The sequence below is a fragment of the Heloderma suspectum genome, chromosome 8, assembly GCF_057233095.1.
Source record: "Heloderma suspectum isolate Gila_16-S chromosome 8, 16-S_ref, whole genome shotgun sequence".
NCBI lineage: Eukaryota > Metazoa > Chordata > Lepidosauria > Squamata > Helodermatidae > Heloderma > Heloderma suspectum.
The window spans coordinates 448,775-573,430 of record NC_139465.1 but is presented as its reverse complement, the minus strand read 5'-3'; the positions used below and the strand labels follow the sequence as shown (position 1 = coordinate 573,430).

Below are 124,656 nucleotides of genomic sequence, written 5' to 3'. Positions count from 1 at the left end.
CTGTCCACAACCTCAAGATCTCTTTCCTGGTCGGTCACTGCTATCTCATCAGGTTATACTTGAAGTTGGGATTTTTTGCCCCAACATGCATCACTTTACGCTTGCTTACACTGCACCACATTTGCCATTTGGATGCCCATTCTCCCAGTTTGGAGAGATCCTTTTGGAGCTCCTCACAATCCCTTTGGTGTCATTGGCAAACTTGGCCACTTCACTGTTCACTCCTAATTCCAGATCATTTATGACTAAGCTGAAAAGCATTGGTCCCAATACAGATCCTCATAGGAACTCACTATTTACTTCCTTCCATTGGGAGAATTTACCACTCTCTGCTTTCTGTTCCTTAACCAGTTACTGATCCATAAGAGGACCTCTCCTCTTATTTCATAACTGCTAAGTTTGCTCAGGAGTCTTTGGTGAGGGACTTTGTCAAAGCCTTTTGGAAGTCCAAGTAAACAATCACCCATCTTAATGTCTATTGACACTCTCAAACTACTCTAAACAGTTAGACAGGACTTATCTTTGCAGAAGCAGTGTTGATTATTTTTCAGCAGGGCTTTCGCTTCTGTATGCTTACTAATTTTATCTTTAATAATGCTTTCAACCAATTTACCTGGAACAGACATTAAGCTAACTGGCCTGTAATTTCCTGGAACCTCCCTGGATTCCTTTTTAAAAATTGGTGTTACATTGGCCAGCTTCTAGCCCTCTGGTACAGAGGCTGATCTTAGGGACAAGTTGCCTATTTTGGTTAGAAGATCAGCAATTTCATATTTGTGTTCTTTGAGAACTATAGGATGGATAACATCTGGGCCTGGTGATTTATTTGCTTTCAATTTATCGATAAGGTTGAGAACATCTTTTGTCACCACTATTTGCCTCAGTTCCTCAGACTCTCTTTCTGAAAGCATCAGTTCAGGCACAGGTATCTGTCCTATATCTTCTGCAGTGAAGACCAATGCAAAAAATTTGTTCAGCTTTTCTGCCATCTCCTTGTCCTCCTTCAGTACCTTTAACTCCATTGTCATCCCATGGTCCAACTGCCTCCCTAGCTGGTTTTCTGCTTCTGATATATTTAAATAATTATTTATTGTTAGCCCTGATGTTGTTAGCCATAGACTCTTCAAAATGCTTTTTGGCACCTCTCATTGTCTGCTTGTGCAAGCTTATGCTCCCTTTTGTTTTCCTCACCTGGGCGACACTTCCATTTTCTGAAGGAAGCTCTTTAATAGCTTCCTTGACCCTGTTCGTTAACCATGCTGGTTGTTAATCTGTTGCTGAAAAGGGTTAACAAAGAGTAAAGATGGCTGGTTTAATTTGGGAGAGGCCTACAAGAAGAGCCCCTAGAAGACCCCAGACTCATAAGCAGCTTTGTATTCCAGACTCTTGACCCCTGGGCGAGAAGACCATGAAATTTGATTCTATACTAAATGATGTTATTTCACTAACCGAGACTCTGAGATTTTTCAGGACTGTTTTTGAAGAAGGGGGAAAAAATGCAGCAGTCTTTACAAGCGGCTTCACAGAGCTTGCTCAAGGCCACGACGTGCTGGCAGAGTGTCTAAATGAGATGAACAGCAGAACTGAGCATGCTCAGATGCCTACTGAGAGGAGGAAAAGTACTGTTTGACTTCTCATGGTGTACACCTGCTGATAAGAGAATGTCCCTACTCGATGCTAGTTGGGCGGGGAAGTGTAGCCCTGAGCATGAGCAACAACTAGGAGGAGGTGTTTGGGCGGATATGACCAAAAACGGCCAAGGATGACCGGGAGTTCAAAGAAGATATACCGAAGAGCAATGCGTCAATCAAGACAGCATGCCCAGATGGCAGACTTTGGGTCATATGTTGAGACATTTCAAAGTAGCCCATTTGTAATAGTGCCAAACACGTTCCCCAGACACATGAAATCATGAGAGATAGATGGGACACCTTGTTTCTGATTGGTGAGCAAATGCTCTAACCACATGCACCCCATTTCCTATCGGAGGCTGATTGTCTCATTGCTCCTTGGGCCCCACCTTTGACCAGGGCAGGGGTATAAAAGCCCAGGGAATGGGAGCTCCAGGGGCGCTGGTGTATTTTGTTCCTGCTGCTGCTCCACTTCCTTCTTTCTGCCTTGCCACCAGACCCATGGACTTGGGTAATTATGGACCTTCTTAGATTCTTAGACTTTGGGACTTAGAATGATTTCTGAGTTTGGGACTTGGAGTGTTTCCTAAGCTTGAGACTTGGAGGTTATATCTAAGGAGGGGATTTGGAATTATTCCCAAGTTTTGAGTTTTCTGTTCACTCCATCTCCTTCCTCTACTCTTCCTATGCCTAGAGGAACTTAGTAATGCTTCAGCATAAGTTTTGTATTCAAGTAAGAAGCAGGAGGAGGCCACGGGAGGGTTAACACATAGGCTGAATTATTTTCGTTTGGCTTTGAACTGCAAGTAGTAAACAGGAGTAAGTTGGAAAGAGGAGTCATAACAATGTTAGAAGCTCAAGCTGTTATCTTATTGGCCAAGTTCATAGTACCAGCTTTGGCAATTGCAATTCTTTTGATTTATCTTCTGTTTTTGTTGCATTCTCTTTCCCTGTAATTGGAGAGAGAATTTCTAACGCTCATATAACCACCATGCTATTTCTTTTATTTGGTATTTCCCCTGAATTTTCAGCAATAAAGCCATAAATATGGTTTCAAGTTACAATCTTGTCTGTAGTGGTGTTTTGGGTTGATGTTTACCTGTTAGGATTGCTTGGTTACTCACTGGAGTGCTTCGGACCCATTTGGTGCAGGTTCTGAGGTTAAACAGGACCGAATTAACACTGGTGACCTCTTGGACTTCGTGCTACCTTTCCTAACCTGTGGTATACATTTCAGCTGGGCTTCTATTCTTGTGGTTTTGAGTAATCTCCAAGCATTTTTAAGGGATTTAACCCTCTTGACTCCCCCTTTCAACTTCTTTTTCACCAGTTCCCTCATTTTAGAGAAGTTTCCTCTTTTGAAGTCAAATGTGACTGTACTGGATTTCCTGAGCATTTTCCCACTTACATATTAAATCTGATAGAACTGTGGTCACTGTTTCCAACTGGTTCAACAACATTTACATCTTGCACTAGGTTCTGGGCAACATTAAAGGTAAAAAAAGGTAAAGGTGTCCCCAACCAGTCATGTCCGACTCTAGGGTGCGGTGCTCATCCCCGTTTCTAAGCCGAAGAGCCAGCGCTGTCCGAAGACACTTCCGTGGTCATGTGGCCGGCATGACTGAACACCGAGGTGCACGGAATGCTGTCACCTTTCCCACCGAAACGGTGCCTATTTATCTACTTGCAATTTCTTGCTTTCGAACTGCTAGGTTGGCAGAAGCTGGGAATGAAGACGGGAGCTCACTCCGTCACGCAGCACTCGGGTCTCGAACAGCTGACCTGCCGACCTTCCAGTCTGCAGTTCAGCGTCTTAACCACTAAGCCACCGCGGCCCCCTGGGCAACATTACTTAGGATTAAATCCAAGTTCGCCTCCCCTCTGGTTGGTTCCATTACCAGCTGTTCTAGGGCACAGTCATTGAGGGCATCAAGAAATGTAATCTCTTTGTCATGACTGGAACATGCATTTGTCCAGTCAATGTGGGGATAACTGAAGTCACCCATTATAACAACACTTTCTTGTTTGGAGGCCTCCCTGATTTCGTTTTCCATCTCAAGGTCACTCTGAGCATTCTGGTCTGGGGGACGATAGCATGGTCCTAGCACTAAATTAGTTTTGAAGCCTGGTATTGTCACCCACAGCACTGCTGTGGAAGAGCCTACCCCTTTTAGGAGTTCTAGTCCACTCAACAGTATGCCCTCTTTGATGTACAGAGCAACCCCTCCCCAGTATACCCTTTCCTGTCCTTCCAGTAGAGTATCCAGAGATGACTGTAGCCCACTAGTTCTCTCCATTCCACCAGGTTTCTGTAATGCTCGCTATATCCAGGTTCTCCTTTAAAACCAAGCACTCCAACTCTCATTTTTGCTTGGAGGCTTGTAGCATTTGCATAGAAACATCTATACATGGTGTCCCTCCCCAGATGTCTCTGGCATGTACATATTTTACTATGGCATTTTGGCCCCTTTGATAGGCTATCATGTTCTCCCATATGGCCTATTTCCTCCCCTTCTACACTGGATAGCCCCCACCCCCCTGCTGGCTTTCTACCTTCATAACTGGGTTTTTGTGCGTGTGTTACCTGAAAAACTTAGTTGTTTACTACGAGAAAGTGGGGAATTTCGTTATAGTTATTCATTTACAGTTACTTACTGTATGGAGGGAAGAGTCTACGGCCCTGGCTGCCTTGCCCTGTTGCTAAACTTGCACAGTTGCTTAATTCTCTTGTTTGCTGATGCTTTGTCACTGGGGCTAAGACACTTCATTGCTGGGGCTCCTCACTCTTGGATACCTGGCTCCCTCGCAAGCGTGCCTCCGTATATAGATAGGCCCAACTGGTGCTAAAGCCAATCTGATTGGAGGGCGTCATTTGAAAAGCAAGGGCAGCTGTGTGTGAACTCTTCATCAGCATTAGCTTCCAGTGGCTGGGAATGTAGGTCAATTGGCCCCCCAGAGGATGGTGATTGCTATTTAAGAAGGACTACAGGGAGTAGTGAATGGGAGACCTATTTAGGGGAGATCCTCTATTCAGTGGGTGGACAGCAGACAAAGGGTAGATGGTTTGGGAAGGATGTGGTTTGTAAGGGCTGAGTTTTTTCTGTGTGTGTGTGTTTTAAAAAAGCAGGAGACCTTGCTGAATGGGGTGATCTGTAGTGAATGGGGGGAGGGAGGATCCCCCAAAATCAAGTGGAAGGAACTCCCATAAGCAGAGTCTTTCCTCTTACAGAAGGCAGGTCCTGGATCCAATCCATAAGCATTACCTCATCTTGTAAACCTATTGACTACTGCACACACTTACATGCTTCCTGGTTCCACCTCGAACACACCACAGAATCCACTGCCTACAGCCAAGTGCAATGATACAACAAACATTTATTCACACTGTTCAGAAAGAGACTCTCAACTTAAGGACTGAAATCCAGCATTCCTTAGATCACAATACCTAGTGAAGTGGAAAACATATAAATGAGGCCAGACTGGTACCCTGGAATAATCTACTACAGGACAAACCCAGAGGAGAAAACAACCTAGTTTCCAGCTAAAACAACACGAAGAAACCGTCAGTGGTCTGGAGCCTGTCCTGGTCAACGGCCCTCCCCTGTCCCAGCCCCTGGGTGGTCAGCCTGTACTTGCCTAGGGACAGCCCGTGCCGCCTGTCAGCACATCTAGCTGCTTTCCAGCAACAACAGAGATACAGACACTGGAACCAATCCCTCTGGCAGACTCAGATGCCAACTCTGTCTCCAGATCTACTCTGGCAACACTATTTCAGGAACTAATAACGCCATGCACAACGTTCGAGGTTCATACACCTGCTCATCTTTTAATGTATCATCGGCTGTCGATGCCTTACTGCATTCTGCATAGGGCAAACAGTCCAGTCTCTATACAAAAGAACAGATGGGCCTAAATCTGACATGAGAAACAGCAGTGCTCCAAAACCAGTGACTGAACGTCTCAATCTCCTAGGATACCATCACTGACCTTAAAGTGGCCATTTTTGAACAAAGGAACTTTAAAGACAGATCTTAACGGGGCTAGGAAACCTGGCGCCCTCCAGATGTTATGAACTACAACTCCAATCGGCCCCAGCCAGCATGCCCAATAGTCAGGAATGGTGGGAATTATTGTCCAAGACATCTGGAGGGCACCAGGTTGTGGAAGGCTGGATTCCAAGGTGAAACCGCTGAACTGCAGTTTATCAAGAGGTTCAACTCCATCTCCTATGGCTTGAACCAGAACAAGGGCTATTTCTCAAACAAATTACACTGGGTGTTCACCACTGCAGGGATGTCTGTGGTGGTTCCATATAGTGGTACCATAGACCTATGGCCTGACTGGAGTCCACCAGGAGAAGAGCCTTCAGTGTGGCAGCCCCCTTTCTTTGGAACTCCCTGCCCCTGGAGGTTAGGCAGGCACCAACACAGTGTTGTTTCCAGCGCTTCCTGAAGACAGCACTGTTCCAGGAGGCATTCCTTAATTGACCAGTCATGGTTTTCTATTGGCATTCTGTTTTTTAAAAAGCATACTTTTAATATGGTGTTTTAATCTTTTTATTCTTTTACTGTTTTATCTTTAAGATCCCTGTGCTAGAATGGCAGCCCTGCACCACAGTTGTTGACTGCTATTGCCTTTGCCACACACAAGATCAACTTCAGCCAGACTTCAAAGGGCAGAAGAAACTGGCCAGTGCAGCGAGCTGGGAAAGCGCAACACCTGGTCAGTACTGGAGTGGAGAAGTTAATCCACACAGCTGCTGGCCAGGCAGAATGTCCCTCCTCCTCCTCCTGGCTCTGGCAAGTGTGAGAATCCCTCATTCTTTTTCTGAGTGTGATGTCAGAGGAAAGATACCAGCCCACCTACAGTTGGGAGAGGCAGGCAATGACACATTTTAGCTGGTTATGAAGCCCGCCAAAATCTGTCAATCCCTGAATGTAATGAATGAGAAATGCTACATCTGGAAGTCTTGGGCACAGGGAAGTGTACACATCTTGCCACAGCTGCTGCTCATGCTCTGGATAAAGATGTGAGATCACTTTAAATGCATTTGCCTATTAATACAGAAACAGGGTGGTAGCAGAGGATTGTATGGAAAGGTTTACAGAGGTTTATTGCCACGGTTGCAATCATGATTAAGAACAACAGTTGCAATCAAGATTAAGAACCTCCCAAAGGGAAAAAAGGCTTTGTATACAAACAGAAGGGAAGCAGAAAGATGAAGTGTCTTGGCCACAACTGCTATTTTCATTTTCAGTCATGGCAGAGACTGTCAGAAGGGTGCTGGCCTCCAAAAAGACTGTCAGCTCATAGCACAAAAGGTACAGCCAGGCTGTAGCAGACAGATTGCTGGGAACAAAAGGGTGCATTAGGAAGAAGGCAGCACCCTGTTCCTCTCCTATGCCAGGGCAGCCCCACAATCCACTCCTGCCATAAGCTAACTTTTCCTGAATGCCATGCGCCTAGTCACATTTTCTGCTCCATATTTTGCTACTAGCTTGCTTCTGAAATCACCTTCACTTTTCAGCAAGTCCACATCATCCTGCCTGCTCCAAAGAGGGAAACCATCTGCTCGCTGCCCAGTCTGCAGACAAGATGCCACAGCCTCCATCTCCCCACTGTTCTTCAGAAACGCTTGCGTCACAGTGGCCAGGTCCATCTTGAACTTTCCCATGAAGTGCTCCATGTCCTCAACTGCCATGGCCACCTCTGCAACAGAGGGACCCAAAGGCGGCTCTTGGCCTGGGAGCTGGCTTTGGGGCACAACAGAACTCGCATCAGGTGCCAACTCAAGCACACTGACTCTGGGACTAGGAGGTGCTGCCTCACTGGAGGTCTTGAGTGGTGTGTGTTTTGGTGGTACATCTTCTTCAGGGCCAGGGCTCTCACAGTCTCCCTAGAAGGAAAATGATTTAGGACACGTCAGGATCAATCCATCCAACAGCTGAATGGGCTACGTGTTGATGGAGTTCAGAGCAGTGTTGCTTGCCCCTTTTCTGCTGCTGTACAATAAAGATTCAAAAGTCATGGGGAGTGGGAAAGCAAGGCACATAGCTAAATGCCACATATATGGTAAAGACAAGGAAGACAAAAAGGAAAGATAAAATATTTCTTAGAAAATGGGTCTCAAAAGAAATGGCCCCACATTACCCCTTTTAGTTTATTGGCTCTCCCACACTGTAGGCATTCAAGATGAAGCTGGACAGCCATCTGTCAAGCATGCGTTGTTGTTGTTATTATTAATCTAGTTATACCCCGCCTTTTCCCCAGTACTAGGACACAAGGCAGCTTACAAAAAGTCGGCTTTGACTTAGATTCCTGCACTGAGCAGGGGCTTGGACTCGTTGGTCTTACAGGCCCCTTCCAACCCTACTATTCTATGATTCTATGAATGCAAAAGGCAAACAACACTGTTTTGTCCTTTATTTTGCTTTTTTTTAGCGGGGAGGTTGCATATATATGCAACTGTAGATTATCAGATATTTGCGGTCTGGTCCTCTGATGGATTATGTGATGTGTAAAGAAGTACTTCGTAAGAACATAAGAAGAGCCCTGCTGGATCAGACCAAGGGTCCATCTAGTCCAGCATTCTGTTCACACTGTGGCCAACCAGCTGTCAACCAGAAAACTACAAGCAGGACAGGAGGGCACAGCACCCTCCCACCCATGTTCCCCAGCGACTGGTGTACATAGGCTCACTGCCTCTGGTACTGGAGGTAGCACATAGCAACCAAGACTAGTAGCCATACTTCCTTTTGTCGGTTGTCCTGAATCTCCTGCTATTCAGTTTCAATGGATAACCCCATTGAGTATTATGAGAGTTTTCTCCCTATTCACTTTCTCCACACCACATACAATTTTATACACCTCTATCATATCCCTTCCCTACTTGCCTTTTTTCTAAGCTAAAAAGCCCCAAACATTGTAACCTTTCCTCAGAGGGGAGTTGCTTTACCCCCTTGGCCATTTTGGTTGACCTTATCTGCACCTTCTCCAGCTCCACAACAGCCCTTTTCAGGTGCGATGAACATAAGAACATCAGAAGAGCTTTGATGCTGGATCAGACCAAGGGTTCATCTAGTCCAGTGCTCTGTTCGCACAGTGGCCAACCAGCTGCCCATGGGAAACCCATAAGTAGGACATGAGTGCAAAAGCACCCCCCGCCACCCATGTTCCCCAGCAACTGGTGTATATAGATATCCTGCCTCTGATGCTGGAGATAGCATAAAGCCATCAGGACTAGTAGCCATTGATGGCTTTCTGCTCCAGGAGTTTGACCAATCTGTTTTTAAAGCCATCCAAATTGTTGGTCATCACTACATCTTGAGGTAGCGAATTCCATAGTTTGACTATGTATCGTTCCTGAATCTCCCACCAGTCAGCTTCATGGGATGACCCCTTTGGGTTCTAGTATTATGAGAAGGAGAAAAATGGCTCCCTCTCCACCTTCTCCACACCAGGCATAATTTGTACATTTCTATCGTGTCCCCCCTTACATGAGAGCAACATGGAAAACACTGGAACGCAACAGGTTGGCAACAGTTATATAGATTCTCCATAAAAAGTGCATTAATGAGGCACGGCTGGTGTGGAAGCAACCCAAGTGTACCAATGGCCAAGATCTAAAACATCAAATAAACACCACCAGATTCTGCTTTAAGCCAATCTGCAAGCTATGCTGAAGCATACAGTGCCACCCCATACAAGGGCATCTGTACCTCATGGTCTTCAAATTCTTTGTTGGCCATCTGGAAAATGCTCTGTGCCTTTGATCCTCCTGCTACATGCCTCTGACCCATTGCTTCCTTACTTTGTGAGGCTGTTAAAGACAAATATGCAAGCATTAAAGACAGAGGGATTTCAAGCTACCTTTCCCATCCCACCCTCCTGCTGATGCTACAGTGAGAAGTGCAATGGCTTCCACCCTTGAAAGATGGGAGAAAGAAACCAAAGTTTTCTGTTCTGATGCCCTTGTGGCCTCCCCCAGCTGACACACACAAGCTCAAAAAGAACAGTGCCAGGGAGAATTTAAGAAGCAGGCCAGAGACTTGCCCACCCTTACGCCAGGAAAGAGCAAACTGGCGGAAGCAAAGGTGATAATCTGACACTGCAAAAAGTCCACTTTCTGTGAAAGAAGCAAAAGGTCAGTTTGGCTAGAGAAAACCCACACACAAGCCAGGAGGAACTGTGCTAAACAGGCAAGAGGGCCCCTGAGGGGAAAGCAGATTTCCCACGGAGCAGGCAATTCAGAGGAAGAGTGGCTAATGGATGGGCGCCAGGAAGAAAAAGAAGTGAGGAACAGAAGTCTGCGGGAAGGATGCCGGGGAGAGAAGAGATCGCTGACAGGTGTGTGCGCGCATGCGTGCGTATGGAAAGCCTGTGCGACAGGAACGAGGGCTGGGCCCAGATGCTCCGGGGAAGCTGCTGCAGCACAGACCGACAGCCCGGCCCAGCACGGCCGGGGCGTGGCGGCAGCCCTGGCAGGCGAACTTGCTGGGCCCGCTTCCTTCCAGGCAGCAGCCCAGCCTGGCCTCTGGGGCTGCCCCTTACCAGCAGCAGCCGCGCCCGCAGGGCCAGGCCGCGGGCTCTCCGCCGACAGGTGGAGGTGCTCGCGGTGCCGCAGCTGCCTGAGGTAGCGGTCGCGCATGGCCTGCCACGGGTGCGGCGTGACCCGCGCCTGCGCCATGCCCTTCCAGAGCGCCGTGCCGGCGGTGGCGGCCGCCGGCGCGCCCCGCCGCTTGCTGCGCACGTACAGCGCCATGGCTCGGTCCTCGGCTGCCGTGAACGGCGCCCGGCCCTCGGAGGCGGCCGGGCGCGCGGCCCGGCGGCCCGGCGCCGGCTGCAGGCGGTAGCGCTCCAGGGGCAGCCGCTCCCTGCGGGCCACGCAGTCCGTGACGTAGCAGGTGGAGACGAAGTCCCCCGGGGCTCCTGCCGGCACCTCCCCCGGCCGAGCCAGCAGGACGGCGCCGGGCTCCTGCACGCGGCACAGCCGGCCGCCCTCGCGCAGGATCAGCGGCGCCAGCTCCGCCTTGGCCGCCCCGGGGCGCATGTAGAAGCGCAGGCCGCCGCCGCCGTCCTCCCGGAAGAGCGGCCGCGGGGCGGAGGCCTCCTCCGGCGCTCCCGGCGCGGGCATCGTCCGCCGCCGCCGCGGGCGAAGGGGCCTGGCGGGCGCTGGGCAGGCGCGCCCCGCTCCGCCGCTCCGGGCTCAGGAGAGGCGGCGGAACTCCGCGCGCCCCAGGCGCGGGCGACGGGTCTGCGCCGCCGCGCGCACTGGGCGGAGCGTCGGGCGGGGCGCCGGGCGCGCCGCCGCGGCCGGAAGTGCGCCGGCTTCCGCTTCCTGGCGTCCCGGCCGGCCAGATGGCGACGCCCGGCGCGGGGGCGACGACGGCGGAGGCCGCGGCCCGCCTCAGCAAGAAGTGAGTGCCGCGCCCGCCGCCGCCACGCTTGGCCTGGGCCGGCTGCTGGGCGGCCGCGGCCCGGCCTGGGCGCGGCCGCTGCGGCGCTGCAGCGGCGAGAGGGCGGCCCCGGGCCGGCAGCCGAGGTGGGTGGCCGGCGAGGGGCGAGGGGCGCGGGGCGCCGGGCTGGCGGCGCGCCGGGCTGGCGGCGCGCTGAGCCCCTCCGCCTGTGCCTCCCTCAGCGAGCAGAAGCGGCGCCTGAAGGCGGAGAAGAAAGTGGCCGAGAAGGAGGCGAAGCAGAAGGAGCAGAGCGAGGCGCTCCCGCCGGCCTCGGCCCGCGGGCCCGACTGCGCGCCTGCCGACGAGGAGAGCCTCGACCCCAACGTGAGCCGCCGCCCGAGCGGGGGGAGGCCGCCCGCCTTGTGGGAGCGGGGGCGCCTGCTGGCGGGTCCCGCCCCGGGGGGCGCCCAAGCCGGCGACTAAACAGTGCGGCGCTTCTGCCAAGGGCTTGCTGCTCTCGAGGCGCGTCCCGAAGGAGAGCTGAGCTTTCAGGCAGAGGGGGGGAGGGGGCTTCCGGAGGGGGGGAGGGGGCTTCCGGAGGGGGGGAGGGGGGGAGGGGGCTTCCGGAGGGGCGGCCCCCTGCCTTTCCTTGCTCGCAAGTGGCCCCGTCCATGGAGCCGTTGCTAGCGAGGCGTTGACTGCCTCGTTGTGCTGCAGCTCCTGTTGCAGTCTTGGGTCACACAAGTTTCCTGGAAGACCTGGCTGACATAGGCTAACTGGGGCCTGGCCAAACCTCCTCGTCTCTCTCCTGTGTCTGGCAGCAATATTACAAGATTCGCAGTCAGGCCATCCAGCAGCTGAAGGGCACCTCTGAAGATCCCTACCCACATAAGTTCCACGTGGATCTGGCCCTGACAGACTTCATAGACAAGTATGGCCACCTACAGGCAGGGGATCATCTGAGTGACATTACAGTGAGAGTGGCAGGTAAAGGCTCACCTGGTGTCCTGGGAAAGCAGTGACCCATCTTTCCCCCACCCCATTTGTTACAGTGGAGTCTATGAAGGAATCTGTCCAGCGCTGTGGGGCAGTTTGCAAGGCTAGCGAAGAACTGTCACTGATGTTGCACTCCTCCTGTGCAAAGCAGTGGAACTGCAGTAGGCTTCACAGAGCCCTTCAGACAGGGGCGCACAACCTTTTCAGCCCCAAGGGCCGCATCGGGCCTGGGCAGGTGCCACATGCTAAAGCCTTCTCTCCCCACCTCCCCATATGAGCCTGACTGGCAGCACTACTTCTCGTGGCCTGGAAACAGCCACACCAGCCACTCCTGGGTGGGTAAGAATTTGGTGGTGGCATGGGGTCCATGGGTTGTGCACCCTCGCCTTTAGTTTTGACCTGAGGCTGAAGGAACATGATGGAAACTGAGCTGGGTCCTGGGGATGTCTCTCTGAACTGCCTTTGCAATTTAGGGTGCAATCCTATGGCCACTAGACAGTGTCCAGACAGCCATAGGATTTTTCGGTTTCTGGGAACTGAGCTTAGAGCCAGGGCTCTGAACTCGGTTCTCTGAAACCTCCCTCCCCTGCTGTCTCATAGGCAGTGCGGTTTATCCTTGGCTCCATGCTCCGTAGGAGCAGCATGGAGCGGGCGAAAAGGGAGCGTTCTTGGGGGAGGGGACTGCGGAAGCATTATTATGACGCTTCCTATGCACCATCCAGCCTCCCCCCCCCCCCCCGCTCCAACACATCCCAGCTAGACAGCTGAAACCAGCTGTCTAGCCGCAAATGTAGGGCAGCCAGAATGTGGAGGAGAGAATCCTCTCCACGCTCCGTCTGCCCTGCATTGGCTAGTCGGCCGCTGCCAAGTTTGGAGGTGGCTGACTATCCCCATAGGATTGCGCCCTTAGTTGCTCCAGATCCTGGAAGATTGGTCTATGGTAAGGGCTCGGTACAGGGCTGCATGTGACCTGCTGCCATTCCCCTCTATATTTTCTCACTGCATTTGATCACTTTTGAGGCATGTCTTTGCTCTTGTTTTGGTCCTGCTCTTTGGCCAAGAAACTTGCATCTTTGTTGTGATCACACAAAATCTTTCGTCATACTACTGTCACTTTTGTATGTAACTTTTGCCATTTAGGTCGGATCCATGCAAAACGTGCCTCTGGAGGGAAATTGATATTCTACGATCTTCGTGGGGAGGGAGTTAAGTTGCAAGTTATGGCAAACTCCAGGTAAACATTGCTTAAATGCCTAATAAAAAGAGCAGTTAAGGATTGCCTCTGTGAGTCCTGGATATAAGGCAGAAAGAACATGAAAATGAAAGCATGCCGTGATTTTGGGGCTCAGGATTGTCTCAAATGGACAACCTCTTTCTGGATGACTCCTTAAACCACTGGTAGGCAACCTTTTGGGCCCATGGGCACACTTGGAAATTTGAGAAACTTCCTGGGTGCACTTGTAAAATGGCTGCCATGGGTGGGCTGGCTAATCACAAAGGACAATTTAAGATGGCAGCCACTAGAGGCTCCCACTTAGCTTTGAAGCCATCTCAGGTACCAAATATTTTTAAATTAAAAATTGGGAGGAGTTGGGTGTCTCAGTGGGCACCAAAGAAGGTGTCTGGGGGCACATTCGTGGCCATGGGTGCTATATTGCCTACCCCTGTGTTAAACATATGTGACAGTTGCCAGAATGTGTAAACTATTGTGCTTTGGGTATTTTTCTTCTTCTTGGATCACTTCATGCTAGTTGCGATTTTCCGATGCCAGCTTACTAGCTATTGCCTATTTATTAGTATCAATATAATTTGGCTGTCGAACGTTATAGTAGACTGGAGCTGATGGGTATTATAGTCGGAAACATCTGGAGGGCACCATCCCTATTGTAGACTGTATTATAAACTTCTGCATCCTTCATAATGTTGATGGTTTGGGGATTTTTTTCATGGCCGGAATAGCTTAATCTTGTATCCTGAGTGGCATCCTGTTATGTCCCATCAACCATACTAGACAGCGGAACCCCAGGGGCTTCTGGGTTAGGGTGGGCAAAGAGAGAGGCATGTGTTGCAAAGAGGGATGTAGTGATATGAGCTCTTAGGAAATTGTTCCCTGCATGACTGTGTTGCTGCTCTATTACAACACCTATTCATGTCACTGTATAGTCCTTTGCTCCCAGTGTACGTTACTGAGTATGCTTTTGCTTGTGGCACTGCAGCTCTTTCAGTGCTCTTTATTCTGGTATGGCAGATATTGTTCTCTCAGACCACATAGGTGCTGTGAGTGTGGTGTGCATACAAATAGTCTGAAGAAATTGGAACATGGCTTCCAGTGTGGCCTCGTTATCAACTGAGAGTGGCCTTCGTGGCCCTACTGTCTGTGGGCAAGTTCATAGAGCAAGATTTTCCCTGTGAGTCTTGCAAATAAATGCAAGATTGAAATGGGTTCTGTTTCTCCCCCAGTATGGGCTAGTAGATGTTTTGTTATTTTTAAAGGCACGGGATGATTAATTTTTAGGAGGCGACAATGGGTGGAAGAGGTCACACTGAATCTGTTGCTTTCATGTGTGGTGATGGGGAAATGCTTGCTAAGAAAAGTTCTTTCAAAAAAGGCATGTTTAAAAACTTTTTTTTTCAGAAACTACAAATCTGAAGAAGAATATATGCACGTTAACAACAAGCTTCGCCGTGGAGACATTATCGGGGTTCGAGGGAGCCCTGGCAAGACAAAGAAAGGAGAACTGAGCATCATTCCTTACGAAATCACACTGCTCTCGCCATGCCTCCACATGCTACCTCATCTTCATTTTGGGCTCAAAGACAAGGTATCATACTTGTTGCTGCTCTCCTGCCTTCTCGCTTGACAGCCTCTGAGAGTATCTAATTTACTTCAGTTTTCCTTTAGTCTGTTTTATGTTCTAAAACTTGCTGCTGTTTTCAGGAAACCAGATTTCGGCAGAGATACCTGGATTTAATTCTTAATGATTTTGTGAGGCAAAAATTCATTGTCCGAGCAAAGATGATAACATACCTTCGAAACTTCCTAGATGAGTTGGGCTTTCTGGAGGTGAGTGCATTGTTCTTGGTTTTTTCTTTTTTAAAATCCCATGATATCTTGCAGATTTCTCAAGGAACAATCCCTTTTGCAGCACTTCTGTGGGGTTAGGAAGAAAATCCTGCCTTGGCTTGGCAAACTTAGGCTGAATTGGCAGTTCTCTTTCTTGAAAATATAAAATCCAGTCCTCGGTACAACGTAATTTTGCACAGATGGTTTTATGTAACAGCCTTTTCTTCCAAGGGGGAGACACAGTTATCTCTCTAAGCAGAGAGACTGATGCTTTAGACACATGCTTTGAGACATACTGTATAGAATAGTGGGTCTCTGGCAGGGCCTAAATTTGCATCAGTTCATTGGTGTGTCACTAGACCCTGTACAGGGTGTCCACTCCCGTTTTGAATAAACTCTATGGTCTTTCTTGGTTACACGCCCGCCTTGCACTTGCAGACTTTTTGTCTCTGCTAGTCTGTTTCCATGAAACTTGAACCCTCTGGAGGTTTGGGCTCAGAGCCCCTTCTTCTCCCCTCTCACAAATGATCATTCTGATGTCTCTGCCTCAAACCTCCCGTATGGCAGGCCGTTGAAGGTGGGGGAGGGGCAACTGTGTGACTTGAGGGAGCTGATGCATCACAGAGTTTTGGGTTTATTTTGTTTGTTCTTTGACTAGATTGAGACTCCCATGATGAACATCGTACCTGGCGGGGCTGTCGCAAAGCCTTTCATCACTTACCACAATGAGCTGGACATGAACTTGTACATGAGAATAGCGCCCGAGCTCTACCACAAGGTGAACAGCTCTTAGGCCAAGGAGGCAGAGGGTGAAACTTGCTCACTTGATTGGACTAGTACACATATACCCAAAGACTTCGCTGCCCTGTAAGCCCTTTGTGTCTGTATTTAATGCACGAGCTAAGAAAATTATGGATGTTCCTACCTGATTTGAGTAATTAGTTCAGCGAAACAATGCCAGAGTGGGAGGCCTTGGCTAAACCTGTCTGGTAAATCCCCGCCCCTGCAACTGCACATGAGAGGATGGGCAAAACCAGGAACGATAACATAGGAAAAAAAGGTTTGGGAGGCTGTGGGTCTCCCTCCCTCCCTCATGGGTATATTGAAATGCCAAGAAATTCAGACAACTGAAAATTGATAGTAAGCAGATTACTATAGAAATTTGAAGCGTGTGTGTGAGTTGTACATCTCTCTCTCAAAATAGTGTTCTTAAAGTATACCCCCAAATGGTTGAGGTTCTTCTAAGCTAGGGGTGGGCAGAATGTAGATCTCTTTTATGTTTTGGGCTTCAACTCCCAGAAGCCCCTGCCAGCATAGCCAATGGTTAAGGGCACTATCTTATGCATGTTCAGATTTTTTTTAAAAAAGTTTTACAACTCCCAGCATTCCCCAGCCACCCATGCTGGCTGGGGAATGCTGGGAGTGGTAGGATTTTTTTTCTGTCTAAACATGTAAGTCCAAAACATCTGGCGATCGCCTTTCTGGCCACCCCTGTTCTAGGCCACCTGGAAGGTTGACTGCTGGAAACTTGAGACGTGTTTGCACCTAGGAGCCAAAATATGGTGCTTCTGCCACCATTCCAGCACAGAGCAAATAAAGCCCCCCATAGGACAGAATGGTGGGGTGGGGCTTTCCTGGTCTCCTCAGAACTGGATTTAGGGGGAGGGACACTTCCATCTGCAGCCAGGAACCAGCATCTCAGCTGGTGGAATGCAAGTGTCATTTCCTAGTGTACAGATGTGAGATATCCCAACGTTTTCTTCAAAGCCTGAGATATCCTCACTCTTTGACATCACACAAATAGAACCTGGTCTGGTTCTCAGCAGTTTCTGTTGAATTATGTGAGGCCTGCAATCTGGGGCACATATTGTGGTTGGACTTTATTCTTGTGCAGGTGCGGGGAGGAGTGGTGGTGGTGGGAGCTCTTTAAGTCTTTGTCTCAGACTGGGTAGTCTGTGCTCCTAAGGGCAATTGAAGTGCAAAATAGATGTGTCTTTACAATGTGAGTGGGACCAATTGGCTTGATTATTTTAGATACTGGTGGTTGGTGGAATGGACCGGGTCTATGAAATTGGGCGCCAGTTCCGGAATGAAGGCATTGATTTAACCCACAACCCAGAATTCACAACCTGTGAATTTTACATGGCGTATGCAGACTACCATGACTTGATGGAGATCACAGAACAGATGGTTTCAGGTTGGTGACCAAAATGTTAAAGTTGCTGCAGACGGGGTGCAAGGATCTGTGTGAGACCCTGGGCAGAAAACAAGTGAGCGAGGGTAAAGTGAAGCTCTCTGCTTGCAGGAATGGTGAAACACATCACTGGCAGCTACAAGGTAACATATCACCCTGAAGGCCCAGAGGGCCAGACATATGAAATAGATTTCACACCACCCTTCCGGAAGATCAGTATGGTGGATGAGCTGGAGCGAGTCCTAGGAGTGAAACTTCCTGCAACGGATCAGTTTGAGACAGAAGGTGAGAGGAGAAGAAGTTTACTTCCTCTTTATTAGCAGCAGCTTCCTTGTTTTGTTTTGAGAATGTATATCCCCCTCTCCAGTCGAAAAGACTCTCAGCTTGGCTTACAAGCCCCCCCCCCCCCCCCGGCCACTTAAAACAATAAAACCAGTACACCATATCAGGTGCTGAGCCTCCCCTACAGGCTCTGTGTTAGGCTCTGCCCCCCGAATCTCTGGGCCGCTGTTCTGTGTGTGTAGTGATTGGTGTGGTGCTGAATTCCGAGTCTTTCCTGTAGACTTGCGAGCAAGGCAGGTAGTTTGTGGCTTTTGGGTTCTTCTGGCTCTATATTGACACTGCTGTCTCTGACTTCAGCAGTTGTGCCCTTCGCTTTGTTCTCACTGGTTGCCATCACTGTGTTACATGATGGAGGAAATAGGAGCGATTCCAGCCCTCCCCACCCTCAGACTAGGGAAAGGATTTCAAGCAGCAGTTTCACTAACACCTCCACCATTGTGTACACAGAAACACGCAAATTCTTTGATGTTGTCTGCGAGGAAAGAGGAGTGGAGTGCCCAGCTCCTCGGACTACAGCCAGGCTGCTTGATAAGGTAAGACGAGATGGAGGTGGCTTCCTTTGTAATCTGTTAATTCCCTTTGTGAAGAGGAGCCCCAAATGGGGTCCCACTAGGCCATCCTGTCTCTTCAAAAGGTAGCCAGGCTAGCTGAGCTGGGCATCCCAAACTTTGCCCTCACAAGGCTCCCTAACACAGACAAAGAGCATGGCTCTTCCCAAAGGCCACTGAGACAGGCAAGAGGGGCCTGAGAAAGGGCCCTGCTCCTGGGTGCTTCATGTCCAGAGTTTATGGAAAGGCAATGATGGGTTGATTCCTCTGGAAAAAGTGGCCCTGTGGGCAGCCTTGATACCATTACCTTGTGGTTGCTTTTTTATGTTCTCCCCTAGACCAAAGTTTAAGTCATGCCAGGGAGCTGCTTAAGTTCTCTGGAGGAGACTGATGTGTATGAGGTGCTGAAAAGGATTCACATGATTTGGCCATGTTGTGCTGTTTCTGAGACTGAGGGGCTGTTTAAAGAAACTGTCTGAAGGCACCCGCTCTCTCCCCCTCTCTTGTTTTCCAGCTGGTTGGTGAATGTTTGGAAGTCACATGCATCAACCCCACATTCATCTGTGATCACCCCCAGATTATGAGCCCCCTAGCCAAATGGTAAGCAGGGGAGAAGGGGGTGCAAGTGTTGGGGAGCATGTGCATACATGTCCACATGTTTTTTGGTTTTTTTATTTATATTTATTTTATTTTTGGAAGTGAAATAAACAATACCAACAACATAGTCAAAATCTGCAGTTTCCAACGTTACAGTATTCTGGGGAAGAAAAAAAAATGAGGAAAGAGAAAGAAAGAAACCCCCAAGATTATATCTAAGCTTCACTGAAAGCAAACCAAATATCCAAATATAAGGCCAGTTGCAAATTGTACCTATACAGCACTCTCCTAGGGATGGCGGAGAATTCTGCCACGGATTTCAGTGAGGCAGAATGCACTGGCATTCGGCCCCTGAAACCCGTGGTGGAATGGCACCCCGCGGAATTCCCCCTGGAACGAAACTTACCTGCAGCGGCGGCTCCGGCAGCTGGTCTTTCGGCTGGCTGCTGTAGCCGCAAATGGCAGCCGCCATTTGCGTCCCGCCAGGCTGCCGTGATAGGCTATGTAAGTATTTATGTAGCCTATCACAGCAAAGAGCAGGGACGCAAACGGCGGCCGCTACGCTGTTTGTGTGGCTGCCTTTACCGTGATAGGCTACATAAATACTTATATAGCCTATCACGGCAGCCTGGCAGGACGCAAATGGCGGCTGCTATGGCAGCCGCCATTTGCATCCGCAGCAGCTCAGCTGCGGCCAGAACTCCAGCTGTGGACGGCCCTGGCTGGCAGCTCTGTGGAGCCGCCGCGGAGCAGAGCCGGCCAGGGAGGATTCCGGGGGGGGAGGGACGGAGCGCTTCCCCCCAACGTGAATCACACCTGCGAAAAGGTAAGTGACTTTCGTACATCCCTACACTCTTCCAAACATTGCAGGTATTATTAAATCTTCAATCTGCTGCTCCATAAACTGTGAGCCTTGTCTTTCAATGTTATAACCTCAGTCTTATAGCAAATAAATGGGAGTAAACCATCCATTTCCATTAACCATATATTACCATTCCATTGCCACATATTAGTAAACATTAAAAGTTTAACCGACAAGAAATAATAATCATGATCCCATAATAATGATAGTAATACTAATATTAATGATAATTTTTAAAAAAGAAGAAATTTAAGAAAAGGATAAAAAGTAAAAAATAAAAACAATTTATTTTACATAATATATCTAAAAATGTATTTTTATGTGTACACCCACATACACCCATACAATATAACACACAAAGGAGCAAGAAAACAAAAATATGCAAACATTTAATCTGGCAAACTTCCCAGACAGCCTATCAGCTAAACCCCAAACAAGACTTCAGAGGAACAGTAAAAATGGCTAACTCCCAACTCAGGAGGCTGAGAAAGTTGGTTCCCTTGTTTTAACATTAACACCAATGAGAAATGATTCGGCCGCGTCAAGATTTAAAAACTTTTTCATCTGGCCTTCAAAAAGAATGCAAAATGTAGCAGGATATTTAATATGATATTGCAGGTTATTTTACTTTGCCAAACTTCTCGCTTTGGTGAATCGCCTTCTGTCAGCAATTTCTTTAGTATAATCAGGAAAGAGGATAATCTTGTCATTTGCTGGTCCCCACCGCAGCTCACCTTGTTCTCTTGCCAAATGCAGAAGATAGTATTTTTAGAAACTCGCGAAAACTGAACAACAGTCCCAGAAGTCCCTTTAGTGCCACGTATTGAACCAGGAACATGATATGCATGCTCAATATCCAGTAGAAAATCAGATGGCAAAATCAATAACTCATGCAAAAGTTTATCCATAAATTCAGCCAAACATACATCAGCAGCCGTCTTTAATACCAAGAATACAAAGGTTTGCTCTGCTTGTAAGAGCCTCCAATTGGGAAATTCGAGCAAAGTATTGTGAGATGCTTGCATAGCAGTTTCCTGAGCAATAGATCTTTGAGCGCATTAACCTTCGTTTCCATTTTTTGAAGAGAGATATTAATTTAAATCCACAGCCCCTTGGAGGGCAGTGATTGAGTCTTGGATTGTTTCAAGCTTCTTTGACTGCACTGATAGCTGAAAAGACATAGTTTTTATCAAAGCAAGCAACTCCTCTTCACCTCCGGCATTTCTAGAAATCTTTGCTGGGGGAGCAATTGGGGTGGGTAGGTGGCATTCCCAGACCTTTTGTTTTTCCCTTTGATACTGCCATCCTCCACTTCCAGAAGCACAACAAGTAAGTATAATTGCAGACACAGAAAAAACAAACAGTTAGATTTACGTGCCAGTCCCCAGATATTGCTGGTAGTTTAAATTCACAAATATTTTTTGGAACTCATCAGTCTTGTAGTCTCCTAATTGCTAGGAGTTTCAAACAGCATTCAGTAGATGATACTCCGCCCACTGACCTTAGATTGCAGCCCTTCTGCTGCAGCGCAAAAGCAGCTGTTCTTCTGAGATTTCAACCGGATGGTACTGTAAGATTCCCCTTTTAATTCCAGGGGAATTTTAAAAGGTTTCTCAACTTTCTCATAGCTGTTTGAGATAAGCAACCTGCGGAGCTCCGCAGGTCACTACCAAGACGACATGGCTCTGACTGGAAGTCCACATGTCCACATATATTTTGAAGGGCTCAGTCAGGGTTCAGGGTACTCCACAAGCCTGCAGAAAGGGAGAAATGTTTTACACGAAGGCAAGTTGCTAACCCTTAATGGGTTTGACTGTTTCTGGAGAATACCTTGAGGAATCTCAAAAACAAGAACTGAGCTGGATTTCTTGGGGTGGGGAGCTGAGTGGGGTTTCGAGCTTTTTGTCCTCCCCCATAAAATAGAATGAATTTTGCAGACTTGCTGCTTCTGTATATGCATGTTGTAGAATTCAGGGGAGGTTTCTGCTGCGTTGTGCTCCTTCCTTAAACCTGAGGCATGTTGTCCAGGAGCTTTGAGGAACAGCATTGCATGGGTCTCGGGACTACGGCCATCTCATCTTGTTATATTTTTGCAGGCATCGTTTTCGACAGGGGTTGACGGAGCGTTTTGAACTTTTTGTGATGAAGAAGGAGATCTGCAACGCCTACACAGAGCTGAACGACCCTTTTCGCCAGCGCCAGCTCTTTGAAGATCAGGCCAAGGTGAACTCTTACTAAGGGGCGGGGCAGGAGCCCACTTGAGCCGTGCTTTGCCAAAAGGCTTTTTATCCTGGCCACTACACAGCAGGGTTCAGTGTGTGACGCTAGCAATAGTGTGTATCGGGGAAGGGGGCTGACATATAGCAGGGACCAGTGACGGGGGTCAGGGGTGGCTGGCTATATTTGCATTTCCCTTTCCCACTCGAGGCCTTGTAGGTGTGTGGGGGGATGAACTCTGCAGCAGCATCTCCAAGCACAGCATCTCCCCCCAACTCCCAAATATGAATGAATTATAAGATGCTTGGAGAAAGTGGGAGACCCAGTGGTTGGGGTGGGGTTTTTATGTCCCCTCAGCTGTATCCCAAATCGCAGTCTGCATGGAACTGTCTGGGGAGCAGAATCAGTCCTTTGCCTGTGTGGCCCTGCTCGCGTCTCCATGTGTCCAGTGGGTGTTCTGTGTCGACTGAGGAGACCGGGCTTCTGAGCTGAGGGCAGCTTTGAATTAATCACTGCCTCTTGGCTCCAGGTTGTTCTGAGAATCGAAAGGGGTAGGATGGGGCCAGGGGAGAACCATGTGTGCGGGCTTTCTGCTGTAATGCTTCTCTCCTGCAAGTAACTCCTGAGTTTAGGAGTAGAGGAAATATGCCTCTGAGGCATTTCCTCCTTTCCCTCCTTGAACCTATTGCTGCTGTTCTCTCTGTGACATGCTCTGAGTGGGCTTGATGACACTGGCTTCCATATCTCAGGTAGCCATTCCCGGGTTAACATATTTGCCATCTCAAGAGACAGAGGAACAGACGGAAATCTGGGGAGGCACCACAGCTTGGGGGTGGAGCACACGTTCGAAACACAGAAAAAATCATCCTGTGATGCCACTGAGAAGGCTACCTTTACCGTGGGGACCAGTGGTCCTTGGGCCGTGCCAGTCCCCTGGCTGACAACCCAGAGAATAGAGGAGCATGTAGAAGGGGGCTGGACAGCCAGCGTGCCCCTTGACCACGACTTTGCAGCCTTTGTTGCTGGAGAGAACTTCCTTCTGACGAGCTGCTCCTTAACTAACTCCTCCAGGGGAGGGGTTAGTTAATGCCCGTGGTGGATGACCATGGCCTGGCTTTTCGTTCCCCATCTAGGCAAAAGCTGCTGGTGACGATGAGGCAATGTTTATCGACGAGAACTTCTGCACGGCTTTGGAATATGGGCTCCCTCCCACAGCTGGCTGGGGCATGGGCATCGACCGCCTCACCATGTTCCTGACGGACTCAAACAATATTAAGGTAAGCACAGTTGTGATACACAGAGGACAACTACTGTGTGCTGCCTGTGCAGGATATGGGCTGCTTTGCACATTCTGTACCAGCAAATGCAGCATTCACATATGATGGCAGGTGTAGCCAGTGCTGGTGTTTTGGCACAAGTACCTGTGAGATCTAACCAACTGAAAACATCTTATCTGGTACAGCTGAAAACATGGTACCTGGAAGTTTAATTTCTGTAGATTCAGTTTGAATCTGTAACATCCCTTAAAAGAAGCTAGAGATCAAGCTATGGTGGCTCTGGGGCCTTTTTATGAGGGAAACATTCCATGGGAAGGAGGCTGTCTCAGGCCCTGAGAAGTGCCTTCTTTCTTGCAGGAAGTGCTGCTGTTTCCGGCCATGAAACCTGAAGATAAGAAGAAGGATGCCGAGGGGACCTCAGTGTGACTTAGCAGACTGCAGAGGAGGAAAGGCGGGTGGGGGAGAGGCCGTCCCACCTTCGAACAGGCCTGGGCAGGCCACTGTATTATCCCAGTCATGAATAAAGGCGCTGCTGCATACTCTTCTTAGCTAGGAATTTGTCGTTGATGACTTCTGGAGGATGTGAGAACCCCCTACCCTTTCATATACGAACAGTAGGTCTTTGCCAGCAGAGAATAGGGTTGATGTTTCCCCTTCCCTCTGATTCTGCTGTGGCCCATCTAGCCCAAGGTGTCTCAGCAACATCGTGTTGTCTTTACAGCCAGAGGAAGAGATAATTTTAAGGATTGGAAACTTGCTCAGTGCTTGAGCAAAGATTTTAACCAACCCCAGCACATCTTAATTGGATTGAATACAACACATGTAACCCCGGTAATAAAATGGCACCATTTAGCTCGCCATCAGTCACCAGCAGATTTCACTGGCAGTGTTATAGCCTATAATAGAAGCTGTTGGAGCTAAAGAGGGGATTTTGTTGCATTGGCTGCAACTTCTCCCCCTCTGGGTTCGCCTGCCTCAGTCAAATTATGGCTGGCCAAATGCTTACGCCTGGCTCATGGGAGTTGCTGCTGCCACAGCAAGAGGTTGCTTTCAGGGCGGCAGTGGCTGCTCTCTGCCAACATCCCCTGCAGGGGCTCCTGTGGGCTATGTGAAGAGGGCGAAGCCCTAAGGAAAGACTGCCTTCCAGGGAGGCGAAAGGGGCAGCTGCTTCGGGGAATAGCCCAGGACTTGTGGGAGGGATTTTGCAGCCGCATCTTGCTCCCCCCGCAAAGGCCCTTCCAGGCCCTTCCAGGCCCAGGCTGCCTGGGTGTGTGTGTGTGTGTGTGTGTGTGTGTGTGTAAAATATGGATTTCAGTTTACCCAGGACCACTCAGTTGATCAGGCTGAGAGGTTTGGGATCTTATGAGGTAGAGAAGAACACGCACACAACCAATGTAAGTGAAAGAAAAGGAGATTTATTGAAATAAAAGAAATAAGCAAAAGTAGAACCTCCTCAGAGTTGCACTCTCTCTGAGGCTTAAGAGGATGCACACTCCCTAGGCACAAACTTAATTACAAAGAAATCTCAAAGAGTTTCAGGCTCTCTAAGGCGTAAGAGGTTGCGTGCCTCTTAGGCAAGAGCTTATCACAAAACAATCTGCAAGAAGCTGAGCACTTCTTGGTCCAAACATAGTTACCCAAATGTGGTGCATTAAATGACTAAATATACAGTTAGTCTCTATTTGTTGCTCAGCTCCAGATAGGTCATTACCGCAACCGGCCCACTGAGATAACGGTGACACAGTGTCAGCCAGGCCCAAATCTAAGCCTGCTGTCATATATCCCAAACAGTAAGTATGACAGAACAAAGATAACTGCGCCTTATCTAAGCCCCAGACATTAAAATCCTTTCTCTGAATTCTACCCAACGCATACTCACCACATGCTATCAAGTACTTGGCCAGAGCACTTAATATGTGTCCCGTGGATTGAGGGTACTGTTGGTATGTGCACATACAAAGGATCCAGATGCAACCATGCCTGTCCTGATCAATGGCAGATGCAGGGGTTTTATACCCTTTTCCCTTGTTGGGGCTCATGAGATCAAGGAGGGGTTCAGTATGTTCTTTGTTGGTAATACACCATGCCCCAAATACTGACAGATGGACACCTCCTTCCAACTCCCCGACATCTCTCAAGGTTGTTTCTGTGGTCATAACGTGCTGTCCTCCATTATCAAAACATCTACAGATACCCCTCTTTTATTGGCCCATTTCCATCTTCTGTTACTGATACTTTGGCAATCTTCGGCACATACCAGAGCACCCCTATCTGGCCTTCCTGCAATAAAGCCATTTTCCATTCACACCTCCCTTTCCTGACCTGGGCTAGAATACGTCATATGCACATGACATGGAAAGGTTAAAAGTTAACCTTTTCACATTTCATGATCTTGATGGACACTTAAATGTTTTGGGTTACAGGGTGTTTACAATTCACGATACATTGCAAAAGAGGACAAGAGTTCACTGTGGCCCCTGAAGTCTACAAGATTATCTACTAGGAGCAGGGAGAGAAGTTAAGGAGTGCCTCCAGCAACACCAGACAGGCTGCTCAACAAGATCAGCCTCGGATGGCCTTCTCTCTGTCCCATCAGCCAGGACAGCTAGGCTGGTGAGGACGAGGGAGAGGGCCTTCTCTGTGGTGGCCCCCACTCTGTGGAACGCCCTCCCTAGGGAACTCCGCCATGCCCCCTCTTTAATGAGCTTCCGCGGCGCGTTGAAAACTTGGTTGTTCCGGCAGGCGCTCGGGGTGGGCTAGGGAAATTTCAGAAAATGGTGTTTTATTGTCTGTAAACGGTTTGCATTGTGGCACATCGCGCGGAGCGGCCGGCCAGATGCCGCGCTGCAGGGCGGCCCCTCACCGCAGGGGGCGGCCTCGGGGCGCGGCGGCTCCTCCCGCGCAGAGGCCGCGGGCAGCTCCGCAGACAGCGCGGCGGCGGCCGAAGCGGCCCGGCGCCCGCCCGCGGGCGAAGGGGCGGCCCTCCGCCGCGGCTGCCCGGGAGAGGAGGGCGGCGGCCGCGCGCGCCCGGCGGCCGCGAGAAGCGGGAGCCGCGCGGCCCCGCCCAGGCGCCGCGGCCCCGGCGGCCGCCCTCACGGCGCGGCGGGCGCGCTGGGGCGGCCGCGCGGGCCCGCGGGGAGCGCGCCCGAGCGCCCCCGCCCGCGGGACACGGCCGGCCTGCCGCGCCCGCCCGCCGCCGCCGCCGTGGCGCGGTGCGGAGGGGCCGCGGCGGTGGCCGCGGCGTGCTACGCGCACTACGCGCGGCGGCTGCCCAAGCGAGGCAAGCCGGCGGCGGGGCGCGAGTGGACGCTGCTGGCGGCGGTGCTCAAGGCGGAGGCGGGCCAGCGGCGGGGGCCAGGTGAGCCGGGGCGGGCCGCGGGCGCTTCGGGCGAGCCGCGCCGCGCCGCGCCTGGTGGCCCGGGGCGCCCCTGCTGGAGGCCGGCCGCCGCCGCTTCTCGGGCCTTTCCGCCGGCTGGTTGGGTGGCCCAGCCGGCGGCGAGCCCCCTCCCGCGTGGCCGGGGCGGGGCGGGGCGGGGCGGGGCCGGGCCGGGCCGGCGGCCGTGGCTGCGGCGGCCGGGCCGGACGGGCCACGGGAGCGAAGCCGGGCTGGCGCTGCTTGTTCCCGGGGCGGGGCGGGGCCTTCCCCGGGGAAGCGCCACAGTTTCTCTTCTTAGGGCCTGGGAGGTGACGGGCCCGGGTCTGTGCGGGCCCCCCTCCCCAAGCCCTACGCTTGCTCTCCTGCACCTCAGGGCCTGGCCCCCCCTTTCCAGCTGTGTTTCCCCTCCCCCAGGAATGAAGGAAATTGTTGCCATGGGAACTGGAACGAAATGCATTGGGCAGTCCGGAATGAGGACAACCGGTAAGCGGGCTCCTACCCTGCCGGAGTCCACTCAGCTGGTCCAGCTTGTCAGAGCAAAGCGGGGCAGGCCCACGCCCTCTTTGCTGCTTGCTTCTCTGAGTTTGGTGTTGCTGTTTTTGCAGGGGATGTCCTCAATGACAGCCATGCAGAAGTGGTGGCCAAGAGGAGCTTCCAGAGGTGAGTGAGGCGCACAAGGGGACTTTCTGGGGACTCTGCTCTGCAGGGCTTGGGAAACAGCCAGTTCTCAGGAATTGGCAGCCCATTTGGGGGCCTCCTTTTTCATCTCTACTGCCCTGAAAATGAGTTGGGCCCTGAGTGTTTCCTCTTGGTGTAAGTGTGGAAGGGCCACTTTTTCCTCTGTCTCTGAGAAACTAGCGGGGGTTACTTGGATCCTGCTTGAGAGCCGTGCAAAGCATAATGTTGGACATCTGGTTTGGATGACGTTCCAGAAGTGGTTGTGGCAGGCCTGTGGGTGCCTTCTCTCTTGGAGATGCACATGGAGATGACTTGCCCAGCGTTTCAGGCCTTTCTGTATTGCCCTAATCCTGGGCGAGATGCTGGTACTGCCAGAAGCCCTCCTGCCAGCCACTGCTCTGGTCCCAATCCTCTTCTGGAAGGGGAGGCTCTGTTCTGCCCCTCGGCAGACACCGTTGACTGCGTTGGTGTCACCCAGGGATCCCATTAGGCTCAGATGCCCTCAGGGAGAGGTGCTAATGCTGAGCTATCCCTTTGTCCAACAGGTACCTCCTTCACCAGCTGTGGCTGGCAGCTGTATGCCAGGAGCCCAGTATCTTCATACCAGGAACCGAGGAAGGGAAGTGGATTCTCAAAGCGGATGTCAGCTTTATTTTTTTCTCCAGCCACACACCCTGTGAGTGTGTCAGAGCAGCCTTTTGGCTGTGCTGGGGGTGGGGGGGATCGCCTTCCTTGTGGCTGTGGGGTGGCTTGGCCTGGCCCAGTTGCACTTGAGGTCTCTCATGAGCGAGTGGAGGGTTTAAAGGTTATCGGGGGGCAAGAAACTATGTCTGTCAAGGGAAGATTGAAGGAACTGGATATTTTTAGCCTTGAGAAGAAAAGATGGGGGGGGGGGGAGATACGATAACACTGTTCAAGTCTGTCAAAGGGTTGTCACACAGAAGAGAGCTGCAACCTGTTCTCTATCAGCCAAGACTGCACGACACAAAATAATGAGGTTCAGTCGCAGGAAGGCAGATTTTGATTGAACATCAGGAAAACCTACCTAATGGTCAGAGCAGTCAGAAAATGGAACTTGACTGGCTAGGGAGGTGGTGGGTTCTCCGTCACTGGAGGGATCCATCCAAGCAGAGCCTGGAGAGCTGTCTGTCAGGGATGCTTTAAGCTGGATTCCTGCACTGAACAGGGTTTTGGACCCAAGGGCCTAAATGGCCCCTTCTAACTCTTCTATGAAAGAGGCTGGCTTCTGAATGGGCCAACAGATTGTAGAGCTGTTTTGGCGCAGTTGAGAGTGTCCTGGCCTTGGACTGGGGAGATTCCCTGGGTGGGTCGACTTGGGCCCATCTCTTTCTCTCGCCACAGGGTTGTCAGGAGAGTGCTGTGGGCTGAGGGTGGGGTTGATATCACTCCTTTGAGGGGAGGTCTGGCTTGATGTAAATGTAAGAATACAACTTATGTTTTTAATTACTGATTTACTGGTGTTTATGTTTGTTATAGATGTAGTTTTAGAGTCTTTTAAACACATTTGTTTTGATTACTCTAAGGCTCCTTGAAAATTCCCCGAATGCTAAGGCAGGTTATGATGTTTAAGTACGTATAGCCTGGATGAGGGTCCCCTTCCCACACTTCTGGGTGGCTCAACACCCCCACCTCCAGCTGTGACTGTGAAGCTTGGTTGAAACATTGCAAGGGATAACTCTTTCACACAAAGCCAGGCGCAGGGTGGAGGCCTTGCTTTGGATGTTGGCTTCTATTTTGGACAGTGTTGCTGGGGATGACGGTAAATCTGTCCAAACTCTGCTGTGCCTAAGATCTCCCTGACAACTGAGAGGTCACTGGTGGGCACAGGGGCTGTGGGTGAACAAGGCCTTCAAGATGGCTCTGCCAGCATATTCCACACCCACTTCCTGGAGCACCCTTGGATCTGTGGCTTCAAAGCCACTGGAAGGGGGAGAGTAGGGTGGCTCCTGCATGGCTGAGTGAGGTTGGCCGGCCGGCCTACCTACGTACAGGCGGTGCTCTCTGAGGAAGGTGCCTGAAGTTCCCTGGCATTCCACTGAGACAGAACATGAGGTGTATGGCTGGGGCCCCAGAGGAGGTGTTGGCAGCTGTGCTTCTGTTCAGTGGCGGACACCACCCAAGGGCTGGTGTTGCCCTCACCGGAAGCAGTCTTGGGTGTGCCACCTTGAAGGTGTGGGCTCCTGGCCCTGGGAGAGTCTTCTTCCACTGGGGTGGGAGAACGAGAGTGCCCCTTCCCTCCCTGCCCCTGTCCTGAGTCCTGCCTCCCCCCTTCTCTAGGTGGAGATGCATCCATTATCCCTGTGACGGAAGTGGAGGACCAGCCCTGTGAGACGCTCAATCCATTCAAGGCCCCCAGTAAGGGGCACAGTGATGGTGTGACACAGGCAACTAAAAGGGGAGCTCAAGAGACTGCAGCTGGCCCCTCTCCCAAGAGACCCAAAGAGCCCACCAGCGAGTCAGCTTGTGGTGATGAACTTCCTGCCACTGACCGTCTGGGAGCCAAAGTGGTGGATGTCCACAGGACTGGGGCCAAGTGTGTCCCAGGGGAGGTGGGCGACTCCCGGCAGCCAGGCAGCACATACCACACTGTGGGGCTTCTACGGATCAAGCCCGGCCGTGGGGCCCAGACAGCCTCCATGTCTTGCAGCGATAAGCTGGCGCGCTGGAACGTGCTTGGCTGGCAGGGGGCCCTCCTGATGCATTTCCTGCAGCAGCCCATCTACCTGTCGGCTGTGGTGGTAGGCCAGTGCCCCTACAGCCAGGAGGCCATGCAGAGGGCCATTGTTGCAAGGTGAGTGAGCTCAGGCCAGGGTGGCCGACTGCCGGGGCACTCACGGCCCCTTGAGTTCTGCCTGCTGGCCAGGGCTAGCCCAAGGCCCTTGCAGGGCTTGAGTCTGATAGCTGCCCCCCTTGCAAACCCCCAACGTTTGGGGGCAGGATGACCTGGAAGCAGATGTTCTCTTGGGATCACAGAAGCTGCTCAATGGGCAGCTATGGAAGCACAGTTGACCACGGACGCTGTGCATGCTCAGACAGCCCTGGGCCAGGCATCTCCTTTGTTTCGAGAGGGGCCGGGTGGGTGGGCTCTTGGGGCTTTGCAGTGGTTTCCGTTTCCAGAAATGGGTCTTCTTGGAAACACCTGCTAACCATTTTTCTTCGTGGCTCTTCTGGTTTGGTTCCCAGCGCATGGAGAGATGACTTCTTGGGAAGGAGGAGGCTTGGCTTGTAGAGACCCCTCCACCCTTCTGGGTATGCTCCAGTCTTTCTGCTGCAGCATCGGCATTGAGCAGGGGGTTGGACTTGATGGCCTTGTAGGCCCCTTCCAACCCTACTATTCTATGGTTTCTCACTCATTTCTATATTACATCTCTGTGCCGCCTGATAGCCAAAGCTCTCTTAAAATGCAACAGAACCTGCATTCCGCCCCCAGACGTGCTGAATCCAGTGACTTGCTTATGTTAAGCAAATCAAGCTGCTTGGCTAGTCATGGGGGTGGGGGAGGTGCAAAGAATCACAGGATGACCCTGAATCCCTCTTCTCTCCCTTCCCCAAAATCTTGCTTAGCTCCCTTCTAGCTTCTGAGATTTTCTCAGGAATTTGCTTGGTGCCCTCATGCCTCTCTTTATAGTCTTAAGGACTAGAAACCTCCTCTTAAAAATAAATGAAACCAAACTTCTCGGGGCACTGAATTGTGCTCTCTGTTCCATTTGCCCAGTGCATCTGCAGCCTGGGCATGCCTCCATCAGGACTGTGGGATGGTTTAGACCCAATGGATTAGCCCTTTGTAGAGACATTTGGTGTGCGGTGAGAACACATTTGTTTCCTTATCCCAAGCAGATGCCTTTACAGGATTGCTGATTGAAAGTTGTGCTCCCCCAACCCCGCCTAGGTGTCGGCCCATAATGTGTTTACCAGAGGGATTCCGGGTTCAGGAGTTGGAGATCCTGCCATCTCAGCTGCGCTTCATCCACAGCCGCAAAGCAGTGCAAGCTGGCTGTGCCCCAGGCCAAGGAAAAGTGGTTCCGAGTGGTGCAGGCAAGTGTGTGTGTGTGTGTGGAGGGATCTGGGCTTTCCCTTTCATGCCATTGCTCGTGTGCAGGGGGAGAGCGGTTGCTGGCAATGGTGTTGTTTGTGCATTTTGGAAGCCAAGCAGGCCGGATCTTGACCTTGCGCTGATTCCCACATCAGTTGTCATCTCAACGAAACCACCACAACCCACGTGAGAAGCTGGAGCAAGAGACCTTCTGGGTCCAGGTGGCATTTGTGCTAACGATGGATAAACAGAGAGGATCCGTTAGAGAGAGCCAGCGGTGTTACTGATCAGGTTACTGTTTGGCATAAGAAGCCATTTTCCTGCAGCGGAGGGAGGCTCCCCTTGGATGGGTTGCCCTGATAGGCAGCAACATGCTCCCAAGGCCTGAAGTGCAGGAGCAGCCAGCTCCCAGTTTTGTTCCTGCCTGACTCTGAGGCAGATGTTTCTAGACAAGATCCTGAGATCCGGATCCAAACAACACATTTTCTGAGGCGGTTTTGTCAGGACCAGGCACTGAGTGCCCGGCTTACATGCGTGCTGTTGGGGTTTTGGTCTGAGGAATCCAGCCTGGGGTTATCTGGAGGTTCCCCATGCACAGTTCTGACCCTGACTGGGAGATCCAGCTTGGGAGGGCGCTGAGGAGGCTGGCTAAGGGGCTTCAGTCCAGCTGCCCGGGCACGATCCCCACTCAGAGCTGCCAGACTGTTGAGTCTGTTTCCCGCCTTCATCGTAGCCCGTGGAAGTAGGGTGGAAGTGGCAGTGAGATGGCTTCCCTCCCAGCTGGGGCATGGAAACTGTTTTGAGGCAGCAGCAAAGATGACAGGCGTTTGATGACTCCCAGCCCGAGGAGGGTATTCAGGGCTCATCCCTTTTCCTATTGTCAAAGACGGCTTTTTTCACCCTGTGTTCTGTCGATGGTTTAAATAGATCCTCCTCAAGGAGGGAAGCCGGGCACGCTCCTCCTCCTCAAGTGAGATGGGTCACTTCTCACTCCATCCAACTAGCTTGTTGTGTCACGTTCCTACTCTGTGACACAAGGAGCGAGATGTCTGTGGAGGAGCTTTCTCAAAGCCCTCCAAGCCTTCAGTTTGGGAGCCCTGGAGTCTCGGGGAAGGGCCCCTCAGTAGCAGTGCCACGTTCTCCTCCTTGCCTAGGGCGCGCTTCCTCAAAGGCCCAGTGCCTACGGAGAAAAGCCCACCAGTCGTGGTGTAACTGTGCCCTATTTCCAGGGCACCTGGCTGCATCCCTGCAGGTGACGTGCCTCGGGACACTTTGTGACGTGCCTCGGGACACTTTTATTACGAAAACCTGGGATGTCCACATGCTTGCAAGAGTGGATCATATCCAATTAATATAACCATTTCGTAATGTATGAGCCTCAATAGCCTCTGTTTCTGGACCAGGTTTTCATTCTCATGGGTTGTAAAAGCTCCCAGAGTGTGGTTTGGGCGGGTAAGGCCATTCCAAGGCCGCAAGGCTTCCAGCACCCTCCCTGTCCTGGGAGCCAGATTTCATTCCGGTCTTGTGCAGCAGCCTCATCAGGAGGTGATTGCAACTCATCATTCATCTCTTCGCCTCACCAGCAAACAACAGGGTGAGCAGATCCCTGGGCAAGTTCAGGGCAGTGGGTGCTAAAGGCATGGACCTTCTTCATCCCCTGGTCTTGAGGTCGTCTTCTGTAAGCCTTTCCAGTGACAGCCCTGATAGCAAGAGCACTCTGCAGAATTTGAGTGAAGTCCCAGGGAATCGTAGCAGCCCTCATCTGGCCAAGGAGGGCTTGGATCTGGTGGTGCTGCAGTAGAAGAATCTCAGCTTCTTCCTGTGTCCAGATGGTTTCAGCTACATGCTGGTTATGGAATGGTTGTAGGTGGAGCGTAAGGTCTAGCAGGGGAAGGTCACAGAGAGCATCCTGGCTTCTTTCAGGGCCTCCACCAACAGAATCTATGAAGCTCTGGAGGGCCTTCCCTAGGTGGTACAGAAGTAAAGGGATAGATGCAGTGAAATGAGGGTTGAAGGGTTACACTTGCTGTCCCCCGGGCTGCACTGGAGCAGGGTCTCTCCCTAAAACCCTCAGAAGAGGCAGATGCCAGTGTTTCTACAACTTCTTCAAGAGGCATGGAGGCTGTTTGGCTGCCTGTCCTGATGTCAAGCTCTTCATGAGAGGGCTGGCCCTCTGGAAAGCACCTACAGTTCGCAGATGCCTCATTTGGGACTTAAAGGAAGTTGGCCCTGACCATTCTCCTTTTCAGCCAGATTTCCCCTCAGTTTTCTGTCCTGGAAAGTCCTTTGCTAGTTTCCGTCACTGGCATGAAGGGTATCAGAACTGGGAGGGAGTTTTAATGGCCATGGAGATGTACATTTTTCACCCAGACCGGTCCTGGACCTGGCTTCTGTTCCGAAGGTTAATTCTCTGATTCACAGGGTACAGGAGTTGCTCCTACCTGCCTTTTGTCCCCATTCAGGCAAACCAGTCATGAAGGAATGGCACAAATTGGATGTCAAGCCTGCCGTCAGTGTTTACTTCAAACATATCAAGGTCTTTCTGATTATTTATTTCCTCCTACATCATGGGGCAAAGGGTCTCCATGATGACCCTGGCAAGGTGATCAGAGCCTGCCTCTCTCTGTGTTAGGAGGCCTTTGCTTCTGCTGTAACCGGGGGGATCTGCTCATTCCCCAAAGGCTGCTGCCATCTCTAGCACCAACATCCCTCTAGCTGCCATTGGCAGCTAAAAATATTTAGCTTCTCCTAAAAATATTATTAGCATACAGCATATTTCTTCCACCCTTGCCCTTTTTATTGCAAACTGCTTTCCCAGCTACAAGGCCCAGCAGCCCTTAAAGCCTGAACTAAAGCACAGAAGCTTGAACCACTATCTCTTTTATCTTTTGCCTTATTTTCTCCTACACTACCCCATTTGAAACTCAGTTAGTTTCACTTTATTCTTCAGCATTCACTATATCCAAGACTTCTAAATATTCTCCTTCTACATTCAGCTCTATCTGCTGGTACTCTTGCAATACCATTTGTTCCACCTCTGCTGGGTTCAGTGTTTGTTTAGCCTTTTTCAACATGCAAGAAGCACTGCATTTAATTCAAATGAAGCATATTTATAGAAACCAACAAAAATTAATAGTATCATAACAGTTACTTTCAAAATTTATTTTCCGAATGTTCCTAATGGTTTTGTTAGCCAGCTCCATAAATCCCGTTCTTCGGGAACTGCTTCTTCCGCTATTTCATGAAAAATTTCCAATGTATCTTTGATGGTGTTTACCTCTGTTAAGATTGGACCTGTCAACAAAAGTACAACATGAGGAGTTTACCTCAGCACAAACCCCTTCTTGTGCTGTGAGTAGAAAATCAAGAGCCAATCGATTTTCTAATGTGATTTGTGATAGGTCCTTTACTTCCTTTTGAAGTTCTAATATTGCATCAGCTGTTACATTCCACATTATTTCTAAAGTAGCTGATATTTTTCTTACAGCCTTTTCTAATTCTGCCACTCTTAACTATGGGATAAAAGCTCTGGAAAACTGATGAAGTCCAGATGGTCATTTTATTAATGGTTTTTCTCCCCTTTTGTAAAGTTTGATCCCTACATTTCTAGCACATTCATAATGTGGAATGTTTGGGAAATGAAACCCTGGAACAAGTCTTCCCATTGTACACAGCCCTTTCCAATTGAAAGGTAAAGTTTTGTAAGCCCAGTGTCCACACAACCAATACAGCCTAGGACTAGAAAGGGTGGGATAAAAGAGGTGAGAGGCCTATTTAGTGGGTACTGCTATTCTGTGTCCATCCAAGGATATCCTTCTCCGCTGCAAGAAAAAGGAACGTTGGGACTTCCTGTGATGTACTCATTTCCTGTTGTGGTTGGAGGACATCCCTCGCTCCGTGGAGGGAGCACTTCTTGCTGCGGGGTGAGGTTCAGGAGTTTTTCTGATGAACAGGGAGCATTTGTTCTGCCTTCCATGTTATTTCTCTGTTCCTGTGCCTGTCATAACTTTTAGTCCCAACCCATCCAAGGATATCCTCCATCCACTGCGGAAAATGAACGTGTCACGGTAAGCCCCAACATTCCTTCTTGGCTGCATCAGTAGAATCTTTGAAATAAGTATCTGTAGAGAACCACCAGTGAATATGGCAGTTCACAGAATAACAGCAGCAGCCAATATGAGGAGCTTGCAGGGAAGATGGCAAAGGCAGGTCAAGGAGAGGCCAGGGCCGAATGTGTGTAGAGGCGGCAGCAGGCAGGTTGTCCTGTGGCGGTCGGGGTTCTTTGCTGGAGTTTTTCAAGGCAGGGTGGGAGTTGTCCCATAGAGGTGTTTAGAGAAGGGGCTGCCAGCATAAGAGGCAGCAAAGGAGGAAAGGTGAAGCGGGAGGCCCACGCCTGGTCAAGTTGTAGGAGCAAAGGTCACAATGTGGGATGGGCTGTCTGTGAAAACTGACTCCCCTGAAGGGGCTGGACTGCTGGGGCCTTCAAGACAGCGCTTGGTGTTGCCACCACTGTGTAGTTCTGTGGCAAGTCACTCCTCTGTTATCCTCTGTTTGCCAGCTATCAGCTGGAGTGCTGTTCCAGATCATCCACTAGACGTCACCTCACAGGGCTTCAAGCAGGGGACAACCAAGAAAGGGATTGGAAGCCTGACGTCCAGGTAAGCGGGGGGTGGTTGCTGCAGCCCTTCTGGGCCTTGGGAAGAGTATGGTTTCCATGCTGCTGCTGCTGCAGCCGTGGCCCATCCTTTCTGAGCCCTTTTGCGCTTGAATGTATGTGTGTGTCAGACAGACAGACACAGACTCCTTGGGGTGATATGTGCATGTCCAAGCCAGTGTAAGTTCAGAGAAGAGGGAAGTCGCAGACCATGACAGCCAGCCCCGTTCCCTCGTCCCGTTCTAAAAAATGGTTTTGTGATGGATGTTTCCTTATCTGTCCCCTGCAGAGGAATATTTGAGGGAGCTGATATGTGTTAGCATTGAATTTGGTCTTTATAAACCTAGAACTCCGTGGCAGCTGCCATTGGGAGTATACTTCTGGGGCCCAAAGATCAGAGGTGCTACGTAGAAAACTAACTCAGGTTATAACTGTTTGAAACGCTTCCCAGCTATTGTGAGAAAAGCTTCCAGAGTTGATTTCCTCACTGACTGGTTTGTTAAGAGCAGGTGATATTCCCCATGAGGTCTCTTTCCCCACCCCATGCCTTGGCAATTCCCATAAATGAACGGGAAATGTTACGTAGGCCACTGCTGCATCAAGTCTCCATGGTAGCTGACGATCAGAAGAATTAACAATGCCATCATCACTTAAAAAACAACCCCCCCCTTTGTAAAATATCTGGGGAACTTGTTGAAGGGCAGGGTATAAAACCATCAGATAGACTGGATGGATTAGACTAGGTGAAATCAGAATCAATGAGTGCAGCCAATACAGCCTTTTGGATGGATGCGGGATGCAGGCCTGATTGTTTTAGGTATCCAAAACCTTTGCCTGAGTATGGGCAGGCTGCTGCTCTGCCAGGTTTTGGCTTTCCCTGCTGCTTATGCCAGGCTGCCTGGTGAGGAGTGATGCCGCTTGGCAGCAGATCAGTTGCTTGGTCTTGCCGAGGGACATTGGCTTGTCTCTGGTCTGGCTGGGGAGTGCTCTCTCTGCAGCCCAGCAGCACCTGCCACTTGGACAATACGACTTTGTATCCTGGCTGTGGTGCTTTAAGGAAAAGTGGAAGGAGGATTGTCTGCACACGGGAAGGTTGTGGGTCTGCGACAGATCCCTTTACAGCCTTCTGGAATCAAACAAAGGTCCTCTGTGGAGCAAGTTGTGGACACTTTTCAGAGGGGAATGGGAGAGAAACATGATCTACTAGAATCCCTACTTGGAGTGGTGAAACAATTGTGAGAGACACCGGTCGCTAGTGAGGCAGTGAAGCTGGTGTTTTCTGCAAATGTAGGCCAGTGTAACCGTTTAGGGGCCCTGATTTTGTCAGGTCCCAGCCAAACCAGATCCGAGGATTCCCAAAGTGAAACAAAGTCACAAATGGATCAGTGTAACGTATTGATTTCACAAAGATGATAAATGGATACAGAAAGAATAATAAAAGAAACCTCACACATTCCTTTGGCTGGTTGAAGCCGACACCTTCGCCACAGCTAAGTGTTTATCTTCGTCCCCTCAATATATGAGACATCCCCCCAGGACTGATAATCAATCCTTCAGGCTGGTATATGCACATATTCCTCCATGGAGCAAGACCAGATAGGTAGGGCCTTAACCCAATCTTTTATACTTTTCTCTGATATTCGAGAACATGCTCAAAGCATCACAAGCAGATAAATGAATTACTTTAAGACTAAGACATTCCAACACCAGGGGGGCAGGGAAAACATCCTCTTTATTTCCTCGGTGAGATAAAACATCACACCCTTATACGCTTAGAAAGGTGAAGCAAACAGACGGAAATTAGGCATCTGCGTATCTGCTGAAATGAGGATTACACTTTTATCAGTGTCAGACAGCTGGCAATTGTTAACATATTGATTGGTGCCTACTTGATACCAATCTTGACAGGTAAGAAGCCTACTAAACACTGCCCATTATAGAGACCTATTTAGTTACTAATATCTGCCCACTATGTTAGGCTATGCACATCTGTATGCATATAGAAACAGCATATAGGACACTGTGTCGGTTAAGTTCCTGACTCCTCACCAGTTCTTCCACTGTCAAACTCACTACAGACAGGAACATCCCAAGCATGCCACGAAGAGCTTCCTCATGTGTGTCTGAAAGCTGAAACCACTTAGCAAAATTGACACACTCAAATGGGAAATAATCCACAAGACTACAGTGAATCAACCTGAGCTACAAATACACCCTGATGGGGCCTAAATTACAGCCATGCTGAGATAACCCTGGAACAAAACCTTGGGCATCACACGCAGTAGGAGCAGCAGTGAAACGGGGCATATTTTGTGCTGAGAACAGGAGTAAGAGGGTGGAGAGGGAGAGATGATAAAGCTGCCAAAATCCAGGTCTGTGTGACATCCTTGTGTTCAGTCCTGGCAGCTCTGCATCAGAAAGGCCACCATGGGGGTAGAACCAGTCTAGAAAGCAGTGATGGGGAGGAAGGGGTGGATTGCAGTACATGGTCCCACCATGTTGGTGGCTGTTTAAGAAGGTTTCTGTATTGCTCAGTCTGGCCTCTCAGCACGTACCTTTGTTATTTTTGTACAAGGGTTTCAGCACTTGTGCAGGGGAAGGGGTGGGTCGTTTAGATAAATGAAGATAGCTGGCGAGAGACCAAGTTGAGATGGATAAAATGAAGTGTTACAGAAAGTCTCTTTTCCTCCCTCTGCTGAAATGGATGGGTTGCCATTGTGCATTACGATGAGTGGACACCGAAGGCTGGGGTGGCAACTAGTATAAGCGAGTAGCTTTAAAATGGGATTGGACTGATAACAAGCACGATAGGACTGCCAGCGACAACCAGCCATGCTGGTCAGAGATGCTGGCTTCTGAGGCAGGAGGAGGAGACGGATGAGTGCCGTCTCCTCCTCCTGGCCTTGGTGTGCCTTCCCAGGACATCTGGTTTTAGGAGGTCGCCCCTCTCTGCTTTCAGAAAAGGTATCGAGACAGCTAGAATCATAGAATAGTAGGGTTGGAAGGTGCCTACAAGACCATCAAGTCCAACCCCCTGCTCACTGCAGGAATCCAAGGCCAAAGCATCCCTGACAAGTGGCTATCCAGACGCGTCTTGAATGCCTCCAGTCTGGGAGAGCCCACTACCTCTGTTTTAACCTGGCCTTTAAAATTGTTTCATTTGTAGGATATTTTGTTTTAATTATGACTTACTGGTTTTATGATGTTTTGTTTTTGTGTGTGTTTTCATTGGTGGCTCTGGCAGAAAAGCACTATAAAAATAATTGGGCTGGTAGAGTTTGACAGTTTTAGATTTTTAATCATGACATCTGTAAACAGGTTTTTTAATGACATAATTTCTGCATCTGTAGGCACCACTTAAAAATATCGGCAACCATGAGAACTAGACCCTTAACAACAAAATGTCTTGAGATGCAGGCTGCCTCGTAGCCTGCTAACTGCACCAGTCTGCTTTGGGGATAGAATCATAGAATAGTAGGGTTGGAAGGGGCCTACAAGGCCATCGAGTCCAACCCCCTGCTCAGTGCAGGAATCCAAGTCAGAGCATCCCTGACAGATGGCTGTCCAGCCTCGTCTTGAAGGCCTCCAGTGTGGGAGAGCCCACCACCTCCCCAGGTAATTGGTTCCATTGTCGTATTGCTCTTACAGTCAGGATGTTTTTCCTGATGTTCAGCCGGAATCTGGCTTCCTGTAACTTGAGCCCATTATTCCGTGTCCTGCACTCTGGGATGATCAAGAAGAGATCCTGGCCTTCTTCTCTGTGACAACCTTTCAAGTACTTGAAGAGTGCTATCATATCTCCCCTCAGTCTTCTCTTCTCAAGGCTAAACATGCCCAGTTCTTTCAGTCTCTCTTCATAGGGCTTTGTTTCCAGTCCCCTGATCATCTTGGTTGCCCTCCTCTGAACCCTCTCCAGTTTGTCTGCATCCTTCTTCAAGTGTGGTGCCCAGAACTGGACACAGTACTCCAGATGAGGCCTAACCAGTGCTGAGTAGAGGGGAACTAGTACTTCCCGGGATTTGAAAGCGATGCTTCTATGAATGCAGCCCAAAATGGCATTTGCCTTTTTTGCAGCCACATCACATTGTTGGCTCATATTCAGCTTGTGATCGACAACAATTCCAAGATCCTTCTGGCTTGTAGTGTGGTTGAGCCACGTATCCCCCATCTTGTAACTGTGCATTTGGTTTCTTTTTCCTAGGTGCAGAACTTGGCATTTATCCCTGTTAAATGTCATTCTGTTGTTTTCTGCCCAGCACTCCAGCATTAGGTGTTGCTGACTGCACCAGTCTGCTTTGGGGATTCAGCGTTTCCTGCATTGAGCAGGGGGTTGGACTCGATGGCCTTGTAGGCCCCTTCCAACCCTACTATTCTATGATTCTATGAATCTGATTTTTTTATCCTCCTGTAAGCCTTGCTTGTGGCAGAGATCAGCTTATGATAAAGCAGAGTTCTTGCAAGAAGCAATTCGGTGGTCTTTGGGGTGGGAGTGTATCAAAGCATTGCCTAGGATGGCCAACAGGGTGTGACGTGGACCTCCTTGTCTGTTCTGCAATGAGGCTTCTGATTGGCACGTGGTCTCCTGTTGCTGACAGGTCTCGGATCTGCAAAGTGGAACTCTTCCATGCATTCCTGAAGTTGGTGGCCAGCATTGCACCAGAGAATCTGCCAGAAACGCTGAGGTGAGGAATTTCCCCCTTTTTGTAATTGCTGTACATAACAGCAGAAGGGGGCCAGTTCCTCCCTTTCCTGACAGATGTTCTAAGCAGCAGGGCCCTTGTCCTGCCTCTCTTCTAATGTTGACTTCCTTACCCTCCATCTCGGGCTGTTTCTCTGTTCAGCTTCTTCCTGTCTGGTGGTTTCCTCATGCTGTGCCCCTCATCCTTTGCTTTTATTGCTCTGCTGTTTGTTTTGGTTGTATTGCTGTTAAGCGTCTGCATGAGCACTTGCAGGATCAGGCTTCTGGCTGCTCCCGTTCTCAGCATTGGACCTGCCCTGTCCAGTCCTCTGCTTTGCCTCACTCTCTGCACATGCGCTACTTCAGCAGCAGCAACTGTAGCCTTTCCTACTGTTATTAGGCAATGGTGTGTTCAGTTCAGGGCTGGCTTGGACAAGCAGATGGGCTGTTCCAGCAGCTCTTTGGGAAGGTCTGGGCTTGACTCAGATATGGGAGGTTTGTGTTGCTTGTCCCAGTGGGAAATGCTACCTCCTTGCATAGCCCCCCCCCCCCCCCGGCTTTCTGCAACTGTGCAATTTCCGGGGATTTCATTTGCCCTTGGCCTCTTTCCTGTGTGTGTCTCCCTCCAGGCTGTGTGTGGTTTGCAATTTCTTTGGAATGTTGTTTGCCTCTGGCCTGCTTCCTGTCTGTCTCTGGGAGGCAGGGACTGGTGAGCAGGCAGGTGGTTTGGATTAGAAGTGGTCATACTTCCGTGTGCAGGAGGGAGTGCTACCTCTGCGTCAAGGCAGCTTGCTGAAGACGGCATGATACCCGAGCGCTGAGAGCCACTTCCGTCCTTTCTGTCTGCGTCTCCAGACCCACTGCATATTGGCCCTCCCCTCTCCACACATCTTGCCCTCCAATGCCTTCCCTGTCGCTTACCTATCCAGGGTAGACAAAGTTACCAGGAGAGTGGTGAAACCTGCCTTTTCTCCAGCAAAGATGCTGACGAGAGCAGGACTGCAGATGGTTGGAGTGTGCCAGATACTACAGCTGGAGCTTCATCTGTGCGTGGCGGGCAGCAGCCTCATGACTTGTGTAACTTTTTTATTTAAACATTGGCAGTGCGTGCAAAGCTTTTGTTTGGCCTGAGCCTTTCACAGATGGCCAATGAGAACTTCTGCCAGAAAACACACCAGAAGGTATTCAGGTCTAGGTTTTCTCTCCTCCACTAGCCTTTCTACAGTGTCTCCAGTCCCTGCAATTTCACTCTTGTCCTGCCAGCCTCCACTTTCAGCATCTTGCCAAGCAGTGGTTGTTCAAGCTAGTTTCCTCTGCTGACCTTTGAGCTCTGTGTGGGCCTCCCCCTTGCAACAAGGGCAGGTGCAAGTGGAGCTGCTTGGGGCCTTTCCTTCCTACTAGTATCCTGCGAAAGCTTTCTTCAGCCTTTGGAAGGGGTCTGGAATGGTCTTGTCTTGTTTGTCCAGGCATGGCCCAGGAGTGGTAACGGGAGGCTGTTCAAGGGGTGGGGGAAGCTGAACAGGTGAGGAACCTGCCTAAAGCCTTTTTGTTCCTCTTCCTCAGAGCTAAGAAACTGCAGACTTACTGGGACTACAAGGAAGCTGCTGTCCATTACCAAGAGGCTTGGCAGGAGCTGCGAGGCCAGGTTTTTGGCTCCTGGGTGAGGAGTAACCGCAGTTACCTGCACTTCACTTGAGAGAGGGGAAAAGTCCTCCTACGACACCTGGCTCATGGGCAAGATTGCCTCGGCTTTAAGGGTCACGTCAGTGGGCCCTGCTGTGACCCACAGACAAAGAGCTGCTGTGCCAGGGCTGAACAAGGCTGAGAGGACTGGATCTTCTGGCTTTGAGAACTCTTTAAACCATCGAGGCCCATATAGTCAGATCAACACTCTGGAATGCAGGTGCAGCTGTGGTTCTCGTTGTGTTTGGTGCCTTCTCCCAGGCTGTGTTGTAGGCTGTGTGGACTCATTGTGATAGGAATACAGCCCCCACAACCCTTCAATATTTAATTGTAGGGTTATGGTCTTTTCTCTGTTTTCTCCAGGTGAGTTGGGAGCAACTGAGTTGAGATGGTTGCTAATAGTCCTTGCTAATCTATCACTAATGTGGTGTTAACTTCAGACACAAAGTGTGAGGAGGTATACATTTGACTTGTGTAAGGGCTCAGTGTGGTTTGTAATTCATGTTATTTGATTAAAAAAATCATTTTAATGGTATACATGTTTTGAAGATCTTGTTTAGACTCTAAGTTTCTATCAGTATATTTGCCTGACAATGTTTGGCTGCAGGACAGATTGAAGGTCACTAAATCTTTTGTCAGCTGCTTTATTCAGTTAGGTATGTATGTTGTTGCAGTTCAAAATTTGGAACAGTTGGATCTCAAGCTAAAATAACTGTTTCCAAAGAAGTTAATGGGTCAGTCTCCTGTAGTGATTAGAAACCTGGAACAAGAACATTTGATGGACTTGAGGAGCAAAGAAGTAGGAGTTCGTTCATGAATCTAAAGCAATCCATTCAAGGGTTGCTCTGCTGGTCTGGTCTAGTCTCCTTCTGAAGTACACAAGAACATGAGATTGTTAGAAGACCCTGTGGGAGTGGACCAAAGGCCTAGCTTGCCCAGCCTGCTTTTTCACACAGTGGCCACAAGCACTCCACAAGCAGAGCATGAGGGCAACATCGGCCTACCTGTGTTACAGAGTGACATTCTTGAGAGAAACTCGGCTGCATAGTCACGATGGATGGAGGGGTTAATATAGTGGGAACAGATAACCAGGCAAGATTAGAACAGAGGAATGGATATGAGACTGATGACTGGATTGCAAGGAAGTGTAATGAAGCTTAATGGGAAGCTTCCTTTCCCAAGAGATCTTAATTTTACTGCACTTTACAGCTAATCCCATGACACACTCAGGATGGTTGCAAACAAGTTTTTTAGGAACAGAAGAATTGGGCCAATCTGTGTCTATTCCAAAAACGCAATCTTAAAAAAGAATGGGATTGCTTTTGCCGACAAAAGAGGGGAACTGGACCAGATTTAAGACATTGACTGACATATTTAGAATGAGAATCACAATCCCTTAAACCTTTAAATTCTGATACTGCTCTTCCAGCTCAAGGGTGGCCCATGGCAGCCTCTTTTGAATGAATTTTAGCTTAACTTTCTTTCATGGAATAGATCTGGATTCTGTACTGATGTGTCACTGCCACTGGAGATGGGAAGGGGCTGGCTGTTACATAGCCCACTCATCAATGGCTTGAAGACAAGTTGCCTATTTTGCTTGTGCCTACTAGTATTACTTCTTAGGATGACTGGGACAACCACCTTTATAAAGGAGCCTTAGGGAAGGTGGAAAAAAAGGTCACAGGGCTCATAAATTGCCAGGTGCTCTTCCTACTTATTTGCAGAAAACTTGTGTAAAGCTGTGTAATTGGTCTTGGCTGCCATGCTTGGTTGCCTCTCTGTTAATTATGAACAAGGTGGGTAAAAATAAATGATGCGGTGCTACTTCTTGTGACATTGTTAAGGTGTGCATGGTTGCAATTAGGCACAGAACTGGCTAAACCCAGCATCTGCCCACTTTTTGGGTGTGGGGAGTTATGCTCATGGGCAGCAGTGCAAGACGGTCATGCAGAACAGCCTTCCTCTGGACCATTAGAAGTAGGGGCCTAGCAACACGAGGCCATGACAGAAAGAAAAACACCTAGGATAAGCCTTCAGCCAAAGGAGTAAGAATCTACTTCAGGGTTTTCTGTCCTCTAATGCATATATACTATATATTCCTGAATAGCTTCAGTCATGTGAAAAAGAAAGTACACCCTCTTTGAGTTCTATGGTTTTACCTATCAGGACATAATAAAAATCATCTGGTCCTTTGCTTGTCTTAAAATTAGGTAAATACCACCTCAGATGAACAACAACACATGACATATTACACCGTGTCATTATTTATTTTACAGAAATACAGCCAAAATGGAGAAGCCATGTGTGAAAAACTAAGTACACCTTATGATTCAACAGCTTGTAGAACCACCTTTAGCAGCAATAACTTGAAGTAATCGTTTTCTGTATGACTTTATCAGTCTCTCAAATTGTTGTGGAGGAATTTTGGCCCACTATTCTTTACAACATTGCTTCAGTTCATTGAGGTTTGCGGGCATTTGTTTCTGCACAGCTCTCTTCAGGGTCCTGCCACAGCATTTCAATCGGGCTGAGATCTGGACTTTGACTGGGCCATTGCAACACCTTGATTCTTTTCTTTTTCAGCCATTCTATTGTAGATTGGCTGGTGTGCTTGGGATCATTGTCCTGTTGCATGACCCAATTTCAGCCAAGCTTTAGCTGTTGGAGAGATGGCCTCACATTTGACTCCAGAATATTTTGGTATACAGAGGAGGTCATGGTCGACTCAATGACTGCAAGGTGCCCAGGTCCTCTGGCTGCAAAACAAACCCAAATCATCACCCCTCCACCACCGTGCTTAGCAGTTGGTATGAGATGTTTGTGCTGATATGCTGTGTTTGGTTTTCGCCAAACATGGCACTGTGCATTACGGCCAAACATCTCCACTTTGGTCTCGTCTGTCCAAAGGACATTGTTCCAGAAGTCTTGTGATTTTTCAGATGCAACTTTGCAAGCCTAAGCCATGCTGCCATGTTCTTTTTAGAGAGAAGAGGCTTTCTCCTGGCAACCCTTCCAAACAAACCATACTTGTTCAGTCTTTTTCTAATTGTACTGTCATGAACTTTAACATTTAATGTGCTGAGGCCTGTAGAGTCTGAGATGTAACTCTTGGATGTTTTGCAGTTTCTCTGAGCTTGGGGTGAATTTGCTGGGACGTCCATTCCGGGGAAGATTGGCAACTGTCTTGAATGTTTTCCACTTGAGAATAATCTTCTTCACTGTAGAATGATGGACTTTAATTTGTTTGGAAATGGCCTTATAACCCTTCCCAGATTGATGGGCGACAACAATTGCTTCTCTAAGATCCTTGCTGATGTCTTTACTCTTTGACATTGTGTTAACACACACCTGAATGCTCGAGACCAGCAAACTCCTGAGACTTTGGCTTTTATAGAGGTGGTCACACTTGCCGATGATCAATTAATCAAGGGCATTTGATTAGCAGCACCTGGTTGCTACTTAGCCTCTTCATACCTATGGAAGCAGTGAGGGTGTACTTAGTTTTTCACACATGGCTTCTCCATTTTGGCTTTAGTTCTGTAAAATAAATAATGACACGGTATAATATGTCATGCATTGTTGTTCATCTGAGTTTGTATTTACCTAATTTTAAGACCTGCTAAGGACCAGATGATTTTTATTATGTCCTGATACGTAAAACCATAGAACTCAAAGAGGGCGTACTTTCTTTTTCACATGACTGTACATGTTCTGAGTTAAACGCTCAGTTTTGTATACACACTTGACATTTTGGGAAATGGCTGCAGAGTGAAACCACATCTTTAACAAATTGCACCAAGTGAGCATAAGAGCAGCCCTGATGCTGTGTCAGATCAAAGGCATATCTAGTCTAGCATTCCTTTTCCCACCATAACTAATCAGATGCCCCAGTGGGAAGCACACAAGCAGGATTCCCTTGGGCTCTTGCTCCTCAGGAACAGATATTCCAAGGCATGCGAACGCTGATCCTGAGGTAATACATAGGCATTGGTCACTTTAGATGACTGTCTAATATCCCTTTAAAGCTGGTACAGTGTAGGCTAGACAATGCTATTAGACAGATTCATAGCTGGTTGATGGATTGTTTCCAAAGCACGCTCCTCACTGACCAGACAAGTGGGGTGCTGTCTTGGGGCCAGTGTTCAGCATATTTAGAAATGACTTCTGCAAAGGAGTGGATGCTCATTAAACTTGCAGATGGCACTAAATTGAGTGGGGTAGCTACTATTTTAGAAGGCACTGGCACGATTGAGAACTGGGCCCAAACTAATAAAATTACATTCAACAGTAAAATGTAAAGCTCTGCATTTAGGTAAGCAAAATCAAGACGTATGAATGCAGGATGGGTGACATCTGGCTTGACAGCAGTACATGTAAGGAGGATCTAGTCAGACCTCACCTGGAGTATTGTGTCCAGTTCTGGGCACTGCAGTTTAAGAAGGATAACAAACATGTCCAGAGGATGGTGATGAAGATGGGGAGGGGCTTGGAGCCCTGTGAGGGAAGGTTGCAGGAGATGGGTATGTTTCAGCTGGAGAAGAGGCGGTATGATAGCCATCTTCAAATATCTGAAGGGCTGCAACATAGATGATGGGGAAGATTTGTTCCTTGTTGCTCCAGAGGGCAGGACCCAAAGAAACAGGTTCAAATGGCAAGAAAGGGGATTCTAATTAAACACTACAGAGAACTTCCTGATTGTGTGAGCTGTTTGACAGTGGGACAGGCTGCCTCAAAAGTGGTGGTTTCTGTTATAGATTTCTAAGAAGAAGCTGTACTACAGGGGTGCTGGAGTGGTGAATTTCTTGCATCAACAGAGCGCTTGACTAGGTGATCTTTTAAGGTCCCTAAGGTATAACCAGACTGAACTGTTGTTTACAGGTGGTGTCTCTGAAGAGAAGTCAAACAGGGATGACAAATAATAATATTTTAGAACTAGCGGATCATCGCAGCTCAAAGGCATTCAGCTGCAAGTCTTAAGACCTCAATTGTGAACTTGCTCACAATTTGTAACAGAATGAATTGGCCTCCTGTAACACCATTAACAACAACAAAATAACGGTTCCAGGGAGGAATCCAGGAAGCTACAGATTTGGCTACAGCTGTTACATATCCAAGAATGAGCAGCATGGCTTCTAGAAAAGGAAATCTGGCCTCCTCCATCTTACAAAATTGGTTGCAGGGGGCAACACACCTCATGAGGGAACAGCCCAGTAGGCAATGGCCCTCACAAAGTGTCAGAAGATTATTGTGACTGTTGAAGAGGAGTTTGCAGATGTCTTCCTAAGCTCTCTGGTGAATTTCTAGATCATTTGTTATCTTCTGCAAATGTGGCTACTTCCTTGTTCACTCCCTTACAAGAAGTGATCCTATTTACAGGATCTCTCCTTGTATGTTTGACCCTAGAATGCTATTCATAAGAAAGTAAAACTGAAGTAATATGGTAGAATTGAAATGTATTGGTGAGAGGAATTTTAATCATTGCTTCCTCAAGCAAAATTTATCAGGAACACTAACCAAGATCAACATATCAGCATCTTTAGACAGTTTAAGAATAACCTAGAAGCTTCCATTAATACAAAACTGTAATTATTAGTCAAAGCTTCATTTCAAAATTCCCTTCCTTTGTAATCCCTCTGCTAGCTTGAGTCAAATATTTAAATAATGCCATTAAATGTCTCCCAGAGGAAGGAGACTATGGAATTTACAGCTATGAGTACAATGCACAATGAGGAAATAAAACTCTTATAAATTATGAGGCTAAGCAACAAAAGTCTATCAATATATTAAATCAACCCAATGACAGATGCCGGATGTGCCTCGGGGTCATGATCACAAACAAGAGGCTATTTACAAGACACTGTGGGAAGGAGACGCACTCAGATGCCAAAGGTGTTTTCTCCACTGTAGGCTACGTACAAGAAGCCATCTTCATCCTTCTCCTTCTCATAAAGCTGCCCCATAGTCAAGCTAGAAGAAGAAAAACAAGGCAGTGAGGAAGTGACTAAGGCATTTAGGTGTCCACCAAGCAACAAAGAGGGAACGTAGCTCCTGGCAGATTTTCCATGAAACCTGTGCAATGTACAAAGCCCAATGCTTTCACCAAAATACATTGGGTGGATAAAAATGAAAATCACAAATCTAATTAAAATATCCTAAACTTATTTTTAAGTAGCCCTGTTAAAATAAAAACTGAATAAACATATATATCAGTAATGATCTCAGTTCGCCCTCTATAGTCAAAATGGCACCAAAATTTGCAGAATTAAAAACAGAAAGGGGATGGAAAACCAGGTGGGAGGGGCAATGGAACTGAAGATCCATACTCAACAGTATGTTACAGATCTTCAACTCCCCCTATTTCCCTTGTTCAGACTATGTGCTGTTAATTATATAGCAAAAACTGAAACACACACACAAAAGGTATAAGCAAACTGAAGGGAACCCCCCCACAAAAAAAATCTGATAGGAAATCCCTAAGAGTGGAACCTGACAAACAGCCCAATGAGGACAGCATGTGCCAAAGGCCATGGGATGCTGACTGACTGTTGCCAGGGGTCAACGATGCTGGACATGGGATAGAATAATGGAGTGGCTGGAACTGAACACGAGTACTCCACCCTGCAACCTTCTGTTGCAGATCCCACTTGGGGCGCAATCCTATAGTCACTCACTTGGGATTAGATCCCATTGAGCTGAATGGGTCTTGCCTCTGAGTAGACATGTATAGGATTGCACTGGGAGGGAGCAATCCTATGGCCATTAGACACTACCTAGAGGACCATAGGATTTCATAGAATCATAGAATAGTAGGGTTGGAAGGGGCCTACAAGGCCATCGAGTCCAACCCCCTGCTCAATGCAGGAATCCAAGTCAGAGCATCCCTGACAAATGGCTGTCCAGCCTCATCTTGAAGGCCTCCAGTGTGGGAGAGCCCACCACCTCCCCAGGTAATTGGTTCCATTGTCGTATTGCTCTTACAGTCAGGAAGTTTTTCCTGATGTTCAGCCGGAATCTGGCTTCCTGTAACTTGAGCCCATTATTCCGTGTCCTGCACTCTGGGATGATCAAGAAGAGATCCTGGCCTTCTTCTCTGTGACAACCTTTCAAGTACTTGAAGAGTGCTATCATATCTCCCCTCAGTCTTCTCTTCTCAAGGCTAAACATGCCCAGTTCTTTCAGTCTCTCTTCGTAGGGCTTTGTTTCCAGTCCCCTGATCATCTTGGTTGCCCTCCTCTGAACCCTCTCCAGTTTGTCTGCATCCTTCTGAAAGTGTAGTGCCCAGAACTGGACACAGTACTCCAGATGAGGCCTAACCAGTGCTGAGTAGAGGGGAACTAGGACTTCCCAAGATTTGGAAGCGATGCTTCTATGAATGCAGCCCAAAATGGCATTTGCCTTTTTTGCAGCCACATCACATTGTTGGCTCATATTCAGCTTGTGATCGACAATTCCAAGATCCTTCTGGCTTGTAGTGTGGTTGAGCCACGTATCCCCCATCTTGTAACTGTGCATTTGGTTTCTTTTTCCTAGGTGCAGAACTTGGCATTTATCCCTATTCAATGTCATTCTGTTGTTTTCTGCCCAGCACTCCAGTCTATCCAGATCACTTTGAATTTTGTTTCTGTCTTCCAAAGTATTAGCTATCCTGCCAAATTTTGTGTCATCTGCAAATTTGATCAGCATTCCCTGCACCTCCTCCTCCAAGTCATTCATAAAAATGTTAAAGAGCACTGGGCCCAGGACTGAGCCCTGCGGTACCCCACTCGTTACCTCTCCCCAGTTGGAGAAGGTCCCATTGATAAGCACTCTTTGAGTCCGATTCTGTAGCCAACTGTGGATCCACCGGATCGTTGTTTCATCTAGCCCACTTTGAGCTAGTTTGCTCATCAGGATATCATGGGGCACTTTGTCGAAAGCTTTGCTGAAGTCGAGGTATATGATGTCTACAGCATTCCCACGGTCTACAAGGGAGGTGACTTGATCAAAAAATGAGATCAGATTTGTCTGGCAGGACTTGTTTTTGACAAATCCATGTTGGCTTCGAGTAATCACGGCATTGTTGTCAAGGTGCTTCCAGATGGATTGCTTTATGATCTGCTCCAGAATTTTCCCAGGGATTGATGTCAGACTGCCTGGTCTGTAGTTCCCAGGTTCCTCCTTTTTACCCTTTTTGAAGATAGGGACAACGTTAGCCCTCCTCCAGTCATCTGGCACTTCCCCCGTCCTCCATGATTTCTCAAAGAGAATAGACAGTGGTTCTGAGAGTTCTTCTGCCAGTTCCTTTATGACTCTAGGATGCAGTTCATCTGGCCCTGGAGATTTGAACTCATTCAAAGTCATTAGGTGTTCCTTGACCATATGCCTATCGATCTCAAGCTGCAATCCTGCCCCTTCAGCCTGTACTTCGCCTTTGCCAGGGGGGTCATAGACCCTCTTTTGGGAGAAGACTGAGCCAAAGTAGGAATTGAGCACCTCTGCCTTTTCTTTGTCATCTGTTATCGTTTTGCCATCCTTATTTAATAGCTGAACCACCATTTCTTTCCTCTGCCTTTTACTATGCACGTAGCTGAAGAAAGCCTTTTTGTTGTTTTTAACATCCCTCGCTAACCTCAGCTCATTCTCAGCTTTAGCATTCCTGACGCCATCCCTGCAATTCTGTGCTATCTGCCTGTACTCTTCCTTTGTTACTTGGCCTTCTTTCCACTTCCTATATGTGTCCTTTTTTGTTTTCAGGTCATCCCTAAGCTTTTTGTGAAGCCACATTGGCTTCTTCTGTTGTCTTCCACCTTTTCTTCTTGTTGGAATTGCTTGTGATTGTACCTTGAGAATGTCCTTTTTTAAAAGCTCCCACCCATCTTGGACTCCTTTTCTCGCTAGCATCGCTTGCCGTGGGACCTTACTGATCATTGTTCTGAGTTTATGAAAATCAGCTTTCCTAAAATCCAGGGTACGCGTTTCGACTACAGTCTGACGTGATCTCTTCGTAGCTCCGCTTGGCGGTATCATTTGTTCCCACATGGCTGAGAAGAAAGGGATACCTGTCAGTGGGCTTTATGAGTGCAGGCAACCTTTCAGTCATGTCTCTAATCTGTCCTCCCGGGAGACAACATACCTGGCGAGTCCATGGGTCTTCGCGACATACTTGGGTCTCGATCCCACGCAGCAAGGAGTCTCCCACTACTACCACTCTTCTTCATCTTGTAGGCCTGGGTTTCATCGCTTCTGTTTGACTGACCTTTAGCCTCTTGCTCACTCTCATGCAGGTTCCCCTGTGATTCTTCCTCTGCAGGCTGTCCTCCAGTCTCATCCGCAAGTACCTGGAATCGGTTCCACAGCTCCACTGCTTCCACTGGTGCAGAGTGGCGTCTAGTTCTTCTTCTCCTAACTCTACTCTTCTCTTCTTCTCCTAACCTAATTTTTCTGTTTTTGGGAATCCAGGGCTCCAACCTTGGTTCCCAGAAACCACACTCCCCACCCCCTCGTGACTCCTCACCCTCTTATCACTAGTGTGGTTCTCTCTGCACTCAGAAACGGGGAGCATGGAGATAGGGAAAAGTGGACGGTCCCGGGGTAGGGAAAGAGAAGAGACAGAAGCCGTGTTATGCTGCTTCCTATGTGCCGCGTGGCCTCCTTCCCTCCCCAAAGCCATGGATAGACAGCGAAAATTAGCCGTCTAGCTAAAAATGCAGGGCAGCTGGAGCACAGCGGTGAAGATCACCTCTGTGCTATGGCTGCCCTGCACTGTATACTCGGCAGCCTCCAATCTCAATAGGATTGCACCCTTAATCTCTTAAAACTAAATAAATGGCCCCCTATCAAAAACATTTCTTAGCCTGCTTTTCTATGTAAATAAAGAACCATCGTGAGAAAACATTTTCCTATGCATGATGGGTTATATACTCATTTGAGAGAGGACCTAGGGACTGGCAAGTCATGACAGTCACAGGGAAACCAGCCCCTGGCTCTGGAAATGCTAGTCAGTAACCAAGCTCAACCACTGTGCCCACCTGGCTGATCTGGCATACTCCTGTGTATACTAGTTGAGGTCTGCCATGTGTTCAGCTCTCAAATTATGAATACTGACACACTTTAAATAAGCCAGGACATTTCCTTTATATCATGAACCTGGGTTGTCAACACAACTTGCTGGAAACCAGATAGTTTCCAAACACTTAGATAATCTCAGCTGATGCTGAAGGCCCCTTCCTTCCTCTTGGGGTTGCAAGATACACCTGGCAAGAATGGCTGCCACAGGGCTGAGTGCTTGCTGGGAGAGGCAGCAGCCCTTCCAGGGTAGGAGCCAAAGTGTGCCAGAGGAGGCTGTTTTGGCCATCAACATTTCCATAAAGAAAGGAGCAAGTGTTATCACATACATTCATGCACAACACAAAGGGAAGGCAACTCTCACCTGGACTGTGGGACAGTCTTATCTACAAAGAGGAATATCGCCTTCTCTGATGGCAGCTGAATCCTCTTCCTGATGATCCACATGAATTGAGCCACAGTAATATCTGATGGAACCAGGTACTTCCTCTTGTCAATGTCCACAATCTGAGAGCCAGAGACCTTTTCAACTATCACCTGCTCCAAGGAGAACAGAAAGCGGAGCTTTGTTAGGACCAGTCCTGCAACTAGAAGTCCCTGCCTCCATGTAGTCCAGTCATGGAAGGACATGATGGTATGAGGAACCACCACCAACCCACCCAGAATGCAATTTGAGCAACTGTTCCATTAAAATGCTAGAGTGAAGGAAAGAGAGGTGAAGAGTGACTTGGGTAATGCAAAGGCAACAAACTCAGTGATGGCTGGTGAGGCCCAAAAGAAAACTTAGCCAAGACCAATCCTGGCTCAGCTCTGGTATGTTGCAGCCTCTCAGTCCCATTGCCTGTACACTGTAAACAATCGTGTGTGTCTTAGCTGCCCTGTTGTCAACCATGGCCAGGATGGCCTTTTGCTAACTTCACTGGCACCCCAGCCGCGCCCTTTCCTGGTGGGGTCTGATTTGGCCACACATGCATTGATTGGTGACCCCCATGTGCTCTACGTAGAGCTGCCTTGGATGGATGCTTGAAAACTGCCATGGGCCCAAACTGTAGCTGCAAGGTCTCTGCCGCCTGGCACTCCTTACCTGCAACTTTATGCTTTTCATTTTTTTCAGGGCCAAGTGCAGCAGCTGACCTTTAAGTCCTAACTTACCTTATGGGGTTATTGTAAGGATCAGTCCTAGGCAGTGCTGGTGAAGTGCTTGGAAGCACTTATGCAAGTGTGAACAATGATCATTGCACTTATTATGACCTGGCTTGAGCTCAGAACCATCTGCCTACTTCCCCAGGCTGTCCTGGGAGGCCGTCAAGCACGTCCCCACACCCTCTCATGCGGGGCACAAGGCCAAGTGAGTGGGGTCTATTACAGCTCCCCCCCTTCTCTCCTGGCCTTCTGATACAACGTTCCTATGCAAAACAACTGTGGGGAATGGGAGCGGTTCTGCTGCTCCTGCCGCTCGACGCCTTTTGGCCAGTTCGTGCGGATGCCCAGTTCCTCCAGGGCGGCCGGAGACTGAGCTCCCCCCTCTCGCTCTGGCGGTTGGGAAGGCGAGACTCGCGGCACGGCCGGATGGGCAGACAGATGCCTGCCCGAATACCCTTTTCCCTCCCCGCCGGCCTGGCGCTCTCGGCAGGGCCACAGGCCCGCAAACGCCGGGCGAGGTAAGCCCTCCGCCGGGAGGCGAGTCTGGCCCTCCCGTGGGCGGGACCGGGTTTCCCGGCCCAGAGCGACGGGCCCGGCCCGGCGGCGACGCGCGAGGAGACGCTGCCCGGCGCAGGGGCGGCGGCCTTGGCGGCGGGGCCCGGCCACCCGCCCGCGGGGGGGCGGTCTCCTGGGCCGCCGCGGCGGCGAGACTCACCGGGACGCGGTCGGGGTACTTGGCCCGGATCTTGGCGGACTCCACGCAGCGGTGCTCTGCGGAGACACGGGGGGGGGAGAAGGGGGCGGCGTCAGGGGGGCGGAGCGGGGGCCCACCCGCCAGGGCTCGGGAGGGGGCTTCGGGCGGGGGCGGCCCCTCCTCACCCAGCGCGTGGTCCTCCTTGAACATCCACTTCATGGCGCGGCGGGGGCGGGCGGGCGGGCGGTCGGGTCCGGAGGGTCTCTCGGGCCTGTCGCGTCACCGTCACAACAACAACAGCGGCGGCGGCACTACAGCACGGCGGGCGGGACTTCCGGCGCAGGTTGCCCAGCAGTCAACCTGGGCGCGGGACTTCCGGGAGCTGGGCCTGGTCTCGTCCTCCTCACGTCCTTCCCACGCTGATTGGCTGTCAGCGCCCCGCCCCCCGCTTGCGGGCCGCGGCTGTTGCCTCGGTGACGGCGGCATGGCCTGGCTGGAGGTGTCGGCCGAGGGCGGCGGGAGGCGGCGGGCTGGGCTGTGGTCGGTGGCGGCGCTGGCGCTCCTGCTGCTGGGCGCGCTCACCTACGTGCCGCCGCTGCTGGTGGCCTACCGGAGCCACGGTGGGTGGGTGGGTGCGTGGGGAGGCGGGGGGGCCCGGGACGCCCCCGAGCGGCGCCGCCGCCGCCGCCGCCGCCGCCACCGCCACCGCCGCTTCTCTCTCTCTCTGTCGCCCCCGTCCAGGCTTCTGGCTGCAGCGGAGCAGCTACGCGGAGCAGCCGAGCGTCCGCTTCCGGCACGAGGCGCTGCTGCTGCTGGGACTGACGGAGGGCGGCGGCGGCGGCTTCGTGGGCTGGAGCTCCTTCCCGGCCTGCAACCGCCTCCTGGGCGCCCGCCTGCGCGTCCCCCTCGTCTCGGTAGGCGCCTCTGAGCGCGTGCAGACCGCCCGCCACGCCCCTCCCTAGCGCAGCAGGTCCAGCGAAGCCGCCCAGGGGCCTTTTGTCCACCGGAGCGTCGGGCCCGAATCCTTCCGCAGGGCAGTTGCTGCAGGGAGCCCCCCCGGGAGCCTTCCTTGAGGGGGGCGAGGGGGGGTGTCCTGGCGCCTTGGGGGCCCTGTCCATGCTGGGAAGTGGCAGCAGAATTGAGGCCGGCAGGCGGTCGGCTGAGGCGCCAATCTCCTCCCGTGACAGAGGCCCCGCCGCTCCTGCCTCAGCTGATTTTTTCCAGCCAGGATGGGGCCTGAGTCTGGTGGGGGGTTGCCGCCAGCATCGGTGCAGGAGGCTGAGCTGCCCATTTTCTGCATCGGTGGTCAAAGTGATGCTGTCTCAGAAAGGAGAGGCTTGGGCTCCTGGCACCTCTTAATTGGGTTAGAATAGGGGTGGTTTGGGCACGAAGCATGCTGGGAATTCATGGAAGTGGGCACTCAGGCTTGGGTGGGGTCCACCTTGCCTGGGCCAGTCATGACATGGAACAGCTTCGCTGGATGAGCCGTGGCAGATGCAATAGTAGCCGAGGAGGAGGATGCCTGTGCAGTTGCCACAGCAAAAGGAATCGTTGCCACAGCAAAAGGAATCGTTGCCACATTTGGTGGCCATCTCAGCTCCTTTTGTGCTGTGTACGGAAGACCCTCCTGAAGGCCAGGGAGCCTCCTGCTAATGAAGCAGTGGGACTGGGCACCTGACAGCAGTGTTTGCAGCTCCTGTTCTGCTGGTCCATTAGGCCACAGAGAAAGGAGTTGTAATGGCAACTGGCTATATCCACCAGAACATTGTGAAATCCAGTTGGCTCCACAGGTCTTTGGGGGCTCCCAGGCCTGTGAAGTTCACCTGATCTTCTGCTATTCATTGGTGGTTTGTCAGAGCTCCCAGATTCCACGCTTGCTCTGAAGGACCAGCAGTGATCTGGGTGACTTCTAGGCTCCCTCTGTGACCAGCTTGGTGCAGGGTTATCCTGTACCTGAACAATATGTTGTTTTATTCTACTATTGCAAGGTGCTGTGGGATGGGCACCCTGGCCTGTATTGAATTTGGCCGCTGTAATAGGGATGGGGGTTTCCTACTTTTCTAACTCTGCATCTCTAGAGTAACTGAGATGATTGCTACGATACTTGGTTTAGTAAAAGTTTCTGTTCTACCTGTTAGGCCAGAGAGGAAGACACAAATCAAGATGGAATATTGGACCTGTTAGATTTTCAGCTGGAGCTTCCGCTACAATCTACAGAGCAAGTAGTGGGAATTCAGCTTCTTCTTACCTTCACCTATCAGTTGCATGTGAGTATCCCAAGCTATTTACATATGTTCTCCTGTCTTTATAATGTTTGGCAAATAAAATGCATGCTATCCTGGACAACCCGGTATATATGAGGACAGCTGGTCTAAATTGGTCATTCAGCTACAGTGACTGATGCAAGTTAGTCAGCATTGTTACCAAAACGTACCCTTGTGCCAGGCTAATCAAATGTGACATTTGGGATCTTATAGAGGGGAGGGTATAAACAGCACAACCGCACAGAATTCCCTTAGTGCAAATATTCTTTTATTGTTATAATTATAGGCAAGTATGCAGAATTCTAATGATTCATACATACCGCTCAGTACAATGGGCAGCCAACTTCCAAACAGTCAGACTTTAACTCTGGAGGTAGGGGACCCAGCTGTGTGCACGACACCAATGGTTGGGGCTCTCCATCATTTTGCCCTCTTTTTCTTATATTGATATTAACATTTCAACAGAGCTGAGCAGAAAATGCCCTTGTAATAGGAAGCTCCCGCCTTTGCTGCTGTGTCAGCATGCTCTCTTTCCCAGGCTTTGCTCTTTTCTGTCTTCTTGCAAGGCCACAACATTTGCTGTCTCTTATCACAAGCTCACCAACTGTCTGGGACATGTTATTAAACATTCAGCCTTTGGCATTCCCTTTAGGTGCTATAATTGTCCTAATATCTTGGGAATCCCACTCTTTTCCTCCTTACCTCACAGTCTGCTGGAATCCACCATTTTTATACCTCTCACACACATTCACTGCTCTACAGTATCCCATGCTCAGGTAGCAGCCACGAAGAGGCTTGCAGCACTCTAAAGACAAAGATATTTATAGCATACTCCCTCTGCGTGGATGCTCAGAAGTTAGTCCTGCTGTGTTTAGAGCCCTACTGTGTGTCCTTCTGAGCCAAAGCCTTCATGGAAGAGGGGAGATCAGATGGAAGAATTGCTGCTGACTGGCAAGTCAGGAGAAGCTGTGTGTACAGCCCAGTGCTTAGTGTTACTCAAACTAAACCAATTTTAGGAAAAATTTAGGAACTCTACATTACACTGATGGTAATCTAATAGAGGGTGCAGTTCTGCTTACCACACCTCAAAAAAGATATTGTAGAGCCAGAGAAGGGCAACCAAAATGATCAAGGGACTGGAGCAACTTCCCTGTGGGGAAAGATTACAACATCGGGCTGTTTAGCTTAGAAAAAGGGTGAGTGAGGAAAGACATGATAGAAGTATATAAACGTATGCATGGTGTAGTGAAAGTAGATAAGTAGACATTTTTCTCTTTCTCCTATAATACTAGAACCCAAAGGGATCATCCCATAAAGCTGATTTGGGACATATAAAAGGATCAACTTCTTCACACAGTGAATAGTTAAACTGGAATTTGCTTCTACAAGATGTAGTAAAGGCTGCAAACTGGACTGGCTTTAAAACTGGATTAGACAGATTTATGGAGGATAAGGCTATTAGTGGCTAATAATCATGATGGCTGTATATTTTTCCAGTATTGGAGGTAGTATGCGTCTTAATACCCTTTGCTAGGGAATATGAGCAGGAGGGCACTATTGTGCTCTTGTCCTGTTTGCGGGCTTCCCAGAGGCATCTGGTTGGCCTACTGAAGGCCTTTGGTCTGATCCAGCAAAGCTCATGTCAGCTGAGTTGCATTCCCCACCCCCATTTTAGCTCCTTCTTTTTAACAGCCCTGTTTTGATCACTCGGATAGCTCATTCCTCAGTCCAGGCCAGTGGAGACCATACTTTTTATTTTATGGGTGCAACGTGTTGGTGTCTTGGCAATTTCTGTCATTTTTGTGTCTATTGCTAACTGGTACTAAAGGTTGGACTGTGAACAAGTGCCCCCCCCCCCCACCTTTCAGAGAATGTCTGCATTTGTGATGCAGAGCATGGCCTTTCTGCAGTCCTTTTCTCCTGTGCCAGGAACACGGATTTTTGTGAGCGGAGACCTGAAGCTTCATCAGAGGCAGCCACTTGGTCATGCGGGGCTGGACAGCAGATACAATGTGAGTGGCCCCTCTCCGTTTTGTCATGTGTGTGGTCCTTCGCAATGTCTTTTCCATTGCAGCTGATGTGGCTGGAATGGTATGTGGCACTCAAAATGTAGTCATGCCAGTGAAGTGGGTAGTGCTGGGTATATTCAGTATGAGGTGAAATCACAAATCATTAGGAATCTTCTCCTATTTCAAAGTTCAGGAAATGGTGGAAGGGTTCATGTGGTGGTGCTTGCTATGGAAAAGTTAGGAAAACTGCCTCTGGGATTGGTGGGGTTTAAAATCCCTGTTCCTATTCCATGTGGTTAATGAATTTGGAAGTGCCTGGTGAAGTGAACATCCAACAGGTTATAAGACAAAGGAAATGCTGTTTTCAGACAGCACAGAATTCACCTGCAAAGTACTCTGAGAAAGGTATTACCTGATAATGATCTTACAGAGTGTTAAGGAGATATCAGAAAGTATATCATTAGTTGTCACCTGGAGGCAATAAGTATTAACACAACCTGCGTGGCCAAGGCCTGGAATGGACTGGGCGACAGCAAGCCCACCTCTATTTCTGCTACATTGAGATCAGATTAAAGCAAAATTGCCAGTCCAACCCTGGCTCAACCAAGCCTACTAACATTTTAGCTGCTCCCAAATTTAGAATATTTTAAATTTTGGTACGTAGAGGGCTTTTTTTGTCCATCAGTTAGGTCTCCTATAGAAAGTAAACAAATGTCTGGAGATATTCTTTAAAATCTAGATTTCCCCTTTTATTTCCTTTTGCAGCTATGCCAAGATAGGAGTTTTATAGTCTTTCATTGTCAGTCAGGTAGGGTATATCTGTTATGGCTACAACAGTCCCACTGGGCATTCTTTTTTATAGAAAATGGTCTTATCTTATTAGTTTCCAACTAGCACCATCCTGTATCTCAAAGGGAGTTACATTGGTATTCCACAGTGTGTATATGTGTGTGTGTGTGTGTGTGTGTGTATAGATATGCGTATATGCGCGCTGATGAAAGGGGAAATACATATTACACATTCTTTCATAGTACTTGAATAAAACACCAGAAAATATTCTGACAGAACCGTTAACAGCTGTTAACATGGTTTATATTATTTTTTGCCATAGCTGCTAAGAAGTTACATGCACATTTTGAATAACTTGTTAGGGTGCAATCCTTTCAGGATGGCTGTTGAGCCTCCAAACCTGGAGGCTTACAGCCATTCAGTGCAGAGCAGCAGCAGCAGCAGAGGTGAGGGAAAGAGGCTGGGGAGGCCGCTGGATACAGCGTAGGCCAGCCTCCCCAGTCCCCTCCCTGCCCACTCGCACGCCCCCTTCACCTTCCCTCTGAGGTTGCTGTTGCAACCTTAGGGAGGCAGTTGGCGCGGTTCTCTCCGTGCCAGCGGGGAGCGGGAGTGGGCAGGGAGCTTGGACTCCAGGACCTCAGATCCAGGAATCTGAACTATCCTATGGCCTCCCAGACTCCATATAGGGGCCATAGGATTGCTCTCCCAGTTATTTTAAATTGAATTTATTAATATAAGCAGCAAACATGGTGGATATGGATTTTAACCATGATTGATTTTTATGAACATCGCCGAAGTATATTATCTTTTGTCAATCAACATGTTTGGATTGAGAGCACTCGCCAAGGGTTTTGGCTGTATGCTTCAACGTTTTACACTAGCTGTCCCCCAGTATGGCAAGCATGTGTCCACCCAGGTCTGCCTGAACCTATGCATGAACGTGCTGTTCTTGTTTCCTAATGCGAAATCATCTTATTGTGACAGGTATCTGTGATCAATGGTACAAGCCCTTTTGCCCAGGACTATGATCTCATTAAGATCGTTGCAGCCTATCAGGAGAGAAATGGTAAGTCCATGTTGTACATGGGTTAGCTAACACCTGGCTAACTGTGGCCAAGTGCCCTCAGGATGGTTGTTGTTTTCTTTGCAGTCACAACAGTGTTGTCTGGTCCCAGCCCCATCTGGGTGGTTGGAAGAGCACCCAGTGAGCCGTTTGTGATCCAGGCCATCATCCGCTACCCAGTGGAACTGATTGCATATCCTTTGGCTGCCAGGCTGCTGTGGGTTGTCGCATTTGGCCTGTCTCTGGCATGACAGCAGTGGGAGCCGTTTTGAGTTGGGTTGGGTAAACGTGGCAGTTGCTGGGCAGCGCTCTGTGACTTAAATAAGCAGGCAGTGGCCGCTGCTGCGTTAAGCCAAAAGCCAAACTCTGCAGTAGGTGACCCCCGATGAAGGATTCTGCGTAACACAAGTGGTGATGAAACTCTAGGCCAGTAGTAGGGAGGCTGATGTCCTCCAGATATTCTGGCCTATTACTCCCATAATCCCTGACCATTGGCTATGCTGGCTGGGACTTATGGGATTTATAGTCCAAAATAGCTGAGGGTACCAGGTTACCTACCCTGCTGTAGGCCATCAAAAGTGCCGGTGAAAGAGCTCATTTTATGTTGACCATCACATCTGTCGGGAGAAGGGAGCTCCCCCTCTGCTGGGTCTCCTGTGTTTCTTGAATGCCCTCAGCCACCTTTCGTTCTGGATATTTTTCCAGTGTCTCACTGTACTCACCTTTGAGATGTATATTCTTGAACTTGTGTGAAGACACTTGACATTCCAAATATTCCTTGACTCTTGCTACTTATCAGCCAGGCTTCTGGGAGATGATTAAGTTTGCTTGGATTCAGTATGTCAGCATTCTGCTGATCTTCCTTTGGATATTTGAGAGAATCAAAAACTTCCTTCTCCGGAATCAAGTGCTAACCACAGTCCCAGTGTCACCGCTGTTGTCCTATAAAGAGCACCAGTCCTGAACATACTCCTAGTCCTTAACCACCCATAGGATAAAAAAAATTACCTTGCTTCCACCCTCGTTTTGCATCTGGAAGATGGGGCGGCACCTGTGCATTTGGGATCATGTGCTGTGATTGCTTCTTGCAAGAGCTGAACAAACTATTTCAAGCCAGAGATTTCAGTCTGTGCTGTCTGAGCAGCAGGGGTACTAGAGGCGGGTGTCCTTTGTATATAAGTTCCGATAATAAATCGTACTGATTACATTTGTAGTTTCACCACTGAATTTCAGATATGCAGGTCTGGTAAACCCTAACTCCGATATCGCAACAGAGTACAGGGTTTTAAAGACAGAGATTGAAACACTACCCTGTGAAACATAGAATCATAGAATAGTAGGGCTGGAAGGGGCCTACAAGGCCATAGAGTCCAACCCCCCCGCTCAATGCAGGAATCCGAGTCAGAGCATCCCTGACAGATGGCTGTCCAGCCTCATCTTGAATGCCTCCAGTGTGGGAGAGCCCACCACCTCCCCAGGTAATTGGTTCCATTGTCGTGGAAAGACTGGCATTCCCTGTACAGCAGTATATTGCGTTTCTAGGAAGAGAGCATAAGCTAAGCTGTAGAGTCTAAGAATGTAAGAACATAAGAGCCATGCCTGATCAGACCAAGAGTCCGTCTAGTCTAGCATTCTTTTCACACAGTGGCCAACCAGCTGTCGACCAGGAATCCACAAGCAGTGCATGATTGCAACAGCACCCTCCCACCCATGTTCCCCAGCAACAGGTCTGAGAGAAGGGAGGCCAGGGAGAAAACTACCCATCTCCCACAGGACAGCATGCATATCCATTTTAATGTTTTAAATTTTATGCATGTATTCTAGGAATTTATAACCTGTACTCCAGTATATTCTCTAGACTGCCTACAAAAAAAAAAGTAAAATCAATGTAAAACAGAATCATTAAACCACTACAATATAAAAGCAGTCAGCAGAAATAAAACAAATAGAAAAAAGCATAAAAGCAACAAGCAGAAGACTAAAAGCTTGGGCCAATAAAAAGGTCTACACCTGGTGCTGAAATAACATCACGGCAGGTTCCGCTTGGGGAGTGAATTTTTTGCCTGCCAGAAAGATCTGTAGTGCTCAGTTATGCAAAGAGGCAGACAGGTGTACCAACGGAAATGCAGCCCAAACTGTCATCGGGTAGGAAAACTGGAAATGCAGCAGTAGCAGGGTACCTTTTATCAGGGCTAAATAAAATGTCACAAAATAGTTAGTGCCTTTAGTGACAATTATTTTAAAACCGTGTAAGCCACCTTTTGGGGTAGACCCTCCCAAGGTGGTACAGAACAAAATTGGAGAGACAATGAAACAATACTAAAAATAAGAAAATCACATTTAACAAAACCAAATAGCACCATATGCACCAATAAAGTCCAAACTCAATTATAGGCAAAGGTACACAAATAGGTGCTTAGGACACACCTGAAGGCATGTGACGAAGGGGTGTGGTGGACATCAATTGGAAATGAGCTGGAAGTCCCGATCCCTGCCAGCCTGTTTTGACAGGCAGGCACATAAGCAGGTCCTTTGATGTTGATCTCGGAGTGCGGGCAGTTTGGTCAGTAACCTGGGCCCCAATCATGCAGGGCAGGACCTCAGACCTGGAGGCCAAATCCACCCCTTGAATTCCCCAGACCACCATGCCCCCTATCCTTTTCCCCCTGGCTGCCCATCGTTCAGTGCTTTCTCAGCTTTTATGCATTTCTCTCATTCTAAAGAGCTGAAATGCCTCTTCCAAAGTGTAGTTTCTGGCACCAAGAGCTTTAAGCTACAATATGCTGGTGTTTTGGCTCCGCTCAACCATTGGCATGCTGTTCCTGAGCAATCCAAAATGGAATTCGACCCTTGGGCTCAAAGAGGTTTAAGGGCCTTAACTGTCACACAGCACTTTCAGTTAGCCCCTATGTGCATTGGTGAGTCCGACTGGCTGGCACCTGGCATTTTGTGCCAGTTGAGGTTTCCAAAATGTATTCAAGGGCAGCCCCACATAGACTATGGTGTCCAGCCTAGATGTCACTTCCCCGACCTGGTGCCCTCGAGATGCTTTGGATGCCCAACTCCAACATTCCTGACCCTTGGCTATGCGAACTGGGGCTGATGGGGAGTCCAAAACATCTTGAGGGCTCCAGATTGGGGAAGGATGCATAGATGACTGAAGCCAGGTCCACCCTCCAGCTCCAGTTGCAGGTGCCGTGCCAGCCTAAGCCGCTAAAACACACTCCTGGCTGCCCGCCCCCACCACAAGACTCAAGCCCTTCAGGGAGATCCAAGCCTCCATCCCACATATTCTATTTCCCTGCCTGCGGGACCTCCTGTCTGGATTAGCCTTCAGCTTGTTCACCCTCATCCATCCCCAAACTGCCTCCAGACACCAAGGCTGTTCTCTCCCAAAACCAGGTCTGAAAACTGGATTATCAAAGTTATTTGTTACATCTGTATCCTGCCTTTTCCTCCAAGGAGCCCCAGGCGGTGTACATGATCTTCCTCCTCTGTGAGGTGGGATAGGATGAGAGTCAGTGACTGGCCCAAAGTCACCCAGAGAATGTCATGGCCGAGCAGGGACTTGAACCCAGGTCTCCCAAGCCCCAGTCCGACACCCTAACCACTATACCACACTGCCTCTGGAAACACTACACTGGTTTGGAATGGATCATATTATAATCAACATCATCCAACACTGCCTAGAATTAGGAAGCCACAACACCGCCAACACCTGCACTGCCGCCTGCTGGTGGATGGGGGGGTGGGGGATACGGCAGCTCCAAGGGATTCTCTGTGGACAGAGTGTGCATTTTTCTTCCCAAATTTGTGCAGGTAGGCTGAGCTTTCCTTTACAAAACTCTTCTACACTAAACAAAGTTGTTGTTGTTGTTATTTATTACATTTCTATACCACCCAATCGCTGAAGCTCTCTGGGTGGTTTATAAAGATTAAAAACATTAAAAATACAATATACAGAGATTAAAAACCATTTACATAAAAACATATGAACAGACAATATACACAAAAGAAACATATCTAAAACAACTTCAAACAATCTCAAAAGCAAACAACTATAACCATAAGACATTCCAGAATCGATTAAAAGTAATCATATGCTGCCGAATGCCTGGGAAAAGAGAAAGGTCTTAACCTGGTGCCGAAAAGATAACAATACTGGCACCAGGCGGGCCTCATCAGGGAGATAATTCTATAATTTGGGGCCCACCCCCGAGAAGGCCCTCTCCCTTGTCGCCGTCTTCCGAGCTTCCCTCAGTGTAGGCAACCAAAGGAGGGCCTTAGATGTTGAGCGTAGTATATGGGTAGGTTCACGTTGGGAGAAGTACTCCATCAGGTATTGTGGTCCCAAGCCGTATAAAGCTTTATAGGTTAAAACCAGCACCTTGAATTGGGCTTGGAAACATACAGGCAGCCAGTGAAGCAGGCCAAAGTCAGTCTTTTATGTTCGGACCTTCTGGTCCCCATTATCAATCTGGCCGCCGCATTTTGCACAAACGGCGGCTTCTGAACTGTCTTCAAAGGCAGTGCCACATAGAGTGCATTGCAGTAATCTAACCTGGAGATTAACAGAGCATAGACAACTGAAGCCAGGTTATCCCTGTCCAGATAGGGGCATAGCTGGGCCACCAACCAAAGTTGGTAGAAGGCACTCCTTGCCCCCGAGGCCACCTGAGCCTCAAGTGACAAAGATGGCTCAAGGAGAACCCCCAAACGATGAACCTGCTCCTTCAGGGGGAGTGCAACCTCATCCAGAACAGGCTGAGCACCTGCCATCCTGTCGAAGAGCCACCTACCAACAGCATCTCAGTCTTGTCTGGACTGAGTTTATTAGCCCTCATCCAGTCCATTGTTGCAGCCAGGCACCATTTTAGCACATCCACAGCCTCGCCTGAAGAAGATGAAAAGGAGAAATAGAGCTGCCTGTCATCACCATGCTGATGACAACGCACCCCAAAACTCTGGATGACCGCACTCAACGGTTTCATGTAGATGTTAAATAGTGTTAGGGAAATATCCAAGGCAGGTTAGGTTGAACAGTCAGAAATTTATTAAAGCACATTATGGTCATGGGAGAGACAGACAAAACTGTCTCGCTCTAAAAAGAAGAAAACAGGATGCATTTATACAGACTGAAAGTTGGAGAACAAAGAAAACACACTACACATGCTCAGAAACCAATTGGTGCTCAGCAACAGTCCTATCAGAACAGCAGCCTTCTTATCTTTAGGGATGAGTTACTTTGGTGGATAGGAATTCCTGCTTATGAGCAAGTTACAATTACCTTATCATCATCAGACACACACACACTCTCTCAATCCCATCAGGCACCTTGTCTGAACCAAACTACTTACAAGAAGTCTGTTTCCCACCTCCCAGCTGAGCAGAGCTGAGCAGAGCAGAGCAGAGCAAGCTGCTCCAGGGACTACAGAAGCAGGCAAGCTTCCAGAGAGCGAGCAAACAGAGCGAGCGGACAGGGGAAGCAAACAGGAGTTGGTCGGGGAGTTCGGCAGGGGAGGTCAAGGGGGAGGCCCCTAACATTTTTTTTAATTTTTTTTTTACTAACTTTTTTCCATTTATTTGTCTTGTAACACACACTTTCACACCAGTGGGACTCTGCTTTTAACCTCTACTGAGTAGAGGAGCAGGCACAGGCTAGTCTAGAACAATCACAAAGCTAGACACAAAAAGGGAAAAGAGGCTATGGAAGGACAAGACTCTCCAGTGGTGGTGATCTGCAAGGTGTGTGCAATGTTTGTTTTCTTGCCTGAGAACAACATGGCCTACACCTGCAACAAGTGCAAGATTATCACGCTGCTGGAGGAAAAAGTAAGTGGACTGGAGCGGCGACTGTCGACCCTCCGGGGATTAAGAGAACACGAAGAGTTCTTGGACAGAATGGGGGAACTACAGCAGCAAAGGGCAGACCAGAAGCTTGAAGAGCAACAGCAAGATGAGGCAGTGGGAAATGCTGAGGTGAAGAAAAATGGAATAGAGGATACTCCTTGGAAAACGGTGACAGTTAGGAGAAGAAGAACTAGACGCCACTCTGCACCAGTGGAAGCAGTGGAGCTGTGGAACCGATTCCAGGTACTTGCAGATGAGACTGGAGGACAGCCTGCAGAGGAAGAATCACAGGGGAACCTGCATGAGAGTGAGCAAGAGGCTAAAGGTCAGTCAAACAGAGGCGATGAAACCCAGGCCTACAAGAAGAAGAAGAGAAGAGTGGTAGTAGTGGGAGACTCCTTGCTGTTTGGGATCGAGACCCAAGTATGTCGCGAAGACCCATGGACTCGCCAGGTATGTTGTCTCCCGGGTGGACGGATTAGAGACGTGACTGAAAGGTTGCCTGCACTCATAAAGCCCACTGACAGGTATCCCTTTCTTCTCATCCATGTGGGAACAAAGGATACCGCCAAGCGGAGCTACGAAGAGATCACGTCAGACTTTGAAGCTCTGGGAAGGAAACTCAAGAACTTTGGGGCCCAGATAGTTTTCTCATCCATCCTTCCAGTAGTTAGAAGAGGGATAGAAAGGGAACGAAAAATACTCCAGGTGAATGACTGGCTACGTAGGTGGTGCCGACGAGAGAGATTTGGATTCTGGGACCACGGGCTATACTTCCTGGAAGATGGGCTGTTGGCTAGGGATGGGTTGCACCTCACAAAGGCTGGGAAGAATGTGTTTGGCCACAGCATGAAGAACTTCATCAGGAGGGCTTTAAACTGAATCCTACGGGGAAGGGAGATGTAATGTTGGGGGTAACAATGGACGTAGGCGCATGCACTGCAACAGAGAGAACAGCTCTGATAGCGCCCAATAATAGTCTTCAGACACATGTAGGAAGAAAGCCAGACTATGAAGCACGTGGTCTCCGACGTCTATATACTAATGCCCAGAGTATGGGAAACAAACAGAACGAACTTGAACTCTTAATAAAAGAGGGAAATTATGACTTGATAGGTATAACTGAGACTTGGTGGGATGACTCTCATGACTGGAATACAGCAATGGAAGGATATAACTTGTTCAAAAAGAAGAAGAGGAACAGAAAGGGAGGTGGGGTTGCACTGTATGTGAAAAATACGTATCTCTGCACAGAAATACAGGAGGAGGAGCTTGGTGGCCCCATCCAGAGCATCTGGATCAAAATAAATGGAGCAAAGAATAAAAGGAACCTGGTGGTCGGAGTCTACTACCGGCCACCCAACCAAGGAGAAGACAAGGATGACACTTTTGAAAAGCAGATAGCCAATGTTTCAAGGAAGCATGATGTAGTAGTAATGGGGGACTTCAATTTCCCTGGTATTTGTTGGGAGACAAATTCTGCAAAACATGGCCCCTCCAGGAAATTCCTGACTTGTGTGTCAGATAACTTCCTCCTACAGAAAGTAGAGGAAGGAACTAGAGGATCGGCTATCCTTCACTTGATCCTAACCAACAGAGATGACTTAGTGGATAAAGTAGCAGTTACAGGAACTCTGGGGGAAAGCGACCATGTTGCACTTGAGTTCTTGGTTCTAAGGGAAGCAAAAGCCGAGTGTAGTCAAACGCGTACCCTGGATTTTAGGAAAGCTGATTTTCATAAACTCAGAACAATGATCAGGAAGGTCCCATGGCAAGCAACGCTAATGAGAAAAGGAGTCCAAGATGGGTGGGAGCTTTTAAAAAAGGAAATTCTCAAGGCACAATCACAAACAATTCCCACAAGAAGAAAAGGTGGAAGACAACAGAAGAAGCCAATGTGGCTTCACAAAAAGCTTAGGGATGACCTGAAAACAAAAAAGGACACATCTAGGAAGTGGAAAGAAGGCCAAGTAACAAAGGAAGAGTACAGGCAGATAGCACAGAATTGCAGGGATGGCGTCAGGAAGGCTAAAGCTGAGAATGAGCTGAGGTTAGCGAGGGATGTTAAAAACAACAAAAAGGCTTTCTTCAGCTATGTGCATAGTAAAAGGCAGAGGAAAGAAATGGTGGTTCAGCTATTAAATAAGGATGGCAAAACGATAACAGACGACAAAGAAAAGGCAGAGGTGCTCAATTCCTACTTTGGCTCAGTCTTCTCCCAAAAGAGGGTCTATGACCCCCCTGGCAGGGGCGAAGTGCGGGCTGAAGGGGCGGGATTGCAGCTTGGGATTGATAGGCATACGGTCAAGGAACACCTAATGACTTTGAATGAGTTCAAATCTCCAGGGCCAGATGAACTGCATCCTAGAGTAATAAAGGAACTGGCAGCAGAACTCTCAGAACCGCTGTCTATTCATTCCTATCAGGGAATGCTGATCAAATTTGCAGATGACACAAAATTGGGCGGCACAGCCAATACTTCGGAAGACAGAAACAAAATTCAAAGTGATCTGGACAGACTGGAATGCTGGGCAGAAAACAACAGAATGACATTTAATAGGGATAAATGCCAAGTTCTGCACCTAGGAAAAAGAAACCAAATGCACAGTTACAAGATGGGGGATACGTGGCTCAACCATACTACAAGCGAGAAGGATCTTGGAATTGTTGTCGATCACAAGCTGAATATGAGCCAACAATGTGATGTGGCTGCAAAAAAGGCAAATGCTATTTTGGGCTGCATTAATAGAAGCACAGCTTCCAAATCCCGGGAAGTCCTAGTTCCCCTCTACTCAGCACTGGTTAGGCCTCATCTGGAGTACTGTGTCCAGTTCTGGGCACCACACTTGAAGAAGGATGCAGACAAACTGGAGAGGGTTCAGAGGAGGGCAACCAAGATGATCAGGGGACTGGAAACAAAGCCCTATGAAGAGAGACTGAAAGAACTGGGCATGTTTAGCCTTGAGAAGAGAAGACTGAGGGGAGGTACGATAGCACTCTTCAAGTACTTGAAAGGTTGTCACAGAGAAGAAGGCCAGGATCTCTTCTTGATCATCCCAGAGTGCAGGACACGGAGTAATGGGCTCAAGTTACAGGAAGCCAGATTCCGGCTGAACATCAGGAAAAACTTCCTGACTGTAAGAGTAATACGACAATGGAACCAATTACCTGGGGAGGTGGTGGGCTCTCCCACACTGGAGGCCTTCAAGACGAGGCTGGACAGCCATTTTATTTATTCATTTCATTTCATTTCTATACTGCCCAATAGCCGAAGCTCTCTGGGCGGTTCACAAAAATTAAAACCAAACAACACACAATAAATCAATTTAAAATATATGGAACATTAAAACCACAATATAACAATACAACCGCAATAAAACCTAGCAGCAGTGCAGGAGTTTAAAATACAGATTTAAAACAGCAAAGATAAAAATTTAGAAAGCTAAAATGCTAAAATGCCTGGGAAAATAAAAAGGTCTTCACCTGGCGCCGAAAGGAATACAATGTAGGCGCCAGGCGAACCCCACTAGGGAGCTCATTCCAGAGCCGGGGTGCCACAACAGAAAAAGCCCTCCTCCTAGTAGCCACCCGCCTCACTTCCTTCGGCAGCGGCTCACGGAGAAGGGCCGCTGATGATGATCTTAAGGTCCGGGCAGGCACATATGGGAGGAGGCGATCCTTCAGGTAACCTGGCCCCAAGCCGGTAAGGGCTTTGAATGTTAACACCAGCACTTTGAATCGGGCCCGGAAATGGACTGGCAGCCAGTGCAGCTGGAAAAGTACTGGCGTAATATGAGCTTGCAGGCCAGTCCCTGTTAACAATCTTGCTGCCCTATTTTGGACCAGCTGAAGTTTCCGGACCGTTTTCAAAGGCAGCCCCACGTATAACGCATTGCAGTAATCCAGACGAGAAGTTATCAGAGCATGGATAACTGTAGCTAGGCTCTCTCTGTCCAGATAAGGGCGTAGTCATCTGTCAGGGATGCTCTGACTTGGACTCCTGCACTGAGCAGGGGTTGGACTCGATGGCCTTGTAGGCCCCTTCCAGCCCTACTGTTCTATGATTCTAAGGCCTAGTCAGGCCTATCTTCACAATCCCCCCTTTGGCCTATCAGGCTCACCATCTATGCTTGTATTGTTATCAGTTCAATCTCTTTATCTCTCTCGTCTTTTCCCATTTTTCTTTGCATTCTACTGACCATTTGGTGCAGTTCAGCTTTATGTATAGTTTTAGTAAGGAATTTGATACAACTACTGGTCCTTTAGAGGTGGCTATTTTGTAATCCAGAGGAGGCCAAAGTGCCAAAAGTCTAAGATCTCACATGATAGCAGGAAAAAGAGCAACAAGCCAGTACTACAATGGCAACCAGAGATGTTCCTCTCTTTTGGGTCCAAAATGACTCACAGGGCTGATGAACCCTGTGTTAGGGCACATCCAGCATTGTCTGATTCTGGGGCACGTTGTCTCCAGGGGGCAACACTTTCTTGCAGTGGGATGCAGGGAGGCTGTCTTTGCAGCTTCAGGCAGTGTGGGTGGTCAACAGCACCTGATGGGGTCTGTTTCAGTGAGGCTCAAGGGAAGATTTCCTCTGATGGGCTTTGATGTAGACTCAATCTCTAGGGTACAGGTTGTGACACTGCATTGTAGGAATATCTGGAAGTGCTTTTTAACCTGTGAATGGAAAGCCTTCACACACTTCATTAATGCTTGGCAATAGTTCAACACAGTCTCATCACTTAAGTGCAAGGTAGTAAGATGTTCTTTATTAGGTGCTGAAGACTGGAGTCTCGTGGGCCTTCCTAGAAGGTTCTCATGGGGACCAAGTCCAGTCTGTCAGTGCAAAGTTAGAACATCAAACCATTTAAGTCCAGTTTCAGCACAGATTTTGGCTACTTTGTTCTTTACGACTCCATTCTTTTTTTCTTTTCTTTTTTTTCTACTAGCCCTGCTTGATGATTTTTTTGGCCTAATCAATTTTCTGCAGACAAATTTCAGGGATTATTCCTAGGCGTCTGATGCGCTCTTGGTTTAACCTATTAAGATCAGCTGGTTCTTGATTTGGCCAGTTTGCTTATTCTTTTAATCTAGCGTGCACTCCTTGGGGCAAAATAACTTGCATGAGTTGGTTCATGCTGGTCCAATTAGGATTTTAACAAGTGATCACTGTTTGCAATTGTTCTCTAAATTTCTGTGCTTTTTCTCTGATGTTTCCAAATTTGACCTGGTCTTTCAGTTTTTCTTGGGAGTCCTTAAGACTCCACTCCCCAGGACTTAGGTGACTTTTTTTTTGACGTCTCAACATACCAATCAAAGAATGCATTCTCATTTTCCCTGTGCGACCATGGATTCTGAGATTCTAAGGCTCCCTTTAAATGCACCATTCTGCCCAAAGCAAAGGTCCCAACCAAGGGAAATTGTTTGTACGGGTCAAGTTCCATTTGTCCAAAACTTGCAAGTCTTAGGTCCATAATTCCAGTATATGTACATTGAAGGCATCCCTTTTGGGGCTGCGGAATTTCTTTGGAAGAATCCAACACTGTCCTCAATTCACACAGGAGCACACAGGAAAACAATCTGGAGGTCTCCCCAGGTTGCAAGAAATGAAAGGCACTGCCAAATTCCGAGGTACAGTCAGAGACTGACTCTCACTGAATTGGAGGCACCATCAGTCACTTGCGGTCAAGGGGGCTCATACGGTGGCAGGGAGTGAAGGAAAGGTCGGGTCACTTACTGTAATCTCTGTTCATTCAGGAAAGCTTTATTCAGGAAGTCTGTGCCTTGTCGGCTGGCTCATACCATGAAGGGAAGAAGGAAAATTCACTCACACAAAGTTCCAGCAACTATAATGTGCCCTGCCTAGTCCTTTTTATCTCAACATGGATTTGTCAAAAACAAGTCCTGCCAGACAAATCTGATCTCATTTTTTGATCAAGTCACCTCCCTTGTAGACCGTGGGAATGCTGTAGACATCATATACCTCGACTTCAGCAAAGCTTTCGACAAAGCTTTTTTTTATTAATGACTTGGAGGAGGAGGTGCAGGGAATGCTGATCAAATTTGCAGATGACACAAAATTGGGAGGGATAGCTAATACTTCGGAAGACAGAAACAAAATTCAAAGTGATCTGGATAGACTGGAGCGCTGGGCAGAAAACAACAGAATGGCATTTAATAGGGACAAATGCCAAGTTCTGCACCTAGGAAAAAGAAACCAAATGCACAGTTACAAGATGGGGGATACGTGGCTCAACCACACTACGAGCGAGAAGGATCTTGGAATTGTCGTCGATCACAAGCTGAATATGAGCCAACAATGTGATGTGGCTGCAAAAAAGGCAAATGCTATTTTGGGCTGCATTCATAGAAGCATCGCTTCCAAATCCCGGGAAGTACTAGTTCCCCTCTACTCAGCACTGGTTAGGCCTCATCTGGAGTACTGTGTCCAGTTCTGGGCACCACACTTTAAGAAGGATGCAGACAAGCTGGAGAGGGTTCAAAGGAGGGCAACAAAGATGATCAGGGGACTGGAAACAAAGCCCTATGAAGAGAGACTGAAAGAACTGGGCATGTTTAGCCTTGAGAAGAGAAGACTGAGGGGAGATATGATAGCACTCTTCAAGTACTTGAAAGGTTGTCACAGAGAAGAAGGCCAGGATCTCTTCTTGATCATCCCAGAGTGCAGGACACGGAATAATGGGCTCAAGTTACAGGAAGCCAGATTCCGGCTGAACATCAGGAAAAACTTCCTGAGTGTCAGAGCAATACGGCAATGGAACCAATTACCTGGGGAGGTGGTGGGCTCTCCCACACTGGAGGCCTTCAAGACGAGGCTGGACAGCCATTTGTCAGGGATGCTCTGACTTGGATTCCTGCATTGAGCAGGGGGTTGGACTCGATGGCCTTGTAGGCCCCTTCCAACCCTACTTTTCTATGATTCTATGATTCTATAATTCATACTAGGCAACTCTCGTTCTACTCTTTTCCTCAATTCACACAAGGCAACTCTCATTCACCTGACGCCATATCCCACGGACCTCTGTAACCCAAAGAAACAAACAAGACAAAAACTTACCAAGTGCTTAAATTACTGGCTGTCTCTTTAAAGGCGGTATCCCATCAGCCAAGGCAGAATCATTCCACAGGCAGCCTCACACTGAGTCCCAGACTTAGAGATTTCAAAAGGTCTCTTGCCTTGGTGTGCGCTTCTGGGATGTTCAACGAACGGTGGTCCAAATTGGTTTGTTTCTCCTCAGCATTTGGGATCCGAGTCACGGCACCAAATTGTTAAGGAAATATCCAAGGCAGCCTAAGTTGAATAGTCAGACATTTATTAAAGCACATCACGGCTGTGATTGCACATCACACAAAACTGTCTCTCTCTAAAAAGAAAACAGGATGCATTTATACAGACTAAAAGTTGGAGAACAAAGAAAACATACTACGCATACTCAGAAACCAATTAGTACTCAGCAACAGTCTGCTCAGCACAGCGGCCTTCTTACCTTTAGGGATGAGTTGCTTTGGTGGATAAGAATTCTTGCTTATGAGCAAGTTACAATTACCTTCTCATGGCTTCTCTCTCTCTCTCTCACACACACACACACACACACACTCTCTCTCTCTCTCTCTCTCAATGCCATCAGGCACCTCGTCTGAATCAAACTACTTAGTCAGGCCTACCTTCACAATAGCATGTGGGACAGAACAGACCCCTTTGGAACCCTATACTGGAGAATCCATGGGGCCGAGCAATATTCCCGAAGCACCACCTTCTGGAGCCGACCCTCCAAGTAGGGGCAAAACCAGTGCAATGCAGTGCCTCCCACTCCCAGCTTAGAGAGCCGTCCCAGAAGGATACCATAGTTAATGGTATCGAAAGCCTCCGAGAGAACAAGGAGAATCAACAAGGTCACACTCCCCCTGTCTCTCTCCCAACACAGGTCATCATACAGGGTGACCAAGGCTGTTTCCGTGCCAAACCCTGGGCTGAACTCCAACTGTAATGGATCTAGATAATCGGTCTCATCCAAGAGTGACTGGAGCTGGTTGGCAGCCACCTGCTCAAGAACCTTGCCCAGGAAAGGAACAGTTGCCACTGGCCTAAACGTTGACTTCGATTGGCCTGTTTTCTAGACGAAAGGTTGCCTCTGCTCATCCCTCCCCATTTCAAAACCAGTGTGTGAAAGCCAGAGCCATGATTGTCACAGATGGGGCAGGGGCAGCTGCCCTCTTGCCTGTCTCCACTTGGCTCCCAAGAGCCTTCCAGAGCAGCAGCAAAAAGTAGGGTCCCATCCACTGCACTGGCATGAAGAGATACTCCTAATCTGCAGAACAGGAATCCTCAGCCCTACGCCCTGCTTCTTGCTGAAGGGCAAGGATGAGCAGGAAGCACAAAAGACAGGCAGGGTGAGTGAGTTGAAGTGGGCTTCCTCTGATGGGAGGGAGTACAGGACCCTCTACAGCAGTGAGCTTGTTCTGGTTTGTTGCTTCTTGCCCAGGAAAAGAAGAGGTAGTTGTAACCTTCACCTGGCCCCCCAGAGCCCCTTCACCCACTCCAGACTATGCCAGAGGAGCACTATGCTGGCCAAACAAGCCCTTCCTAAGAGGAGGGGAGGTATCTGCACTATGCCTGATTGCAACAGAAGCCAATGAATCACCAGGGCCCCTGACCTGGGAGACACACAGCCCTGCCTTCTGGGCAAGAGACCAGAGTTCCTGTTGTCTTCCCTGCGGCCATGTTGATCACGCAGCACAAGGCTTTGAATGAGAAGTGGAGCTAAGAGGCAGATGCTGATTGAAAAATGGGGGCTAAAGGTGTTGGATTACTTAGGAGCGTTGGAAGCTGACTCATCCCAAGTGCGGCCACTGCTACATCCAGCTCAGAACTGTCTACACTGAAAGGCAGCGAATGCTCTCTAGTGTGTCACACAGCAGTCTTTCCCAGCCCTACAGGCAAACCAGGTTTTGCCATTTAGTCCAGCTTGCTTTCTTCTGGTTTTGTCTCAGGGGCTTGTGATGCTTTGCTAAATGTGTGAAGCAGTTTATGGGAAAAGTCGGTCCTTCCTATCATTTGCAGCCCCGAAACTGCTTAGCCCTGTACAGAATTTTTTAAAAAAATATTACATTTCTATCCTCCCTCACACCAAGGAGCCCAAAGTGGCTTCCATGATCCTCTTCCTCCTCCTCCTCTCCTCACAACGACCCTGCAAGCTGCGGTAGTGAGTCACTGACAGGCCCAAAGTCACCCTGTGAGCTTCATGGCCCGCTGGGGCCTACAACGCCGATCTCCCAACTCCCTGTCCAACATTCTAATCATCATACCACACTGGCTTTCCTTTCCTTAACAGGATTGCCAGCAAATTGAGGGGATGTGATGTCCATCCAGCTCAGAACTTAGTTTGCCCAGTGCTAGAAATCCCCCTTGTGGCTAACTTGACCTTTGGGGCAGGATCTTCCTTTCCCAGGGGGAGGCCGGCCCGCGGCCGGCACTGCTGGCGGCAAGGGAGTGCTCTGCTGCATTTCCCGGAGCTGCAGCACCTGGCGGGGTGAGAAGCGCAGGAAGCCACGCAGTGCTGAAGCGCGGCGCCCGCAGGCCGGCCTCCACCGCGGAGGGCCGGGCCCGGCCGCGCCTCGCGCGTCCTGAAAGGCAGACAAGGGAAGGCGGCGGCACTGGGAGACCCCCGGAACGCCAGGAATCAGCGCCCTCGAATAGTACACGGGCTCTCCCTGATGACATCTTTGCCGGAGGGAAGCCCAAGACGGGCCTCCTGTACCTAATCAGCCGCGGAGACATTTCAGAAACAGCAAAAACGCGCCCCTGGAGCCGCGCCTGTGCCTGGCCGCCGGCCCCTGACTAAACCGCGTCATTGAGAGGATGCTGTGGCAAGCGGCCCCAGCCCCGGGCGGCCCCTCCAACCCCGGGGCCGAGGCGGGGCTTGTCCACAGCCCTCCCGCTCGTCTGCCGCTCTCTGGGGGGCCCGGGTTGGGGTCGCCCCGGCCCTTGCCCCCGAGGCCCAGCCAATGGCTTTCAAACAACTTCGCTATCGCGATCCTTTGACGCCGAACGCCCGTGGGGAGAAGCGGGGCAACTCCGTCAGGGGCCCAGCGGCAGACAGGCCTGAGCGAAGCTCCGGCGGGACCCTGTGCCTCGCGTGGCCCGCGCCCCGCCTGTCGAAAAGGCCAGCGCCCCGGACACGCCAAGCCCGCGCCTCCTCGGAGGAAGAGTCCCCCCGCCCACCCTGGCCAGCGCCAGCAAGCAGCGTTTTCCGAGGCCTTCGGCGAGGCCCCGGCGCTGCCTGGTGGACGGCGGGGCCGCTGAGCTGCTCGGAGCAGGCCTCTCAACCGATTTCCGGCCGCCGACGGCGCAGTTGGCCGCCTGGGCCCCCGCCCGACGGCAGCGGCTCCACGGCCTGCCGGTTATGCTGCCTGTGGGGCGCGTGCGGGTGGCTGCTCCTTCAGGGGAAACCCTTCGACGGGGCCTCTGGCGATTGCTGCCCAGGCGCATCCAAAGCCGCGAAGGGGGAGCAGGAGCCTCGGCTGTCTCCGACGCAACCTGCCCCCTCGAGGGGGAGGGTTGGTCAGGAGCGCCACGCAACCCCGCCTCCCCGTGTAGGGAGAAAGTCCGCTCGCGTCTGTGCTCCTCCGCGTAGGGCGTTCGTGGCTCGCCCCGGAAGGAGCCGGGGCACGGACACACGACGGAACCTCCTGCCGCCGCCTGTGGCCGCTTCCCGCGAGCTGGCAGCTCGAGCTCTTTCTCCTGCGGGAAAGGCGCGCAGCCTAGCGGAGAAGCCAGCCGGCCCCCCACCCCACGAAGGGCGGACGGGCGCCCTTGCTGCGGGCTCTGCAGCTCCCGGCGGGGTTGGACGCGCCTGGGGGTCGCGGGGGACGCCGGCCTGCGCGAAACGCCCGGCCCGTCCGGCCCCTCCTTGGCGCCTCCCCGCGACCTCCGCTCCGGGCTTCGGCGGCGGCCACGTCTGAAAGCGGCTCATTGTCTGCGGAGCTGCAGCGGCGGCGGCACCTGGAGCGAGGCGGCGAGAGCAGACCCGTCTCGGCGGCTGGCCAGCCAGGGCCTCCTCCTTGGTGCTTCTCCAAGTTCCTGCGTCTCTCTGAGCGAAGAGCCGGCAAGTCTTGGCTGAGGTGAGGAGCTGGGACGGGGCGGCCATCGCGGACGGTCCTGAACGGCGGGAGGGCAAGGCAGAACGCCGCCGGGAGCGAGTGCGGGGCGCTGCTCTTTGCAGCGCCGTCGAGGCGGGCGCGGCGCGGCGCGGCCTCTGCCGTCCCCAAAGCTGCTCCACGCCCCTGCCAAGAGAGACGCGGCGGCGGCGGCTCCCCTATCCTGTGCCCAAAGGCGCTGCGCCTTGCGCGGGGCAGGTCTGTGGTCTAGCGGCCGGAGAGGCGCGCCTGCGGAGCCGGGAAGGGACGGCAGCCCCGGTGAAGGGCGAGCTGACTGCAGGCGAGGCGGGGTCGCCTGAGGTCTGTCGTGTGTGAAAGAAGCGGCGGCTCTGAGGACGTGCGGAGTGCGCGCCCGTCGGCGCGCACGGGCCTTGGCTTGGCTCGCGGAGCCGTGCCCCCGGTGAGAAGCGGCGGCGGCTGGGGAGACTGGAGTCCTGGGGGCCGCTCTCGGGAGACCTGCCCCTGCTGGAATTCAGCCAAGAAGGGACCGGCAAGCAGGTGACTCCGAGCAGCCGCCCTTCGTCTCCGGGGCCCCTGCAAAAACGCTGGGCCTGCCACTTCCTCGTGCCGCCCTCTGGCGTCGCCTCCTCCTCGAGGCTGAGCGGGCGGCCACTTCTGAGGCTCCTCTCCCGGGCAGTTGGTCCCGGACCTGGCTACCCCTCTGTTTCACGCGCTGCTGCTAAGCGGCCTCAGTGCTCTAGGCGGCCTACAGCAGGTAGATGAAGCCGAATCCGAGATGTCTGACTCCCAAAGTGTTTAGCATTTGGGGGGGGGGAAGCCCCCCCCCCGCTTAAGGTGCAAGGAGAAAGCTTGGGGGAAACCAGGGGTGGATTTTTGTAGGAAAGGATTGTAAGCTCAGTTTGGTACTGAAAAGGTTTGCAGCTGGGGATGTACCCAGAGGCATGCACATTGCCACCCCAACCCCACTCGGTCACACAGCAGCTATTTTGCTCCTGGCTTCAGCTGATGAACTTTATGGTTTTAGCACTCCGCCCCCCAGGAGATTCCACAAGCCATAAGTTTGTTTGGTGGGGGGGGGGGGATTCTTCACCTCTTTTTTTTTTTTAAGAAGGGGCTGGAGATGGTTACTTTTGTATGTGAATGAATTATGCACATAATCTCCAATTGCACATCCCTGGTCTCTTTGAACAACTGCGGAAGGTCCCCAGTTCGATCCCCAAAGGCTTCTCCGGGAAGGGCTGGGAGAGGCTCCTGCCTGAAACCCGAGAGGGAAGGAGCCACGGCTGCCAGGCAGTGTCGACAGCGCTGGGCTAGATGGGCCAAGGGACAGACTTCGTATCATTCTGTTTGGTTTTCTCAAGGGCTGAGGGGCAAGAGGTGAATCTGTAGACTATATAGCAGTGGTGGACAGCTTCCACAGGGCTGGGGGCCAAGACCCCCCCTGAATGCCCCCAGGGGCTGCACCCTTCAGGTTCAGGTGCTGCAACTGCCTCTGGAAAAAAAGTGTCAATTTTCCAAAAACAAGCCACATGAGACATGCCCACCTTGTTGGGAAGCAACATTGCGGGACTTCTGGGGGCATGATTCTGCCTCGAAACAAGGCCCTCACTCCGTTTTACAGGGAAATTGCCGCTTTGTTGCCATCACCGTGGCACGTTTGGTGGTGCCCACAGCAGCAGGAGGATATCGGGGCCACAAAAGTGGCCAGTAGAGGGCGTGTGTTGCCCACCCCTGCTCTGTCCCTTGGATGTGCCTGGCCCTCACAGGGTCACAGGAGAAAAGGATTTGGGGGAGAGATCCAATACTAGGCAGGGTATCAGCACTTCTCTTCTAGATGCTACTCAGCCCTCCCAGCCCAAATCTGGGGTCTGAGCCTTTTCTCTAAACCGCATACACACATTTCTAGGTTTTTTTTATGTAGACATGAGTACTAGACACTTGAATTATTGTACAAATGAAATCTCAGGATCGTAAAATCAGCCTCAGATGTTGCATTCTGTCCTTGCACAGTAGAGTCTCAAACGTGGAATACGTACTGCCTTGATTAGTTCCACCCCACCTCCTGGCACTCTTAAACAGTGCATTTTCCAAGGCAAAGTATCTGTGGTGCTCTCGAAGCATCGCTGTTGCCTCTCCTCCTCTCCTGCCTGAGGTCTTTCAGGGCTCTCATTGACTTGCTGATCTAATCTGGATTGGTTGGCTATTTCTGGGAATTATCAATGCCATATGAATGACAGTTGGTTGCCAGCTTCAAAGGTCCTTGTTTTTCTGCCCTCACTTGGTGCTGAAAACTAAATAGCCCCCCCCCTCTCTCTCCTCCCCTCTCCCAGTTGTGCCCTGCTTCAGCCGGAATGGTGAGGCTCCGTATTTCAAGCACCACTGTTGCAATTTTCCTTGTGATTCAGACTGGATTTCTTCTATTTATGTATGCTCAACATGGTGGTTTCATGCAGTCTCAATCTGTGGAGAAGCCAGCCCAGGTGCACGTCCTCATCCTGTCATCTTGGAGGTCGGGGTCTTCCTTTGTGGGGCAGCTCTTCAGCCAGCATCCCGATGTCTTCTACTTGATGGAGCCCGCCTGGCATGTGTGGGCCGCCATGCAGCACAACAGTGCCAAGGTCTTGCGCATGGCGGTGCGGGACCTCGTCCGGTCAGTCTTCAAGTGCGACATGTCTGTCTTTGATGCTTACATGCCTTGGAAGAGAAACTTGTCAGATCTCTTTCAGTGGGCAGTGAGTCGGGCATTATGCACAAATCCTGCTTGTGAATACTTCCAGCGCATGGAGATTACAAGCGAGAGTGCTTGCAAGACCCTCTGTGGCAAGTACCCCTTCAGCAAAGTGGAGGAGGCCTGCAAGTCCTACAGCCACGTGGTCCTGAAGGAGGTCCGGTTCTTTGACCTCAGGGTGCTCTATCCTCTCCTCACTGACCCTTCCCTGAACCTCAAAATCATCCACTTGGTCCGCGACCCCAGGGCTGTTGTGAAGTCCCGGGAGCAATCGGCAAAAGCTCTTGCCCGTGACAATGGGATAGTTCTGGGCATGAATGGCACTAAAGTGGAAGACAGCCAGTACAGAGTCTTGCAGGAGATCTGTAGAAGTCATGTCCAGATTTATGAAACAGCTACTTTGAAACCTCCAGGTTTTCTAAAAGATCGTTACTTGATGGTCCGATTTGAAGATCTTGTACGAGATCCCTTAGTGGAAATTACAGCAATGTATAAATTTACAGATCTGCAGTTGACCAACAAACTTGAAAACTGGATCTATAATATCACACATGGACAAGGGCCAAGTAGGAAGAGAGAAGCCTTCCTAATCACCTCCCGAGATGCAGTCAATGTCTCCCAGGCATGGAGAAACGTTCTTTCATTTCAGAAAGTCAAGAGAGTGCAAGAAGCATGCAGAGGTGCCTTAAATATACTTGGCTATCAGCTTGTGGATTCTGAGAAAGAGCAGAAAGATTTGTCATTAGATCTAGTGTTGCCACATCGAAGAAACCAATTCAGCTGGGCAACCTTTAGTGAAAACTAGAGGAAGTATCACAGTATCTGTATTCTTTTTTTCATTTCCCAAGTATCTGGTAAAGATTGATTTTGATTGTTGAATCCAGTTCTTCTCCTAATTGCACCTAGTATGTTGCCATTTACATAGACTGAAACAAACAGAACCAAGGGCTGCTACTTGGTTTGTAGATGTAACCGCTTGGCTCAGTTGCTCTGAGTTGTACCCCAGTGTACTGTGATGTGATACTTTCAGAAATCAATGCATGGCATAGCTGCCACCATTTTCACTTAATATCAATGGATAACATCCAGAAAGAGCGTTATATTCCACATAATGCTTCAGTGCAAGAGAATCTGTCTTTTCCTCTGAGAAAAATCAAGGTTGATCATTGTGGCATTCTGTTGTCTGTGTTCTTGTATGATTATCTTAAAACAGCCACTTCAGTATTTTCTCAAGCAGGATTACAAAATCACTGATGCTGAGCATAGCTAGGGAACCTGTTGCCTTCCAGCTGTTACTGGATTCCAGCTCCCATCACCCCCATCCAGCATGGCCACTACTCATGGTTGATGGGAATTGTGGGCCAAGAACATCTGGCAGGCCATAGGTTCTTCACCCCTGCTTTACTGCTTTGGTCCCCTTTCGTCATTTCAACTGCCCATCTGGCAGGATGTAAACTTGCTCAGGACAGAGGAGTTAGAAGAAAGACAGTCACCTGTTGCTGTTCAGCTGACCCATGTGCCTGCTATAACCTCTATTGACAACATGGGCTTGTCTCTACAATCACTCTAATACTGCTTTCTGGCAAATACGCATGGGGGAAATCTCAGCCTGTATGTAGTATTGAATGTCCGTTTCTAATGAGTTACCTTGAAAACGTCATCTTGTGTTTTATAGCTGTTTAAAAGAAAACAGCCTCCAGAAGAGAAGGGTTGTGCTGGAGACCTGTTCTACCACAAACCCCCAGGGGGATCTTGGGACAGGCACTGGCCACCCGCTGGGTGGCACAGTCTCCCTCCTTCTCAAAAGCAACAGGCATCCAAATAGGACAGATATATGATGGCAATGAATGTTCCTCATCCTGCCTCCATCAGTCCTGGCTTCTGTTTTTAATCCTACATGCAAGCTTCAGCAGTTTCAAACACCTCCAAGAGAAGGTTCTCTGCTGGATGGCATTACAGTGCCATCTCATCCTCATCCTCTCCTGGACATGTGGGTGCATGGTTTTGGGTGGCCCAAAACCAATTGTGGGCTGCACACCTTCCATTCATTCTTCTTTCCTACATGCTTTGGCTATTACTGGGACAGGGACAGGTCACAGACCAAAGGCCTCTCTAGTCCAGCATTCCGTTTGCACAGTGGCCAGCCAGATGCTCCAATGGGAAGCCCACAAGCAGGACATGGGTGCAACAGCACATTTCCAAGTGTGATCCCCAGCACATACTGCCTCTGATATGGCTACTAGTCATGGAGGCTACATATTACCTCTAGTATTGGAGGCAGTGTGCCTCCGAATACCAGTTGCTGGGGCGGGTTCTATCATTGTGCTCAAGTCCTGCTTGTGGGCTTCCTGTGGAGCATCTGGTTAGCCAGCATGGGAACAGGATGCTGGACAACAGAGGCCTTTGCTCTGATCCAGCTCTGCTCTTCTTACAATACTGGGGGTAATACATAGCCGTCATTACAAGTATTATTTATTTTATTTGTACCCTGCCTTTCTACCAGAAATGACACTCAAGGTGGCTATTACAAGTAGTGATTGACAGTAATTTAATGAGAAGGAATGTTGCACAAACCACCCAAGAGTTCCAAGATGACAGACAGATGACCAAATGTGAGAAAAAGAACATAGGAAGGAGCCCCAATTTTTATTTGGTGGGGGGAAGAGGAACAGGACCCAGTTATGGTAGGCTGGATAAGTTTCCTACACACTAGGGCATGGCCAACCTGTACATAGGGAGAGGGATGTGGGCCATGTACATTGGCCAGAAATCCAGGGAGGTAGATTTAAGAAGTGCAACTGGGAGTCAAGGAATTCAGCCTTGCTGGCATTTGAAGTATACCTCTTAGCTCAGGGGTGGGGAATTTTTTGCCCTATTATCTCATGGCTGAATTCTTGCATTATCCTCTGGGGGCCTCATGTCAGTGGTGGGTTGGGCCAGAGCCCAAGATGGGTGGAAAAAATTCACATAAAGATCCTTTGCACAGCAATTAGGCTTGAAAAACACACCTCCCATTGGCTCCAATGGGAAGTGTTTTGAAAAGCCCATGTGCTTGTGGGTTGTAACTAGGTTAGCCCATCCCTCATGTTGCCCCCCCCCATATGTTGCAATTAGATGCAAGAGAGAATGTGTGTGAACTTGGGCTTAGCCCTGCAAATGCTGGAACCAAGTGCATGGGAGCAGCTGAGGGGGACACATTGAGGGTCTCCTTCCTTTGAGTGGAGTGGTTTCTGTTGTGTAGACTGCCTGGACAGTGCGCCTTGTGCTACGTGTCAGTGCGGGGCTAGCAGGGCAACTAATCCACCGTTGCAATATGTTGAACCTTCACCCTTCCTGTGTATATAGTTCCTCCTCCCCCTCCCTCCCTCACACCTCCCCATCTCTGTGAGATGCCTAGAGCTTTTTCCTGGGACCAGAGAGCATTACACAACATGTAATTGTGTTTGGGGCAGAACCCCAGGGGTTTGACGAGGAGAGAACATCTGACATGTCCTGCAAAAGGCACATATATTACTCTTGGCACAGCATCAGAATTGGAACTCAAGTCACAGAAGATCCAACAGGCCCGAACAGGCCTCTGAAATTTAAAGTCTGAGCAGTCTTCTCAGACTCTGCCCTGCTGAATCTGGACATTTGGGACAGTCTCAGAACTCATTCTTGGTGCCCTTTTGGCTGGCCCTACTGAGCAGAAGAGGGTGCTCTGAGCAAGTGTTGGACATTTTGAACATTCATCCTGGACACATTTTCTGAGCATGTTCAAAGCATCTTTACAGAGGCTGTTCTGGAATATGGCTTTTCCAGAGAAAATGTGGAGGTAGTGGTGATGAAAGGTTTTAATGATATCACATACAGGTAATACACACACACACAAAATAGCAGTAACTCCCCCAATATCCATACCTTAGCTGGCCAGTTCTCCTTTATACATTCCTACAAAGAGTTTACAATGGTGGTGTGGCATTCTAAGACTAATACGGTTTCCTACAGATGATTGCTCATTCTGCCCCTCCACACCTTGTGCCATCTAGAATGCTGTGCCCCTAGGGCACTTTGCAGGATGGAAACGTATGACCATGCATTGCAGTGGCTGTGCCATGACCTGCAGATTGCCATCTCACAGCAACCAGGAAGCCAGACCTTTGCCAGGGTGTCGCCCAGCTTGGGGAATGCCCCCACACCCTGGTATTCAGGTGGCACCAACTGTAGCATGCTTTAGGCACCAATTAAAGACCCATTCCATTACCCAGACCTTTCCTGAGTGAGTGTGCTGCCCAATTTGTTTGCTTCTAATTATGGTGTGCTGGTTTTAATTGGTTTTAATGTTTCTTATTAATGTTTTAGCAATTATTATGTATTTTAATGTATATAATATATTTTAATATATTTAATTTTCTTGTAAACTGCTTAGAGATATTTTTAAATATGGTCAGCAGTATATAAATATATTAAATAAATAAATACAGTGGATTTGCATGGTAGGCATAAAATGTTATTAAGGTATCAGGATCCAAACTTCCAATGTATTGCCATGGCCATTCAGAAGCCCATTTGAAAATTGCTCCTCCAACTTAACCACATAAAAAAATCAACCATGTTTCCCCAATAGCTACGGCAGTGCATTGAGATAACTTGTATCCTGTTATATTTTGTTATTTGTTTGTTTGATTAATATCTTGCCCTTCCTCACAAGGTGGCCAGAGTGGCTAATAACCCATATGAAACATTTGTACAACATACAAATACCATTAAAAACAACTCTAAAATTACAAGTACATAATAAAATACAATAAAACCATCACTACAGCAGATAAAACACTTGCCTTTATCGCAGAGGCCTGTACAAATACATATTCAGCTGGTGCCTGAATGATAACAGCTACATCTCTGCTGAGCTATGTGCTGGTCACATGAATCAATGGTGTTTATGAATGGCCACTGCAGTGCATTGAGCTGGAGTGGGCTCCTATGCACCACTGGTGCTATGTAGAAGGAGAGGTCGGTTTCCAGGGCACTCAAAATGCAGGAAAACGTAACACTGCCTGCAATATGGCACTATTTTATTATTTCATTTCATTTCTATACCGCCCAATAGCTGAAGCTCTCTGGGCGGTTCACAAAAATTAAAACCAAACGGCACACAATAAAACAATTTAAAATATATAGAACATTAAAACCACAATATAACAATACAACAACAATAAAACCTAGAGCAGTGCAGAAATTTAAAATACAGATTTAAAACAGCAAAGCTAAAAGTCTAGAAAGCTGAAATGCTAAAATGCCTGGGAAAATAAAAGGGTCTTCACCTGGCGCTGGAAAGAATACAATGTAGGTGCCAGGTGAACCTCACTAGGGAGCTCATTCCACAGCTGGGGTGCCACAGCGGAAAAAGCCCTCCTTCCAGTAGCCACCCGCCTCACTTCCTTTGGTAGGGGCTCACGGAGAAGGGCCGCTGAGGATGATCTTACGGTCTGGGCAGGCAGACATGGGAGGAGGCGATCCTTCAGATAACCTGGCCCCAAGCCATTAAGGGCTTTGAATGTTAATACCAGCACTTTGAATTGGGCCCGGAAATGGACTGGCAGCCAGTGCAGCTGAAAAAGTACTGGCGTAATATGAGCCCACTGGCCAGTCCCTGTTAACAATCTTGATGCCCTATTTTGGACCAGCTGAAGTTTCCGGACTGTTTTCAAAGGCAGCGCCATGTATAACGCATTGCAGTAATCCAGACAAGAAGTTATCAGAGCATGGATAACTGTAGCTAGGTTATCTCTGTCCAGATAAGGGCGTAGTTGGTATACCAGCCTAAGCTGATAAAAAGTGCTCCATGCCACTGAGTTCACCTGTGCCTCAAGTGACAGTTCTGGATCCAAGAGCACCCCCAAACTACGAACCTGATCCTTTAGGGGGAGTGCAACCCCCTCCAGAACAGGTTGAATATCACCTAGCCGGGCAGACGAACCACCCACTAACAGTACCTCCGTCTTGTCTGGATTGAGTTTAATTTTTTTGGCTGTCATCCAGTCCATTACCGTGCCCAGGCACTGATGCAGAACATCCACTGCCTCACCTGGGTTTGATGAGAAAGAGGTAGAGCTGGGTGTCATCCGCATATTGATGGCACCTCAGCCCACATGTCCTGATAACCTCCCCCACCAGTTTCATGTAGATGTTAAACAGCATAGGAGATAAAACAGAGCCCTGTGGAACTCCATGGCACAATTGCCATGGCACAGAGCAATAATCCTCCAGCGCCACCTTCTGGAATCGGCCATCCAAGTAGGAGCGGAACCACTGCAGTGCAGTGCCTCCAACTCCCAACCCAGACAACCTATCCAGAAGGATACTATGGTCGATGGTATCAAAAGCCATTGAGAGGTCCAGGAGAATCAACAGGGTCGCACTCCCCCTGTCCCTCTCCTGGCAGATGTCATCCCACAGGATGACCAAGGCAGTTTCCATTCCAAAACCAGGCCTGAAGCCCGATTGAAATGGAGCTAGATAATCCGTTTCATTCAACAGTGCCTGGAGCTGTCCTACAACCACCTGCTCAAGCACCTTGCCCAGGAAGGGGATGTTGGCCACTGGCCTATAATTGTTAACATCCTCTGGGTCCAGGTTAGGCTTTTTCAGGAGTGGTCTAATTACTGCCTCTTTTAAAGCGGCAGGCACCACTCCCTCTCTCAAGGAGGAATTTACAACCTCCCGGACCCAGCCAGACATCCCCTCCTTGTTTGATTTAATAAGCCATGAAGGGCAAGGGTCAAGCACACAAGTGGTCGATTGGACTTGGCCAAGCACCTTGTCCGCATCCTCAGGCCTCAGTAACTGAAACTCATCCAATAAAACTGGACCAGACGGTGCTCTGAATGCCTCTACCAATGGAACTGCATTAATGGTGGTGTCCAATTCATGACAAATCTGAGTGACTTTGTAGCAGCCATATCAGGGGTCAGACTAAGTAGCCTCATGCAGTCTCATGCTTCATGTTCTTGCTGAGCTCTTTCTCCCTTGAATATATTGTTGTAAGCTGACGAGACACAGGAATTCCTTATCTTGTCAAAGGTCATACAGTTGTATATCTTGTTCTCTGCTGTTCTCTTCTGTTCTCTCCTTATCATGGCTACCCTATAACCCAGTTCTTGTATTATAAACAATAGTGCTAAGAGAAGAAATGTTGAGGATTGCAACCCCATGCGGGAGGGGGAGGAGGAGCCGTTTCATATGTGTCACAATGTCTATAAAACCAATGTGCTAATGTAAATCGGGGCTTCTGGCTCTTTGGAAACGATTCCAGCCTTAAGCCCGCGCGTTAAATAAAGAATCTCTTTTTCCTTCACTCCGTGGTCTCTCTGACTCTGGGTTCTGCAACATAAATGGTGCCGTGACTCGGATGTGGCAGGCTCTGAGCCAGACAGGTGGCAGTTGCCTGCTCTTGATCGCCGCACCGGGAAGACGAGCTCGGCGCATGCCTCCCTTTCTTGGCGCCACCGACCTTTTTGTCGAGTGAATGGGAGAAAGCCTGCACCGGGATCGCCCAAACGGCAGCGAGCAGCAAGAGAACCTTGGGAAGCGGAGGAAGGAACTTGAGCCCTGCCTGTATCGCAGCTGCAATTGAGTTGAAACCCACATTGGAAGCCTTCAGGAGAAAGGCAAGTATATGGGAAAAAGAGGGCCCCGCCTTTAGGGAGAAAGGCCACTGGGCAGAAAAAAAGAGGGCCCCGCCTTATGAAGAAGGTCAGTGTTGGTGGTATACGTATACAAAAGAACCTACTCCTTGCGGGTAGAAGGGGGGCCTGATCACACCCCCGAGTGGGCGCCAGTACCTAGCACGCCAGTACTCAGTAGGAAGCTGAGGAAGCTGGGGAAGCCGTTTTCCGCTCTGGTAAAAAGTGGGAAAAGTGGGTGGCAGGGACATATGGATGTAGTGGAGAGATTGATGATTGTGTGAGTGGCTACTGCGGTTTCTGAAGCATACCGTTGACCGTCCGGGTGCCCAGGCCAGTAGCAAAGTGCGTGGTGTGAAAAATCCTCTTGTGTCGGCCAGTGAGACCCCTTACTCACTGACCAATTCCCATTCCCTAATTGTGTCTGTCTTCAATTTAGGAGGGAGGCTATGGGTGGTGGGGGAAGCAAACCTTGCACCCCCTTGAGATGTATGTCAAACAAAGAAGGAAAAAGGTTTTTTTAAAAAGATTCAGAATAGAGAGAGAAAACAGCAAAAAGCTCAAGGTCGAGCTGAGAGGAAAAAAAACAAGATCTGAGGCTGTTAATTAGAAAAATGTTGCAGGACAGTCTGGCTTTTAACAAAGCGTGGGAGCGTGGGAGTGTAAGGCCGAAGACGTAGCTGTTAGCCTAGCGCGCCGAGAGGGGGGGGGGGCAGGAAAATTGCCCACAACGTTCTGAGTTGTGCAACATCATCACCTCGCCTAATTGAGATGAAATCCCTAAGAAATGGAAACTGAAAATGAAGACCCAGAAGATGAAGGCAAAATAGAAAATAAAGGTGAAGAATCAGCCCCCAGAGCACAGGCTAGACCCCTCTTCGAGTAAAAAGTGTGCCATAAGACTGTCCCAAAGCAGAATAAAGTGGAAAGACCACGTTGAAGATCTCTGTCAAGGTAACCGTGTTTAGCTTTGAACTGTGTTAAAATTGCATAGAGCCTGTAGCTACTGACCATCAGCTATATGATTTCTGAAGAGCGTAACCATTAAGCTTTTGCCGTGGGATTCCCTGCAATGAAGAAATCTCACTGATTTGAGTGTCCAGTGTTACACTGCCTAAGTTGTGTGCTAAAGAGACCGAGAAACCAGACAGCATGTTCCTGGCCAAGCCAAAATCACGCTACTGCCATGCTCCTGGAAGCTGCAATAAACTGTGTAAGCTGGGAGACCCAACCTGATTGAGAAGAAAAGAAGATATTAGAGCAACTGTCTTGAAAAACAATGAGATCTGTGTAGCTGGTTGGCTGACGCTGTCAGTGATGTTACAACTTTAAATTAAGACTGTTTTCCTGTTTGAGACCCCAGCGAAGAAAGCTAACCCGAGTTATTTGTTGCCCGTGCCAAAGCAAGAATTTGGTGGCCCTGTACCTCATCGTGTCCTGTTTTGAGCTTGGGATTTACAAATACAAACAAACTGAGAAGCTTGCCTTTGAAGTCCTGCAAATCACCCCACCGCCTCCCCGAAGATTAATGGCTGCCTGAAAAATGCAAGTATAAAGCGATGCCCATCACCCCCCAGCGTCCTGAGTTTCGGCACTCAGTGTTTCAGTGCTTTCGTGTACCAGGTTAGAAGAAAAAAAAAAAGAGTAAGTTTTTAAAATGTCTGTGAGAGAACCTGACAGAAGTAAAATAAAATTTACAGAGGAGTTGCCCAGGTTAAAGCGTCACGGCTAGAGAGCTGAGCTGTGCCGCTCTGTTTAGACAGAGGCCTTGCTAAAAAGTTAAAGGCCCTTGTCTGTCAAAAGGGGTGTAGGGCCACACTTTCCCTTTTTAAACTCATGCAAAAGTGGAGAGCCTTTGCTGGAAACATCGCATCTTCATTGCCCAGAGCCTTCTCTGTTTGCCTCCATCATCATCTGGGCTTTTTAGAGACACTCTGCACATGAACTAAAATTTTAAATTGTCACAAACTTGCCATGGACAGTGCTATGAAGCTTTTGATAAACTTGAACTCTCATCGCTGTGGACCGTGTGTCTATGTTTGTAGTCAGCTCAGTGTACAGCAGGCTGAGTTTGATCTATAACTTTTAGATTTCCTTCTGCCAGAACTCATGCAGCATAGAGTTGCCGATGCAAAAATGGTGACCTAGAACTCTGCGTGTGTGGGTATGCCCGTCCCTTGATTTTCATGAGCCCTGAGCTTTCAGCCAGAAGACCAGTATGATTGCTGGATCTGCTCCATCATGCCTTACCATGCAAGAAGTGTTTTCCATTCATTGTGTTAAATTGCAGAAAAAGTTTGTTGTATATATTTTATGATTTCTTAGATATCATAAAGTATATGTGATATTTGCAGATTAGTGTTAGTTGCAACTCCAAATGATACTAAGTGTGGTTCCCAATGGATGACGAAGAGAAAAGACAAAAGCAAGTAGAAAAGAAGGAATAGAGAAAGTAGAAGACAGATAGAGAAGAGAGAAAAAGAAAAGGCAAAAGGCAAAGAAAAAACATTTGTAAAAAAGAAGCGTGGCCATAGTTGCCCCCAGGGTAAATTAAAAGCAGCTGATTGTGCCTGGAGCTTATTACCTGGGGTAAAGTAGCCACAATAATGTAATAGTTCTTTAAAATGAAGAAAATGTAACTAGAAGGAGAAGAAGAGCCTATCCCAAATGTGTGTCATTGGGACTAGTGTAAGGCAGAAAGGTTTAAGTGAGTGAGTTTAACTTGAAAAAGACAAATAAAGAGACAAGGCTGGTGCATGGAGCAGAAAGTTTTATATAAAAAGTTTGAAACATGATCTGCAATACAGGCAGATCAGCAAAGAAAAAGAAAGCAAAAGAAAGAGAAAAAATTTGTCTTCCCATACTAATAAATAAAAAGTGTTATCAAGCACTTTGGGAAGCGAAGTTGTTTACAGGAAGCTGTGCCTGAGAACCAAACACTTCTAGCCTATGCTAAAAATGCTTGCTAGTGTTGTGCTGCCTCATGGGTAACATGTATGGTATAAAAACCCATTTAGCCCAATAGCTCGTGGTTCAGAGAAGCTGTCTGATCCAGCCATTAAGTACGCCTGTGTGCTGTAAGTTACCCAATAAAGTCTCCTTGTAAATAAATCCCCCCCTCGCTGGAATCCCAAAACACAAGTTGGGCTAGAGCGCCTCACCCAGTATCAAACCCTGCTGTTAGAAGCCATGAAAGGCAGGTATAAAGAAGTCAATTAATATGACCAAAGTGTCTAAAGTGCTGCAAGGTGCCACCGAGGCCCCAGAGCGTACTTGGAGCGTCTTTCAAATGCCTATCGCCAGTATACCTCCCTCAACCCAGAGGCCCAAGAAGACATGGATGAAAAAAAGAAAAGAAGAAGACCCGGCAGAGGCAGAAGATTCTTAAAAAAAGAACCAGTGTGCCCAGTGTGGACAAGATGGACATTAGTGGCATGAACGCCCAAATAAAATAAATCAAATACACAAAGGAAAAAACCAAAGAGGCCAGAATGGGCGAAGAGGGAGACAGCTTGAGAGGGGCCGTGATATTGACTGTGAGGGGCCGTGACATTGACTTCATAATTGACACTGGAGCAGCATCAAAAGCAAGCAAACGTTAGCCTTAAACAAAAAGTTCAAACACTGAGCAAAGTTCTTCAAGCCCAGCGCCGCTTTGTCTTAAAAAAATAAGCCATTCCCATCACAGAAGCTCATCCTTTCCAACCAAGAGTTAAAGTATGAGTTAAAGAGGGAAAAATAACCCTTTGACTCCCAGATGGAGAGGACTGAAAACTGTCATACTTTCCACCCCCGCAGCTATGAAAGCAGCTAGAGTTAAACCCTAGATACATTGGACACGAGTCAAGAGAGCGAGAGGGGGAGAGTAGACTGTAAACAGAAATCCTGAAAATCCTTTAAAAATCATTCTGAAAAAGCAGTAAGAAGACTCAGGCTAGACCTTACTGTGGACACACCGGGAAACTGTCCCCCTGCGTACGGTCAGACCTGCAACTGGAGAATTGAAGAAGGGGACTAGACCCTACTGCAGCTTGCCAGGTGAATAGCTGCCCAGCGTACGGTCAGATCCCAAAGAAGATCAAACATGCGTGTTGTAGTGTTAGTAGTGTTGCATTGTGTTTCCTTAATAAGGTGCAAAAAGGGGGGTCTGCCCCTGGAAGGAGAAGTTTGTCCCAGTGATTTGCTGATAATTACTGGCTTCACCTGGCTAACATCACGAGAGTAAAACATTTTTGTTTGCCAAGAGGTATACCTGCAAACAGGCTTATTAGCTCTTGCCTAATACCTGTCTGTAGACATCCTGAGAAAATTCAAAAAGATACCATGTTAAGAATTTATGGTGTAAGTTTAACTTATTCCCAAAATGCTAATTGGGGCGTAGCTGCAAAGATCCTACCCCCTACAGAGTTCACTCTACGCACCCCCATCATTGCTGAAACAAATGCTACGTGTGCACGAATGCTTAATTGTCAAAAATTTTCCAGAAAATATAAAGCTATCCCTGGCCCCCTTCCACTGAAATAAAATTCAAAACATATCTTTTAATGATGCCCACATACTTTTGCCTCATGGATAGTTTTAGACATGTAATTCCCGCACTTGGTCATTCATTCCTGCCAACTTGTCTGATAACCACCCATGTTGCCTCAGCCGCCAATTGAACTGGTGCCAATTCTTCCCCTGTAGCCCGAGAAAATCCGTCAACGGCAGCCTCGAGCACTCCAACTAACTAAAAATTGTAATATGTCTCTGTGTTCCTTGTCTTATGCGCTGTTTAACCAATCTGTTTTATGTCTCAGCTAGTAAAACTGCTGCCCTCTATGCTCTAATAGCCCAACAAGAGGCTAAGTAATATGTATGTCACAAAAAGCTTTGTATAGTTATCAGAAATGCTATAATTGTAATGAAATTATGCATTTAAGGGGGGAATGTAGCAGCCATATCAGGGGTCAGACTAAGTAGCCTCATGCAGTCTCATGCTTCATGTTCTTGCTGAGCTCTTTCTCCCTTGAATATATTGTTGTAAGCTGACGAGACACAGGAATTCCTTATCTTGTCAAAGGTCATACAGTTGTATATCTTGTTCTCTGCTGTTCTCTTCTGTTCTCTCCTTATCATGGCTACCCTATAACCCAGTTCTTGTATTATAAACAATAGTGCTAAGAGAAGAAATGTTGAGGATTGCAACCCCATGCGGGAGGGGGAGGAGGAGCCGTTTCATATGTGTCACAATGTCTATAAAACCAATGTGCTAATGTAAATCGGGGCTTCTGGCTCTTTGGAAACGATTCCAGCCTTAAGCCCGCGCGTTAAATAAAGAATCTCTTTTTCCTTCACTCCGTGGTCTCTCTGACTCTGGGTTCTGCAACAACTTTATCGTCAAAGTGCCTTGCAAACTCAATCACAGCGTGCCACCGAGGGTTCCACCTTCTCTCTCCCTGGCCCAGAATGTAACAGGCCGTGAACCACTCGGAAAATCTCCGCTGGACGACCCTGAGAAGATGCAATGCTGGTGGAAAAGAACTGTCTCTTTGCCACCCTCACTGCCACAGAGTAGGCTTGATAGTGGGCTCTTACCTGTGTTCGGTCAGACTCGGCACGAGTATTCCTCCACCTGCGTTCTAGCCGTCTCCCTTCTTGCTTCATTGCCCTCAGCTCAGGTGTATACCAAGGAGCTGGCCAGGCTCTGCTCAGAGGGAGAGGGCGCTTGGGCGCGATCGTGTCAACCGCCCGAGTCATCTCTGCATTCCACAGAGCGACCTGGGCTTCGACAGGAGCACCATCCATACCAGCAGGAAAATCCCTCAGAGCCCTCTGGAATCCATCGGAATCCATTAGTTTCTGGGGGCGGACCATTTTAATAGGTCCCTCACCCTTGCAGAGGGGGAAGGCTGCCAGGAGTCTAAACTTCAACAAGAAGTGATCTGACCATGACAAAGGGACAGATGTTAATTCCTCTACTTTCAGATCACTATCCTACTGCCCAGCTGAGAAAACCAGATCAAGCGTGTGTCCTTTTGTATGCGTTGGGCCGATGACATGTTGGGACAGCCCCATGGTTGTCATGGCAGCCATGAAGTCCTGAGCCACCCCGGATACAGCAGCCTCAGCATGGAAGTTGAGATCCCCCAGGACCATCATCCTAGAAGTCCTCAACACCAAGTCCGAGACCACCTCCGTCAGCTCAGGCAGGGAGTGTGATGGGCAGCGGGGTGGGCGGTACACCAACATAATCCCTAATCTGTCCTGGGTACCCAACACAAGGTACAAACACTCAAGATCTGCACTCGAATGAGCAGGAAGCCTAGAGAGGGAGATTGAATTCCTACAGACCATGGCAACCCCCCCCCCCCGACCCTTGAGTCGGTGTTGGTGCTGCACTGAGTACCCAGAAGGGCACAGCTGGGAGAGAGTGACCCCTCCCAGTTCCCCCACCCAGGTCTCAGTAATACATGCCAGGTCAGCATACTACACTATTGTGTAATACATACTATTGTGCACTTTTCGTGGGAATGCATTTTTGTCTTGTCTCTGCTGCCTTTTTGTTTAGCATTTTCATTGTCTCATTTTTCTATGATTTGCCCTTTCATTGTTATCTCCTTCCTCCAGTTTGTTCCAGGAAAAAAAAACCTAATTATTTTTGCACTTGAGGTCAGGTGTGGAAGCACCTGACCTTTTAAATTTTTAAAAGTTTCAGAAGTCAGACCAACCTTGCCCTTGCTGGGCCAGCTCAAAGTGCCCAGCACGAGTCCAACCCCCAAAGTGCTGGGGGTTGGACTCAGTGGTCTTATAGGCCCCTTCCAACCCTACTATTCTACTATTCTATGATTCTATGTCCACTCCTCTCATTGGTGCTTGCTGTACTGGGGTCAATCAATAGAGGGGCTGGAAGGTGAGAAGTTTCCCTTTCCCTCTGTGTGTGGAAGGAGCATGAGCTCTATTCTGTTTTGTTACTCAGTGCAAATTCCTGGGCTCAAAGTTCTTTAATTCTAAGGATGTCTTTTGCACCAGGCTCCAATTGGTGGTTCTTGGGGTTCTAGTAAAAAACAAAGTGGATCCTGGAAGTCTGCCCATTCCTGCAATAAGGTATTTACGGATCAGTATTGAGTTATTTGGAAAGTGCTTTTAGGGTACATCCCCATATTTATTTAAGACCAGTTAATCCTTGTTTGAGTATTGAGAGGAATTTCTTGTTTTCTTGTTCTCTATTCCCTGTGCATTGTTACATAGAAATAAGTCCCACTGGGTTCAAACGAGGCTTAGTTCCTAGTAACATTGCAGCATAAGTAAGGGTCCACTCACTATGAGGAGAGAGTGTGTCCCCTTGCTTTCTGTTGGTTAGTTGCTTGGTTCCCTTCCTTCCCTGTGGCGTGCCATCCCAATTGGTCCTTGCCTTGAGCCACTGTCCCCAGGCAGCAATCCAGGGCTGCCCGAGAGAGCTGCACTTGCCGAGTTGCTCAGGACGGACTCAGCAGGGCAGCCTGTGAGTCATGTGCCCAGCCCTCTTCATCTCCAATGTTTGCTGCAGGAGGAATGGAGCCTGGACAGAGAAGCTTAGGAGGTGGGACTCCCATTCCTCTTCCTGGGGCCACCTGGTATATAAGGATGGTGGTGGAGGCTCCTTTTATCAGGTCTTGTGTCTTTCATTCAGTGTGTTGAGAGCGGAGCATGCTGCAGGGTGCTTGGTGAGGTTTGTGAACTGCTACTTTTGTCCTTATTTTACTGAGTGCAGGTCTCTTACGTTGGTTGTCTCTAGAAACTGGACCAGGAAGGTCAAGGAGGCAGTGGCAGGTTAGATTTCACATACTTGCATGGGGAATAAATATGAATGAATTTTAATTAATATTTATTTATTTCTATACCGCCCAATAGCGGAAGCTCTCTGGGTTGTTCACAAATATTTTAATATTAGATAGTAATAAGCATCTCTTTTACATTTGTAAATAACCTGGTTTAAAAGGATATCTGATCTGATTGCAAGAAACATGTTAAAGCTGACACTTACAATCACTTAAAACTGTATCGTGACAAACCAGCTCAATGAAAGGGTGATTTTCTTTTAAAAGAGAACCATTGGAAAAAAATATCTCACTTGAGGTTAATAAGGAGTCCCATGTTGTGTTTATTGCTGTGGCTTTTCTATAGGACCCAGGTTAGATGTCACCCCAGGTGTGAGAATCTGGTAGATGCTCTGTCTCACCACTATCATCCAGGGTACCCAGCTATACAACTGACAACTTTCTCTCTACCCTCCCCATTTTATTTAACATCCAGTCTGCTGAAGACTTCTGAGAACTCACAAGCTTACTCAGTATTTTTTGGCACTGGAGTTGGCCTTAATAAAAATATTGCCTTACCGTGGAGTTTGAGTTTCCCTCCTCATGGACTAACATGGCAACCTAGGCTTTTTGTAAGCCCCTATGGTTGATTCTGTTGGTTCTGTCTGTGTGTTTTTGAGTGTTCTACCTGAGTTTTGCAATGTATTCTGTTCTCAAAGTATTAATATTTTTTTCTGTTAAGAAAACAGCATAGACATTTATTTTCCATTTCATGGAGACAGAACCCTATTTCACCAAGGAACCAGGCCAAGCCCTGACTTCTGGAAGGTTCTAGATACTCATTAGAGCCCAGTCTTATACATGCTTACTGTGAAGTAAGTTCTGCTTTGTTCACTTGAACTTATTTCCAAATAAGCAGGCTTATGATTGCAGCCTTTGCTCTTCAAGTAAGTGAAATGGCTTAGTATCATGTATACAGAAAGAGCTGAATAGAAACTGCTCTCTTGCCTGTAAGCAGAGCTAATTCTGCAGTGCAAAAGGCTTGTGGATTGTTAAGGAAATATCCAAGGCAAGTTAGGCTGAACAGTCAGAAATGTATTAAAACACATCATGGCCGTGGGAGAGACAGATGAAACTGCGTCTCTAAAAAAAAGAAAGCAGGATGCGTTTATACAGACTGAGAACCAAGAAAAACACACTCTGCATGCTCAGAAACCAATTAGTACTCAGCACAGTCTTATCAGCACAGCGGCCTTCTTATCTTTAGGGATGAGTTACTTAGGTGGATAGGAATTTCTTGCTTATGAGCAAGTTATAATTACCTTCTCGTGGCCACACACACACAATCAGTCAGTCCCATCAGACACCTTTCCTGAACCAAACTACTTAGAAGGCCTAGTCAGGCCCACTTTCACACTGGGAAAAACTTCAGGGTATTGGTCATCTCCAGTGTCTTATCTTTCAAATTCATGTCAGTCAATAAAGCCTCTACATATTTTTCCTCTGGAGAAAGGGGACTCTCTCTTTTACTTGCTTGATTTCCATTGATGGAGACACAGGTGGAGTGATCAGACACGCGGGCTCGATTATTAAAATCACCCGTGATAATTCACCTACGCGTAGTATTACAGTAGGGTTTTAGATGAGCCCAGAACTCCCTTCTGGACTTCTGTATAACCAGAGCATACAAACAGACCGTCCGAAAACCGACCGTTTCCAACTGTGCATCTGATATAATCACCTCAATAGAAAAATCCATAAACAATAACCTGCCCGGAATCACTTCCAAAACAAAATCTATTTTTAGTTTTTTTCTGGCCCGAAATAAAATTCCTACCCCTGCCTGGCGCTCTTTCCCATAGGATCAATATGACGGTCCCACCGCCCACAGCTTTTGGCATTGGCTATGCAGCCGCTCATCAACCATGTGGGTCTCCTGCAGAAAATAGATGTCACGTTGTAATTTTTTTAGTGAAGGCAGTTTCCTCCCTCCGGACTTGTTCTCGAAACCCATTGATGTTCCATGTGAGAATATTTTGAGATGCCATGGGCAAGTAACCAAAGGGTCACAATCCAAATTAATTAACCAAGGAATTAAAAAGTTAACCATTTAAAAAACTATTTTCCCCCTGAAAAAAAATCATCAAATCCTCAACTATAGATTCTCAAAAAGGCAGGCCATTACTTTAAATCCGATCATCTCACTGAACCCTAATTAACCTATTTACATTAGACCAAGTCTATCACTGTTGCCTCTGCTGTGCTGTCTCGCATTTCTACCCCCTCAGGAAAAGCCTGAGGTGTAGCCTGACTGGAACGGGAGGATTGAAGGGTAGGGGGCTGGTGGGAGGGAGGGTGGTCTAGTGAAAGGACGGGATTTGGGCAAAGGTGGGAAATCGGAATCAAAGGGGACCAGGGAGGAGGGGGCGGTCCGAAGAACCGGGGAAGATCATGCAGAGACGGGGAATTCTTGAACTGAAACATCCGGGTCTGCCATATGTGAAACATCCTCGATGGGTGAAAAAGAAACTTCTTCTTCGTTCCCTTGATCCTCCAGAGATGTCGCTCCTTGTGTCATAGGGTCCACCCCTCCAACCTCATCCCAGTGATCCCGATTCCTTGTCATGTCCAGTCTCTGGCTGAGCTTTCCTCTGTGGGTCTTCCTGACCGACCTGCCCTTTCTGAGCCTTTGCTCTTTGGCCAGGCTCGACATATCCCTCCTGCTTGCCCGTTCTGTTTCTCAAACTCCTGTCAGGCCTTCATTTTCTATTTGCCTTGTACAGTACACAAATCCCCCATCTGAAACATTATCTAAAACACGCAGTTCATTACCCTCCGCCACCTTCATGGCTTCCTGCATGGCCTCGTTCAAGTTCCGATTCTCTCCTTCCCCTCCTGTTTCTACATCGGTGCCCTCCATCTGCACCTCCCTTAATAAGTGGAACCTGTTCTGCTGCTCCATGGAGTTCTGAGAGACTTCCTTTGCTAAATCTTTGGATTTCTGAAAGCGCTTTTCCTTTCCTTTCTGATCACTGTTTCCCATTCCATCTCTTTATCTGCATGTCTCCTCATTAGGCCAGTCTGCCCACGCCTCCTCCTGCTCCCTCCCGTCTCAGTCTCCTTTCTTCCTCCCTTCTCCTGTGCCTCCTTTCGTCCCACTGCCTCCCAGCTTTTGCCCTTCTACTGGCCTGTTCAGATTTCTCAGTATCTGTATTGAGTCTGTTTCCTGCCTCCCAACTGAGCAGAGCAGAGCAAGCTGCACCAGCTGGTCCAGGGACTACAGAAGCAAGCAAGCTCCCAGAGAGCGAGCGACCAGAGCGAGCAAATGGGGAGCAAACAGGAGTTGGCCAGGGGAGTTGCAGTGGTAGAAGAGACAAAGGAGACAGAGGCTAAGAGGTAAGTGGGCTGCAGGAAGCCCAGGGGGCTGCCCTTTATCCTTCTGAGTGGCTGTGAGCTCACCAGGTGCTTCTGAGAGCTCCAACTGAATTGGGTGTGTGTGGCCTGAGTACTCCCAGCAGCTGAGTGGGCAGGAAGCTTCAGTCTGTTTCCCACGTCCCAGCTGAGCAGAGCAGGGCAGAGCAAGCTGCTCCAGCTGGTCCAGGGACTACAGAAGCAAGCAAGCTCCCAGAGAGCGAGCGACCAGGGGGAGCAAACGGGGAGCAAACAGGAATTGGCCAGGGGAGTTTGGCAGGGGAGGTCAAGGGGGAGGCCCCTAACATATTTTTCTTAACTAACTTTTTTTTTTCATTTATTTATCTTGTAACACACACTTCCACACCAGTGGGACTCTGCTGTTAACCTCTACTGAGTAGAGGAGCAGGCACAGGCTAGTCTAGAACACAAAGCTAGACACAAAAAGGGAAAAGAGGCAATGGAAGGACAAGACTCTCCAGTGGTGGTGACCTGCAATTTGAATTTTGTTTCTGTCTTCCAAAGTATTCCAAAGTAGAGAAGTACTTCAGGATCTTGCCATGATGGTGGTCCAGCTGGTTGCCCTTGAAAGAAACGACAGAGCAATATTCACTGGTCCAAAAACCCTCCTTGTCATAGCGTTTATTTGGCCCGATCAGTATCCTGGCATACTTGGAAATCCAAAGCGTGACATCTTTGGCCAGGATTGTGGACGTGCAGAAAATGACAGTTAAGACTTGTGTGTCCCCTAGGGACCACTTCAAAGCCCTCTTAAGAACTGAGGATTCCTGCTCTGGGCCTGCTTTACCATCCCCCCAAAATTACGATAAGCTCGCTCTGAGACGAGGCATATATCGGTTTCCCTGGATCCCTGAAGCTGGATCACTGCCACCACTGCCGACCTATCTATGCCGATGGCATCCCTCAACAACACTTTGGTAAGGTAGGCCCTGGAATCTTTTTCCGGATCTTGTCAGACATACCAAAAGCTCACCACATATCGCTTCCTGGGGTTGTGATTGTTGGAAGCTTCCTCGTAAAACCTTTCTAGATATTGTTCCTCCTCCTCTTCCCAATGAGGAACCATCATACCTTCCATCCATCTGGCTCCCCTGAGTCGCTCCCTCTCCCCTTTGGCCACATTTGCATATGATAAATTTCAGCCTGCCCCACACCTTGGCCAGTCTGTCGCGCAGGCTCCCTTTCCACTGTCGTTCTTCCCTGCTGAGCCAAACCCCTTTGCTTTCCAGGCATGTTACCTGGGCCCAAATCATCAGCACCAGTCGAACTCATCGTTCCTCCACCCCTCCAAGGTTCAGGCCCTCGGTTGCTGTGTAGTTTTGGCCGAGACCCCATTTCCAGATCCTCCAAGAACTGTTTCTGTCGTTGTTCAAACTTGACCCGTGTTGCAGAATGCTCAGAGGCAGAGCTTCTGGCTGGCCTGCTCGGGGAAGACAGCGTCACAGATCCGGTACCTCCTTCCTTGCCAGAATCTACCCTCCCCTCCCTTCCAGACATCTGCATTGAAAAGGCACCCTCTACCCCTTTCCTCCCTTGCTCCAGTTCTTTAACTCCTTCCCCTTCTTTCTCAAAACCACACAGGACTCTCTCCCCTCAGTGTCTCTTTTCCTTAGGACTTTTTTTACAGTGTCAGGAGCACCTTTGGACCCCCTATCATCACTCTCATTATCTGTCACAGTTCCACTCAGGGGCACCTCTCCCATAGGTTCCCTGAAATGACCCATTGCTGCCCCAGTCGCAGCAGCACCACCTGGTTTCCCCCGCAACTTCCACTCCAGTACCTCGTCCTGCAGCTCACCATCAGATACAATCTCTACTCTGGTCGCTTTGGGGGAGATGCTTTTGACATCTGCCACCTCTCCATTCTGGGTCCTCTTGCAGAAGTGCCGCCCTGAAACAGCTCAGTCTCTTCCCGCTGCTTTTTAATCGGTAACCTTTGTTTCAAAGCTGCAATAATACTAAGCAGCCATTCCATGAAGAAGTCCTTCTCCATAATTGACGACATGTCTTCCAACCGCTTCCACGCTGGTATCGGGGCATCTTTCGGACCTGTTTGCCAGCACCTATGAATACGTTGCAAGGTCTGGATCAGTTTGTGTTCTGTGAGCCACTCGGGAAACTCTGCCAGAGGTTTACTGGCTATGAGGAGTCTGTAAACTGTCTCCACAGCTATCGTCTTTGCCAAAGCCTTTCTCTCTCCAGATCGGTGGTTTTAGTCGCAGGCCTCAAACCTGCCAAGATGTTAGAGGTTCGGTGGTCTTGTTCAAGAATTTCCAGATCTTAGCATGCCCACATTTTATAAAGTTGTAAGTCCTTACAACTTGTGGCAAATTCTGAAAGTGATGGGAGTACCAGACCACCTTACCTGTCTCCTGAGAAACCTGTACGAGGGTCAAGAAGCAACAGTAAGAACCAGACATGGAACAACCGAGTGGTTCAAAATTGGGAAAGGAGTACGACAAGGCTGCATATTGTCACCCTGCTTATTTAACTTATATGCAGAGTACATCATGAGAAATGCCGGGTTGGATGAATCAGAGGTCGGAATTAAGATTGCTGGGAGAATTATCAACAACCTCCGATATGCAGACGATACCACCCTAATGGCAGAAAGCGAAGAGGATCTCAAGAGCCTCTTGTTGAGGGTGAAAGAGGAGAGTGCAAAAGCTGGTTTGAAACTCAACATTAAAAAAACTAAGATCATGGCATCTGGCCCCATCACTTCCTGGCATATAGAAGGGGAAGAAATGGAAGCAGTGACAGATTTTACTTTCTTGGGCTCCAAGATCACTGCAGACGGTGACTGTAGCCATGAAATTAAAAGACGCTTGCTCCTTGGGAGGAAAGCTATGGCAAACCTAGACAGCATAGTAAGAAGCAGAGACATCACCTTGCCGACAAAGGTCCGTCTAATCAAAGCTATGGTTTTCCCAGTAGTAATGTATGGCTGTGAGAGCTGGACTATAAGGAAGGCTGAGCGCCGAAGAATTGATGCTTTCGAACTGTGGTGCTGGAGAAGACTCTTACGAGTCCCCTGGACTGCAAGGAGGTCAAATCAGTCCATCCTAAAGGAAATCAACCCTGAGTGCTCATTGGAAGGACAGATAATGAAGCTGAAGCTCCAATATTTTGGCCACCTAATGCGAAGAGAAAACTCCCTGGAAAAGACCCTGATGCTGGGAAAGACTGAAGGCAAAAGGAGAAGGGGACGGCAGAGGATGAGATGGCTAGATAGCATCACGGATGCAATGAATATGAACTTGAGCACGCTCCGGGAGAGAGTGCAGGACAGGAAGGCCTGGCGTGCTATGGTCCATGGGGTCACGAAGAGTCGGACACGACTGAACGACTGAACAACAACAACAAGTCCTTACCATTGGCAATGCAATGTGGGCCCCCACGTGCCCCCACAGTTTCAGCATGTCATTTCCCTCAATATTTTTGGGTGTGATGATCTGCACCACTTCCATAGGTTGTTTATGCAAAACCTCGGACCACTCCATGGCTCTTTGTCATTGCTTCGAGTGCATTTGGGCCGGAGAAGTTCTCGATGTGCCGGATTCTGTCGCCGAGGTATTGCTGCCTCCCCTGATCTCATCCATACTGAAAGCATCCTTCAACAGGCACCTATCCGTCTCTTTCGTGTGCATGGGCCTCTTTTTTCCTTTTTTTGCGGGCCGTATAAAATCCGTATCAGAATCAGAGCTAGAGGAAGGGTCTCTCTCAGTCTCTGGCACCACTGGGAGCACTGCCGCTCCTTCATCCATTAAGTGCACCGACGAAGCCTTGATCGCCTCGGCCTGGTCTCCTGTTCTTCAAGGGCCACATTTTTACCTCCTATTAGCTCCCTAGGGAGTGTTGCCTCAGCCACATTTCTAATCTGACCCCGCTCACTGTCCAAAACACTTTCCTCTTCAGAGAGACCCCTCTGAGAAACACCGACAGCCTCCCCAGGTGACATGAAAAGCAGTGGTGACTGTACAAACACTCAGCTGCCATAGCATGCTTGCTGGGCTGCTCTGAATAGTCTGTAGATTTCAAGGGCTAGGGTCAGGAAAATAGATATATATATTTTTTAGGATTTTTTTAAATTTTGAAATATCATGCTACCAAATCAAATTACAAAAGTAAACATAGCAGATATGAACTTGTAACAAACAATCATGTAAAACATACAAAAAAATCCATAATCTGGTATCTCGGCTGCAAAATGTTACAAAATTATCCAAAATTTTACAAAAACATTAACGTTAACATTTCCCTTGACCCCTAACTATAACCTCAAATTTTTATTGTATATTTACATTTTACAATTTCATATTTGAAAGTAAAATACAGAATGGAAAATACAGAATAGGGAATAGAAAATACAAATAATACAGAATACAGAGAACAACTTTCATAAAAGTTACATAACAGTTATACAACATTTTTATCTCCAGTACCTTTTTCAAGCTCACGTCATCCCTGGTGTAGTCCCTGTTTTCCAGGGCCAGAATTTTTGCCATCGAGCACCACCTATTCTTTCATTTTCTTCCATAGATAGGATGTCTATTCTGTTCATGATAAAGTCCACCGTGTGGTATACATTTTGTTCTTTGTGACTTTTTTGTTCCTTTGTTCTTTATAGAGATAACACCAGAAGGACGATCACGTTAATTAACCTGACAGTTGTCCTTGGAACGGACACCGCTCTACCCCTCTCTTCCCTGAGGTAACTTTCACAGGCCCTGATGGGATTTTGTGGGGTTGGGGTTGGGTCAGGGAGAGGGTGAGGGGTAGGGTTAGGGTTGGGGTTGGGTCAGGGAGAGGGTGAGGGGTAGGGTTAGGGTTGGGGTTGGGTCAGGGAGAAGGTGAGGGGTAGGGTTAGGGTTGGGGTTGGGGTTGGGTCAGGGAGAGGGTGAGGGGTAGGGTTAGGGTTGGGGTTGGGTCAGGGAGAGGGTGAGGGGTAGGGTTAGGGTTGGGGTTGGGGTTGGGTCAGGGAGAGGGTGAGGGGTAGGGTTAGGGTTGGGGTTGGGGTTGGGTCAGGGAGAGGGTGAGGGGTAGGGTTAGGGTTGGGGTTGGGTCAGGGAGAGGGTGAGGGGTAGGGTTGGGGTTGGGGTTGGGTCAGGGAGAGGGTGAGGGGTAGGGTTAGGGTTGGGGTTGGGTCAGGGAGAGGGTGAGGGGTAGGGTTAGGGTTGGGGTTGGGTCAGGGAGAGGGTGAGGGGTAGGGTTAGGGTTGGGGTTGGGGTTGGGGTTGGGTCAGGGAGAGGGTGAGGGGTGGGGTTGGGGTTGGGGTTGGGTGAGGGAGAGGGTGAGGGGTAGGGTTGGGGTTGGGGTTGGGTGAGGGAGAGGGTGAGGGGTAGGGTTAGGGTTGGGGTTGGGGTTGGGTCAGGGAGAGGGTGAGGGGTAGGGTTAGGGTTGGGGTTGGGGTTGGGTCAGGGAGAGGGTGAGGGGTAGGGTTGGGGTTGGGGTTGGGTCAGGGATGGGGTGAGGGGTGGGGTTAGGGTTGGGGTTGGGGTTGGGTCAGGGAGAGGGTGAGGGGTAGGGTTGCAGCCTGCTCTACTCAGTAGACATTTTAAGAACTTAGAACTTATACCAGGCGCCCCCTGGTGGCTAACGCTTAGCACCGCAGCTTGCTCTTCTCAGCAGCCCGTGTTACAGTGTAGGACTTCATAGCTTTAACTAGGGTGCCCTCTGCTGGTCAACTTTGACCGCTTCCGCCCGCTTTTCTCAGCAGCCATTTTAAGACCTCAGAACTTCTACTAGGGCACACTCTGCTGGCAAACACTGAGCACTGCAGCCTGCTGGCATTAACAGCAGAGTTTAGACCTCAGCGCCTATACCGTGCTACCTTCTTGTGGTGACTCCGAGCATTTCAACGTGGTGATCTTAATTACCCAATTCAGACCTCAGCTCTTATTCTGTGCTGCCCTCTGGTGGCGGCTCTGAGCACTGCGTTCCTGGCAACCAATCCTGTGGTGAAGGGATAAGGAAACTCACATAATGATCTCTTCAAGTACTTGAAAGGTTGTCACAGAGAGGAAGGCCAGGATCTCTTCTCGATCATCCCAGAGTGCAGGACATGGACTAATGGGCTCAAGTTACAGGAAGCCAGATTCTGGCTGAACATCAGGAAAAACTTCCTGACTGTTAGAGCAATACAACAGTGGAACCAATTACCGAGGCAGGTGGTGGGCTCTCCCACACTGGAAACCTTCAAGATGAGGCTGGACAGCTATCTGTCAGGGATGCTCTGAGTTGGATTCCTGCATTGAGCAGGGGGTTGGACTCGATGGCCTTGTAGGCCCCTTCCAGCCCTACTATTCTATGATTCTATGAGTTCCCTCATTTTAGAGAAGTTTCCTCTTTTGAAGTCAAATGTGACTGTGTTGGACTTCCTGGGCAATTTTCCACTTAAATATATATTAAATGTGATAGCACTGTGATCACCATTTCCAAGCAGTTCAACAACATCTACATCTCGTACTAGGACCTGGGCAACACCACTTAGGATTAAATCCAAGATCGCCTCCCCTCTGGTCAGTTCCATGACCAACTGTTCTAGGGCACATTCGTTTAGGGCATCAAGAAATTAAACCTCTTTGTCATGGCTGGAACATACATTTATCCAACCAATTTGGTAACTGAAGCCACCCATTATAACAACACTTCCTTGTTTGGAGGCCTCCCTGATTTCATTTTCCATCTCAAGGTCACTCTGAGCATTCTGTTCCAGGGGACGATAAGACATTCTTAGCACTAAATTAGTTTTGGAGCCTGGTATTGCCACCCACAGTGCTTCTGTGGAAGAACCTACCCCTTTTAGGAGTTGTAGTCTGCTCGACACTATGCCCTCTTTGATGTATAGGGCAACACCGCCCCCAGTACGCCCTTCGCTGTCCTTCCTATAGAGTTTATATCCAGAGATGACTGTATCCCACGGGTTCTCTTTGCTCCACCAGGTTTCTGTAATGCCCACTATATCCAGGTTTTCCTTTAAAATCAAGCACTCCAACTGTCCCATTTTGGCTCAGAGGCTTCTAGCATTTGCATAAAAACACCTATACATGGTGTCCCCCCCCCCCCAGATGCCTCTGGTGTGTGCATCTTTTGCTTTGGGACGTTGGCCCCTTTGATTGGCTCTTATGTTCTGCCATGCACTCCTGGTCTATTTCCGCCCCTTCTACATTTGGGCAATCAAAAACATTTTCATCTTCATCCCTTTGGGATCATTTAACTCGAACCGGATGCTTCCCAGCTCCTGTTGGCTTTCCCCCAGGGTTTAGTTTAAAAGCTGCTTTGCCACCCTTTTTATATTTAGTGCCAGCAGTCTGGTTTTGGTTCAAGTGGAGTCCGTCCCTCTTGTACAGGCCCGGCTTGTCCCAAAACATTCCCCAGTACCTAACAAATCTGAACCCCTCCTCCTGGCACCACCGACTCATCCACGCACTTAGGCTCCTCAGCTTCACCCGTGTAGCTGGCCCTGCGTGTGGAGCAGGTAGCATTTCCAAGAAAGCCACCTTGGTGGTCTTGGATTTCAACCTCCTACATAGCAACCTAAATTTGGCTTCCAGGACCTCACGACTACATTTCCCCATATCGTTGGTACCAACATGGGCCACGACCACGGACTCCACCCCAGCACTATGTCCTAGGCTATCTAGACGGCATGTGATGTCTGCAACCTTCGCAACAGGCAGGCAATTCTCCATGCGGTCTACATACCCATCACAACCCAGCTGTCTACGTACCACAAGTCCCCCTCCCAACAGAGGCACATCCTCGGTGCGAGAGGATATTTGTTGATCTTCCGAGGAATGGGTCCCTTCTAAGGGATCATTTCTCTCTTCCTCAGAATGACACTCTCCTTCCCCGAGACCCGCATTCTCCATGACAGCAGAGGACCTGTTGCCCTGGGAGTGAGACATAGCTACTAAGTCCCTGAAGGTTTCATCCACCAACCTCTCTGCTTCTCTTAGCTTCTCCAGGTCAGCAACCTTGGCCTCAAGGGAATGCACTTATTCCCTGAGAGTCAGGAGTATTAGGGGTTATTTAACCCATCATGGGTTATTGTGTCATCTGGTGGTCACTGTGGATTATTTTGGTCATCTACAGAGTTGTGCAGCCAGAGTGTTTGAGATTGCTGCCGTTCTGTACCTTGCAGGTGTCCTCTATTTGTTGCATTTCCTATTTAAATCAAACAATGTTTTATTTGTCTAATTTTCACTTCCGGCGAAGATGGCAGAGTGCTAAGAGACAGACCACAGCTGCTCCCACCCACACTGACAATCCGGCATAATCCTGCCACTCTTGGGCTGCATCTATTCCATAAAATCCTCACTCATGATGCTTAAGACCCCCTGAACACAGGGGGGGGGGACAAGTTTGGGACTCATCTGGCTCAGAGCACCTCCATAGAGACTGGGAACAGTACAGGGGGGAAAACAGCACAGCAGGCCTCTAGGCCCGACAACCTCCACTGCAGCAAGGCCTCACCATATCCAACCTCCAGGGTGCACCCTCTGCACTCTGGAAGCAAAGGAAAAATTGAGGGATCCATCTGACGTATGTCCTACACCGGAGGCGCAGCACTCCTGTATCAACGGCCCCCTGGCCATAGGTCATAAACGGGCAAGTACAGCACCCCAGCAGCCACCTTAGAAACAGCCTGGCTGAAACAGGATCCCTAACAGCACAGAGCACAACAAACCCACAAGGGGGTAAGGCCTTGAGGGACAGGGGACCCCACTCCACCCCCGGAGAAAAAGCCACATGAAGGGGACATAAAGTCAGGGCCAGAAATATTGGAACAAGGATAACTGTTTTGGCACTTGGCCTCTGTACATCACCACATTGAAGTTGAAAGGAAACACACCCAGATGGGAGCGAAGTCAGGACTTTCAGCTGTAATTCAAGGGGTGTGACAAATGTGGGGCACTAGCCATTCAGGAAGGACAGCCAGTGGCATACACCCCCCCATCGTTGGTGACTTATAAGTAATGGAATGAATGGCTGACAAGCAGCTGCATGGCCAGGTGTGGCCTGTTTCCTGGGTACCTACATGAGAGTGAGCAAGAGGCTGAAGGTCAGTCAAACAGAGGCAATGAAACCCAGGCCTACAACAACAAGAAGAGTGGTAGTAGTGGGAGACTCCTTGCTGCGTGGGATCGAGACCCAAGTATGTCGCGAAGACCCGTGGACTCGCCAGGTATGTTGTCTCCCGGGAGGATGAATTAGAGACGTGACTGAAAGGTTGCCTGCACTCATAAAGCCCACTGACAGGTATCCCTTTCTTCTCATCCATGTGGGAACAAATGATACTGCCAAGCGGAGCTATGAAGAAATCACGTCAGACTTTGAAGCTCTGGGAAGGAAACTCAAGAACTTTGGGGCCCAGATAGTTTTCTCATCCATCCTTCCAGTAGTTAGAAGAGGGATAGAAAGGGAACGAAAAATACCCCGGGTGAATGACTGGCTACGAAGGTGGTGCCGACGAGAGAGATTTGGATTCTGGGACCACGGGCTATACTTCCTGGAAGATGGGCTGTTGGCAAGGGATGGGTTGCACCTCACAAAGGCTGGGAAGAATGTGTTTGGCCACAGCATGAAGAACTTCATCAGGAGGGCTTTAAACTGAATCCTACAGGGAAGGGAGATGTAATGTTGGGGGTAACAATGGACGTAGGCGCATGCACTGCAACAGAGAGAACAGCTCTGATAGCGCCCAATAATAGTCTTCAGACACATGTAGGAAGAAAGCCAGACTATGAAGCACGTGGTCGCCGACGTCTATATACTAATGCCCAGAGTATGGGAAACAAACAGAACGAACTTGAACTCTTAATAAAAGAGGGAAATTATGACTTGATAGGTATAACTGAGACTTGGTGGGATGACTCTCATGACTGGAATACAGCAATGGAAGGATATAACTTGTTCAAAAAGAAGAAGAGGAACAGAAAGGGAGGTGGGGTTGCACTGTATGTGAAAAATACTTATCTCTGCACAGAAATACAGGAGGAGGAGCTTGGTGGCCCCATCCAGAGCATCTGGATCAAAATAAATGGAGCAAAGAATAAAAGGAACCTGGTGGTCGGAGTCTACTACCGGCCACCCAACCAAGGAGAAGACAAGGATGACACTTTTGAAAAGCAAATAGCCAATGTTTCAAGGAAGCATGATGTAGTAGTAATGGGGGACTTCAATTTCCCCGGTATTTGTTGGGAGACAAATTCTGCAAAACATGGCCCCTCCAGGAAATTCCTGACTTGTGTGTCGAATAACTTCCTCCTACAGAAAGTAGAGGAAGGAACTAGAGGATCGGCTATCCTTGACTTGATCCTAACCAACAGCGATGACTCAGTGGATAAAGTAGCAGTTACAGGAACTCTGGGGGAAAGCGACCATGTTGCACTTGAGTTCTTGGTTCTAAGGGAAGCAAAAGCCGAGTGTAGTCAAACGCGTACCCTGGATTTTAGGAAAGCTGATTTTCATAAACTCAGAACAATGATCAGGAAGGTCCCATGGCAAGCGACGCTAACGAGAAAAGGAGTCCAAGATGGGTGGGAGCTTTTAAAAAAGGAAATTCTCAAGGCACAATCACAAACAATTCCCACAAGAAGAAAAGGTGGAAGACAACAGAAGAAGCCAGTGTGGCTTCACAAAAAGCTTAGGGATGACCGGAAAACAAAAAAGGACACATCTAGGAAGTGGAAAGAAGGCCAAGTAACAAAGGAAGAGTACAGGCAAGTAGCACAGAATTGCAGGGATGGCGTCAGGAAGGCTAAAGCTGAGAACGAGCTCAGGTTAGCGAGGGATGTTAAAAAGACAAAAAGGCTTTCTTCAGCTACGTGCATAGTAAAAGGCAGAGGAAAGAAATGGTGGTTCAGCTATTAAATAAGGATGGCAAAACGATAACAGATGACAAAGAAAAGGCAGAGGTGCTCAATTCCTACTTTGACTCAGTCTTCTCCCAAAAGAGGGTCTATGACCCCCCTGGCAAGGGCGAAGTGCAGGCTGAAGGGGCAGGATTGCAGCTTGAGATCGATAGGCATACGGGAACACCTAATGACTTTGAATGAGTTCAAATCTCCAGGGCCAGATGAACAGCATCCTAGAGTAATAAAGGAACTGGCAGACGAACTCTCAGAACCGCTGTCTATTCTCTTTGAGAAATCATGGAGGACGGGTGAAGTGCCAGATGACTGGAGGAGGGCTAATGTTGTCCCTATCTTCAAAAAGGGTAAAAAAGAGGAACCTGGGAACTACAGACCAGTCAGTCTGACATCAATCCCTGGGAAAATTCTGGAGCAGATGATAAAGCAATCCATCTGGAAGCACCTTGACAACAATGCCGTGATTACTCGAAGCCAACATGGATTTGTCAAAAACAAGTCCTGCCAGACAAATCTGTTAGTGGGTGATTCGTCTGCCCGGCTAGGTGATATTCAACCTGTTCTGGAGGGGGTTGCACTCCCCCTAAAGGATCAGGTTCGTAGTTTGGGGGTGCTCTTGGATCCAGAACTGTCACTTGAGGTTCTCAGTGGCACGGAGCACTTTTTATCAGCTTAGGCTGGTATACCAACTACGCTCTTATCTGGACAGAGATAGCCTTGCTACAGTTATCCATGCTCTGATAACTTCTCGTCTGGATTACTGCAATGCGTTATACATGGGGCTGCCTTTGAAAACAGTCTGGAAACTTCAGCTGGTCCAAAATAGGGCAGCAAGATTGTTAACAGGGACTGGCCTGCAAGCTCATATTACGCCAGTACTTTTCCAGCTGCACTGGCTGCCAGTCCATTTCCGGGCCCGATTCAAAGTGCTGGTGTTAAATTTCAAAGCCCTTACCGGCTTGGGACCAGGTTACCTGAAGGATCGCCTCCTCCCATATGTGCCTGCCCGGACCTTAAGATCATCCTCAGCGGCCCTTCTCCGTGAGCCCCTGCCAAAGGAAGTGAGGCAGGTGGCTACTAGGAGGAGAGCTTTTTCTGTTGTGGCACCCCGGCTCTGGAATGAGCTCCCTAGTGAGGTTCGCCTGGGGCCTACATTGTATTCCTTTCGGCGCCAGGTGAAGACCTTTTTATTTTCCCAGGCATGTTAGCATTTTAGCTTTCTAAATTTTTATCTTTGCTGTTTTAAATCTGTATTTTAAACTCCTGCACTGCTGCTAGGTTTTATCGCGGTTGTATTGTTATATTGTGGTTTTAATGCTCTGTATATTTTAAATTTTTTATTGTGTGTTGTTTGGATTTAATTTTTGTGAACCGCCCAGAGAGCTTCGGCTATTGGGCGGTATAGAAATGAAATAAATAAATAAATAAATCTGATCTCATTTTTTGATCAAGTAACCTCCCTTGTACACCGCGGGAATGCTGTAGACATCATATACCTCGACTTCAGCAAAGCTTTCGACAAAGTGCCCCATGATATCCTGATGAGAAAACTAGCTCAAAGTGGGCTAGATGAAACAACGATCCGGTGGATCCACAGTTGGCTACAGAATCGGACTCAAAGAGTGCTTCTCAATGGGACCTTCTCAAACTGGGGAGAGGTAACGAGTGGGATACCGCAGGGCTTAGTCCTGGGCCCAGTGCTCTTCAACATTGTTATTAATGACTTGGAGGAGGAGATTCAGGGAATGCTGATCCAATTTGCAGATGACACCAAATTGGGTGGGATAGCTAATACTTTGGAAGACAGAAACAAAATTCAAAGTGATCTGGATAGGCTGGAGCGCTGAACAGAAAACAACAGAATGACATTGAATAGGGATAAATGCCAAGTTCTGCACCTAGGAAAAAGAAACCAAATGCACAGTTACAAGATGGGGGATACGTGGCTCAACAACATGACAAGTGAGAAAGATCTTGGAATTGTTGTTGATCACAAGCTGAATATGAGCCAACAATGTGATGTGGCTGCAAAAAAGGCAAATGCTATTTTGGGCTGCATTCATAGAAGCATCGCTTCCAAATCCCGGGAAGCACTAGTTCCCCTCTACTCAGCACTGGTTAGGCCTCATCTGGAGTACTGTGTCCAGTTCTGGGCACCACACTTTCAGAAGGATGCAGACAAACTGGAGAGGGTTCAGAGGAGGGCAACAAAGATGATCAGAGGACTGAGAAGAGAAGACTGAGGGGAGATACGATAGCACTCTTCAAGTACTTGAAAGGTTGTCACAGAGAAGAAGGCCAGGATCTCTTCTTGATCGTCCCAGAGTGCAGGACACGGAATAATGGGCTCAAGTGACAGGAAGCCAGATTCCGGCTGAACATCAGGAAAAACTTCCTGACTGTTAGAGCAATACGACAATGGAACCAATGACCTAGGGAGGTGGTGGGCTTTCCCACACTGGAGGCGTTCAAGATGAGGCTGGACAGCCATCTGTCAGGGATGCTCTGAGTTGGATTCCTGCATTGAGCAGGGGGTTGGACTTGATGGCCTTGTGGGCCCCTTCCAACCCTACTATTCTATGATTCTATGATTCTACCCCATAACCAATCAAGCAGATAAAAGGCCTGGAGGTGGTTCTGAGTGTTACGTGTGCATTTGGTAGCTGTTCGCTGGAACTCCCAACATGAGGTCCACAGAGGTGTCCATGCGAGTGAAGGAGGCCATCATTAGGCTGAGGAAACAAAATAAATCCATAAGAGAGATAGCAAAAACAGTGGGAGTGGCCAACACAACAGTTTGGAACATCCTGAAAAAGAAGGAATTAACTGGCAAGCTCAGCAACAGCAAAAGGCCTGGAAGACCACGGAAGACAACTAAAGTGGATGACTGCAGAATGCTGCTCATGGTGAAGAGGAACCCTTTCACAACATCTAGCCAGGTCAAGAATGCTCTTGAGGAGGTAGGCATGCCATTGTCAACATCTACAGTCAAGAGACGGCTTTATGAATGTAAATACAGGGGCTTCACAACAAGGTGCAAACCACTGATAACGCTCAAGAACAGACAGGCCAGATTAGCCTTTGCCAGCAAACACCTAAAAAGCCTGCCCAGTTCTGGAATAAGATTCTTTGGACTGATGAGACCAAGATTAACTTGTACCAGAATGATGGGAAGAGAAAAGTATGGAGAAGGAAAGGAACAGCTCATGATCCAAAGCATACCACATCATCTGTCAAACATGGTGGAGGCAGTGTTATGGCATGGGCATGTATGGCTGCCAATGGAACCGGGTCACTGGTGTTTATTGATGACCTGACTGCTGATAAAAGTAGCAGGATGAATTCTGAAGTGTATAGGGCTATACTTTCTGCTCAGATTCAGCCGAATGCTGCCAAACTGATAGGATGCCGCTTCATATTGCAAATGGATAATGACCCAAAACATACAGCAAAAGTTATCCAAGAGTTTCTCCAGGCAAAGAAGGGGGATGTTCTTCACTGGCCAAGTTAGTCACCTGATCTCAACCCAATAGAACATGCTTTTCCCTTACTGAAGACAAGCCTGAAGGCAGAAAGACCCACAAACAAGCAGCAGCTGAGGGCAGCTGCAGTAAAGGCCTGGAAAAGCATCTTGAGGGAGGAAACCCAGCATTGGGTCATGTCCATGGGTTCCAGACTTCAGGCAGTCATTGACTGCAAAGGATTTTCATCCAGGTATTAAAGGCAACCTGGAACCTGGAATGTCAGATCAATGAATCAAGGTAAGCTGGAGGTGGTCAAACATGAGATGGCAAGATTGAACATCGACATCTTGGGAATCAGCGAACTAAAATGGACAGGCAATGGCGAATTTAATTCAGGTGACCATCATATCTACTATTGTGGGCAAGAATCCCTTAGAAGAAATGGAGTAGCACTCATAGTCAACAAAAGGGTGGGAAAAGCAGTACTGGGGTACAATCTTAAAAATGATAGAATGATCTCAGTACGAATCCAAGGCAAACCATTCAACATCACAGTAATTCAAGTCTATGCCCCAACCACTGAGGCCGAAGAAGCTGAGGTTGATCGGTTCTATGAAGACCTACAACACCTTCTAGAACTAACACCAAAAAAAGACGTCCTCTTCATCATAGGGGATTGGAATGCTAAAGTAGGAAGTCAAGAAATCACCAGGATAACAGGCAGACATGGCCTTGGTGTACAAAATGAAGCAGGACAAAAGCTAATAGAGTTTTGCCAAGAGAACATGCTGATCATAGCAAACACTCTTTTCCAACAGCACAAGAGGCGACTCTACACATGGACGTCACCAGATGGTCAATATCGAAATCAGATTGATTATGTCCTTTGCAGCCAAAGATGGAGAAGCTCCATACAGTCAGTAAAAACAAGACCTGGAGCTGACTGTGGCTCAGATCATGAGCTGCTTCTTGCAAAATTTCGGCTTAAATTGAAGAACATTGGGAAAACCACTAAACCGTTCAGGTATGACCTAAATCATATCCCTGATGAATATACAGTGGAGGTGAGGAATAGATTTCAGGGATTAGACCTGATAGACAGAGTGCCTGAGGAACTATGGACGGAGGTCCGTAACATTGTTCAGGAGGCAGCAACGAAATCCATCCCAAAGAAAAAGAAATGCAAGAAAGCCAAGTGGCTGTCTGATGAGGCTTTACAAGTAGCTCACGAAAGAAGGGAAGCGAAAAGCAAGGGAGAAAGGGGAAGATATATCCAACTGAATGCAGAGTTCCAGAGAATAGCAAGGAGAGACAAGAAGGCCTTCTTAAATGAACAATGCAAAGAAATCGAGGAAAACAACAGAATGGGAAAGACTAGAGATCTCTTCAAGAAAATTGGAGATCTCAAGGGAACAATTTGCGCAAAGACGGGCATGATAAAGGACAAAGAAGGCAGGGACCTAACAGAAGCAGATGAGATTAAGAAGAGGTGGCAAGAATACACAGAAGAACTATACAGGAAAGATCTGAATGTCCCTGATAGCCATGATAGTGCGGTCACTGAACTTGAGCCGGACATCCTCGAGAGTGAAGTCAAGTGGGCCTTAGGAAGCATTAGTAACAACAAAGCTAGCGGAGATGACAGTATTCCAGCCGAGCTATTTAAAATCCTAAAAGATGATGCTGTTAAAGTGCTGCATTCAATATGCCAACAAATCTGGAACACTCAACAGTGGCCACAAGACTGGAAAGGTCAGTTTACATTCCAATTCCAAAGAAGGGCAACGCCAAAGAGTGTTCAAACTACCGCACCATTGCGCTCATTTCACATGCCAGCAAGGTGATGCTCAAAATCCTACAAGCTAGGCTTCAGCAGTATGTGAACCGAGAACTACCGGAAGTACAAGCTGGGTTTCGAAGAGGCAGAGGAACTAGAGATCAAATCACCAACATTCGCTGCATCATGGAGAAAGCAAGAGAATTCCAGAAAAACGTCTATTTCTGCTTCATTGACTACGCTAAAGCCTTTGATTGTGTGGATCACAACAAACTGTGGCAAATTCTTAAAGTGATGGGAGTACCAGACCACCTTACCTGTCTCCTGAGAAACCTGTATGAGGGTCAAGAAGCAACAGTCAGAACCAGAGATGGAACAACCGATTGGTTCAAAATTGGGAAAGGAGTACGACAAGGCTGCATATTGTCACCCTGCTTATTTAACTTATATGCAGAGTACATCATGAGAAATGCCGGGTTGGATGAATCAGAGGTCGGAATTAAGATTGCTGGGAGAATTATCAACAACCTCCGATATGCAGACGATACCACCCTAATGGCAGAAAGCGAAGAGGATCTCAAGAGCCTCTTGTTGAGGGTGAAAGAGGAGAGTGCAAAAGCTGGTTTGAAACTCAACATTAAAAAAACTAAGATCATGGCATCTGGCCCCATGACTTCCTGGCATATAGAAGGGGAAGAAATGGAAGCAGTGACAGATTTTACTTTCTTGGGCTCCAAGATCACCGCAGACGGTGACTGTAGCCCTGAAATTAAAAGACGCTTGCTCCTGGGGAGGAAAGCTATGGCCAACCTAGACAGCATAGTAAGAAGCAGAGACATCACCTTGCCTACAAAGGTCCGTCTAATCAAAGCTATGGTTTTCCCAGTAGTAATGTATGGCTGTGAGAGCTGGACTATAAGGAAGGCTGAGCACCGAAGAATTGATGCTTTCGAACTGTGGTGCTGGAGAAGACTCTTACGAGTCCCCTGGACTGCAAGGAGGTCAAATCAGTCCATCCTAAAGGAAATCAACCCTGAGTGCTCATTGGAAGGACAGATAATGAAGCTGAAGCTCCAATATTTTGGCCACCTAATGCGAAGAGAAAACTCCCTGGAAAAGACCCTGATGCTGGGAAAGACTGAAGGCAAAAGGAGAAGGGGACGGCAGAGGATGAGATGGCTAGATAGCATCACGGATGCAATGAATATGAACTTGAGCACGCTCCGGGAGAGAGCGCAGGACAGGAAGGCCTGGCGTGCTATGGTCCATGGGGTCACGAAGAGTCGGACACGACTGAATGACTGAACAACAACAACAACAACATTAAAGGCAACCCTTAAGTTTGAAATGATGTTGGTTTGTTCCATTACTTATGAGCCACCAACAATGGGGGGGGGGTGCATGCCACTGGCTGTACTTCCTGAAAGGTTAGTGCCCCACTTTTGTCACACCCCTTGAATTACAGCTGAAAGTCCTGACTTCGCTCCCATCTGGGTGTGTTTCCTTTCAACTTCAATGTGGTGGTGTACAGAGGCCAAGTGCCAAAACAGTTATCCTTGTTCCGATATTTCTGGCCCTGACTGTACTTGAAAAATACCCCCCCACTTTGGGACAAGATAAAGCCTGTCATTTCATAATAGTAGAGAAAGTCCCCTCTTTTTACTCAGTCATTTTTCTCTGTCTCCTAGATACGATTCATACTGCTAGCCTCCCTAATAGTTACCCTCTCTTTCTGAGATTGGCTGGATCTGCTTACTGCTCTCTGTGTGTAACTTTGTCCTCCCAATTCAGCCTTCCCTGGCCAGTGATATCATATTGGAGCCGCACCAAAATCAATGATATATAATAAATAATATATTGAGACCTGTACTTGCATTACTGACCCCACTTTAACATGGGAAAATCTACTGCCAAAACTCCATCCAAACCACCCTCGGACACCTCTACTCCAAAAGACTCCACTGACACTTCAAATCTCTCTGCAGAGTGGGAATCCCTTACATTGTTGAGATCAATCTGGTTCTGGCCCAGCCTATCCAAGGAGTGGAAGTGGGTAACCCGACCACCCACCTCGAGAGCATTAACCAATGGCTTGATTTCTAAACCTTTACCCATAGAAACAGGGATGCGCCAGGCTGCCTGTTGCCCCCCTTACTGTTTGTCATTAGAACCATTGGCCTGTGCACTGAGGCTGGACCCAGAAATTACAGGGATTAGACTGGGTGACATTGAACAAAAAATATTATTGTATGCAGATGATGCTCTAGTGTCCCTTTCCAATACTCCAAAGTCCCTACCTAAGCTAATTACTACACTAAACCAATATAGCAAAGGCTCAGGTTACAGGGTGAACTGGGAGAAATCAGAGATTATGCCCCTAGGAACCCCACATAGCAAGAGGGTTTATTCAGAATGCGGATTTAAACTTAGTGAAGATTCTTTCAAGTATTTAGGTCTCCCCATCCCTAAACTTTTAAATAATGTAATCCCATATAACTTTGATCCTACAATGGAACACATAAAATAACATTGAACGATGGAAGGGACTTGGATTAAGTTTGTGGGCTAAAGCGAATACCATTAAAATGAATATCTTCCCTGGGCTGATTTACGTGCTAAGGTGAATCTCCTTTAAAATATCTAAAATTTATTTTAAACTTGTGGATAAATTCTTTAGGATGTTCTTATGGGAAGGAAAAAAGGCCAGGTTTTCTATTGCAAAAATGAGATTCTCAGTGCAGGAGAATCTGCCAGACCCAGGCACCTACCACACTGTCCATATAGAATAGAATCATAGAATAGAAGGGTTGGAAGGGGCCTACAAGGCCATCGAGTCCAACCCCCTGCTCAATGCAGGAATCCAAGTCAGAGCATCCCTGACAGATGGCTGTCCAGCCTCGTCTTGAAGGCCTCCAGTGTGGGAGAGCCCACCACCTCCCCAGGTAATTGGTTCCATTGTCGTATTGCTCTAACAGTCAGGAAGTTTTTCCTGATGTTCAGCCGGAATCTGGCTTCCTGTCACTTGAGCCCATGATTCCATGTCCTGCACTCTGGGAGGATCAAGAAGAGATCCTGGCCTTCCTCTCTGTGACAACCTTTCAAGTACTTAAAGAGCGCTATCATATTTCCCCTCAGTCTTTTTATTTTAACACAGGCATTGTGTTATTTAAACAATATTTTATTTTAACACAGGCATTGTGCTGGTCTGAACAGAAAGGATCGGAAACCCCAATTTGGGTGGTGGTGGAGGGGCAGGCTTTGGAGCCCATGCCTGCATCGCAGGCATTGGGCTCCTATGTGCGCCCTCGTCATCACCAATTCCACACCATCGCAGGGACAAGGGAGGTTTGGGCACAACGGGGACTGACACTGAAATTTGACCCTCAGTCTCATGCCAACTTCACGCTTTGGAACAATCCCAACATAGTTGTAGGGAGTAAACAAATATGTTGGACACACTGGCATACAGCAGGCATTTTTTCATTAAACCAGTTGATAGGTGAGCACCAAAATTTTGTAAATTTTGAGAATCGATCAATGACGGCTCCCCTCCCACCCATAGCTAGGTGGCAGCTACTATAATTGCATCACGCTCTCAGAGCTAAATTTGGTCCTGCTGCCTTCTCAGCGTCATAATTCCTGTCACCATGGATAGTCCTCCAGTCAGTGTCCTCCCTCCCTAAGTAAACGCTAGTGGTATTTGCCCAATTAAAAAAACTCCAGAAGTTTAATCTTTCTCATATTAGGGAAGCCTGGAACACCGAACTTGGCCAAGAGTGCCAACTTTCAGAATCAGTTTGGCTGGCCCTAAGAGCACAAATTAAAAAAAGCACCCTAGATCTGAAAGTAAGTTTAATCCAACAAAAATTATTCTAAGAGCCGACTGGGCACCTGAATGACTATAGCAGAAGAATTTAAGTGACTCTCCCCTTTGTTGGAGATGTCAAAGCAGGGGGGGGGGGGAGGGAAAGGGACTACTTATACCTGGCAAATATTTCTAAAAACTTAATGCTTTGTTTCATAAATTTTTCTGGGGTTCCTGTCCACCAAGAATATCTTTAAAAAGGCTGCAACTTCCAATTAATGAAGGCGGGTTTGGTTTTCTGGATCTAATGATGTACCATTGGGCCTTTTTGCTGACCTCTACTAAACTTTGGTCTTTTCCACTCAGATTAGATTTTCCACCTTGGTTAGTGTTGGAATCTTCTTGTCTGGAGCTTCTCTTTAAATGGATGGCATTAGGTTCTCGGCATAGCAAGGTAGTCAGAGCTCCTCCCACAATTTTGGCAGTTTGAGAAGTTTGGTGTGTATTGTTACATCAATTACAGTTTGATCCATTTTCCCATGCTAAACTGACTTTATGGGGAAATCCAGATTTAAGAATTGGTAAGAAAATGTTTTTATGGCAGACCTGGACAGATGAAATGATTTTTACCCTGGATCCGTCAGTGGGGCTTGATGATGAGTTTTCGTTATTTGTAACTTTGTGAGATCAGCTTGATTTGCCTGCTACAGCGGAGTGGCAGGGCTTGCAACTGAAACATGTGTTGGTATCTAGATCCAGTCCTGCTGCTTCTACTGCTTCAGAGTCTCCTTTGCTGTTGGAAATACTTACTGAAGCTGATCAGATATATAGACCTACGATTCATGCCTACAAACATTTATTATGAATGAATAAATGATACAAGTGGTTTACAGCAGGAATGGAACAGGGAATTGGAATGTCCTATTTTGTTTAATTAATTGACTGCCGCCTTGGCATCTGTATCGGACATTTCAATGGATCTTCAGTTATGCCTTATTCAGCAAAAACGTTTGTTTTGGGTCTATTGGACGCCACAATGTCTTTTTAATAAAGGCTTGTCGAATTCCGCTAATTGTTGGAGGTGTAATGCAGTCAGTGCTTCCCTTATTCATATGTTCTGTAAATGCCCAATGGTTGCCTCCTTTTGGGAGGAAGTTCTTACATGGATAAATGTTGTATTGGAAAGCTCTTTAATATTTACTGATGTAAGTGCTCTTTTAAATTACTTACCTGCTTCTTGGAAAGTAACACATGGCCAGCGTAAATGGATTTTTCACACCCTTTTGGTTGCTAAAAGACTGATATTACGCTATTGGAAGCATAAAAGCTCACCACCTATAATGCAATGGACTGAAGACTTAGCAACACCAGCAACATTTGAAAGAGTGGTATATAGGCGTAACTTGCTGATGGCCTTATATGTGGATATTTGGTTTGCTTTCACTGAAGTTTATGAGTAACCTATTTTTTCTTTTTCTTTTTTGAATGTTGTAATGTTTGAAACTGAGGATTTTACAATATATTGTGTTGTTGTTGTTTTGGTATGTTTTAGGTTTGTTTTATTTTGTTAAAATTCACAGTAAAACATGGGGGGGGGGAAGGGACTCCAATGCACATGCTCTGGAGTTGTCCAGTGCTAGAACCGTTTTGTGGGAACGTGATTGAAAAGATCAAATTCACTCTTCAATTAGATTTTGACATACTAGGCCATACTGTGGTGTCAGGACTCAGGCCATCACTATGGAGGAGACACACATCACCAATGGCCTGGTTGTTGAGGGTGACTCTAGTGGCTAAAAGATTGGTGCTCCAGGTGTGGAAGGCGAAACACCCACCCAGGATTGAAGCATCGTATGAGCCACATCATCTTTGTCCTTCCATGAATTAACGTTGTTTAAACACCTGATGAAAGAGGACAGAGGCCTCCTGATTTGGCAGCCATATGTGGAACTGTTTGATTAACCCTTTTATTATGTTATTTCCCCCTTTTGCTTTCCTTTGAATATTAGTTGTCTGTGTCTATTGTTGTTGTTGTTGTTGCTTTCCTGAGTTGGTCCTGAGGTGGGATCACTCAGGTGGTGGGTGTTATTGGAGGGTGGAGGGAGGGAAGGTTGGTAGGGAAAAAAGGACTGTAAGAAAACGAAATGGAAATTCATGCAAATGGAAATTTGTCCAGGATTTGAGAACATTTATTCATGCTTAATCCATATAACTAGTGGACACTGGTGATTTCTTGCTATATTGTTCTTTTGTGATACGAAACTAAAAATGAATTAAGAATTATTAAGAATTTTTTAAAATCTAATTTAGCACTGAAAACAATTGCAGCATGTCACCTCAATTTTTCCTTGTGTGTGTAAGTCGGACAGTGGAAATTGGGAATTTGAACTGTGGCATGGAATGGGTATTGAAATGTGCTTTCCATGGGCGTTATGGCGCTTATTACAACAGTCCCATTTGGATCCCTCGAAAGTTGCCCTTCTGGCCTGTTTTCCAGAAAATGGACTGTGACCTGGAATGGCTATTGAAACCTGATTTCTCTGGAAGTTTTGGAGCTTATTATACCTGTCCCATTGTTGCACGTAATGCTAGTTTCGCCCCCTGGAGGCTAGTCCAATTTGCCCCAAAGAGGAGAGTTAACTTCAGGCTGGGTCCAACTCGATTTTATTGTTTGCAAACAGTTCGACAAAGGAGCTCACGCTCAAAAGCAGAGTCGACCCTGGGCAACCCCCACGCTACAGTTTTATCACTTAGCTTGCATTCCTCAGCCAGCATGTCACTTTGATTGGTTGCCAGCGGTTTGCGTAGCAACCTTATCTTAGGGTTACTGTCTGCTCATTCCAGGCATGCACAGCTCTTACAATACTACGTGCTGCTTAAGACACATGCAATGGCTTTTAGGTTACATTGTTACTACAATTCCCCCCTCAAAAGCCTTTTCTCAAATTTATACTCTCTTTGGTCCAGCGGTGGACTATGCACTTAAAGGCGAACACTATTATCGCTGTGGCATTGACAATTTTCTCTAAACAGCAAGTGAGGCCTAGGACGCCTAACCCTAACCCCTGAAACGAGAGTGCCCTCTTTCTGTAGAGCTACCTGTGTTTTTCTAATTAAGGCAGGCAACAAAGGAAAGTTTCTGACAGTTGATGGGTGTTCATAATAGAGAGCAAAATTAACTCTATTCTCCTTGAACATAAGCTCAACATGCCTCTTAAACTAATGTTTTTTGTTGTTGTTTTTTACTTTGAGCGGGGAGTGTTGAGGCAACTAAAGAAGGAGAGAATAATGCGCATAAGTAAGCGTTAGGAGAAAGCTCTCTCATGAACAAATGCTTGAGTTCCTCCAGGGGTTTATTATTCCAACGGCTGCCTTCAGGTGGGTCAGCTTCTGGTGTGACCCTCTCTGGTGCAGGTGATGCCTTTATTAAGTGTGATGAATCTACTTTTTCCCTTTAGTGACTTTTATAGCAATGGGAGTGGTAAGTAAGATCTGAAACGGACTCTTCTGCTTCTTGGTAGGTAGTTCATCTTTCTAGGACTGGATTAGCACCCAATCACTGGGATTGAGATTATGCACTGGAGCATCTAAAGGCCAGGATTGGTGCGGTGTTGCAAACCTGTGAAAACAAAACAGACTGCAAGGCAGTAACGTAATCTTGAATCTTGAACTCTTACTTCTGAATTCACATTTAAGCTATCAGCCATAGGTAGTATCCAAGGTGGGCGCTTATAGAACATTTAAAGGGTGTCAATTTAATACTTCCCTTGGAGGTGCACCGTACTGAGTCAAGGTGATTGGCAAGGCCTGTGGCCTTTCAACTTAATCTTTAGACAAATTCTAGTGAGCATGGTCATTAAGGCACGGTTCATCTTCTCAATTTGACTTGTGGATTGAGGTTTCCAAGGGGGGGTGTAGCTTCTAGTTAGTTTGTTGTGCCTGGGCCACTATTTGCGTCACTTGTCCAACAAAATGGGGCCCCTGATTTGATTCACTCTCTTTAGGTAACAAGAGTCTAGGGATTACTTTTTAACAGGATCTTGGCTACTGTCTGTGCGGTGCAGTCAATTGGTTTTATTGTTACTAGCAGGTACCGATAGCCATGAGTCTGGGGCAACTCTGAAAAGTTAATTTGAAATCTCTGAAAAGGATAGTAAGCACATGGGCGAATTCTCATTTGAGCTGGGGGCTCAAACATCTTTCAATCAGGGCAGTTAGCTACTGCTCTCAGGTCTTGGTCTAACCTGAAGGAGGGGTTATCTGCCTCGGGTGCACCCAAAATCAAGGTGTTAAAGGGTGATGATATCTTTATTCGCTAACCATAATTTTTTGGACTTCTCAATGAGCAGCTTCAAGCCTGCACAGGTGGCTTTCTTCAAAGGATACTGCCTCACGCACACAGGGCTCTCTCCCTTTTTAAAGAAGATTTTAACTGGTGTTATGCATTTGCTCGGGCAGGGATTCTGTCTGCCCACACACATGGATATGGATCAACATTCTCTAAAATCTCAGTCCCTTTGGCCTCTGACACAATCTTGATTGCTTGAAGGGCCATCTGATAATTTGAGCCCTGCTTTATTGGCAGCTGTACTACAATCTGATTATCACGGAAGATTTTAGCTTGCAGTTTTGTTAACAAGTCCCGCCCCAAGAGGGCAACGAGGTATGCAGATGAAAGTACTAAGGCATGTTCCAGTATGTTATTTCCAATCTTTGTGAGGAGGAGCTTACACACAGGCAATTTAGTTTTTCTCCTTTTAATTCCTTTTAAAGTTACATGCTTTCCACTTTCCCTCGCTGGGGGGGCTTCACAGGGATCATAGAAAATTTATTTATTTATTTATTTCATTTCTATACCTCCCAATAGCTGAAGCTCTCTGGGCGGTTCACAAAAACTAAAACCAAACAACACACAATAAAACAATTTAAAATATATAGAACATTAAAACCACAATATAACAATACAACCACAATAAAACCTAGCAGCAGTACAGGAGTTTAAAATACAGATTTAAAACAGCAAAGATAAAAATTTAGAAAGCTAAAATGCCTGGGAAAATAAAAAGGTCTTCACCTGGCGCCGAAAGGAGTACAATGTAGGCGCCAGGCAAACCTCACTAGGGAGCTCATTCCAGAGCCGGGGTGCCACAACAGAAAAAGCCCTCCTCCTAGTAGCCACCCGCCTCACTTCCTTTGGCAGGGGCTCACGGAGAAGGGCCGCTGATGATGATCTTAAGGTCCGGGCAGGCACATATGGGAGGAGGCGATCCTTCAGGTAACCTGGCCCCAAGCCGGTAAGGGCTTTGAATGTTAACACCAGCACTTTGAATCGGGCCCGGAAATGGACTGGCAGCCAGTGCAGCTGGAAAAGTACTGGCGTAATATGAGCTTGCAGGCCAGTCCCTGTTAACAATCTTGCTGCCCTATTTTGGACCAGCTGAAGTTTCCAGACCGTTTTCAAAGGCAGCCCCACGTATAACGCATTGCAGTAATCCAGACGAGAAGTTATCAGAGCATGGATAACTGTAGCTAGGCTATCTCTGTCCAGATAAGGGCGTAGTTGGTATACCAGCCTAAGCTGATAAAAAGTGCTCCATGCCACTGAGTTCACCTGTGCCTCAAGTGACAGTTCTGGATCCAAGAGCACCCCCAAACTACGAACCTGATCCTTTAGGGGGAGTGCAACCCCCTCCAGAACAGGTTGAATATCACCTAGCCGGGCAGACGAACCACCCACTAACAGTACCTCCGTCTTGTCTGGATTGAGTTTCAGTTTATTAGCCCTCATCCAGTCCATTACCGTGCCCAGGCACTGGTTCAGAACAGCCACTGCCTCACCTGGTTTTGATGAGAAAGAGAGGTAGAGCTGGGTGTCATCCGCATATTGATGGC

At 48.4% G+C, this 124,656-nt stretch overlaps 6 protein-coding genes across 13 annotated transcripts; 4 read left to right on the top strand and 2 right to left on the bottom strand.

Moving 5' to 3' along the window:
* Positions 1-4,987: 4,987 nt before the first annotated feature.
* On the bottom strand, positions 4,988-10,903 carry TERF2IP (TERF2 interacting protein). 2 transcript variants are annotated; one of them, XM_084812512.1, is made up of 4 exons: positions 10,528-10,903; positions 10,182-10,308; positions 9,350-9,450; positions 4,994-7,527 (listed from the first exon to the last, which is right to left on the bottom strand). In XM_084812512.1, the coding sequence occupies exons 1-4, from the start codon at positions 10,762-10,764 to the stop codon at positions 7,069-7,071; spliced, it is 924 nt and encodes a 307-aa protein (XP_084668638.1). In that variant the 5' UTR covers positions 10,765-10,903; the 3' UTR covers positions 4,994-7,068. The 2 variants fall into 2 exon arrangements, with proteins under 2 accessions (XP_084668636.1, XP_084668638.1); XM_084812510.1 differs by having other exon boundaries at positions 4,988-7,527; positions 10,182-10,903.
* Positions 10,904-10,970: 67 nt separating this feature from the next.
* On the top strand, positions 10,971-23,675 carry KARS1 (lysyl-tRNA synthetase 1). The gene is made up of 14 exons (XM_084812496.1): positions 10,971-11,047; positions 11,269-11,410; positions 11,848-12,013; positions 13,163-13,256; positions 14,658-14,844; positions 14,961-15,086; positions 15,745-15,864; positions 17,121-17,283; positions 17,392-17,565; positions 18,070-18,155; positions 18,685-18,770; positions 21,726-21,852; positions 22,980-23,123; positions 23,481-23,675. The coding sequence occupies exons 1-14, from the start codon at positions 10,989-10,991 to the stop codon at positions 23,547-23,549; spliced, it is 1,743 nt and encodes a 580-aa protein (XP_084668622.1). The 5' UTR covers positions 10,971-10,988; the 3' UTR covers positions 23,550-23,675.
* Positions 23,676-23,689: 14 nt separating this feature from the next.
* ADAT1 (adenosine deaminase tRNA specific 1) lies at positions 23,690-42,781 on the top strand. The gene is made up of 10 exons (XM_084812413.1): positions 23,690-23,737; positions 25,884-26,481; positions 26,914-26,982; positions 27,105-27,159; positions 27,723-27,853; positions 29,476-29,989; positions 31,088-31,233; positions 35,790-35,889; positions 40,481-40,567; positions 42,127-42,781. Exons 1-10 carry the CDS (start codon positions 23,690-23,692, stop codon positions 42,257-42,259), a joined length of 1,881 nt encoding a protein of 626 aa, XP_084668539.1. The 3' UTR covers positions 42,260-42,781.
* A 4,917-nt stretch (positions 42,782-47,698) lies between these two features.
* Positions 47,699-54,454, bottom strand: GABARAPL2 (GABA type A receptor associated protein like 2). Of its 3 annotated transcripts, XM_084812515.1 has the most exons (4): positions 54,313-54,454; positions 54,149-54,204; positions 52,655-52,827; positions 47,699-48,213 (listed from the first exon to the last, which is right to left on the bottom strand). In XM_084812515.1, the coding sequence occupies exons 1-4, from the start codon at positions 54,344-54,346 to the stop codon at positions 48,123-48,125; spliced, it is 354 nt and encodes a 117-aa protein (XP_084668641.1). In that variant the 5' UTR covers positions 54,347-54,454; the 3' UTR covers positions 47,699-48,122. The 3 variants fall into 3 exon arrangements, with proteins under 3 accessions (XP_084668641.1, XP_084668640.1, XP_084668639.1); XM_084812514.1 differs by having other exon boundaries at positions 54,149-54,454; XM_084812513.1 differs by lacking the exons at positions 47,699-48,213; positions 52,655-52,827 and having other exon boundaries at positions 53,534-54,204.
* Positions 54,455-54,578: 124 nt separating this feature from the next.
* On the top strand, positions 54,579-61,457 carry TMEM231 (transmembrane protein 231). Of its 3 annotated transcripts, none has more exons than XM_084812506.1 (7): positions 54,579-54,747; positions 54,869-55,041; positions 56,266-56,394; positions 58,302-58,403; positions 60,174-60,255; positions 60,340-60,445; positions 61,045-61,457. In XM_084812506.1, exons 1-7 carry the CDS (start codon positions 54,612-54,614, stop codon positions 61,214-61,216), a joined length of 900 nt encoding a protein of 299 aa, XP_084668632.1. In that variant the 5' UTR covers positions 54,579-54,611; the 3' UTR covers positions 61,217-61,457. The 3 variants fall into 3 exon arrangements, with proteins under 3 accessions (XP_084668632.1, XP_084668631.1, XP_084668630.1); XM_084812505.1 differs by having other exon boundaries at positions 58,284-58,403; XM_084812504.1 differs by having other exon boundaries at positions 58,260-58,403.
* A 14,717-nt stretch (positions 61,458-76,174) lies between these two features.
* LOC146338697 (carbohydrate sulfotransferase 6-like) lies at positions 76,175-81,137 on the top strand. 3 transcript variants are annotated; one of them, XM_084812508.1, is made up of 2 exons: positions 76,175-77,239; positions 79,567-81,137. In XM_084812508.1, exon 2 carries the CDS (start codon positions 79,588-79,590, stop codon positions 80,767-80,769), a length of 1,182 nt encoding a protein of 393 aa, XP_084668634.1. In that variant the 5' UTR covers positions 76,175-77,239; positions 79,567-79,587; the 3' UTR covers positions 80,770-81,137. The 3 variants fall into 3 exon arrangements, with proteins under 3 accessions (XP_084668634.1, XP_084668635.1, XP_084668633.1); XM_084812509.1 differs by lacking the exon at positions 76,175-77,239 and adding an exon at positions 77,441-77,773 and having other exon boundaries at positions 79,567-81,131; XM_084812507.1 differs by lacking the exon at positions 76,175-77,239 and adding an exon at positions 77,901-77,990 and having other exon boundaries at positions 79,567-81,131.
* The last annotated feature ends 43,519 nt before the right edge of the window (positions 81,138-124,656 follow it).

Bases quoted from the DNA above. Each gene is read 5' to 3' on its own strand.
- TERF2IP (XM_084812510.1), bottom strand. From the start codon at position 10,764: ATGCCCGCGCCGGGAGCGCCGGAGGAGGCCTCCGCCCCGCGGCCGCTC. The intron at 9,451-10,181 runs GTAAGGGGCAGC...TGTCTTTAACAG, and splicing joins TGCGGGCGCGGCTGCTGCTG to CCTCACAAAGTAAGGAAGCA. The intron at 7,528-9,349 runs GTACAGATGCCC...TTTTCCTTCTAG, and splicing joins AAGAATTTGAAGACCATGAG to GGAGACTGTGAGAGCCCTGG.
- KARS1 (XM_084812496.1), top strand. From the start codon at position 10,989: ATGGCGACGCCCGGCGCGGGGGCGACGACGGCGGAGGCCGCGGCCCGC. The intron at 18,156-18,684 runs GTAAGACGAGAT...CTTGTTTTCCAG, and splicing joins CAGCCAGGCTGCTTGATAAG to CTGGTTGGTGAATGTTTGGA. The intron at 18,771-21,725 runs GTAAGCAGGGGA...ATATTTTTGCAG, and splicing joins ATGAGCCCCCTAGCCAAATG to GCATCGTTTTCGACAGGGGT.
- ADAT1 (XM_084812413.1), top strand. From the start codon at position 23,690: ATGACTTCTGGAGGATGTGAGAACCCCCTACCCTTTCATATACGAACA. The intron at 29,990-31,087 runs GTGAGTGAGCTC...AACCCCGCCTAG, and splicing joins CAGAGGGCCATTGTTGCAAG to GTGTCGGCCCATAATGTGTT. The intron at 35,890-40,480 runs GTAAGCGGGGGG...TGTTGCTGACAG, and splicing joins ATTGGAAGCCTGACGTCCAG to GTCTCGGATCTGCAAAGTGG.
- GABARAPL2 (XM_084812513.1), bottom strand. From the start codon at position 54,346: ATGAAGTGGATGTTCAAGGAGGACCACGCGCTGG. The intron at 54,205-54,312 runs GTGAGGAGGGGC...GTGTCTCCGCAG, and splicing joins CAAGGAGGACCACGCGCTGG to AGCACCGCTGCGTGGAGTCC.
- TMEM231 (XM_084812504.1), top strand. From the start codon at position 54,612: ATGGCCTGGCTGGAGGTGTCGGCCGAGGGCGGCGGGAGGCGGCGGGCT. The intron at 54,748-54,868 runs GTGGGTGGGTGG...GCCCCCGTCCAG, and splicing joins GGTGGCCTACCGGAGCCACG to GCTTCTGGCTGCAGCGGAGC. The intron at 60,446-61,044 runs ATATCCTTTGGC...GACTCTTGCTAC, and splicing joins TACCCAGTGGAACTGATTGC to TTATCAGCCAGGCTTCTGGG.
- LOC146338697 (XM_084812508.1), top strand. From the start codon at position 79,588: ATGGTGAGGCTCCGTATTTCAAGCACCACTGTTGCAATTTTCCTTGTG.